We start from the raw sequence: 144,179 nt of genomic DNA on the forward strand, positions 1-144,179 counted from the left end.
CATGCTGGAGCAGGTTCCTAGGAAGGACCTGTGGAGCCCATGGTGGGGCAGGCTTTCTGGTAGAACTTGTGATCCTTGACCCATGCTGGAGCAGGATGTGCCTGAAGGACTGCACCCTGAGGAAAAGTGATGGACATTGAAGCAGTTGATGAACTGTTGCTGTGGGATGGACTCATATTGGAGAAGTTCATGGGGAGCTTCCTTCTGTGGGAAGTAGAGGAAGGACTCCCCACCCTGAGCAGCAGCAGGAACAGCATTTGATGAACTGACATAACCCCCATTCCTATCTCCCTGCGCTGCTGGTGTGGAGGAGGTAGAGCTTGGGAAGGGGTGGGGGGAAGGTGTTTTCTTAAGATGTGTTTTATTTCTCATTATTCTGCTCTGATTTTATTGGTAATAAATTTAATTAATATTCCCAAGTTGAGTCTGTTTTGCCCGTGATGGTATTCTGGGAGGGATCTGTTCTGGTCTTTGTCTCAACTCGTGAACTTCTTGTTACATTTCTCCCCTGACCACTTGTGGAGGGGAGTGATAGAGCAGCTTTGGTGGATGCCTGGCAGGGTCTATCCTTGGGCCTGTTGTTAGATGGAGGATGTGAGGTTTATGGGCTGGAGGAAGGGGTCATCTAACACCTCATAAACCTGGGAAGTTGAAAATCAAGACTTAAAGCCTTGCCTTTACTCTGCAGTGATACAGGCTGGGGACTACCCTGTTGAAAGGACTTGGGGGTCCTTATGGACAGTGGGCTAAATTGCGTCCTGACATTGAGGCATATGAGGCTGTCTTAGCAGGAGAACAGTAAATTGAGGGAAATTATTCTTTTTCTTTACTTGACATAGGTTAGACTGCCCTTGGAATAATGCTGTTCCTGTTTTAGGCCACTAGTACAGGAAGGCTGTTAATAAACTCTTGAGAGAATTTGTTAAGCCACTGCAGCCCTTCAGTAAAATCATAGCATATCCTGAGTTGGAAAGGACCCATAAGGATCATCAAGTCCATCTCCTTTCCCGGCACAGGACAATCCCAAGAGTTACACCATGTTCCTGAGAGCATTGTCCGAGAGCTTCTTGAACTCTTGGTGCTGTGACTGCTTCCCCTGGGGAGCCTGTTCCAGTGCCCAACCACCCTCTGAGTGAAGATCCATTTTCCTAATATCTAACCCAGATTTCCCCTGACAAGTTTCATTCCATACTTTCAAGCAAGTTAAGTACGTTAAAGGTTACCAGATATTTCACAGTTGTACATCATGGACAACTGAAAGGAAATGGCCACAAATTGAAGCAGAAGAAGCAAGAGAGGTTGCAGCTTGTCTGAGCATCAGCGAGTTCAATGGGGTTTCCTGTTTTTGAAAACAGAGTGAGTTGTGCTGAGATGAAGGACTGAAAGTTCTGGCAGGAATTAAGAAACATGTATTCCTTTTATCTAGTGACACTTGATAGTAATAGCTGTTGAGTTGTCGGAGCTGTGATGGCTGTAACATCTAAAGAACATTTGAGGATTTCTTCTGAAGACGCTCCCCCTGTAGAGAGCATTTTATGACAGTTGGTTTTTTCCCTTTTTATTTCCTCAGGCACCAATGGTCGACCTGAATGGGCACAAGGATGCACAGCTTGTGAAAAGTAAGTTGATATGTGTCGTGTAAAGTTAATCTTGCAGTATGTCATGCCTTTTTACAATGTGAGTACAGTGCTGTAGACGAGTGAAAAATTGTATTTAATATCAGCAGAGCAGGAAAAATGCTGAAAACTGACTGAAATAACAGATGTGAAGCACTACATTCTTTATAGTTTTTCCCTTCAGATCTGTTGCAAGTATACCTTCCCATTGCTATATAGAAAATAGTGCACAGGAAAAATGAGTTAGAGAAAACTGGAACAACATAATGGCAAATGTTGCCTTTCAACTGGTCTTAATAAATGTGGAAAGAAACATGAGTGAATTTCTGGGTGTTGGGGTTTTTTTTGTTGTTTATTTTCTCACCAGCTGAATTGCTTCACACCTTTCACAGGAACACAGTCCAAAACTGAGTTGTTGAACCTGTCACTTCTTGTTAAGGAGTGCACAAACTTGCAGCCATGGAATGGGTGTGATACCTTATGAGTAAAAGTGTGTATCTCATTCATCTTGGGAAAAATACTGATCGTTGAAGTATTGTCTAGGGTACTTTGTTTACACACTCACCTTTTCTTTGAAGCACTGGACTGCAGTATTGCTCGGGGACACAGGCTGACCAGATTAAATACCTGGTTTGCTTTACAGGAGAAAAGACAAGTAACAGCTGAATTTGACAGTCTTTTATTGGCTGGCATTAAATGAGTGTGTGCATATCATGACTTTTGACTCAGAAGTAGGTGCTTTTTTTGTGCTTTTTGCATACATAAATAACAATCTCAAGTTATTTATCAGGGATTTCTGCTCTTTCTCCAAATATGGTGGTAGTGAATACACGTAACTCAGGGATCTCCTTAGACCAGGGTGTCCAGGTAGCTGTAGATCTTTGTTGTATTAGTAAATCAAACAAAGGAATGACTAGTTCTTTTGCCCTGAGACCAGATAGTGCAAACAGTTTGTCTGCATACTAAATTCTTCAGTTCCAGAGCCGATAGGTCCTGTGCAGGCTGAAACAGTCCTCAAGCCAAGCTGGCTTGTGAACCATGCCTAATGGTTACATGTGAGGTCTGCTGGTTAAACTGGACCAAAAAGATGTGAAAAAATACACTAATAGTGTCATGCAGCAGAGATAGAGCTGTGTTTCTCTGGCAGCACCTCAGCACTGTCTATAGTTAACCAAAGGTTTCATTGGTATTTGGTCAGTGATCTGATCCCATGTCCTGTAGAGCATACAGTTACTCAGTTATTAATATCCATACTAGCAGTGTGGAGTCATGAATGTTGAAAGCACAAAAATGTATGCTTGCTATTCAGATAAAATCATTGCAAAGAGATGAAGGTATGTGTAGTTAATAGGCTTTATATGGTGCCATTGCAATGTAAGCATTAAAAACTACAGTGCTTTCAGACTTTTACCTTCATTGTTACTTCATCACTATAATTTTTTTTACTTCATGCTTGTATAGTAGCTTACCCTAAATATTCTACCAAAACTTTACAGAAACTGTGGATGTCAAAAGGCCTCGATTTGATGCATCCTTGGTGCTTTTGACACGAAAATTTATGGCTCTTCTCAGAAAAGCTCCGGACGGTGTCCTTGATTTAAATGAAGTAGCAACAACACTTGGAGTACGAAAACGAAGAGTGTATGACATCACCAATGTATTGGATGGCATCGACTTGATTCAGAAAAGATCTAAGAATCATATCCAGTGGATGTGAGTTGGCTTTGAAGCTTCTAGTTTCTGAAACAGTAAATCCTAACAGTGCTGAGTAATGTTTATAACTTTGAGAGTATCTTTAAGCATATTAAGTTACTTCTTGTAGATAATATTTTTCGTTCTGTATCCTTCCTTATGCTATGTGAATTACCTAATATGTTAACAAGTATCAAGTGCATAAGTACATGGAAGCATATTTCAGCAGAATAAAGGATGCCAGACTTTCTTACTGTTTGCTGTTAGTATACTTGATATTTAATAAACAGGCTTTTATTTATACAAACATGCTAGACAATTTTCATATTCTTTTAGAGGTAACAGTCTTGACCAACTTATTGGAAAAGCACCAGAGCAGCAGAACCTTAAAGATGAACTTTCTGACTTATCAGCCATGGAAGAAGCTCTGGATGAATTAATCAAGAATTGTGCTCATCAGATATTTGAACTAACAGATGACAAAGAAAATGCAAAATATCCTTTCAACTCTTGCATTATTTTAACACATGATTTTGGTTGCACCTACTCACATATCTAGTAAGAAGTGTAGGCTGATACCACAGGTATGCAGTACTGCTTGATAATGAGTTTTATAATAGCAGACTTTTTGATTATTTTGCATTTGAGAATGCCAGTCCTATGCCTTGCTTTGCAGTATCATGGACAGTCTGGCCTGTCCTCAGAGGAATGCTGATTGTGTGACCTTTCCACTGCAGAAGAATGAAGTGGGGCAGTAGTCTTAGTACCCTCACCATCACCCTGTTCTCTCCGTTTGAGTCGTCTCAGGGGCAGGTTTTGACCCATGAGGGAGCTGAAGATGCTTAGTGAGATGACAGAGAGGACTCAGAATGGAGTCCCAGTGGTCTGTCAACAAGGAGATATAATGGTATGTTGGTTATGTTGTAATACTCTTCTCTCTTGAAAGAGATTCCAGTGCAGTTCTGACTTTCAGATGGGTTTTGACAATAGAAAAGAAAAATTCATTTTAATATATGGCATAAAGATTGAATTTTGGTATTGGGTTACAATACAATATTATTTAGCTCCCTTGTTTGGCAAGATGTTAAGGTGCGTGCACAACTGAAATACACTCATATTCTTTATACCTTACTGGTTAAGAAAATAGTTCTACAGTGTCTCAGGAAATTATTTTCATGCTATTAGAAAACATAGTGTAATTCCTGAAGAACAGTATTCCTTCTGCTTTGTAGACTTATGACAACATCTGTGGAGACTGTTTGGGGTTTTTTTATAACATTGAATATATTTTTTAAAGCTTTTTTTCCTTCCTGGAAATACGGAAAAGTATTTTTCTACCATTAGCTGATACTTCATTTTACAAAGCTAACATTAATCTCTCCTGAATTGTTGATCAATTTTCTGAAGTTGGTATTCTGCCTCAACATATCTGGACATCACACTCTTGCTTTTGCCCATTAGCAAATTACTTTACAATTGACCTTGACCAATGTATACACTAGCTTACGTGACGTACCAAGATATCCGAAGCATTCAGGCATTTCAGGAACAGATTGTGATTGCAATCAAAGCTCCAGAGGAAACCAAATTGGAAATACCTGTTCCTAAAGATGTAAGTTTTATACATTTCTCCTAAAGAAACAAAAGTTTCTAAATTTGATTTTTTTGCAGCAGCAGTCAGTAATTGACTTCCAGTTTCTCTGTTATGCAGATAGTGGTAGATAAATGTTCTTGTTTTCCACTGAACAGTGCTGCAGGGATAATAGTCTTAGAAGCTTACTTTCTGTATTTTTCTTATTGCCTAAATTACTAAGCCATAAATGTATCTGAGCTTTAGTTACCTGGTTTTGTTAGAGAGAATGGAAAAGCTGTTATAAAGTATGCAATGTACAGTATGGTTGGAAAAAGAAAAGCTTTTGTCACTCTAGTAGATGATATCTAGAGGGATTTTTCATGGAATGGGGCTGTCCCTGTCCTCACCCCACAGTGCAATACACAGGCTCCATTCTTGTCTGAGAGAGGAGCTAGACCTTTACCCCCTGCACCCAGCAGTGTTGCAGCTGCTTAGTGGGGTCTGTGTACTGGGAACCCACTGTTGGTAGTGCTCTGAGAGGGCAAATCCTGGAAGACAGCCTAAGATAACAAACAGAACTTTAATTCCATTTTCTTTTTTGCATGAGCATTTTTGATAATCCTCCCAATTACATAGTCATTGAAGTTGCCTTGCTGTGTGGACAGAAAGATGGGATATCTTAGAAAAAGGAAATGAATCAGTAGAACCAGAGAGTTAGATCCACTGCATAGATCTCCAGTAGTTTCCCTGGTCAAAGGAGATGTCTCTTATCCAGTGGAGATGAAAAAGATACAATTCCAGATGCCTCCTGGAACAATAAAAAGGCAGAATTTAAAAAGTTTTACATTAGAACTGAATATTTTCTCCGTTGTGCATTAAGATTTATTTGCTCTGTGTTTTGCAACGTGATGTCTGTGGAAGAAAAGCAGTAAAAGCGATAAGAATTCATTGCTTTACTATTTTGTTAAAGCTATGTGCTCCAGTTTGTTCATGATTCGTGGCAATGTTTTATCAAGTTTTTAAATTTTGTTACTCTTCCTAAGCATATAAGTAATTCTTGGTCATATATCTGAAGGTCAGTAGAAAGACTAAACAAATAACTTAGTTGCACATTCATTAAAAATGAAAGCTTGTTAGCTTAATTCTGCATAATAGTTGTCCTACAAATGTATGTAATAGTCATAATTTATGTGGAAGCACTAACACAGTTTTATAGCTATACCATTTCTGCATTTTTTCTGTTCTTAATCTATTGTCTTTAAAATAAGTGCAAAAATAGATAAAGAATGTATAAGATTTATTCTTTGAATTATATACAAGTCGCTGTTTTATAGGATCACATAGAAGTACATGTGAAGAGCACAAAAGGACCCATTGATGTGTATCTATGTGAGGTGGAAAAAGAGAATCCAGGTGCTGAAACTTGTGAAGATATGGATACTGTTCATATCTAGTGAAACTGAGACATCATTTTATCCTGATAAGGTAACATCCTCCTTTTACATTTTTATCCACGTGTATTTTTTTGTTTTCTTAAGATTATCATATCATTCTGATAAAGCTGAAGCTGTACTGTTGAAGTGTAATTTTCGGAGCGTAGATTATGGGCCAAGATGTGTGGGAGTATAGGAAACGCCTGGAAGAGAAGTCTGTGCTGTTGTGTTACCTCACAGCAAGAGGAGGTCAGAGAGTCAGGCACCGTGCACACAGAGCAAGGCACTCTTGTTCCCTGGCCTTTTCCTTCCTTTGCTCTTGCTGGTTTCCTGTCAGAGCTGCACTCCATGGATGGAGCTCTCAGCTCCGTGTGTCAGCTATCAGCTGCTGCACTACAGAGTCCTGCTCAGCTCAGATTGTTGCCATGAGAGTTATGATGCTGTTTTAAATGAGACTGTGCTACTGCTTTTTCCTGCCCTAAGGGAGGGCAGACAGAAGAGGGAACATAGTATTTTAATCTCCTAAAAGAAGATTGGATGGAATAGAGATTCTGAAGAACCCTAGTGCTGCAGGATGTTGTGGCTTAAAAATAAATGTGGCAGGAATTCCAGTAGCTCAGAATACAAAGAAAGAAATTCTCTTCAGAAGTGCTGCTTTATAGGTGAAGGGAAGAGTTAGCTTTTTAATCCCAGGCATTTTTTTTAATTCATTTTGCTTGTGGAATAACTAAAAATTGTATTTTCTACAATTAGAGTAATCATATTCCTTTTTTACTTTCTTTTTAAAGTGAGATCTCCGATGGAAGAGAAAACCATTTGAGATGCCAGATTAATTACAACACAAAAATCTGATAGAGAATGTAAATATCTCTGTAATAGGGCTTTTCCAAACTGCTTGGATCTGCAAGTTTTGTAACCTGAAATGTTCCAAAATGTTTTAAAAATCCAGCAGTGGATTGGTTGAGTGCTTTCACAGGATTGCTTATCTTCCCAAGTCAAAAGACAGCAGTTTCTGGAGTTGTGTTTAGGAGCTTTGTTTTCTTAATTGCATATGACCTACAGAGCTTTGGGAAAACAGTTTTTTACCTTAAATTTTTAATTGACAGAAAACAAAGATAATCAATTACTTCCAAAAATTGAAGTTGGAGAACAATTTCTGGAATGGTCCACAATCTGCGTGAGAATGTATAAAATGAAGAAATGCACTTTTCAGTTCTGAGGCGGCACTACTAAGCAGGATTGTCAAATACAAGTGTAACAAAGAACTGGTGTATTGGAAGCCTTTGCTATAAAGAACAAGATGTAAATATCCCAAGAGTTATGCTTTACACTGTGTAAGTGCTGTTTGCATCCAGCTCTACATGAACTATGGTACCAACACTGAAGTGAAATAATTGGGCTTTGTATATACTTGTATAATTTCTAGGTAGTTACTGATGTACATTTATTGAGATGGTTTGCATTTCTGCCTCTGTACAGCAAAGAAATAAAATAAGCTTACAAAATGTGAAATAGTGTAATGAAACATGTTGGGTTGCCTTTGCTGCAGTTCACTGAGTAACTACAAGCAATTAAAATTCTGTGAAAATTTAAAATGTTTTACATGGTACTGTCAGATAACACTTAAATCTGGATCTTGTGATGCCACAGTACTTCAGCAATTTTCAGAAGAATGATCAATAACTACTTAAATTGGTCCATTCCAGTTTCTGGAGTTTACATACAGCAGAACCTTAGCTGAGTATTGTGCCGTCTTTGTGGCTCAGCTTGCAAAAATAGGTAAAATACTTTAGGACTGTGTCTGTATTATCCATCTTTCGTATCCATAAAACAAAGCTGTTGAATTTGTATACTGGATTTTCTAAGGGAGTGAACTGTCATTGCACAAATGCTGTGCATGGGCTCAATTAATCCCAGTATGGTTTCTGTAGGGGTGGGTTGGCAGGTTTGGCTTTAAATGGGAAGTCCCAAGTCCTTGGGTCACACAGTATAGACAACTATACATCTACTCACAAATGAGACCATCAAAGCTAATTAAACCCTGCATGTTCTAGCCAGCAGCTCTACAGCTATTTTAGACAGGTGCACTGAAATTAAATGCCCTGTGTTTTACAGTACAAATAAGGTGGCACAGGTGACACTGATGAGCATAAATGTACCTAAATACAGATTGAGAATTAATGCAGTTTTCCACAACGGTCCCTAATTCTGCAAAATAAATAGTAGTATACTTTGCAAATGGGGGAAAAAACACCAAGTGCAATCTTGTGTCAGAAAGTAATCTTGAATTTTTGTATCTGTCCTATCAACTTCTGGCTCCAGAATACAGGACTTCTGGAAAAAATAGGATGCTATTTTTTTTTGTCTATGAAATTCAAACCACAAGCTGAGCTGTAATAATAATAAATAAAAGAAAAGTGACAGCACAATTAATACATAGAACATGGTAAAAATGAGGAAGGTGCTGCTCCTCCAGTGAAGCTGGGAATGAGGGTTAAAACGAAGAAAGCATTTTTTTGCACAGGAAAATTGTCCTTTTCCTTCAGTGACTGGCGTCTGTTCAGATGGCAAACTCTATTTGATGTTTTACATAGCTGTTCTGTTTTGGTGGGGCAGGGAGGTCTGTGCTGAAGAGAAGCATTGATTCCCCCTATACCAGTTCAGCAACTCAGGACAATGTTTCCCATAAAACCTATAAAAATTTCCAACACTAACGATTTCTGAATGCTCTGTGTTGGGGTGGGTTTTTGTTACATGATCATAACATCCTAGAATGGTTAGGGTTGGAAGGGACCTTGAAGGTCACATAATTCCAACATCCCTGCTTTGGGCAGGGACAGCTTCCCCTACGTCACAGAATTATTTAAGTTGGAAAGACCTCCAAGACTATCAAACAGCACAATGTCAAGTAGTCCATAGCACTGAGTTTCAGATCTAGTCATTCCTTGAACTCCCCCAGGGATGATGGCTCCACCACCTCCCAGTGGAAGCACCTTCCAGTGCTTCACAGTTCTTTCAGTGAAGAAATTCTTCCTGACGTCCAACCTGAATCTCCCTTGTGCAGCTTGAGGCCATTTCCTCTCATCCTGGTTGCTCAAAGCCCCATCCAACCTGGCCTTGAACACTTCCAGAGATGATAAGGCAACCACAACTTCTCTTGGAAACCTGTTCTAGTGCCTCCACCTCATAATAAAGAATTTTTTCCTAATACTTAATCTAAACTGACCCTCTAACTGTTAGCCATTACCTACCTTATCTATAGAGTAAGGAAGTACATTTTCACAAAACAACCATCTTAAAAATGTTGAGGAAGTTTATCTTCAACAGTGGAACAATCCATTTAAATGAAACATTTGGATTGTTCATTTTGAACAAATCTCTAGTGATTGTTTTTCCTCACTCATTTGTACAGGTTTTCTAGCAGTATAATTAATGTTTTTAGCCACACAATTGTCACCGTGAAATGGAAGAAGCTGTAATATGACAATTATACTGCTACTATTTTATAAAATACATCTGTTGTTTTAATAGTGCACCTTCAGCAGAATGAATGGACTTTTGAAGATTAAACCACTGCTTTTGCTACTTGATTACATACAGTATTACCCATTGGTGATGCTGGAAAACAATGTTGTGTATAAGCTCAGTGCACTAACCAGCTGAAAAGATTCAACTTGGACTTGAGAAATTCCCAAGTGATGCTGAACTTAGACACAAGTTACAAGCTCACTTGTAAATGTGACAGGACCTTACTCTGAATTTGTATAGTAATGCTTGATTTTTTTTTTCTGAAAGGTTATTATTTTTGCCGACTCTACATCTGTTCATTTTCAGTACATTTGTATGTGTAAGAAGTTCTCTTGGTTATTTGAGGATTCTGATAAATTAAAAGTTTCTAGTACTCTTTCTGCCTTCCCTTCAGTAAGAATGGCTAAGCATGTTAATGCATCAATCAGCAATAGCAACAGCCAGGACCCATAATAATTAAATACCTGGTTTTGCTGATTCTTACAGTAAAAAGCACCACAGGTTCCCAGTTCAGCCCTTACTTGGTATGGGAAGTCACTTGTCAGAGTTTTCAGATGTGAAGTACAGTTTTAAATAATGTGATTTTTTAAGAAGAGAGAAGATTCCTGCAAATTATTGTCTGTTGGAAAGCATTTGAAAGTCAGCAGTTCTCTTCATTTTGAATAATCTTTTTGGTGTGTATGAAGAGCCTAATTTTATAAGCATAATTAAACACTGATTTCAAAAGTAATTTTAGCTTGTCCTTGTCAGTGGCAAGGTTCACCTGCTGGCCAGCCCATGAGCTGCTCCCAGCATGTTGGGCTGGCTGCAAGCTCTAAAGCCTTGTGTTCCATGATCCCGGCATGGGCTGGCCCTTGCCCCCTGCTGGGACCTCAGTAACTGCTGAAGTGTTTATCAGGAACACGAATCTGCTATTTTTGGTTCCACTTCTGATCTGCCTGGAGTAACTTGAGAGAAAGTGCATTGAGGCTAAAATCATATAAGCAATCCTTGGTTGTGTAGGTTATATAAATCTAGAGGAGGCTTCTCACTGTTTGTAGATGTTTACTGAAGGACTCGGATACTTGTTAGTCAAAAAGCATGATCTGCGTTTTGAAGGAAATTTAATGTTTGCAGAGAAAGGGCAGCCTGGTTCCTTCCTTCCCTGCCACCCGTGCAGGCAGACCATGAGTGATCTGAGGGTCTGGAGCTGTGCTCTCCAGACACCCATCATGTGGACATGGGCTGATGGAAGCTCCTCACCTTGTGATCATGAATGAAGGGGTGTTTCCAGTTGACTCTAGATTAAGGGATGGGGTTATAGAAGACAATCCTAGAAGCTGTAACAGCAAATTCAAAGATTCAAGCTCAGCACATCACAACTCTTATTCGCTTCTCTTAGGCCACTATGGTGGTGCATTCCCCCCACCCCAGCCACACTATGATCCCAGAAATGCTCATCAGCCTTGACAAAGAGCAGCTAGTTGAGCTTCTCTTGAGCTTACCAGAAACACTCTTTTCTTCCAGGAACTTTTTCTGTCTAACAAGCTCCTGTTTTAATGAACAGCCTTGAAAACTTATTTTTGTGTCCTGAACAACCTAAGTGGAATAAAACTTTTGTTATCAAATTTTCAAAGAAAGTTACCTACTTGAATTGTGGCCAGGATGGAAAATTACTGTGACTAAAGCCAACTCTCTTGTGACCCTATAAACACCAGGCCACAGTGAGACCCTTGGAGCTCTCCTGAACCGCAGTGCGCTGTGGCCAATACCAGACACTCTGCTGCTAGCTGGGCATTCAGGGATCAAATCAAGGTTCCCAGAAGTTAGTTGTGATCTTTTCACAATCCCTAAAAGACCTACAAAAACAGGACAATATCCACACAGTGCCTCCATCCTATACGCTAAAGCAGGTTGCACAGAATTCAGTCAGGAGCTAGAACTTGACAATGCTACTCCCCACAGATCATCAGAGAACCTTTTTACCAAGCAACATTCTCACCATCAATGCCAGTAATACTTTGTGTAGAAACAATTTCTCAGGAGAAAAATCTCCCTGCCCAGCCATGTGTGCGACATTGTCTTCAGGCTGACAAGAAGCTGTTGGAGGTGATTTCTGTATTTATTCAGCTGAAGAGAAAACAAACACATTTGAAATTATGCAATATTATCCTGTCCTGGGAGAATATTAATGAGGGAAATATAGAGATACAGGATGAATTCTTCCTATGATTAGAGGTTAAAATAAAGCAAAGTAAAAGCAAAATACTGTGAAAGCATTAGCATTGCCTTTCTTTTGAGATAAAAAAGACTTAATTGCAGATTTATCTTAAAGAACTGAATAAAGGGATAGAAACGAATGCTAGTCTTTCAAATTGCCAAAATTGACACATTGGCTGTCAGTCTTCATGCAGAGATTAGTAGTTTTGACTCAAAAAAACATTGACAACCCTGGCCCACTGTGCAGCAGAAGAGGGAAATGTGGATTAATGTGTATTTATTGATTATTATGTGTTTCTCCTGGTCTGAAATGCTCTAGATTGTATTAAAAATTTACTGCAGGTTGAAGCTCAGGAATTTTACTTCTTTCAAAAAGACTTTAAATTTGTGATATTAGATGATGATTAGACTCTTTAAAACAAGAATTTTCCAATCAATATATATTTTACTCCAAATCTGTAAAATACTGTTCCTTTATACACAGAGAAAGTATTAATTGCTTGGAAAGAAGGGATTGGAAAGTTGTCCAGATATTGTTGTCTGTATTCTATGTGTCTCTGAGGATCAGTTGCCTGGAAATGAAAACAAGACAACAGCAATTGTTTACAGAGATGTCGCCTAAAAACTTCTCAGGCATTTATGCTCTCTCTGCTGACTTTATGCCAATTGTCCATCTCTTAAATTGACACATGGAGCTATTTTTGGGTTGTAAGAAGGGAAGTCTGCAAAGCAGGGTTTATAAGTTGGAGGGAAAATAAGTTGGAGCTAAAGGGGGCAGGGGGGGAAGTCTCCTTAATGCAACTTAAAAAGTTTTTTTACCACCTTTGAAATCAAAACCTGATCAGGATAGTGTGTTGTGTTCAGTCAGTTGCTTCCAATCAGTTTAACAAAATCAAGGTTCAACCAGAAATACTCATTCAGCCATGGCTTTACTGACAGCAAATGCTGGCTTTGAAATGAGCCTGAGTTCAGCTCTAAGTATAATTTACTTAATTGTTGCACTATGATATTTTTGTATAGGTAATTCTTATTTAAAAGTAATAATGGATTCACAATGGTAGTACTGGTAGTACAGGTGAATTACTGAGATACAGAACTACCATTATCAGAAGGATGAGACTGTAGTTTCTGTTTCCATACAGGGAAAATCTCAGTGTGGGCTGTCCTTTAAGGACAGTTTTACTTACGTATAAACCCGTATCTCCTTTCAACACCACATCCTGCTGCTGTCAGGCAGCTTGCTGCCTCTGGAACAAATCATTCCTCTGTGTTGTGCCCATTTGCAAAAAGGGGGGACTGTCTTGATCTCCTTTGCAAACTCTGATCAGTTCTGCTCTGCAGTGACTCCTCAGTGTGCCAGCTTTCCCGGGATCCTCCATAGGGGGGTCCAGCACCAGCACCACAAGGGCAATTCCCAGACATGCTGTTCTCCATGAAGTAACCACAGTGGGTGCCCTGGGACAGCGCCCTTTCTGAGGACAGTACTGGAGACGTCTTCACTATCTTTAAAGTTGCTATCTCAGGATTCTCATTTCTGCTGCATGTCCTTTAACAAATTAAAAAACAAAATAAATTCAATGTTCCAAACACATAAACATAATTAGCATCTTATTGGCAATTTCAGTTGAGAAGCTGAACTGTACACATATACAAATAAGTGTTCCTTATGTTTATTTCACATATACTTTGGGATTTTTTGGTTTTTCTTTTTCCCTTTGGTATTCTATCAGTCTTGTATTAAAGAGACAAGAAGATCTGAAATTTAATTAATCTTCAAGTATAACTTGCCTTTTTTTTTCAATGATGACAAAGTTTTTTCTCACTCTGGGTTAATAAACTGACATTTAAAAAAACTTAGACAGAATTAACCTTTTCCTCATGCCACCTCCCAGTACATGTTTTTTTACAGTGGCCAGTGAAATGGGTTCAGCCTTGAAGTATCAAGGCTTGTGTGAAACATACACTCTAAACACCCTGAACTGGTACAGAGTTTCCAGGGAAACTTTGGTGAAATGGAAAAAGGCTGACATTATCTGCCATTTCCCCAGCCCCGCAGAGGACCCAGCTGCACAGAGGAGCACATCGGCCCCTGCTGAGCCCGGGGATGCCAGAGCTGCTCCCGGCGTCCCGGACGCTGCGGGGCCACTAGAGGGGTGTCTACAACCATCCTTCATGGCTTCTGAAGCAAACCGCCACTTCACATTCCTGGCCAGCTGCAAATCGCACACGGCAACCAACAGTCCCTAGAAATGCTGTACGGGATGCATCAGAGGGCTGCTCGCCGCGGCCTAGGGAGGGTATTTGGACACTACCAGTTGGAAAGATGAGATGCAATGCTTGGAGTGCTACAAGGTCCAAGACAGCAGACCAGAAATCACAAAGGCATGGATTCACAGAATGGTTTAGGTTACAAAGGACCTCGATGATAATCTAGTTCCAACCCATCTTGTTCTGGTTGAATAGTTTTAACACTATTAAAAACTACATCTAGTTATATCCTTTTATTTGATTTGTTTTCAATAGTTTAGCTTGTATCTAGTGGAATGGCATAATCTATTTAAAATATCAACAAGTTAGCACAAGGCTCACTGCAAAAAGTATTTTATTTTTCTATTAGTTTAAATTAGTTGACCAGAAAAGCGTGAAAATGTAATAGAGAAGAGTTCCCTCTCCTACAGTGATCAACTGTTGGAACTGATAGGATGAAAGGGGCTGCAGAAAAAAAAAGAAAAATATGAGTAAACTGAAGAAATAAGCATTAGTTGTAAGTGCTATAAAACAGCTTGTGCACTCCAGAACAGCATTACTAAGGAGCCCCAATTTACTACCCTGGCTGGATAGATGGGTCAAACTGTTACATTTAACTACATATACTAATAAAAAAAAAGTTTCAATTTATGTGGAAAAGAAGCATCATGGATTTTAAAAGAGGTAATAGTTAGAGTTGGGTGATTTATTTATTTATTTTAATAGTTAATTCCCTGGAAAATGTGGTTTCAGTCATGTCTAAACTATTTGCTTCAAATTTGATGAATAGTTTTGGCTGGAAAAAAAACAAAGAAGGGGATGAACTGTGTTGGAAGAAAGTCCCCAGTTACCCAACAGTTCAATGACCAGAGCATTTACTTAGGTAGCAGAGACCCTTTAACAGAGACTCTGTTGAGGTGGACTACGCTCAATCCTTCCTGTGACCACTTTGATTTTGTCCCAGTTGTGAGGGATGGGGACACACCTCCCAAAGGAGCAGGCTGGTTCCCAGAGTAGGAAGCTGTGATTCTCATGCTCCTCCTTGGTGACCCAACAAACTTGGTGCCTTTGTGCAGGTCACCAGCTTCATTGTGAGGAAGAACTTCCCCTTTGTCCTGCTTCATGGATACCAAGTCCTTGGACAGCTTTCTAAGAAGTAGAATTCTGCTTCAAGTTCCCTTGAGTAGGGTTTCCTCATCCTAAGTATATCCATGCTATGACATTCTTTCAAGCATCCAAAACAAATTTTCTGCATCAGAGAAAAACATAATATTTAATGGTTCACACATAGAAATAACCTCCAGGTTATTTTCTTTCAGCAAAGAAAAGCAGCCAGTTTAGTTATGTCCACACTGTGCTGATTTTTATGACATTCACTGCAGTTCTTGAACAAAAACGTAACTTCCACCAGGTCTTTAACTGATCATGAAATAGTTTGATAACCTTCATCCAGACTACCCTATGCTTCTTACAAACCCTTATGTCTGCAGCCACATAAGAGCTGAAAATGACATTGAGAGCTCCCGACTCCAGTCCCTGTGGTGCCAGACACCATATCTTATGGCCCTTTCAAAGTGCACTGATATACGGCAGGTAGGTATTTTCTGGCTGCCTTTACTTGGACAAAGGTTGTACTAACCCCACATTGTGCATAACTAGAAACAGTCTTATTTCCCATCTGTGCTTATCTGTGACCAGTTTACTCACATATGCTCTTCTGCCAGCATTCTTCTGTAATGTACAGCTCTTAAACTCCTTGGTTACTGTCTTTGGTGTATCTTTAGACACAACCATATTCTCATTCACCTCTCTGCTGGATCTAGAAAACTGAGTTATTCAAGCTACCTCACATAAAACAGGCTGCTTTGTTCCTTTAATCTCTGCCAAATTCCCATTTTCAGTTCCTCTTCTCCAATCAGAGGAATGGAACTATTTATGTCCCAGTGTTCTCACTGGATCTTGTCCTATCCTATCTCACTTGAGTATCTTTGTTAAATTTTACAATTCCATTTATGCTTTTTAATTCTGCATTTTCATTAGTTAACGTAAGCCTGAAGTAATTATCCTCAGCTATTTCTAAGTGGTAAATTCCCACATTACATCAGAATTTTTTACTAGTCCCCAAGGGCACTCCCTCTATAGACTCTACCATTTAATAATGTCCTGTTTCTATCAATCCCATCATTGAGCTGATCTAGATCTTCTGAGCAATATCCCAACCCTCAGCTCTCCACTGATGTTGTCTGATGCAAACAGCATCAATAGCATAGTCCTGGATTTCATGCTGGTAAACAAAAAGGTTCCAATTTCAAAAAGTTAAACAAGTGGGACCAGGACTGGTCCTTGTAGTTCCTACCAATCCAAATCTTCAAGGATTTGACTAATACTTACCTCTCTATTTCACCCCATAAGGCATCGCTATCCTACATGAAGTGAGTTCTTTTTACTTTTGAAGTAGCGTGATATCCTTCAGAAGGTTTTATTCTCCTATAAAAATGGTACACGAAAACATCTCCTAATAATTCCCAATAACTTCAGCTTTCTCACATCAAAATCTTCCAAGTTTTCTTCCAATTTGCAATTGCCTCCTCTAATACCTTAATTTTTCTTATCCATAAACATGGAAAATTAAAGTGTTACAAGATATGTTTTTCTTATCCATGTGTAGTGTTTCATTTTAATATTGTCCCCATCACCAAAGACTGGGGCAAAACTGAGATCATCTCTATGTCAGCCTCTTCATACACTAATCCCATTTAGTATTTGACAGCCAAGTCTAGAAATAACAGTAGTTAAACATACTGTACATGCTGGACAAACGGACAGATAGAAAAGTCGTATTTTTTCCAAGCAGTAACCTACCTTCCTTCCTTCCTTCCTTCCTTCCTTCCTTCCTTCCTTCCTTCCTTCCTTCCTTCCTTCCTTCCTTCCTTCCTTCCTTCCTTCCTTCCTTCCTTCCTTCCTTCCTTCCTTCCTTCCTTCCTTCCTTCCTTCCTTCCTTCCTTCCTTCCTTCCTTCCTTCCTTCCTTCCTTCCTTCCTTCCTTCCTTCCTTCCTTCCTTCCTTCCTTCCTTCCTTCCTTCCTTCCTTCCTTCCTTCCTTCCTTCCTTCCTTCCTTCCTTCCTTCCTTCCTTCCTTCCTTCCTTCCTTCCTTCCTTCCTTCCTTCCTTCCTTCCTTCCTTCCTTCCTTCCTTCCTTCCTTCCTTCCTTCCTTCCTTCCTTCCTTCCTTCCTTCCTTCCTTCCTTCCTTCCTTCCTTCCTTCCTTCCTTCCTTCCTTCCTTCCTTCCTTCCTTCCTTCCTTCCTTCCTTCCTTCCTTCCTTCCTTCCTTCCTTCCTTCCTTCCTTCCTTCCTTCCTTCCTTCCTTCCTTCCTTCCTTCCTTCCTTCCTTCCTTCCTTCCTTCCTTCCTTCCTTCCTTCCTTCCTTCCTTCCTTCCTTCCTTCCTTCCTTCCTTCCTTCCTTCCTTCCTTCCTTCCTTCCTTCCTTCCTTCCTTCCTTCCTTCCTTCCTTCCTTCCTTCCTTCCTTCCTTCCTTCCTTCCTTCCTTCCTTCCTTCCTTCCTTCCTTCCTTCCTTCCTTCCTTCCTTCCTTCCTTCCTTCCTTCCTTCCTTCCTTCCTTCCTTCCTTCCTTCCTTCCTTCCTTCCTTCCTTCCTTCCTTCCTTCCTTCCTTCCTTCCTTCCTTCCTTCCTTCCTTCCTTCCTTCCTTCCTTCCTTCCTTCCTTCCTTCCTTCCTTCCTTCCTTCCTTCCTTCCTTCCTTCCTTCCTTCCTTCCTTCCTTCCTTCCTTCCTTCCTTCCTTCCTTCCTTCCTTCCTTCCTTCCTTCCTTCCTTCCTTCCTTCCTTCCTTCCTTCCTTCCTTCCTTCCTTCCTTCCTTCCTTCCTTCCTTCCTTCCTTCCTTCCTTCCTTCCTTCCTTCCTTCCTTCCTTCCTTCCTTCCTTCCTTCCTTCCTTCCTTCCTTCCTTCCTTCCTTCCTTCCTTCCTTCCTTCCTTCCTTCCTTCCTTCCTTCCTTCCTTCCTTCCTTCCTTCCTTCCTTCCTTCTTGACTCTGATGCTGTTTAAATACAAAGTGATGTCATTTCTCGAAGACAGTAAACCCTTATATGCAAAGCTGTGTTTCCACTCATGCACTCACAACTGTTCTTATTTGTATCTAACAGCGCTGCAAGTTCCCTGAGAGCAGGCCCAGCAGCTGTAGTTGTTTACACCCCGCTATCAGCTGGACTGGCTTGGTTTCCCCACAATTAACAGTAGCTAAGTCTTGATGAAAAGCAGATCACAGGAATGACAGTGCTAATGCAGAGACACATAATGTGGGTATTCAGAGACACACACAGAACCTCTACACTAATCATCTTTTTTTAGCTTGCTCTATCCAAGTCATCTTCCACTGGCATTTCCCCCTAATTGCAGGGAGCATTCAGTGCCTGGAGTTTTACTGTCATTTTCCAAGCCAGTTCTTCAATACTTATGGCAAAAGGCCAGATCAAAAGAAAGATTGATTAGGTGCCTCCAGTGGTTCTTACACCAAAGTCCAAGATGACAATTCAAAAAATCTCAATAGCTGTATAACTGCGAAGGTCACTAAGTTTGCCACCTACCTCTCTGCCTCCATCCTGCTGAGTGTTCCCATTGAAAGGCTACAAAGCTTTTTCTTCCTGGCATCCCCTTTCTTCTTAATGCAATTTTCTGCAACACCACACACCAGCCTGCAAGATAGTATCTAGGAACTTTATTTGGAGGTGTACTGTGCAACATGAATTGCCACAGGATGGAGAAAGGACAATGTGTACATGGGTTCTTGTTCTGCTAAAGAATTCTGGATCAGATCAAGATGAACATGCTGGTTCAGATTATGTCTCATCTAGGAAAACATGGGACTTTGGCCACATTTCTCATAATTCCCATTCGGTATCTAATGTTTAAATGTTTGATCTTAAATACAGAATAAACTATCAGAAATGCTTTTGTTCTTACAGGTACATGTTCACTGGAAGAGATTGTTACAGGCATACAAGTGACAGGTCTGAATCAATCCCCTTGTCAAATTAAAAGGAGACAGAGACATCTTTGAGAAGCTCTGGCCAGCACTTCCAAAGGACCAGCAGTGTTGTACTCCTGCATATTTCCAACACTTCAACCTTTACAATGTGTCATGTAAAGGAAGTGCTGGAGATAATTCTCACAGCAGAAAGAAGAGCAACAGAAACTCTCCTCTGCTCCAAGGTATTGTGAGGTATAAACAGCCTACTGACAGCATAACAGCAAGGATTTCATAAATCACAGCAGTCTCTCAAACTGCTGTGATTTACACCTATGGGCCACAGAGCCCTAAGCTTCACCTAAATGCACAAAGCAGCAAAGGAAAACTCGAGGTCACTTTGTCCTTAGTCTACAAGCTACACTTACTGCAAGTTTCCTCCTGAGACTTACAGCAGAGAATCTGGCACATCACCATCACATAAGCATTTCAATTAACCTAGATTCACAGCTTCACTTCTGTCTTCTCAAGGCATCCAAGAAACTATGAGACTACCTTATTAACAAAAGCAATGCTATTTAGCTGGGGAGAATTATGTAAGCAATTAAGAGCCAGGCAGAGACCAAGTCCTGTGTTATCAGACACACCCAGACATTACACAGCCACTTTTGATTCACACCTCCTTTTCTTGATTCTTTGGTATTTGTGCTTAAGATACTGACTTTAACACAGCAACAGACAGTACCCAACTAATAAATCTGTATTTATCAGCTATATATGCTGTTTGAAAAAATGGGAAGCAGCTGCCTGGCGCACCTTCGGAGACAAAGGTACATGCCTTTCCAAGCAGAACAGTAGATATAGGCCTTTACCTACAAAGCTTACCAGATGAAGACATTTTCTTTAGCATTTGCTTGATTACTTTGGTTTGCATTTAATTATACAGATGGCTGAGTGGTTTTGTAATTTTATAGCTGGCCTGTGCTAGTAATTGATGTGGTAGTGTCAGTCTTACTGAGACTGGTTTGGAAATGCATGGGTTTTGAAAAGCTGCTTGTATTTAAAGCCTCTCCTTACAATGCAAGAGATGAATTAAATGAAAGAATGTTAAACACTGTTGGGTTTTTTTTCCTGTGGACTTTACATAACTGTACTATTTGTCCCAAGACAACACTGGAATCAGTAATCAACTATAAAGATTGCGACTGACTTTGCAAGTCCTTCAAAAACGTAACTCCTATATACACAAGTTGTGTACCTGTCTTCCTGTCTGTTTTCACTAACTTAAAATAAGAAGTTTACTTTTAATCCAGAAAAAATAATTTATTAACCCTTAGGCTGACTGAACAGTAGCTTGTGAGAAAGGAAAATCAAAAAAAAACCAAAACTGACAATAAACTTATATTGCTTTTCACCCCTAGTTTGTATTTATGAATATAAAAGAAACTCCTGTACTAATGACATAAATCTACATTATTTTCTGGAGGTAGGATGATGATCTTTAGCTATGCCCTCCAAAGTCTCAAGACCTCATTATCTAAAAAATTACTTGTCCTATTTCCATCACAACAACACTGATCCACGTCAGTGCAGCATCCTGAGCAAGTGACAATAGTTACACACCTTTGCCTGTAGCAGTCTGACATGGTTTACTTTTGGCAGCTTTCAAAGACTGTATTTGCTTGGACTACTGACAGGTGTTTTGTCCCTCTTACTCTGTTGTCACAATTTGCTTCTCATTTGGGACAGAGTTGATACAGGTCACTGGATAGAGATAGTCCACGATATCTCTGGCAACTCACTTAGCTCTTCTATCTATTCTCATATACAAAACACAAAGATGGACTAGATCCATGAGATGCTAAACCTAAATTTTAGAGAACTTAGCTATTAGGAGAATCAGCTCCCCTGTTGGCAGTGCTCTTATGTTCTTCAAATATTTTCAGAGTGGGAGCCTAAGAAAGAGGATTTGCAAAAGCTTTACTTAGCCAGCAGCAAGTGCTAAAAGCACAGCCCCTTCTCTTATAACAGATGCACACATGGGTAGTTTGTCTCCTTTTGCTTCTTTTGCAATAGGAGTGAAAGCATGCCTGAGGTCCAAAGCCAAATCTCTCTACTCCCTGAATAGGCTTGGGGACTCTAGAATACCCTAAAGGTACAACCTGAAGCTAATGGCTTTTAACCAATAAGCCCCACATACAAATCTTAAAAATCTGTACTTATAAATGTAGCCAGTTGTGAAAATGATCAACAGTGAATTCCCTACTGCCTTGGGACACCTAAAACATATTTGGACTGCAGATTATCTAAAGAGTTCAGCAGCATTTCAGGGAGCAGACAGAAAGATGAAGGATCCAACTGTGGAGTCCTACCCTTAAAGCTACAGCAGACGCACTGGAAGGCTTGGACTTTGCCTTACAAAACACAGTAAATAGCATTTGACAATTCACTGCATGGGACTTCAAAACTAGCATACACAGAGAGAGTAGGAAGAGTTCTGCCTTAGATGGTCATTCCAGGAACAGGTGATACCCTGAGAGATTTACACCACTGAAGGCAGAAAAGATGGTACTGTAAAAAGACCACAGAAGGTGGTGTTATTATTCCTCGAGGGCATGCTAAAACAGTTTTTTGCAAACACTGAGAGAAGAATTGGACTTTCTGAGCACTATTTTTGTTACTTAGTCACTTTTAACCAGCAATAAATCTTTTGCTGATGATTTTGTTGAGGATTTGTGTCGTACAAAGGAATTCAGGCGACTACCGTTGTCAATGTGTCCCTGTAACAGAGTAAAACTTGTTTAGCTAGTAAACAGGTATGTCCTGAAGGGTGGAAGAATAGATCTACTAGGCAAGAATTTCAAGAAGGTACTATTTCTACACACTTGCTTTTGAAGTCAGAATCACACTTTTTTTCCTACATAAAAAGGGCTGTTATGTTTGTTTAAGATTTTCTTTGTTACCTTTGTTTAGATAGCACCCTGAACAATGCCATTAAATCACATAAGCTAAAGATCAGTTATTACAAAGCTTATAGATAAGAAAAACTGAAGAAAAAAGAAGCACCTTGCCTATAGCTAAGAGGAAACTAGGAGCTTAGATCATCAGATCACCTAGTGATCCAACTCGGAGTTCACTGAAATCACCCCCAAAATTGTTGTTCACAGTAACAGAACTTAGCACAAGCTCCTTATTGATCACTAGAGACACACTAATTATGTTTGGTCTGTTGTCCAAACCTATTTTAAATCCTTTTAAAAAGCCAAAACATTTTTGTTGTGCTACTTATAAAAATTAGCCAATTAATAGGCTGTAAGTGAAGAAATGTTTATTTTAGGCAATTTAGAGTTTTGAACTGCTGTTTTGCAAGGCTTTGTAACTTCATGATCCAGTTAGTACCCATATATAATCCTAGTAACAACCCAATTCATTCTCACACTTACTTCTTTTACTTCCTAGTCAAGTAAACTGTTCAAGGAGAACATGTGATATTTTTTTGGTGGTGCTGCAGTTAAGCAGATCCTGATCTGTTTTGAAGATGAAGTAGTCCTAAGATATAAATAACCAGCACCTCTCCCAAACAGATTTTACCAGTTCCTTCAGAAATCTCACAAACTCAGTGTGGTTCACTGTAAAGCATGAGTGATAACGCCCATATTGACTTTTCAAAATGTTCTTGCGTGTGTGTGTTTCTGTGAGGCTTGAGGATTTTGACTCAGTGGATTGTAAAAGCAGAATCCAGTTATGGAGTTTGGGTGGATATTCAGAGCAGACCTTCCCTCAAGTTGGGAGTTGTTTAGCACCAGGGCCCTGACTCAGAATATCACTGAGTGTGATCTCGCTCAAAGCCATGCAAGTGACTCACATATTTACTTCTCTGACTCTCTCTCCTCTTCCTTTAAAGTTAAAATATTGAGCCACTTTTCTGACATCACCTCACTGCCAGCCAGCTATCAGCTGAAAGTCAACACAGTAAAATGTTAACCTTTCCTCCCTGAGGTCCCTCCACCTTAGTGAATGACACTTCCACAGTCTGTGTTGTTCTGCCCCAGAACATCACCCAGCAGCCACATGTCAGGGCTGCTGGAACCATAGTTTGGCCACGACCTCACATGCCATTCCATGGAGCATCCCTACCATCCAATTCCCCACCTCCATCCCTGCAGCCACAGCTCAGGCATCAGTGACACTCTCCCTGCTGTAGCCACTCTTGCCTGGGTCTGATAAGCAGCATCCTGTCCCCTCAAAGTGCCCATGGAGCAGGGCAAGGTGGCTGCACCCATCTCCAGCACAGTATGGAGGCTCATCTTCCTCAGGGGGCATGAGGGTGGCCTGCACCTTCCCCAGCACAGCCCCTCTCTGCCTAGTTCTTCATCCTCCCTCTCATACATGTAGGATACACACACAGGAGAGGGATGGAGTACCTCTCCTATGAGAGAATTTGGACTGTTCAGCCTGGAAAAAAGAAGGCTTTGGGGTGACCTTATTGTGGCCTTTCAATACCGAAGAGAATTATAGAAAAGATAGGGCAAAACTATTGACAAAACAAGGGGGAATGGTTTCAAATTCAAGGAGTGTAGGCTTAAACTAGATATGGGGGAAAAAAAATCTTTACCATGAGGGTGGTGAGGCACTAGAATATGTTTCCCAAGGAAATTCTGGGTGCACCATCCCTGACGTGGTAGTGCCAGGCTGGAGGGAGCCCTGGCCGAGTGAAAACTGCCACTGCCCACGGCAGGGGGCTTGGAATTAGACAATATTTATGGTTCTTTCCAACCGAAACCATTCCACGCATCTCTGATTAAGGCCGTGAGCACTGCTGCCCTATCGGAAACACTGCTCTCCCACCTTCTCAAATATTTTTCCTTTTTTTTTCCTGTGTGCCTGCCGCCATGCGGGCAGGCTGAGGTCTCATGTGCCGAAACGCAGACAGTCCCGTCCCTGAGCCGCTGCCTTGCCCAGGCCCGGCACGGCCCCGCGAGCTCAGGGCTGCAGCCGGGCGCCGAGCGAGCGCCGAACAATGCGCCGCTCGCAGCGGGGCCTTGTGGGTAGGGGAGGCGGCCTGCGCGGGGCCGGGGAGCGGGAGGCCGCGCCGGTCCGGGGGTGGGCGGAACGCGGAGAGCGGCGAGGGAAAGCGAGGCTGGCAGGGATCGTGGCTCCCGCTCCAGCAGCCGGCGAGCGCTGCAGAGAGAGCTGCACTCTGAGCCCGACCCCGCGACAGCCGCTCCTCCTTCGCTCCCCGCCTCCCACCGCCCTCGGAGCGATGTCCCGGCGGAGCGGGCAGTGAGGCGGCGGCCGCCAAGGGACGCCCTGAGCGGGGAGAGGCGGGAGCACGGCGGGAAGCGCTCCGTCCCTCCCTTCCAGCCCTCTCCCCTCCCTCTCCCCGCGCCCGGGCGGAGCAGCGGCCGTTTTCCCTCGCCCTTCATGCCCGGGCGGCGGCCGCCGGCGGCGCTGCCCTCCGCTCCCGCCTCGCCGCCCCCGCCCTTCCCGGGCTCGCCGCCGCGCTAGGCCCGCCGGGCGGCCCCGCGCAGTGCCCTCCGCGGGCCCGGCACTAGGCGAGCCGGAGGATGAGCCAGCAGCCGGCAGGGAAGATGTCGGCGGCTCCCCTGGCGGCCGAGGCGCTGGAGCCAACGGCGGGGATGCTCGAGGGCCGCCAGAGGAAGCTGGAGTCCATGATCCGCGACCCGCGCTCCCCGGTCAACGTGGAGAGCCTGCTGGTGAGGGGCGGCCGCGCCTGGGGGGAGCGCTCGGCGGGGGAACAAAGGGAGCGCTGCCCTCGCCTCAGGCGGGCGGGAGGGAACGGGAAGGAAGGAAAGGGCTCCCGCGTCCTGAAAGTGCTTTCCTGGGGGAGGACGAAGGATCGTCTCCACGCCCCCGGCCGGGCAACCGGCAGCGGGGAGGTGGCGGGAGCGGCCCTCGCCCCCAGGACGGTGTTGAGCGAGGGGACGGGCACGGCGCTGTGAGAGGAAAGCGAGCGGTCCCCGATTAGCTGCATCGTATTTGGGGGAAAGAGAGAGACGTCCCTGACGAGACTTGATCCAGGGAGAGGAAAGCGCCTTGTTTTCCCTCCCAGCATCGTTCACACCGTTCGCTTTCGCGCCTGGGAATCTCAGCGTGTCCGTCCCCAAAGTACCTGCCTTTGTGTGCGCTGCCGGGCACCCATCGCTCACCCCTGTGAAACGTCCCCTGGTGAAGCTGAGGTTGCCGTGTGATGTGGAAATAATTCAGAAAAGGGGACACGCCTAAGGGAGAAATGTAACTGGGGGGTCCAGTGACCCTTCACGTTGATTTTTCATTGGGGCAAATTGATTCGTCTGTGTCCTGTTTCAAATAGCATTTTTCCGTGTGAGTGTATGAAATACAATTTACTTTAGTGAGAAATCTATGCCCTTGCGAAGAAGTGTGAAAGGGGTTAGATTTTCTCATTTAACCGTCTGAACTCTAGAAAGGCAGCCAAGACAGATCATTATCATTATTGTTATCACTGTTATTATTTTCATTATTAGTATTATAATTATTAGTATTTTAACTAAACTTTAGGGTCTTCAAATCTTATATTTCCAGTCTGCCCCAACATTTCCAATGTGTCCCAGTTATGAGGAGCAGAAAAAGGGGGAATAAATCCCAGTCTTTCCAACAGTTGCTCAAGGCACATAACACTGTGGGTTTTTTTGTGCTTTCAAATGACTCAGTTCTGTTTGGCCAAAAATACAGGAACTGACTGAACAGAATGTATGCCTGTGCTGTGTGGAGAATATAGGAATTTCCTATAACATCTGAAAAATGTTCTTCCCGAGGCTGTGGTGCTGTTACTCCTCTCATACATGTTCAGAGGCATAATGACAGCCATAGTCAATGGAGGGGGGTGGGAAACAGTGCTGCATATCTGACTGGATTCAGATAAGTTTTTGCCTAGGCCAAAGCAGAGAGAGCTGCCTCTGGGCTTCGCTCCCAGCATTTTCACTTTGGTATTTTGCTTGGAAAACTTTGACCTGTGGCCAAAAAAGAGCAGTTAAAAATAGTACAGTCGTTCTGAAAAATGCATCAGGTTAATGCTTAACCCCAGTAGACTTTTTCACACTCTGCTTTTATACTTTTATATGCATGATTATTTTATTCTCTCACCTCACATGCCTTGGACGTAGATTGAATACACTAAAATACGTTTATGTTTCTGAAGAGAAATCCTAGCTACAAAATTGAGAGTGGGCTGCTTAGAATTTGATTTTTTTGTTTGTTTTATATGCTAGCAATGTAGACTGCTTCATGTAATACATTGAGAAAGCAAACCATGGGAGAGTGTTAGCTGGATTGTAAATGCATTTTTTTTTTACAGTAAAGGTCATCACTGTTCTCTACACTCTGTCTGTAAGTATTGTTTAAAAAACTAGCAGCAAGTGAAATATAATGCTAATCAATCAAATTTCCTAGCTTTTGCAGTCTACATATTTGTGTATGAAATAATGGACTTTTTATTATTCTTATGTAGGAAATTTGCAACAGATTTCATGTAAAAGCGCTTTCTTTTGGTCTCTGGTATTGTTGCTTTATGCAGTTTGACATCAATTTTGCATTGGTGTGCTGCTAAATAGTCTGAGTATGAAAGCATATTCATATTGAAAAATTTACTTGTTTACTAACCAGCTCCCTTGCAATGTAAATTATCAAAAGTGGAAATGTGTTTTCAGTTAAAAGTAGAAATACAGCAACATGAACTGAGAGTCAGGGAAAGCATCTTAAAAAGACTAGCTGGAATGCCACTATTCCATCCTCCAAAAATAACATAACCAAAACTAAAAATGTGGAATGGAATTCAAAATGGAATTCATTTCCTTACAGTGTAAAAAGTCATAAACAGCTGCTATTCTGTATTTTGTGTGCATGCTTTATTTTTGGGAAGCCATAAAAAGTGAAAAAGTAGCTGTTGATCTATAACACATGGTGTAAATTTGAAAGACGTGAGAAGCTGAGGTAATAAGCTGTCTTTCTCTAGATAGCAATTCCAGTGTCATCAAGAGATGTTTTATTCAGTGGCTCTAAATGAAGAGACTTTCTTTGCATACCTTCCTGACCACAGGATGGCTGACCGCATCCATCTGTTTCTTCAGCAGGAGAATCTATGAAGCCAAATACATTGATTGATTATGTTCCTCCCATCCCCCTTCGCAGCTCAGGAGAGACTGTTAGATATTTTTGCTAACTTGTGTGCCTTAACAATTATTAATGCCTGTGTTGAGCATAATTATTTATGTTTGCTTAAAGCATATCTTCAGAAAAGACCTATTAATTCTTAGTTCAGAGGCATTATGAGATGGAGAACTCTGTATTAGTTTGTTCTCATAGGCAGTTATGAAGGCAAAATAAAACGTCCCAGGAAACAACCCAACCAAAATGTGTGGCATGTTATTACCACCCTTTTTTTTCTAAATTAAAAAAAAAAAAATCATGGGAGGACTTTCTACTCATTAGCATAGATGAGATGCACAGCCAGCACTTGGTGGGGTTCTTCTGGTTTTGGTCTGATAAAGAGATGGAGAGAGGAATGCTAGAACTGTGTACTCGGTGCCGTGATAGGTGTCAGCAAAGGCATCCACAAAGGGAAGTGGTTATTGCAACCTCATTGAGGCATTGGCTGAGTGCTCATTCTCTCATTGTGTCTTGTTGAAAGCTTGTTGTTAGGTTGCCTATGCTAAGATAAATAATTTTGATATTGTCACAGCTTTCTATGGTACAGTCTTACTCTTTTTGGGCATGTAACAGTGCATTAGTGATTATGAAAACCTGTTTTCTGTATTACATTTAGATCATGCAGATTACTTTGTAAAGCTACCATTATTTTTATTATTTGCTTTTCTGCCAGTTGTGTCACCCACTAATTTAATGAAGTGACATTTTTATGTGTACTGCATATACACATGGATGATAGCACTTAATGGCATTTGACCTTGGCTGATCCATAAGAAACCCTTCTATAAATACATTCCTACCAAATAGTTCCAAGTTGACAGCTACATTTAAGGAGAGCTTAACAGTGCTCAAATACATTTGGGCATTTATGATTTTGCACATAAGCTCTATCTACAGTATGAACTGAGTTATTTTTGATAGCATTTCGTACACATTATCTAGGGCTGCGTTGGCAAGTGTTACCTTCTCTAAAACAAGAGCAGATAGGTCACTGTAGGCTGTGTAAAACTAATCCAGACCTCCACTTCCTTGCCATGTGTAATTGTATCACTTCAGCACATGCTGAACTCAACTTTTGAGTTGTGTGGTGGTGATGAACAGCTCTGGTAAATCTTACCATGCTCTTTCTGCAGTGCTTTGCCAGGGCTGGAGCTGCTTGAGTGCAGTTGTCCAGAGAAAGGTGCTGGTGTTTGCCCTTGGACTCACTCATTCAGTGCAAGCCTCGGGATTTTAGTGTTAAGCTTGAAGTTTGGCATTACACTGGAGGTGTAAAATGTTGAGTATATTCTGGCTGCTCTTCTATGGTTGTGTCAGCTTTTGAAAGAAGGAGCTCTTAAAACTGTTAATTAGGCAGTGCATCAGTGAAATTGTGAGCACAGTGCTGGGCTATGCTGGCATGCAAGCATGGTGGACTGAGAAATGGAGAGATGATTAGCAGGAGAGTGCTCAAGTGTCTCAGAATACACATGGCTTAGAACCCAAACCCGCAAACCAAAACTTAACTAATTTGCCATTTCTTTCTTTTTTAAATAAAGCTGACAGATAAGCTGTGTATTTAAACTAGTTTGAACATGAATAGATGTTCATCTACATGGATCATTGCCATCAAGACCCTGGAATTTTATTCTTAATGAAAAGTGGATTGGAGATACAGCTGTGATTCTCATTCTTTCAGTAGGTGCATCTGTCAATAAAGATCTCATCAACTGAGTAGGTGCCAAGAGTGTTAATTGAGCAGATCACTAGGCTGAGCTCTGTTAATTCAGGGTCTCCAGGTCATCATGGCTGATACAATGTATTCCTTTGCAGGATTTTAGCCTTAGGAACTTTCTAAGTATTTCATAATTAATATGAAAGTTGTTTCACTTTCCTGAATTTATTGCCACACATAATTTTGAATCAGGAAGAACAATCTGTTGTGTTAATTTGAGCCAGCAAGTACAGGGAAGAGATGCATATGTAGCAGTCAGGAGGATCTGATCTAAAATTCATTGCCCACTAAGTAATTTGAAGGCCAGATGATTCTCTGTTCTTGAAGAAATAACATTTTCTTGTTTGCTATATTTCCTGTACTGTTATTTCTCTCTTAGTTTCTGACTCTTTCTATAAATGTTCTATTTTTGATCTGTAATTTTAGAACATCTACTGTAGAGTTAAAAATTATGATCCTTAAGGAAACTGAATTGTCTTTTGTTCATTGTTCCCCTGTGATGGATTTATATATAGCAGTATAGTTAGCTGGAAAAAGATAGTTTTACTTTTCTGACAGCTTTATGTGTTTTTGTATTCTGACTTATTCTACGCTTGGATTAAAGTGTTTCACTAGTGGTTTGAGAAAGCAGAAAGAACATTTTGCTCAGCTTCAGGTCTTTTTACTGCTACACGAGATGCATGCAGATTTTGTGTGTGTGTATTCACAATAGGTATGTTCACTCCCAGTATTTCATCTCTGTTGATTGCAGAGTGTGTCATTAGTATCATTTAATTGTTCAATCTTTGTAACAACTTAAGAGAAACATAAATACACCTACACTAGCAAATTAGCAGAGTTTTCTTCTGTTTTATGTGTGCAGGAATAAAAATTCAGGAACTCTTCACTTTTCCAAATATTGGTAGTCTCAGTTTCAGTTGAAATGTGTGGAATTGCTTATTAGAACCTGATTTTTAAAGTACATTTTCAGTTCTAACTAATGGCAGAGCAGTGCCAAAGCATTTGGCTTGTTGTCTAGTAATGCATTCATAACAAAAGCTGCCTCATTTCAAAAGAAAGGAAAGTGCTACCTCAGTAGCCAATCTCCACAGCAATTAGTTGATGATTTCTTGCCAGTGTTTGATCTACAAAATATGACTGGAATTGTATCAATGTCACAGAGGAGCTGACTTTGGATTTTAAAACTGAAAGTGATTAAAATTGGGTAGTAGAGTTTTACATAATGAAAGATTTAAAGAAATTAAATCTGTGTATTTTTATAACTCATAAACATGAGGGGTTTTGAGGGGAGGAATGCAATATTGTGTCCAAGGTTTCTTCTAAAGTGTTACACTGTAAAGCAGCAAATGTTTCTGGTAACAAATTTATTTAAAATACTTTTTTTCTTGGTACATCCCATTGGTTAAGAACAAGAATACAGTGTTTATATTGGCAGACTTGGCTAGTAATAAACTAATTTTAATGAGCTGTTGGCAATGTAAACACAAGATTGAATGTAGTGCTCAGTTGCCCAGCCATAGCTAGTGCGTGAAGCTCCTGCAGCAGTGCAGTGCCCAAAGAGCCCCGCATTGCTCAGAGTGCCTGTGCCTGTGGCTGCCTGAGCGCAGGTGAGGCATCACCTGCATCCTTCCTTGACAACATTATATTCATTACCTGCTAACAGAGTTTTAAGACTGTATGCTTCAATCAGTGATTGGGCCTCTAATGTGCTGATGGCTTGCAATATTTGGAACATTGTGATTTTGTCCAGATTTCGCCATGCTGGATAGTCTCAGTCTGTAACAGGTGCTTTTTGTGGTGCAGACTTAACTTTTTCTCTGTGTTCATCTGCTACTTTTACAGCTATTGAGAGAGGGGCCCTTTTTTGTCTGTGAAGTATCATGGAGTTTTGTTGTTGGATGGACACAGATTTCTTCATTGTCATGTGAAACGTGCCGCGGAAGGTGATAGACACAAGAAGAAAAACAATCTGGGTGTGACATACACTGTGGTTTTGATTATGCTTGTCTACCATTAATTTTATTTCATGTAGAATGACTTACCTAAGTCAAATCTTTTGCAAAAAATAGCCAATCACATGCTTTGTGTTTTGTGTGCCCAGATGGAGACTAATGAGTTCTGATGTTAGTGTTCAGCATTGTTACTTTAATTCCAGTCATTTCATTAATTTTGTTTTAGGATAGTGTTGTTCAGATGGTACAGACAATAAAAAAATGGTATGTAGGAGGGTTGGAATCCTAATCTACTGATATCACTTTTTGGTTTCGGACAAATCTTTCTTCATTTTCAATTATATGAAATGGAGATGATGAAGCTTTATTTTTAAGATGTACTGGAAAATAATTTAATATTTAGAATAGACTTATGTGATTAAAAAAGCCATTCACAAGTAAGCTATGTCCAAGTGTTTAATTCTGAACCTTGAGGATTGAGGTAATCAAGTAATTGCTCTATTGCCTTTTGACTGTTCTAAATCAAGGGTACTGATTTTATTAGTCTGTATTTAAAGTAGAGAATTACAGGATCCTACATAAAGCTAGATAAAGTTTGGGTGACTCATCCAAACACAAGAATTTTCTTGTACTTTTCTTCAGGAGGAAAGGAAGAGGAGGTCACATACAGGCTTGAAAGTAGGCTTAAACAACTATGAAAGAAGAAAAGTTAAGCTTTAGCAAATACTCTTATTTTTTTTAATCTCAAAACACATCATGTTGGCTGTTACTCTCACCAAATAAATAAATAACTAGAAGAAAAAAATGCCTGAGTTCCACATTTTCTTCCAAATGCTATTTAAAGTTTAACTAAAGTCTTGATTACTATTTAAAGGCTGTAAAGCATCATTGTTCTTTGTCCGTGCCACTGCTGTTACAGGTAGCCGTCCAAAGTCTATAGCTTAATTGTTGATTAAATATCAAACATAGTTCTGTCAACAGCATAGATTTACCCTAGTATGGACCAGAGAGAAGGGTCTTCAGGTTCTTTGGGAATTCCTTTTTATTGTATGAGCTCTGAACTTGGAAATCTGCTTGTGTTTGTTGCTACTGTACAACTTGATTGATCCTCTTTGTATTTCTTTTGTTTGAAATGAAGAGTGCTGCGTTGATAAATTCACAGTACTGTGTATCTGCATACTTTCAAAGAGCTTATGCTCTAGAAACAGCAATAGCACAGGTTTTGGTTGAGGGATATACAAACGTTTGGCTTGCCTATGCTATAAAAATGTTCTGTTTCATACAGAAAATAGTCTTAAACTGGTTTTCCTTGTGGCTACTGTAACTAGTTTGTTCTAGTCTTGGTTTTCAGTTTAGTGCTGATCATTTAAGTACAAGATTAGGGAGACAAGCCTTGTCATTTATTGCATGTTTAGGACACAGATTTTTATTTGTAAATGACTTTTAGCACCATCTGCCATATGGGGAAGGCTATATTATGATAGGCTTCTACAATGTGCAGCTAAAGTCATTGGAAACAAGCTGCAGTAGATAGGTAAAAGATCTTGTGAGGTTACTAAATATTGGTTGCACCCTTTGCACAATTTTATAACTATGCTTGACCTCTGAATTATGGGTTTTTTTGTGGAATTTTAAACTTTTGTGATAAAATAACCATGAAATCTCTCAATTTAGGAATAGAATTATTCCTTCTAATAGTTTAGGAAAATGGAGATGAACAGGGAATAATAGCATGTTAGAAGCATGTTAGAAGCTGTTGACTTAGTGAGTGAGTAATGAAAACCTTTCCAATGCCAGGGGTATGCATGCATGATCTGTTTCCTTTAGGGAACATCTCGGGACCTCCTTCTCCAGCAGTAAAAGTTAGGCCACTTAGGCACTAAGCCATAGTTTTTATTTCTTGGCCTGTTCCATTTAATGACCTCTTTAGGGTGTATAAACCTGGATTATAAAATAGCCTCCTTTTATTTTATGTTCTTTTATATGAAAAGTGACTGAGAACAACTGCTTGAATTACTCAACTGGCAAGGAGGTACTGACAGTTTATGATTGTATTGCAGCTGTTGCTATTAATTTAAACATTATTCTGTGTTAATTTTTTTTCTCTATGAGTACAAAATAATAATTCTGTTAAACTTAAGAGTTGCATCCATGCTGGTATTATAAGCACCTGAACTATAGATCTGATAGGGAAAGCTGAAAATAGCTGCACTTTCAAAAAAAAAGTCCTATTACTAAATTGTTAAGTATTATAAAGCTGGTTTTTAAATTGCTTTCAAATTAGTTTTTCAGTATTAGTTTAATTATATGGAATGTGGTTATTTTTTATTGTATTTTTAAGTTATTTTCCTTATTCCCCACTTGTCATCTTCCCAGAACTGAAGGATTTGTCTTGACTCTGCAAATGTGGCATTATTGACAGTGAGGGTGGGAAGCAGCAGAACTCTGTTGTCTGAATTCTGCTGGTAAAACCTGAATGTAACAGCAAATGAGGCAGCCTGAACATTGTTTTGTATGCACGTGGTGTTCTGTGTCAGAAATATTTTAAGCTTGTATTAAAAGATAAATAATAAATACACTAATATAAGCTACATCTCCTGAAAAAAAAATTATGTTGGCAATTCCTTTTAATCATAGACATGTAGCTAGGTCTCTGGTTTAGAAATTATTTTTACTCCGATTATAAAGAAAACCTCTAAATGTGGACACTTGTGATAAAGAATAGTTTATGTGCGTAGAAGCCTGAAACAGTAGCACCATGAGGTGTGAATCATTTCATCTATTTTAATGGTTGGCTGCCTCTGAAGAAAGGCAATTTAAGTGTCAAAATAAACTATTTCAGTGCTCTCATTTTTTAGAAGAAATACCAGATTTGTTCCTACATGTGCCTTGCAGTGTTTCTCAAGTGCCAGAAGTCCCAAATGTCCCCTCTCTACCTGTGAAAACATCTTTGGCAAATTTTGACAGATATAAAGTGGAAAATCTAACTAAAAATTTTGTAAGGTATGAGGTTGTTCATTATTTAAAAAGCTCCTAGCTTTATTTTATATGACTCTACTGCAGGACTTCACTGAATCAGAAAATCAGAGACAGCACTGAGCCCAACTGCAGAGCTTATTTTACATTTTCTACCTAGAGTAGACTGTTCTGCTTATTCTGCCATATTGTTGAAAGAATGTTTGTTCTGTGTTGGGTAAAAGTACGTGTGGTGGTATGGTATTCATGTTTTGAAATCACACTGTCTAAATTTGTGAGGGAAGATGTGCAGTATGGCTTACAGACAGATGGGAATTAATAAAATTGCAGTATACTTGCTATACAAATTCTTTTTTGTTAAATCTAAACCAAGTGAATGTACACTGAAGTTCTTTCTGTTTATCAGTGTTTTACATCAAATGGATGCTGAATGTCACAGGGGAGAGGAATGGCTGTTTTGCCTTTTTGGAGTATGCAGGAAGCAGGACAGAAGAATAGTCTTAGATGCATTTTATTGTGAGGTGGAACTTTTTAGTTCTATTTTGATTTCAAGCTTATTTTCTAGAGTTTATCAGAAGAGGCTGCCATGTAATTGGACTCCTTTCTTGTCACATGGGAATTGTTCTTGGATTTATACACAGACTAAATTTCTGAATTTGGTTTTACTGCCATCATGCCTTGATTTTTTTCCTCATGTGTGAACTCTTAGCACTGTTGGGTCAGTTTTCCTCCAAAATGGAAGTTGGGGACAAACAAATGTGCTTGAAGCTGTAATATCATAGGGTCACTGATGCTGAAAGCACATATGGATTGTGAGAGAAGCATAACATTTTTATCTTCTTTGTGTTTGCATGTAAAAAAGTAATGAAAAAGTTGTTATTGTGGTAAAATGTCACTGTCATCTGTAAGTTTATATCTAATAACTGTAGGTCAGGCTGTGTCAGCGTTCTCCCCTGTAGCTGGTGTGGTGTTGCCCTGTCCCTAGTGGGAAGCTCCTGGCCCAAGGTTGTCCAGAAACATCACAAGGGACTGGAGGCCTCACACAGAGGTTCAGGTGCTGCTCTTGTTTCACAGAAGGATTCACCAGAATACCCTTGCAACTGACAATATTCTGTATATCCTTCTGTGAATCTGTGATTTAAGTCAAAACCAGCAGAATGATCTGCAATTTAGGCTTAAAATGAACCTTGCCAGTGCTCAGAGTGAATGATGGTTTCCAAGGCCACATCTGTAGCAGCAAGTGAAACAAGAGCAGCGCCAATTATCTCATCTTATTCCTGAGTTATTTCTGAAAATGCTAGTCTTTGAGTAAGTGAACATATTCAATAATCAGTTTTTTTGTATGTCTGAGCTTCCTTTGACAGTGAGGTGCATGTAGCTAGTCGTATGCACATTTTCTATGTAGGGTAATAAGAAATGACAAGAAACTCAAATCATTTAGGGACCAATCATGTCTAGAATGGCCTGAAACACCAGGGTCATGCTCTTACCTACTCAATGTGCAGTGAAGCTGTAAACTGTTTTTTGTTGATAAAAGGATTTGTATCCCCAGATTTAAATCCTGCTTTAGTAGAGAGTTAGTAGTGATCTCTGCTTGCTGTTGGGTGGTGCCATGCTGTTGTGGCTGTCCTGTTTCTGGTTAGGTCAAGGTTGTGTACTCTCTACCTGTGTATATTCATACAGGATGTGTCCAGAAATATTCTTACAAGAGACCTATGTAATTTTTTTTTTCTTCCCCACAATCTTTAGCCAAGTGCATACACTTCTCCTGACCTTAATGGTCTTTATGCACAAGTTTTTTCTCCAAATGTAAAAATTGTGATTCCTTGAGGAAGCAGCTGATGCAGATGGCTCTTGTGGGCATTAACCTGCTCAGGTCTTAGTCAAGTATTTTCTTGACTTTCCATATAAGAATCACTTGTTGCCAAAGCTGAAGAAAAATTTAGGAAACATTGAGTTATTGTCTGTGGGAAAATAATTTTCCACTTATAAAACCATGAGGAAATTGAAATCTACTTTCTATTTTGCTTTGCTTTCCCAATTAATTAAGGATATTCACTTAGCTCTGAATTTTTTGTCATATTTTTATTTAACAGTTGTGGGTTTTTAAAATTTTTTGTATTCCAAAGATGTATTTGCTTAAAAAAAGGAAAGTGATTATGGTGGAATAAACTAAATAAACTGGAAAATATTCTTCTATTTTAAAATTTCTTTTTTGCTGCCATAATCTCAGCTGATATTTTTAATACCAGTTTGTAAACAAATTCTGATAGAGTTTTAATTTAACTGTCTCAATGAAAGCAGTCCTGTGTATCTTCTGACAAGGTGAAAATGCAGGATTTCATTGCCTGCATATATGAAGATAATACCACTACCTTGCAGAGCTGTTATTAATTGGAAAGAATATTTTATATCTGGTTCAAGTTTTACAGTGCCCAGGAGCCTTTACCTTGAAAAGGCTTGAAATTGCCCTACCATTCTGAAGATACAAGGTACTTTATTGTCAGATTGAGACCAAATTTCCTGAGGATGTGGGTTCCTTTGTGAAGACCTCTATCAGCCATGATAGAGGGGAGCCTAAAAATGCTGTAGGATGCTGTCTCTGTTTCTGAATTACTTCTAGAAGCAGAAAGAGAGGAGATTTTGCAGACACAAACTTAGTAAATGGGCAAGTACCATGCTTGGGTCAGATAACTGTGGTCTATAATGTGGATGTAAATGCAGCAGTAATTAAGACAAGCTTAAATATTCTCAGGTAGTCTGTAATGCTCTGAAGGAAGATACAACAGCGGGGGTGTTGTAAAAAAAATTTTGGAAAAGGTGGGCACAGCAGAGGACAGATGTGTTCTCAGATACATGTGCAGTAATTATTAATGGCAGCAACTTAACTTTTCTGCCTTAGGACTAGCACATTTAGAAGAGGAACAGACATGGTCTATTCTTCTGTGGTCTTGATAACTGGAATAAGGTTTTCTGGATTATGCTTTTATAGTCTAGATTTGTTTAAGTGCTTCCATCATTAAGGGTAGTGCCAATCAAATTTTTATGTATTTAACAAAAATACATCTGTCTTGGAAGAATTTGTAAATTAACCAATAAAATTGTGCAGTGTTAGATGAAGACACCAAGCAGCTTTTAAAATAAGAACAAGAAATATTCAGAAATCTGAAGAACAGAGAAGTTTTTCAGTATGAGAAGCTAAGCCTCAGTGATCTCAGAAACTTTTTAACCCCTGTCTTTCTCCTATATGAATCCATTTAAAAACAAATGGCCAGCACAAATAGTTTCCCTATCAGTTAGAGCAGTAGCTCCACCTGCTTCCTGAGGCACCACCTTGGTGGTGACACAATATTTGTGCTGGTGTGTTGTGGATTGCTTTGAGTACCTAACCTGGATTAAAACTAGCCTGAATCACTTTCTCAGCTAATCCTGGCAGATTTGTAGAATGATCACCAAACATATTAAGTTTAACAAGGACAAATGCTGGATTCTGTGTCTGGGATGGGGCAACCCCAGTAGTGTGCATAGACTGGGGAATGAGGTGCTGGAGAGCAGTGCCGTGGAAAGGGATTTGGGGTCCTGGTCAGCAGAAAGGTGAACACGAGCCAGCAGTGCCCTGGCAGCCAGGAGGGCCATCCCTGTCCTGGGGACATCAGGGACAGCACGGCCAACTGGGAAGGGAGGGGATTGTCCCTCTCTGCTCTGAGCTGGGGCAGCCTCACCTCCAGTGCTGGGGGCAGCTCTGGGTGCCAGGATGTCAGAAGGAGATGAAAGTGCTGCAGAGTGTCCAAAGGAGGGCAACAAAGGTGGGGAAGGGCCCTGAGGGGAAGGCGTGTGAGGAGTGACTGAGGTCACTTGGTGTGAGGGCCGACCTCACTGCAGTTACAACTTCCTTGTGAGGGGAAGAGGAAGGACAGACACTGATCTTTTCACTTTCAAGGCCCGTGAGAGGACTTAAGGAGACAGCATGAAGCTGAGTCAGGGGAGGTTTAGGTTGGATATCAGGAAGAAGTTTTTCATCCAGAGGGTGGTTGGGCACTGGAACAAGCTCCCCAGGGAAGCGGTTGCAGCACTGGCCTGACAGAGCTCAAGAAGCATTTGAACAATCCTCTCAGGCACATGGTGGGTTTCTTGGGGTGTCCTCTTCAGGGCCTGCAGTTGGACTCAATGATCCTTGTGGGTCTATTACAATTCAGCATATTCTTATGAGTCTATGAACTGTCACAATAACATGAAAAACCAAACAGCCCACAATTCTGAACCTCTCCAAAGCAAACTAAAAATCCACAGCATATCTCCTTTCTCCAAAGAGGTGGGTTCCAAGTGAATGGTCTGTTTATTGATGCAGCCTACTTTTTGTGAATGCAGGCCATCATCTGCATGTCCTACCACAGTGTTGGTAATGAAACTTTGAGGAGAGCGTGGTCCAAGAAAAAAATTTTGTGCAGTGCTCTGCAAATACTGTAGCTTCTTTCAGATTACAGAGAACACTTCAGTTCAGCTAGAATATGCTAATGTAAATTTAGGAGAAAAGAGAATGAGAAAAAAAGAATAAAATAAATTCTGCTATCACATTCAGGAGTAGTATCATACTGTCTTATTAGTCTGTGTACAGAGAAAATTGTAGAAACTGGAAGGGGTTTGTTTTCCAAAAAATAACTAGTAAAAAGTCAATTCTGATTAGTACTTGCCTGTGTTTGAATTTAGGTAATTTAAACAGATTTCTTGTGCTTTAGTCTATTGTTTTAATCTGTTCTTTTAGGAAAAAGCAGGAATCTGTGAGTAAACATGCTTGTTTTAAAGATAAATACTGGCTCATATTTTCTTCTGGAAATAGTGGAATCCATCAACATAAGAAATGCCAAATGACTAATTTCAGTTGTTAGCTGCCAGTGATTAGCTAAAAGTTGTTCTTGGTGCCATGTTATTATTGCTCCATCTCCAGTATAATGGGCTTTGTGCCTGTTACACGGGCACAAAGCAGACTGATACCACTGCAGCCTGCTTTGATACCTGACTGAATTAAATTATATCAATACTAATTTAACCTTACACTTATACAGTTTTCTGATTTTATATTCTTACATCAGGGCAACATCAACTACATCAGTGGTGTTAGCATTGAAACAAGGTTGTTTAAAGAACAAAGGTTTTACTTCTAGGTTTTTGATGGAGAGGTAGATGTATTTATAATAGACAGAATTGTTCTGAAGGTTCCACAGAAAATAAATGTTTAATTTTACAGTTGGTAAAAGAAAGAAGTATTTTTAATGATGGGTACCATTTACAAATTAAGGAAATAGCTGATTATTGATGTATAATTTTTAGTACTGATTACAAAATTCTTTCAGAATTACAGAATTTCTTTCAGAACAATTTGACTTGAAAGGGATTTTTAAAATAATGTAGTTCCAACCCCCCCGCCATGGGCAGGGACATTGTTCACTAAACCAGATTGATCAAAATCCCATCCAAAGTGATCTGGAACTTTCCCAGAGTCAGGGCATCTGCAACCTCTCAGGACAACCAGTGTCTCAACATCCTCACTGTGAAGATTTTCTCATGTCCATTATAAATTACCATCTTTGAATTTGAAAAGGTTACCCCTTGTCTCCTGTCATTACAGGCACTGCTAAAAGGCCTCTTAACTTTCCAATTACCCCCCTTTAAGTATTAAAAGGTTGCAGTAAGGTCTCCCTGAAGCCTCTTCTCCAGGCTGAACAAAACAGATTCTCTCAGTCTTTTCTCATGGGAGAAGTGCTCCAGCCCTCATCATCTTGGTGCCCTTCCTGCGGACTCGTTCCAACAGGCCCATGTTCTTCTTTTGCTGGCGACCGCAGGGTTGAATGCAGCACTGCAGGTGGGGTCTCACCAGGGCAGAACAGAGGGGCAGGATCCCCTCCCTCACCTGCTGCCCCCAATGTTTGGATGCAGTCCAGGACACATTTGGCTTTCTGGGCTGCAATGGCACATGGCTGGGTCATGTCCAGCCTCTCATCCACCAGCACCCCAAAGTTCTTCTGCACTCAATTCCTTCATTCCCCAGCCTGTCTGGGGATTGGATTGCCCCAGCTCATGTCCTCAGCTTGGCATTTGGCCTTGTTGAACTTCATAAGGTTCACATGAAGAAGCAGGCAATAGTTTACTGCAGTAACTGGAATTGGCATTCTTGATTTTTTTCCTGAAAATTTTGGAAAACTATGTCAAATACAATTTATGGAGAGAATAGCCACTTGCAGTGTCACTGCAGTCAGTTTTACATTCAGTTTGTTTCAGATTTGTAGCCTCATGCTAAGCAATTCAGAGCTCTGTTTTGGTAATAGACTGAGGGTGTCAAAAATGTTTTTTTCACCATTAGAGTGCAGGAGCCATGGCAGGATGAATTTTTGTAGATACTGGATCTCCTGGTCAGATAAGCTAAAGACAATTTTCTTTCAAAGAAGTTGGGGTCCCAGGGAATAGTTACTTTCATACAATTTCCTTTTTTTGACAACACTAAAGTCAAAAATCAAATACAGCTAATCAAAAATCTGTGGTGTTATACTTGTTCAGATGTTGTCAAAACATGAATATATCATCCCTTCACAAAAAAAAAAGATACAGATTTCTCTGTCATAGTGGGAAGCTTCTTGGGCTGTTTGAATTCTTTCCCCCTAGGTAAACAGAATAGTCAGACATGGATTTTTAAAATTATTACTTAACAAATCATGAAAGCGAAATGGATCCTAGACAGATGGATTCCTGGAAGTCTTTTGAAAAACACTTTGGGGCAGGGGGAGTGTTTTTCAGAAACATTATTAGAGTGCAGTTTTGCAAGCCCTTACATGCGTGTTTAGCTTAAAACATTTTAGTAAATACAATTAAGTAGGTAGGACTACTTATAGGCCCAGAATTAGACATAAGGTTGTTTCAGTCCACAGAGCTGTGGATTGGGTGGTTGTTGCCAGGACTGTGTAATTTTTCTTTGTCATCTCTTTGATATGTAAGATACTTCTTGTACCCACTTCATTCTAATCTCTCTTCTCATCTTAGAGCAACATGGAGCCATTTCAGTTGAGGCTAACAGATGAAGTTTATTTCCTAATAAAAATATGCTCTGTTTAAGTGGATTCCTGGCATCTAAGAGCTAATGTTTGAATGTGTGTTCTGTTAGCATGTAGTTCTGTGAGCTTAGTCATTACTACTTTGAAGCCAAAGAGTTTACTGTACATGAAATTTAGTCATGCATTCAGTAATACATTCAACTCATTTCCGTGCACTTCTGCCCCTTCTTTCTCAGGTATTTCATTGTGTTTTTGGAGGGAGTTTTCTATGCTTTATGGAGGAATAATTGGAGGAAGAGGAAAGGGCAGATGTCCTGGCTCCATTGATGATTTTATTTTATTTTTTTCAGACCCCAGATATTGGTTTTTTTTGTTACTAGAATATCCAGGTGGAACTTGGAGCATAACTGGAATATTAGCAACTGTGCCACTGTGATGAAAATCACAGAATTAAAATTACTGATTTGTCACATCTTTAAATATGAACAGGTTGATAGAACCTTTTAATTATTTTTATAAAAGACAATGTCAGAAAAACATTGACTTTTTCCCATGGTGCTATCAGCTTTTCTTTGAGATCATTGGTCAGCATCTACAATGTTTCTTGGTGTCTGTGTATGTATATATATGTGTGTGTGTGTGTCTGTAATTGGAAGACAGTATTTCTTTACTGAAAGTGAGTTTTGGCCTGGGATTTGTTTCATGTGCCTCACTTGAGTAGTTACAAAAATGTGTTACTCTTCATTTCTGCTACGATTGTCTAAGTGTTTATTTTCTGAATTTTCAACCTTTTTTGCAAACATGAATATATAACACTGGAAATAATGAGTATTTTTTCAAGATTTTTAGTGAGGAAATATATATACTACCTATCTTTTCTTTCCCCTGAGTGTTTCAGTAAGTTTAATCAGGTGATATTGGTTGGCAGATATTTTCTTATGTTTATCTCATTTTGCCAAGCGTTTAGTGACGTTTACTTTGCTTTTATACACTCTTTGCACATTTTGCTGGAAACTGTACTACCTTTGCTAGGCTTGTCTTTGAAAAGCAGTTTCAACCCAAACTGTCAAAAAATAACCAGCTATCAACTTTTTCTCCCCTGTTTCTCCAAATACACACCGGTCATCTTAAAAAGAATAAATATATATCAAAATTTTGGGATAAATTGTAGTATTTCTTAATCACTAATTTTGTAAGTGATTGTGGTAACTGCTAACCTGTTTAGCGTTTGTAGGAGAAACTTTCTGCAGCAAGCTTCAAATGCTGTTGAAAGAACACACTTCAGTGTCATGAAATGTATTTAAAAAATGAGTTTGATATAGTGAAGAAAACTGCAGTCTGTCTCAGCACCGGCTGCCCTCAGAGCTGCAAGCTCTCTTTGGGTTTAGAGTTTGGGGAATTACATTCACTTTTCCCTAAGTTGTTATGCCGGCTTCCTCAACTGTGGTATTTGGAGACAAAGCCCTGCAGGAAAAATGTAGCAGATGACTAGGAAAGAGGCAGCTTGTGCTGGAAGAGATGGTGAGCTTTTCTGTGGTCCTTAATTCTGTGGAATTTCATTGCCTAATTTTGGACCAGCCTCTCAAAATCTCAGGCTTCCAAATAGAGATGGTAAAAGTCATCTCTGTTTTGCAAATCTTATTTGCTCAAGAGGAGCAAAGAAGTGTTGTAATTATATACCACAATCTTCAGGTGAGAGATTTCACTGGTGTGGTGACAATGTAAGGGTCAGTTGATGAACTCTGTGGTCCTCAAGGAATGCTGAGATCGATTTGCAAAGTCTAAATCTACTACAGGAGCCAAAGGCAAATGCTTTGAGACCGCTGGTCTGGCTCTGGAGGAACGCTGCAGTGTTTGGTACAACAGGACTAGACTCCAGAAATCTTCATCCATAAAATTGTATGGCAGCACTCCAGCAAGATTTAAGATAAGCTGAATAAGTAAGGCTTATCTGCAGTATGGGATAGGAAGTTGAGGAGGAAAAACGTTCAGATTTTTGCAGGGTGGGTTTTTTTTAAGGTTAGGGAGGAAAGAGATTTTCAAGTTGACAGTGCGGATACATGAAACTCGGGATAAACATTCTTTCAAACTACTTTATATAAATCCAAACAACACTTTTATGAGCGAGGTCATGACCATTGTCTTAAATAGAATGAAAAAAGGAAAATTACTTGAAGAGGTGAAGTGATGTTACCATTTCTCTGTAGAGGATAATAGTTTATGATTAATATTTTCCCAAAATATCTCCTTACTAATTTAGCTCTTTGTGTTTACAGCTGAAGGGGACCCTTGTGCCGTATGTCAGTATGATTTTCTTAAAAATTAGCTTCCACTTTTTCACTCTCTCTAAATTTACAGATCTATTTCCTAAGCAAAGAAGGTACTATTTGCATGTGTGAAGAGTTTTCTATATAGTTACGTAAAAATTCACTGTTTTGACATTTTGACTTTCTTTTTATGTTTGGCAGGAAGTGAAAAAATGAACTTACTGGATTGCTCTAAAATATGTAGGGAGTGTTTTGTTCTTGAGAGGTCTATCTGTCCATTTGGATGTGAACCATAACTTAGTGAAACAAAATATTTTCTGTGGATAAACTAATTGCTATTGATAGTATGCTTAGCATATTTTTCTTACAGAACTATGGAAGTATTTTCTATTCTGATTAGACTGATTAGTATGCCAAGAAATAGTTCTAAAGATATACAGCTTCTTTTCAAGTGAAGCTGTATTGGTAGAATAGAAGAAAGAAGTTCTTTACAGCTTTTTCTTGTTTTGTTACTGCTTTTCCCCCTCTCTGTGTTTCAGGTTTGAATGAAATGACATTTTCTCAGGAGTAATTCCCTATGCATGGGATTGATCTGCCTTGGTTGCTATATTCTTTCTGTTGCCTTTTCACTGATTATTTTACTTCTTTGACCCTGCAGTGAGCAGGTTTAAGGGGATAAATGGCCAAAAATGAAAACAGCAGAAGACCTGTCCAGTTTGGCTCCCTAAACTGGCTTGCTCAGTGTGAGAAAGACATAGCTGCTGAGGCAAAGGAGGGGTGGGGATTTTTGTTTAGGGGATAAGGAGACTGGTTTAGACTGTCCTGGAACTTCATCCTCAGACCTTGAATAGATCACTTCTGTATGCAAACATAAGCTGCTTGACTGGTTACTCTGCAGCTCTGAAAATTACTGTGGGTTGCTGTAATTTATTTACTCATTGTTAGGTGCCTGCAACACACAGCTTTGGAAGCAAATGTTAGTGTTAACCTGCTTCCGAAGTTTGTTTTGGGAAGAGTTGGGTGGAGTAAGTTCTTGAGACATCCATCCTGACTGCTGTGGATATCACCAATAGCAAGGCTCGAGCTTCCCATTTCTCTGTGGTTTTTATTCAACTGCTTCTTAATCGGGTCAACAACGTAATGGCTGTCTTTTGCAGTCTGGGACAAATGAAAAGAAACAAGCTTCAAAAGGTTATTTCACACTTGTCCTTGATACAGCATGTATACTTGAATGCCATATATTAGTAATTATTTTATATTAAAATTGTAAGAATTGGTCACTTTTAATGAAAAGTATGAGCTGTTCATATTTCCATCTCAAAACTCCTCCGACAGAGCTATTTTTGATTGCTTTTCTTCAGTGAATTGAAATGGAGCAATTACCAACATGTTTTAGAGTTTTAGCATTTCAACACTTGTTATTTGTGGAAGTCCTTCAGGCTTTGTTAGCAAATGTAGCAAAAGATGTAGCAAATAACTACTTCATCATGTGTACCAAGGGTCATTCACTACAACTAGGCTTTTTCTCATTTTACCTTTAAGACAATCCTGTTTAAATTATTTTAATTGACTCTAATATGTTTAGGCATGAGTTTCAGACTTTTAAACTTTTTTTTTTTTCAAAGTGTCATTATAAAGTACCATTCTGTATAGTTAGTGTTTGCAATACCTGTGAAAATTTGTTATGTGTAAGCCAGATATTTTGAGGTGTTGAGACGTGGAGGTAGATGATGTAGGAGGCATCATAGAGTGCACAGAGTTTATTTATAAATCTAGTAGGTGCATTACTGTTAATGTCATGGAAAGAATATATTAATGCTCTCATTTACATAACCTTTTCATGAAGGACTTAATTGTCTGAAAGTTGCTATCTTGTTAAAGAGATTAAATGACATCCCAGAGCTGAAACTAAAAGATTGGACAGATTTCTGTGTTAAGCTATAAACTGCATTCCAAGAAATTACATAAAATAAATACAATGAATGTGAAGGTCCAACTTTGCACAGCCACCCAGGCGCTCTGTTGATGAAACCCCAGTGGTTTATGCAGTGGTGTGTGCCTCCTTCAGAGATGGTGCCAGGCTAGATCCTCTTCTGTTCCCCAGTCAAGTTTTTGAAGTGCTGTTCAATAATATTTCTATGAAACATTTGACATTTTACTGACTGCATTTTTCAGTTATCTTGCCTACTTCTGTTAAATTCCACTATGCAGTCATCCTTACTAAAAACTCTTTGCAGCATATGGAAGTTAAATGTTTATAACAGAATTACAACTGAAATTGTGTGGTAAATGTAATACTTTCACATAAAATGGTGAGATAGTATTGTTTCATACAACAGATATGCAGAACTTCTTTCTGAATGGTTATTGATAGTAGTTATTTGGAATTCTCTGCTTTCATGAAGTTAGTAGAATGCCATTGTTTAGCTGTGAAGTAGAACTGGAGTATTGTGTTTTGCTCTTGGGTAGATTGACAACGAACAAACTTTCAGAGAACAATGTAAAGAAGGCACTAAGGTCAGAGAAAAACTCCTTGTGTCCTCCCAAGGCCTGCAGGTGCATCTAGAGGAGGAATGAACACCTGAACTTTTCTAGTCTAAAGAGAAGGATTCTGAAAAGTATTATTTAAAAGCTTGACTTTGCTGGAAAAAAGTTCATAATATTGAAAAGTTTGTGGTGTTTTCAATCTGAAGGTTTGAAAAGGTTTTTTACTGTGTCATCTGATGATAAGAACAGCAAGTATTGTTGCAGATCTCTTCACATGTAATGAAGAGAAATACATTAATTGTATGAAAAAATAACATGGCAACCTGGCCTGTATAGATAAAGATGAGTTTAAAGAGCTGCAAATGTGCTGGCTGTGTAAGACATTGCAACTCTGAAGAAGAGCTACAACTGTGGTCAAACATCTCAAATTGAGAGCAGTTCATGACAAATCATGAAAATAATGCAAGATCAGTTTTGAGAAAATGAAATTTTGTCTGGGAATCTAGCTGATATGGAGCTATAGCAAAGAAAGAAACCCAAAGAAGAAAAGATCAGGATATAAGAGGAACACACAGGAGCATGGCTTTGTTAAAAATCTACTTCTGACATTGTATTACTGGCTCAGCTAAATCACCACTTTGTAAAAAGCCTTAAAATTAAAATGAGACAGTTCTGCTGACTTCAGTAGAAACAAAATTGCTCTTGACTGAAGTGCCGTATTGCAGCACAAAGAAGTAAGAAGCTTTTAGCTTTCCTCCTTATTTCTGTAGCATAAAGCATTGGTGCAGCTTGGTTTGCAAGTGGAAGTTGTGAAAGCACTTACCTCGTTTTCCTGCCTGCTGTGCAGAATGGCTTACCTCTGCATTTATAGGGACAGTACTTCATGTTCCTCTGAGCTGCCCAAAAAATCCCAGCATAAATTTCCATTGATCCTGGGTCTTCTGTCATGCTTTAAAATGTGCATTCAGTCCATTTCTGTCCAGGAAAGGACCTAGATCTTTTAGTGAAACATGACATGTCAGCAGGAAGGTTGTGCAGCTGGAAGGCAGCTGTGTCATAGGGCTTTTGGAGGGGTTGATGGAGGTCTCTGAATGCATCCTCCTTTTTGACTTGGTGAGAAAATTTAAAAGGAGAGAGTTGGTTTACTAAGATTATGACTGGCTGGAAGAATGTGCTTAACTGAAGCGTGCCATAGTTATGCAGTCAGTCAGAAAGTGAGTTTTCATAGAGCATCGTGATTTACTTTGTTGCAGCTACACTGAGTGTTGCTTTAGTGTTTTCTGTTGTAAATGTCAGTTTAGCAAAGTATGGTATGACACTTGGAGTTTAAAGTTTGACATATGCATTGTTTAGAGAAATTGCAAGTCTTAATGTTGTTAAAAATTCATGCTTTTCACAGAAGCATTTACATGGTAGCTCATGCAGATGGTTCTGTGTTATGTACCACCTTAAATTTGAGGCTGATCAGGAAATTAAATAACTTCCCATTTAATCATGTCCTTACTAGAGGATAGTATTTGAGCAGCTGTTCCTAGGAGTGGGCAGGTGCCCTATTCTGCTTTCGTTCAGCTACTTCCTGTGGTGAGTGGAAGATTTTTAAAATGAAGTAAAGTATGATGATAATTTCTTAAACATTTCAGAAGATGAAAATGTCATACTGTAAACTTTACACATACAATCTTAATCGAGGTAACTGAGGGGGTTGAAATCAATATATAGCAAAGCATGGTTGCAGATTTGTAGGTTGCTTCAGAACTTGGAAGACTTTTGGAAATACCAGCTCAGAATGATTTCTACATACTTACTGCTAATTTTTCCATAGTGGATTTTATCCTAGCACTTTTTTTTTTAATACAGAAAATCTAAAATCATGCTAGTAAGAGGTTTCATATTTAAAATATTTCTGCTTGACAAAGGGAGGAAGTTAATATTTTCATCAGCATTCTTGTTAATGTAATATCACAACCGTAAATGTAAAATTGATCTGCAAAACAGTACATCCTAGAAAATAACCCTGAATTCTGGTAAACTACATTTTGGAAAAGAAGGGTAATGTTTGCACAGTCGTAATGGAATTCCATGTCCAAGATAAAGATAAGGCTGTTGCTCTGAGGGCAGCATTGGCTTTCACATGGAGCTGAAGATCAGTCTCCTGGTTTTGAAAATGTCTGTGGTGCTGCCTTGGGCATGTGGGTTTTTTAATTCCCCTTTATAATTTTGAGGCAAGAAGAAGTTGCCATGATGTAGCAGGGAAGAGCCAGGTGGGGAAGCAGCTCTGAAGTCTTCTTGGCATAGGGGGTAATTCTGATTTTTATTCCTGAGTGTCTAAAGGGACTTAAAGTCCCTGCTCCTGACCATAGCTGTAAGTGTGGAGGATAGGACCAGAGTGGCTGTGTCCTGCCCTGGCCACCATTGCTGCTCTGCTCTCAGCAATGCACCCTGGGCTGCAGGGGACAGGGTCCCTAGCAAAGGCATGGTAAGGCAGCATTTTTATTAAAATTATCCTGTTTCCTAAGAAAGCATGCTAGTTGCTTGGCTTAGTGTTGTGTTTGCAGAATGGACAAGATATGAGCTGTGACACTGGTATAGAGTGAAAATTCATAAGCCGGAGGAGGAAGGAATTGCGTCACTATTCCAGTGTAGTGGTGGTGCACCAGAAGTCTCCGCCTAGAAGTGTCTGTGTTTCAAGTTGCAGTGGGACATGGAAATAACAATTGTTGGGATCATCTACCTTTTGCTTTGCAGTGCAGGGTTATGGCTGAGCTGGACTCTGGGCATGGTCTTCACTGCTGCTATTGCTCAGAATTAGCCATAGCCATGAAATACAGTTCTACAGAATGCATGAGGCTCAGCCACTGCTTTAGGTATCTGCACAGGGATGACTTCATTAGCTTGTTATAGAAATCTTTCTCTAGGGACTCAGGGCACTTGTGATTCTGAAATCAGGGCTGTCCTCCTGGCAAAAGACTGTACTCTTAGAGTTTTTTTTTTCTTTCACCTGTACACATTTTTTTTGTTGATGTTGTTGTTGTTTGACCTGTACCCTACTACCTGAAAGGCTTCCCATTTGTTTGTGCTGTCACATCGGAGTTGCTGGCATCCCCTACTCTTGCTTTGTAAGCCTACTGGATTGCTTTTCATAGAATCATTAAGACTGGAAAAGACCCTTAAGATCATCAAGTCCAACCACTAACCTAACATTAAAAAAAAAAAAACACTTCCATTTTCAGATTATTTTCCCCCGCATTATTCGCATAGATGTAATATGGGGAATTCTGGAAACAAATTACAAATCATGAATCATATTCTGTGTTGATGTACTGGTGAATGACCTGCAAGTCAGCTATCTTGCTGGCTCAACAAGCAGCTTCAAGGCACATGGTTCTTTCGTTTGTTGATACTGGGAAAAATTCAGATAAGAGGTTGTCAAATCTGGTTCAATTTATGATGCTTTGTGGACTGTTTTTTTACATATGCATGTAGGACTGCAAAAAGAACCAACATAGTCCTTTTACTAAAGAAATGTATGTACAAAGATTTTGAAAGTCTAGAACTAGTTCCAGAATTTTGACACTAGTTCTAGAATTCTAGCACTAGTTTGTGTCAGTAGGATTTTAGAATTTTACAGGAAAGATAATTTTTCAAATTATTGGCTTCAGTGTCTCCAACATTATCAATCAATGGTTTAGCTAGGGAGTTAAATTTCCATTTAATTAATTTGATTTCTTTTTAAAAGAATTTAGTGCCTAATTTACCTTATATTTTAGTAGTAATGGGAATTAAAGTCAGTGCAGAAACACTGGTTTATAATTGGAATTAAGCCATTCAGACTGAAAAAGCCATAATAATTTTAACTGCTTCTTTCTTCCTTTTGCTCATGTCTAAGTGATACTATTTAGAATTCCTTTCAAAATGTGTTTGGAATGATCTTTGACATTTCCCTGTGTAATCCTTTTCTATCCTTTCATCATTTTAACTATTGACCACCTTTCTTGTCTGCATTATGTCTGCTAAAACTCTGACCTGTTTTTTTCTGGTCATTTTAATACTAACTTGGATTTTTATTATGATTTACTGTAGAAACGTGTTTGTGGATCTTCTTTCTTCCAAATCCTTTGTATGAGAAAATGTGAGTTTGTTTTCATGCCAAACTTTCACCAATATTTGATGATTAATAATAGGTCTTAAATATCTTCTAATTCGATGACTGCAGTATTTCTTAGCCTAACACTTCTTTGCCTGTCCTTTGTAGAAGAAGTTTTATGTTGCTGTTAGGCATATACCATCGTATATACTTTTCAAACAGGTTTCCATGACAGGTTTGTTATTCAGATATATTGAAGTGGGATCAAACAGAATAGTAGGGATGAGCTGCATGTTAATGTTTTTTCACAAATAGTTGTTGTTGTGGTAACTGTAATTCAGTGTTTCTCAAAAGTACACGTAAACATGGGGGATTTGAGCACATAATGAAGTTAGGTATATGCTTTCGAAGAACTGAAATTGTATTTTCAGATCAATGAGTCAGCATAAAGGATTACTGCTTCTAGGAGTTCTATTTTGGTATGTAACTAAAGTATTTCCACTGAGAGTGATGGCATTCTGAGTGAAGAGATGGGTTAAATATAGAATTGCATACTGTGTAGTATAGGGTGATAGCAAAATTTAGAAATAAGTATTAGAAGGTAATACTGCATGGTGGGTCATTGCACGTCTAAGTGATGAAAATTAAAATGGGATCTTCCTATCTTTCACATGGGTACACCTCCCTCATCTTGGTTTGTGTACGGGAAGTTAGGAACCAGGAACTCTCTTGAAGAGTAAAGGTGCATAGCAACCTCAAAATGTGGTGGGTTTGGATGGGATTTTTTTCTTGAGAGCTTGGAGACTTGTATGTCCATCTGAAAATCACGTTACTCATGGATAAAAGGACAAGTGTGTGTATGTAGAGCAAAACCTTTGATTTTATTTCGTCCATAATGAACAGAAGAGTGAGTTTACAATAGCTCAGGAATAACATCTTTACTGTGAGAAAAAGTATATTGCTGTAATTTCAGAATTTTGCAATAGTGCTTCTCTTAGTAGAGCTAAGTCTTCTTTTTTTTTAATTGGATTTAAAAATAATTATTTCCTAGGTTGGTGAAATTGTGAAAATAACACTAAATTCAAAAATTCAGATACTGAGAATTGAGATGTCTGGGGAAAAAGGACACTAGAGTTCTCTTAAACATAAATCTTATATTTAAAGTAGGGATAGAACTTAAAATAATTTTCAGTCTTAGCAGTAAAAGTCTAAGGAACTTCATTATGATTTTAATTCTCTTCTAAAAGGACTACAGTTTCCTTTGCCAATTTTATGTGATTCCTTTTCACAAATGCAAACAAAAAGATCTTGTATACATAGGCACTCCGAATTGTTTGATTTGCACCTACAGCTGGAACATTGGGAAGGGGAATGTTCTGGGAAATTGTTATGCAAATTCCAGACCAAGTGTCCCACTTTATTTCAGAGTTACCATCCAGAGTATTACCAAAACAAACGGCCTTTTTAACTAGCATGAGGTTTAACCAGCTGTAAAATTGATAATCAGTCTTGGTATTTCAGAAACTGCAATGTGAGTAGTTTTTACATTGTCTGTGCAGTAATGGAAGTCAAGTTCCTAGAACATTGAATGTACCTGAAAATAGTTTTTAAGCTACCCAAGAGAAATTTTAAACACTGAATTCTGTTGGCCCTGTTTTCACTGAGCAAGAGGTGAACTTGCGTCCAGGAAAGAGTGCGCAAAGTATTGCACAGCCACCCATTCCATGCTGGATTATCATGTCGAAAGGGAAGTGAGATAAGGTTGGGCAGTCAACCTTTGTTCTATTTTATCCTCTAAGTTTTGATTTTTTTTTTCTTTCTAATAGGTCTGTATGTGTAAGCAGTTGTACTGCCACTCCCAAGATGTAAAAGTTGGCTTAAAATAGATGCAATATGACTTTAAAACTTTACTAAATAGTTAATAGTCTTTTTGTTGTATATTTCAGAGATGAGAAAAATTGTTTTATTGCACATGGCTGATACTAAATCCTTTCAATATTTTCTGCAAGCTCATAGCCTGCTTTGTAGCAGTAGCCCTTGATTTGGCTGTTGCTGGAGCTGGCATCTGAATCCAGCCTCTGTTTTCTCAAATTTCACAGAATTATGTAGATTGGAAAAGACCTCCAAGATCATCAGAGTCCAACCTTTGAACAATCACCACCTCATCAACAAATTACTCCTCCAGCCGCAAATTTCAAGGCTCCTCTTGCAGGTTGGGAGGATGACAGGCAAGATACAGTGTACTGCTGGTTTCAGAATGGTTTATCTTAGTCTCTATTATTGAAGCTCTTCTCTTTTTCCATGCATACTTTATAGTTTGGCATGATGTTCGCTTTTGTCCAGAGCATGTAATAGGTAGGCTGAAAGAAACTTGTCTTACTTCCATGTAATTATTTGTAGCGATTAAAGCAGTTTATGTGAGCATGAAAAGACAGTTTCTATAACTAGATTGAATTAGGAGTTTTTCTAGCCTGACGATGCTATTCCCAGCAGTAGTCAGTAGCTCAGAAGTGACTGGGACAGAGTGCAGAAGAAGGACTCTGCCTGTTCAATTCCACTCTCCCAGCTTGGGGAGACAGGGCAACACAGGCAATCTCCAAGGTGGATGTGGTGGTTTTCTGTCTCACAGCCCTTGTCAGCTTTATCTCCCTTGAATCGAATAGCCTTCAGCCCAATGTAAACACCTTGGCAGCAGAAACATCCCGTGGCAATAAGTTTTATGATGTGAATAAACCCTTCCCTTCTGTTTTAAGTGTCTTGCATGCTGACTTCATTTGCCTTCCATCTTCCTGTTAATGGAGATCCAGCTAGCCAGGAAGTGTGAGTCACCACATACGTAGGAGACTAGGTTCCAGCTGAATGTCCGTGATACTGTCTGATATTGTCTCTGCTTATTTCAATTTGTGCTTATCCATCAGGCGTCTCTTATCTTAGATTTGACTGCAATACAAAACAAAACAGAGTCATGATCTTCCACAAACAGGCCCCGGTCCATGATCGATGACACTGTGATAATACAATTCATGATGAAATATTGCTTCACAAAATATCCTGTCAGCTCTTCTAACAGCAATGTCTAGCCAAATAATTTGTGGTGTTTCTGGAGATGCACATGGCACCGTGTCAGTAATTGAGCTCTGGTTGAAGTTATTTCTAGAACTGAATAGAAATACCCATCGTAGGATAATTTGGGATGCAAGGGACCTGTGGAGGTCTTCTGGTCCAAACTGCTGATGTACTCATTACCAGCTTCAATTAGATGATTAAGAATTTCACTTGAAAAATATCTAAACATGGAGATGCCATACCCTCTCTGGGCAACCTGTTCTAACAGTGAACAGGTGAAGAAAATGTTTCCATGTAGCCAATTTCGGTTTCCCATATGGCAACCTGTGTCTGTTGCCTCTTGTCATACTCCTCTGCCACAGGACCCACTGCTGACCCATGACCAGGTTTTTGTTCACAAGGACCCTCAGATCCTTTTCCTCAAAGCCACTGTCTAGCCAGCAAGTGCCAGCCTCTCCTGGTGTGTAGTGGTATTCCATCCCACATGTGGGATTCTGTGTGTGTCACTGAACTGCATGAAGCTCCTCTCAGCCCATTTTCCCTAGTGTTTCTGGGTCCCTCTGGATAGCAGCTCTGTCCTCCAGAGTGTCAGCCACTGTCCCAGTTGTGTTATCCATGAGGTTGCTGAAGGTACACTGTGTCCTAGCTTTTGGGTCATTAGTAGAAACAAACAGTATTGGTCCCAGTATCACTCCCATTATTAGTCCCTGGGGAATGCCAGTGGTCAGGTGCCAAGTTGGACTTGATTCTGCTGATCACAGTGATACTTTGAGCCGGATGGTCCAGCCAGGTTTCCACCCATCTGATTGTTTGTGTACGCAAGTGGCCCATACAGTTCCTGCAGGAATCTGTGTTGAATACCTTGCTGAATTCTAGATAAACAAAATAAACAACACTGCTCACTCCTTTGGCACTGAAAAAGTCATCTCCTTAGAGAAGACAAGTTGATTTTGTACAGTTTAGTTCTGATCAATTTAGTCAGTTATCTTATACTGCATTTAATTGATAATGGTGTCCAGGCCATTAATTTGAATTTTGGCCTGTTTTTCTGCAGGTCCTCCTTGTTGAACATGGGCAGAAAATTTGTTCTTTTCCATTTAACAGGAGACTTCCCCAGTTGTTGTGACCTCAGAGGAGGTAGAGAGCAGCCTGGTAATGGTTTTGACCCTCAGATAGATCCCATGAGGATGCCTGAGGTGGAGCTCTGTATGTCCCAGGGGAAAACAGCAAAAAAGGCATGAAGTGCCCATCTTCTGTGCCAAGGTCTCCTGCTTTACCAAGACAGTGTACCCCCATTTACTTTCCTTAGTTGCTGATTTATTCATAGAAGCTTTTGTTCTTTTCTTTCATACCATTTCATACCCTTTACCCGGGACCTGAGCCTGTCATTGTGAGTGTGCATGTATGTGTGTATATTCTGGTTTTCTAGGGACAGACATACTAAATGCTTTTCAGTTTAAGAGAAATATGTTCAATCACAGTCATTCTGTGTCATGCTCCAAGTCATGCTCTTTTATGCATTGCACAGGATTTTTTGCCCTGTCCAAAGTGAGATAATCTGTTTATTTTATTATGGTCGTACATGACATTTGAATATCTCACAGACACTGATGTTTTTCCTGACTGAGACAAAACTGAGGTGCTGTGTACAAGCACAAGTGTTTATTGCTTGCATTTGTCTCTTCAAGCTGCAATAGTTTGGAGTTTTTTCTTGGGTATCTTAGTATTATGTAATGTTTATTTTTAAGTACAGTTCCTTCTGATATAACTTGCAATTAGCATTAAAAGCTTCTGCAAACTGATTCATAAGGCAGAGGATATAACAACACCCACTGAGTGGAATTTATGGCTAGATAAACAGATCAGAAATCAAGAGCTGTTATTTTCCTAAGTGTGTGATCAACCGTGATAGAAATTTAAAATTTTGTAATGAATTCTCATGCTAGCAGCTTCTAAAACAAAGTTCTGCAGTTGCCTTGATGTCTTTTAAACTTTACATTAACTAGATTTTAGTGACTAAAGAAATAAAAGGTCTTCTATGACTGAACTAATTTATTGTTAAAGTAGTTGAAAAAATCCTTCAGAAGAAATTTTTTGCTCTCTTCTGGGGTCCTTTGTGTCACCTCCTCTTCAATGAAAGAAGCCCCAAGATCTTGATAAAGGCTACCTGCAGCTTTGGGGAGTAGTTGTTTGCAATGTGAAGGTCTTAACTAATCTTTTGGAAGAAATAGCTAATTAATATATATTTGTGCATAGAAACAGCTTCTTACTCAGAAACTTGGAAATGAGTAGTTATAGCAGCAGATTGCAATAGGCATTCACTTCACCAGGCTTGCTGAAGTAGTCTTTCAAAATCTGCAGATAGCAAGTTCCTGTCAACACTTCTTTTCTACTACTTCACTTCATACTTTTTTACCGTAAAGAAATTCCTTATTCAAGGACTGTCTTTATCTTTGCAAGAACAGAAGTTTTTGGACTCAATGATACAAAACCTGATTTTAATGTTCCTAATCTGCCTTATGTTCAGATCAAAAGCAATTGTAGCATCACGGAGTAACTCAGCTTTGAAGACCTCCAGAGGTCATCTAGGTTCAGCCCCTGCTCAAAGTGGCTGCTTTATGTGTGTCCTGAGTATGAATCCAGCCTCTTTTATACAGGACAGCCATTGTGTGGCACGACAGGGTTTGCTTTTCTCCATGCTTTGGGGGGGAGTTTTCAACCATTTTTAGTTGTGCTTGTTGGGAGAGACAAACTCTGTTACAGTCCTTGAGGCTGAGGCTATTGACCTCTTAAATACATTTTTTGTTATTGAAGTTGATGAGAAAACTTCAGTTTTTGATAATACCTCATCTTCATGGATTTTATAAATGATGGAACTATTACTTTAGTCAGTCCCTTGAAGAATGTATACAGAGTTCCATCAGAAAACATCCAGAAAAATTCCTGTTCTGCTTTAAAATCTAGAATGTTCCATTAGAAGTCCTGACACAGGAACTGGAATTGAAGTGATATTTATATTATTTTATATATTAAAGGATTTAAAATATTTATGTATTTTAACATATTTGCATGTAGGTTTTTCCATACTGCATCCAAATTCTGTACTCCAGAGTTAGATGTGATTTTGATTACCTCAGTTTTATTTATCACTTTTACTGGAAATCTGGGCTCATGGAAATATGGTGCAGCACAGGGCTTACATTTCAAGAAGTATGTGGTGCAGCTGATAAGAATATGCTGCTGACATCAAATTCGAAGTTAGACAGGAGGTAACATGGTGGGCAGGCCATTATTTATTCGGTTAGAAGTGTTTTAAAGAGCGACTTCAAACAGTTGCTGGTATTTTTAGTACAGGGAAATGTTATAATAATTTGTTCTGAATCAGTGACTACAAAAAAAAACCAACCCCTTTAATAACTTCTAATTAATCATGCTTTTAAGAGAGGAGGGTGCTAGGCTTTTTCTTGGTTTTTTTTTCAAGCCATGTTGTTTGCAGCTTCAGTTACTGTAATAGAGGTAGTTACAATTTTTGTTGTTTACCCTATTAAGTGTCCTTTTTAGTTAGTAGATTGTGTACTTGCATCTTATTTATCCATGACTGCTAAATAGATTGGTAAAAATACATAATATAATACAACCATCAGCATTATGTGAAGGAATATATAGGAAATTCATTTATCTGAAAACAAGTAAACAAGTTCACAGTGGAATTGAAGAATGAGCGATTCTGATGGTGTGACATGCAATGGATAGTTGCTGACAGTAGCTTCACAGACTGAACTGTCTGAGGTTACAAAAAGATAAATAGAATAATTTTCATGATGGACAAGTGGGATTCTTAGTTACTACGGAACAAGGATGACCTTGTGGTCAAAACATGATTTTAAGAATAGGCTGTGTATCTGTCTCCATCCTCAAGCACAGATGAGCCTCCTGACCTTTTGTCAGTGTTCCTGATGTTACCTCTTCGTCCAACAGCTGTAACCTTTGGAAACCCTTTTTGGGAAGAGAGGAATGAATAAAAGTCTGTGTGTTGCATTTGGATTTTCTTGAAACAGTAGGTAATTCCATTTTTTCAGGATGTCAGAGACAATTCCAGGCATGGGTTTATTTTTTGTGCATTTGTAGATAGTCTTTTTGCAGTTCTAGTACTTGTACTGTTTTGCTTGATTGCCTGGGCAAACTCCATCTGAGCTGGTGCATAGATGACTGCAGAAAAGTGACTGCAGAAAAGTCAAAATTAGCAACCCGCTCTTGCTCTCCTGTTAAGGAGCAAAGATTGCTAATAAAGGCCTTGGAGATTTCCAATGAATAGGAAATTATCTCTGATGTAATTTTAACAGGTTTGTAGCTCTGGGCTTTGGTGCACATTAATGTTTTGAAAGCAGTGTGAATTCTAAAACCAAAAGTAGCTAAAGAACCTGGAAATGTACAGTGACTTCAGATGAAAGCAGATTATGCTGAACTACTGAATTTTCCATGGCTACAGTGATAATCAACAACACATGCAAGACCAGTTTTATTTTATTAAAGCTTAAAGAGAAAACAGCAACAACCAATTTGGAGGAGGAAGAAGTGCATTTTGTAATGGTTAAGTTTTTAGGGTTTTATTTTAAGTGAATAATGTTAAGCTGTATCTTCAGAGCTTCTGGTTTACTCCTGCTTTCAGTCCTTTTTCTTTGGCTTGATTTACTGCCTTTGTGAATTTGTTACAGTAATTTGTGAAGAGATTTTAGGTAAGCTTGGAAGGAATTTTAGAGATCACTGCTAAAGGATCCACAGCTGGACCTACTGTAATAAATATTTTGCTAGCTTGTGAATCTCTTGTGAAGATGATTTCTCGACACCCTTGAGGAGCTACATTATGTCTGTTTATCACTACTGCTATTTAGAACTTTTTCCCTAATCTCTGACCTAACCTTTGTGCCTAATTCAGCTAATTTTTTATGCTGTTTTGGGGAATGTGAGGAATTGTCTATCATCAGCATTGCTCATGACAGCTTTTTATGTTCTGAGAGAACTTGTCCTGTCTCCTTAGGCTAGCCTTTTTAAAGACTAAAATCTCTGGTCCTGACAGCCTATTTTAGCACAAATTGCTTATCATTTCCCTGCTCTTGTTAACTTCCCTTCAGTTCTTTTCCAGCTTGTCTTTTGCAGTCCTCTGTATAGGGATTCACAGAACTGGACACAATATTCTGGCTTAGACAGTATCAATGTCAGCAAATTATTTCTGATCTTTACTTACAAAAGAATCTTAGTTCTCTGTGAGGTCTTATCCAATGCACCTCCTGTTTATGCATCTGAGACTGGACTTCTAATCTGCTGTAACCCCACATCATTTTCCATTATCTTCCTGCTTGGTCATAATTTCAATATTTATATTCTGTGCATTTAACTGCTTTCAAAAGCATATGTTAGTGGAGATTTTCTCCCCCTATTTGTACTTTGAGTTGCATCTGACTGTATTTTTATCAGGATTTTTTTTTCCTTCTTTTTGAGGTAATTTCGAATGCAGTAAAAGAGCCTGTGCTCAAAACTCCAAGCGTGGTATCATTTTCTGAATTTATTTATTTTATTTTTAGTTCTTAATAGATTTGTTTCTAATTCTGTTGCTTTATTGTGGCAATGAAAATATTCTGTAGAACTGAAACAGGACAAACGCAAGGGAATTTCTTTTTGACACACTTTTCCAAATCCTGATGATTACCAAATTCCTAATACTTATCTTTTGGACCTTTTCTCCATGACTTCCTATACCATACTTTTTTTACTTTGCCAGTGTTAATGTTGAGTCCTGCATGTTGTTCCTGTGTTAAGATGATTTGCTTTGTTGATTACTCCCTATAATCTGCCAGAAATCTTTTAAATGGCACTGTTTTATCTTTGAGAAGAACACAAAAAACCTTAAACCCTGGATCTCACATGTTAATCTTCTTTATCTTCATGTTTACAAAATGATGTCTTATTCCAACTCCTAATTGCCAAATATTCTGATCTGTAGTTTGGAAAACCCCGTGCCTTTTAATGGGGGTGCTTTGATTTACCCTTTTCAGTCCTCCTGACCTCTCCTGTGCTCCTGAGTTTTCAATGTAAATTGGTTGGGATAGTCTCCTTACACTGAATTTCAGTGTATCTTGCTGTCCTCGGCACATTTCTTTATATATATAATGAATTTCTTTAGGATTTGGTTTCATTCTTATCCCAGAAAGCATGGAAAACGTAAATCTTCTGTGCATTCTTTGTTTTTTGTAACTCTTAATGGATTTTTTTTGATCATTCTTAATATAAAGTATCTTCCATTGTTTCCCTTGTTTCTTGTAAACTACAACTCAAACCCCTTAGCCTTCCTGATCATTATTTACATAAGCTTTTACTATTCCATAGTGGTGTTCCTTAACATCTGTCTTGTTGCATTTTGAACAATTTTGTGATTATACTTTTTTAAGTATTTAGAAGGAAGCTGGTTTAGGGCTGTTACCATCCTATCATTATCATTACACTTTCACACTGTGCCTTTTAAATAGCAGGGGGAAATGTATAAAACCATTAACATATGCACATAAGATGCAGCACATAAGAGGATATGTCTTGAGGAGTGTTGCTTGTATGATGAAGAAAAATTTGCCTGTATTCACTAGTAGACAACATTAAAACCATTTCAGTATTTGTTTACCTTCATGTAAAGTCAGATTATAACTGAAGCCTGTTGTTGTGTTTACATACTCATTTGTGGACCGTAGCTGCTTTTAGGTGTCTAAACTGTACATACTCAATACTGCTAAAAAAATCTGTTAATTAATGTAGAACTGTTAAAGAACTAGAATAGCAAGACCTCCCAGTAGTAAGTGTCGGCTGCATTATCATGGCCCAGATTATTCCTTCACACACTGATTACTAATGCTTAAATAAGAAAAAAGTGAGTTGCAACGTATCCTAGAGATCACTGAGCAGGGAAAGGGCTGTATTTGCCTTGCATATGATCTTTCAGTTGTTTCTCCTATTGTATGCTGTTACTGAGCTGTTCACCTTGCATCCAAACGTCTTATGGAAAGAAGTAATTGCTCAGAAAAGACCAGAATTATTTAAGGGTCCCATTGGGATATGGAAGAACATAGTGGAGGTTTACTCCTGGGGAAGAGTCATTAGATGCTCACTTGCTGTGTTTGTAGATTTGGGTAGTTCTGCCTTTAAAAGCATTTAGGCCCAGCTAGAAAAATGCAATGTGATGTTACAAGACTTTTCTATCCATATTTTTTGCTGCAGCATATTTTATAAAATTTTATTTGGTGATTTGGAAAAGGAAAGGAATATTGTTTTATATTGGTAGAAATTTCCGTGGGATCTCATGAGTGTAGTTTAGAAGGGAACCTTGAAAGATCATCTATTCCAGCTCCTTGTCTGGGCCAGGGACATCTTTCACTAGATCAGGCTTTTTATATTTTCCAGTTATTGCCAGATTATGAATTGTTTCCTGAAGTAACTGATACCTTTTCTGTTAAGTCATCCACTATTTGGCCTTGTGTTTTATTTTTTTCACATCATGAAAGTGAGGAATAAATCAAAATAGCCAAAGCTGCTTTTGACAGCCAGTGGAGTTTACATGCACATATCAATGTTAGACAGGTTCAGACAGTTACTTTAATATCAGAAACTCTTATCAATACAGAATGGTTTTTTTTGGTGAAGGCTTCTGTGGGGTTGCTTGGAATTAATATTAATCTCATTATTGAGAAACTGCTAGTATTTTTCTCTATCACCGACCCTTCTGTCAGAGAACAGAAACATTTAGTTTCTGTATTTCATGAACTTTTCTTGCCTGTTTTTTTCATTCATGCCTGTTCATTCAGGTCGGTAAACAGTGCAAACTGCTTGCTGGGGAAGCCAAGCTCCATGTTGTCCACAGAGGGTGACTGCTGTCAGAGTGGCCAAGAGCTCTGCTCCTCATGTAGTAAGAGGGTGTTGCAAAATTTATTAAGTTTGGTCTTTTCTCTTGGAAAACATTTCAGCATGTTTGCCATCAGCAAAAGGCTTTTGATGGGGACAGATCTATCTTTGCCAGTGATGCTTTTGCTTGGGAGCTGCTATTTTTGGCCTGTTAGCTCAGAGCCTTTTGTAATAGCAGAAAGCGGAAGCAAGCAGTGAGATCCCTTTAATAGCATATTTCCTGGTTGAAGTGACTTATCTGGGAGGCCTAGACAGAGGAGACGTCATTTCCTGGATTACTTCTCTTCAGTCCCAACTGTCTGTTTTACTGCATAATCTTTTGACCCAGCTTCTTAATTGTAGTGATTTTTTCTGTTAAGTGATATAAATTAGGTCTTTCAATGAAAATGTAAAGCTTTAAGGAAACAATTTTTGACAAAATGCTAGTGTGCAAGACAAGTTTTTCATAGATTACAAGTTGATATGAACTTGAAATCTCATGCATTAAGATTTTGTTTAAAAGCTTAAAATCTTGTCTTTGAAAGAGTATGAGAATAAGATTTGTTCACAGTGCTAAAAAAATTTTGACACACTTTCTGTTCCTTGTGATGATTATACTTATCACCTCTCTTTGACACTAGCTGTATCTGGCTGTGGTCTAGAGTTAGGGCACTTCCAAAGAGTTTAAATAGTCAGTTGTGCTGTTCTCAAATTTCTTTTCATTAATAACTACTTGTGAAAATTGCTGCCTAGAGTCCATGAAAAAGAGGCAAAAAGAGCTAATTAAAAATTAGCTGCAAATATGGTTCTCAGTTTGTATAGCCCACAGAAAAGCCATGGAATCAGAATGGCACGTGGGGACAAAAGTGACATCTCAAATTAGAATATACAGTTCAACTTAAATTGGCATATGTATGATTGGTTTGGACCCTGTAATCAGACTTCACTAAAATTTTTTTGGGATGATGACTATTCTTTCCCCTAATGTTTTGCATAAAATAGAAATCAAGAACACTATATATGGGTTTCTTGGTCAAAATATCTTCACATGAAGAGCATTAAGATATCAGGTGACCTCACCTCTCTTCCCCTCCAAAATAGGAAGAACAAAAATATGCCTTCCTGATTTTTGTTAGCACAGAGTGCTTTTACATCTCCCTTAAAGTGTCTGCCCAGTTGTTAGTGATCATGAGAGTATTTTCTCAGTAGCAGTGAGAGAGTAATGTTGGAATTGGAATTGATATTTCATTGAGCTGGGTAAAATCCTAAAAGTTGGCCCAGCTGTTCCCATCAGGGCATTCAGCATGGTCCTTCTGTACATGTGGCAGGGTGAGGATCCATATTTCTGCAGGCACACTGTGCTGCAGGATGAGATACCCTTTTTTGAAGGTGGTGTTTGCCAAATCAAGAGTAGTATGGATTCTATTATGCTATTTTGCAGGAAGTCCTCTCAAATTAGTACTTTCTGCTGGATTTGTCCAGATTATTGGGCATTACCCGTTCAATTCATGTAGTGACTAATCCATAAGTATAAAACAACTTTGTTACTTTGGTTTGGTTTTATTGTATCTTCTGTAAAAGTGTCATATAAATTAGGAATAGTTAGTCTTCTGTCCCTCTGAAAAATGAGCATGATGTCCTGGTTCATCACTCCTTTCTCCTTAATGTGTCTTGCAGGAGCTGTTATGGTGAAGGCTGAAATAATTCCTATATTTACTGATATTAAAGCACCTACTGTGCCTTCTTGACTGACTTTCTGTTTGCTTATTTACACTGTCTTATGCTTCTTTCTGGTAGGAAGTTCTAAAACTTGATGTGTAAGACCATCATAACAGTTAAGGTTACAGTCAAGAATAAAATTCCACCTTTTTTCTGTGCAGCAGTGGAACTATTATAGGTGTTACAGAATGTTTGAGGTTGCCAAGGACCTCTTGAAATTGTCTAGTCCAACACCCTGCTCACTGCAGAGTCTACCAAAGTAGGTTGCCCAGGACCATGCCATGTCAGATTTTGTATATCTGCAGTGGTGGAGACTCCGCAGCATCTGTGGGCAGTTTGTTCCAGTACTTGACCACTCTCACAGGAAAAAAGTGTGGTGTTAAAATAGAGTTTTGTATGCTTTACCTTATATCAATTGTCTATTGTCCTGTCAGTGAGCAGTGCCTTTTCTTCTGTCCTTCCCATCAGGTACTTAGAGACTCTGATGAGCTCCCCTGCCCTGAGTCTTCTCCTCTCAGGTTGCAGAGTCACAGCTCTTTGAACCTTTTCTCCCTGGAGAAATGTGTTAGTGCCTTAATCTTACTGGCCCTTTGCTGGTCTCACTCCAGTAGATCCCTGCCTTTGATGGTTTGGGAGACCAGGAGTGAACACTGCACTCCAGGTGGGACCTCATCAGTGCAGAGTAGAAAGGAACCCGTTGTTCACCAGGACCCTCTGGAGCTTCATTGCAAAGCTGCTCTCCTGCTTGTCAGGCCACAGCCTGTACCTGGTACCTGGGGTTTTTCCTCTCCAGCAGCAGGACTTGGCTCTTCCCCTCACTGACCTTTGTGAAAACATTCTCTGTCCATGAGAAGTGCCAGTGCAGGGGTGCACTGCTGGTGACTGGCTCTGACTGGACTTTGTGCCACTGATCAGTCTTCCAGGCCCAGTCTTTCAACCAGCTTTTAATCATTTGTCTAACCCGTACTCCATCAACGTGTCTGTGACACTTTCCAAGACACTTTCATTTGTTAGGAGGCAAAAATAAATAAATAAATAAAATCTCTTCATTTTGGAAATTGTCTTAACCACTAACGTGTTTTGTGATGTAAACTGATATTGCCACAGATGAAATGGTCTTATTTTTGTATGAGCTTATTTAGGACAAAGTGGCATTCAAAATGTATTTAATAATCTTAGGTGTTGCCTTTGAATCTCTCCAGATATGTTATTAAAATGAATATAATAATTTTAGTAATATTTGCAATAAATTATGCATTCCCAGATATATTAACAAAAAGTATAAAATCAGCAGGTTGTTAGCTATAGCCTCAGTTATTAAGAAGACCTAAAAGCTATCTAGTTCTGTTGGCTGCTTATTAATAAACATGATGTGGTCTCTGACTTAAATCTCTGTGAGGCCCTGTCAAGGCTCAAAAACCTGAAAAAGCAGTCTCAGGATTTTGTTCTTAGGGCAGTGAATAAAGCTGCCAGTTCAGGCTGAACACTGGAGCTGCTGACAATGAATGGTGTATACTGCTCTCAGTATCTGAAACTAATTTTTAGTTTTATTTGTTCCTGTGTAACTGGAAAGGTCTCTGTGTTTGCAGAGTAATTTTCTAAGTTTTTCCAGGTTGCAGAAAGGTGGAATTGAGTAAAGTCTTGTAACAGGCATTTAAAATACTATTTTTAGTTTAGTTTTGGTGATCTCATCCCTTGCCATTTTAGGAGTCTCAATTGTTTTCTGCTGAGGCATTGATAATGGGTAGCAGAACGGCATGTCGAGTTCTGGCTCATCTACTGTTGAGTCACTTAGAAGAGGTATTTTAGTGTTGTGAGCCTGAATTACATGGTGAATTGTCTTCTTAGGTTTAGGTCATGTCTTGCTTCCAAGAAAAATGTGTGGTTGCTTTCTGAATGTCCAGAATGAGAAGGTAGAGAGGCTTTGATCAAAGCAATAATATGGATATACAGACATAAAGTCTTTGCAGGAAAAGTGTAACAGAAGTAAGAAAAATGGATTGACTGAACTCAGTATCTTAAATCAGTGTTTAATGAGTAAGATTACTTACTGATTAAGATTAAAACTACTACTCCAGTTTAAGTCCCAGTGCCACTAATCAGTGGTAATGTAGCTGTACTGTTTATAGAACTTGGAGCCAGTCAGTGTGTGTTGGCTCCTCTGCTGGTTTATAAACATACTTGAGAGCTTGTTTGATTTGCCTACTAGGAATGTAATGCGTGCTTGAATAATGTATAATCAGTCTCAGTGCAGTAATTTTAAGTTGTTAATTAAGATTTTAGAATTCAATTAACTTTTTTTTTTTTTTTCCAGGATGGCTTGAATTCTTTGGTCCTTGATCTGGATTATCCAGCACTGAGGAAGAACAAGAACATCGATAATTTTTTAAATAGATGTAAGTTGCAAGTGGCTCTTAAACAATTACATTGTTGTGGTCTCAATCATAAGAAGTTGAGTGGTCAGAAATGCATTACTCATAGTTATTTTATTAATTTTTATAAATCTGAGCTTCAGAAGGCTTTGGAGGACCATTTATTACAGAGAGAAATTTCATTTAAGTGAGTTGTTATATTGTGAAAATATGTTGGAAAATACAAGATTTTTATTTTTCTAAATACAGTTGGAAAAACCTTTTTATGTTATATTCTTATCTTACATATGTGTAGTATGTGTAGCTACATAACTTGCTAAATATATCCTAGTTATTATTCTTTAGGAACTCATTACACTGAAGTCACCATTGTTTATATAGTCATATTTAATCTAACAGAGAAGTATTCTGTGGGTTTTTAAAACTAAATTCTTGTACCTTAAAATCAGTTGGTTCGTTTTTGAACCTTTGCATAAATGTTTGTGGTTCTCCCCAAATTAACTGTAGACAGGATCTTGGAGTTTATTAAGCATATGATTCTACATCAGAGTAGCTGTATTTTGTGGTTTTAAAGTGTTTTCTATTATTGTATATAAGCAGAGCAGTTTTTCTTGTAAAAATAGCAGATTATTTTGTAATTTGCAGTGAGTAAGCCTTCTTGGAATAAAATAACTATGCTTTGTAGCGAGCTTATTTTGAGATGTATATTTTAAAAAAAACCCCTTTTCTATTTCATTTGTTGAGGTTAGGTTTCTGCAGATGCAGTCCTATTAGCAACTCCTTTTAAATTCTTTACTGGTAAAACCTTGTATGTGTCTGCCCTCTGTTGCTCTGGGACTCCTTGGAATATCCATTCAGACTCCTCACTTAAATAGTAGCTGGTGTAGTAATTTGTGGTGAATTCTTTGTTTGGAATTCAGTGCTTCTCCATGAGGTTTAGCAGAGCCCTGTCGATGGACATACAGCTTTTACAGTTGCCAGTAAAGTCTCATTTGGAGAAATCACTTAAAATACAGTAAATAAGAAAGAGCAGATTAGGACATAGAGGCGTACTTTAGGATTATTTTCGGTTTGAGTTCAAAGGAATTCAAGCAGATATTTATGAAAGAAAGGGTCTGTAACAGCATTTTAAATATCTCTGTTATTTGCAACTGAGCATTGTATGTGTAAAGTGAGGGGAAACCCCTATGAAAATGACATAAATAACATCAGCAAATTCTGTGAGGTGGTCATATTGACTTTTACATTACTGTTTTTGCTGTAGAACAAAATTAGAAGCCTCTCTCTGATCAGAAGATCAGTGTCTTTTGACTATTAGAAATAGTAACTGTGGGAAAACAATTTAACCTCAGGAGCAGGTTGGGATTTTTGTTATTTGATTGGTTGTTTTTTGTTTTCTGCAGCCCCTGAGCATTCTGGCTGACTGTCTCCCTTTATTCGAAGGCTATTGCTCCTTCTCCTCCTCTAGGCTCTCTATTATTGTTGTAGTAAATATTTTTAAGTGACATGGAGGCTACCAGCAACGTCAGAAACATGAAAATATACTTTTGTTCACAATTTTATTACTGCCTTTTTATTGTTAAATCAGCTGACAGCATACTGTTGAAATAGCCAGATACTAGTTAAAAGAATTTTGAGATGTGTTACAAAAAAATTCACAGTAGCTAATAAGGAGTTTTTAAGGGTACACTTCATCTTTACCTGTTGACCTCTAAAAAAGCATGCAACACCTGACTATTTTGGCCAATACATTGTGTGACAGTGCATCTTTCTTAAGAATCATGCATGTAACTTCTCTTCCGTTTCTGTACTGACTGGGAAAAAATAAAAATAGTGCTGCAGATCTTCTGTGATTTACACTGGGAAAATATAAATTATGAAATGAGAATTTTGTAAACTTTCAAGGCTGGTAATACTTTGATGCTGCAAAAGAAGGAATCAGTCCTGCCACAGTGATTCATTTCAGTCTTTTCCGACACAGGTGGTTGTATAGTTTGTTATATACCACACAGGGGAACTGAGCAGAATTAATGCAGAGAGTCAGGTTTCATTTTTTCTTTTTATTAAAACTGGTCAGGCAAAATAAAAGCAAAGACCAGTTTCTGATTTTCATTTCACTTCACTGATACTTGTGCTAGCACAAAATGAGCCACTCAGATACAGGAAAAAACAGGACAACAATTTGGGTTCTTACTGACATCCCCATTTTATGCAGTTTAAAATCGTTAAACCCGTAGCTCAGGTCTTCTTGGAAACTGTTCTGAGGGTAGCAGGTATCACTGGAAAGAGTGTGGCACGTGCTTGCTGAAGCCTCTTGCAACCTTGGGCTTGGAAGAAAAGTTGGGAACTGTACTGAGAATTTATGGAACTGTAAGTTGTTGCCTTCTTAGGGTAAGGAACAGTGAGTTCATGTCTCTTGTGATTTTTCTCAGATCTGAAGAACTGCCACAAATGCCCCGCTGAGAACTGCTGTCAAAAGGTTCTGACAAACTCTGCTGAGCAGTCTGTGCCAGGGGCCTGGAGCCTGCATCCCTCCCCAAGGCTTCCTGAGGCCAGCACGGAGAGGTGGCAGGGCCTCCTGGGAGTTACACTGTGCTGCACAGTGAGGCAGCTAAAGCAGAGTCACTGTGATTCTGCTCATCCACATTACACAAGTCTGCAGAAATTGTGGAGAACACTAAATAATCATCGCACTTTCAATCAGTTTAATCACTTAATTATTCCACAATAACATTTTGAGAGATAATTATTTTTTTTCCCATCACTATTCGAGGGGTTTGCATACACCCTACTTCCAACCTATGTCAAGTCATTACTATTCAGGTTAATGTTTTATTAATAGGTTTTTTTAATTTTAAAATGAAATAGCTTGCACTTCAGCTGAGACATTAATTTATGTTTAGCTCAACTCATAATTGCAAGCTGAAACTCAAATGTTTCAACTATTTCTCAAAGGCAGTTTATTAATTGTCCACACCATAGGAGTTTGGTGTATTCTGTTTCTGTGACCACTTCCCCAAAGCAGTCTCTTCACTTGTTTAATATGAAAGAAATTCTTTATTTGCCTGCTTTGCCTTACTATTATTATTTCTTACCACTTTCTCCAAGGTACTGAACCAAAGTGTAGCCTGTGTTTGTTAGAAGAGACACATTAAATATCTGACATAATACAACCTTTCCGTTTCAGTTTTTTTGTTCCATTTTGTTGCTTTAATCAACTGTTGGGATTCCTATTTTAAATTGCTCTGGTTTTTAGCGTATTCATGGAACAGAAAAACGTAATGCAATATTTAATTCCCAAAACAATGAGAGGAATCTCCTAGTCCTCTGAGAGCAAAACCTAATTCACTTCTTTTAGAAAAGGAAGCTGAGTTTTTCATCATGGGCTTGGTGTAACAAATCTTTCTTGGCCTTTTCCTCTTCTGTCATCCAGAAAAAGGCAATAGGTTGAGTAAATTCTTCCAAGTTAATTTTTCTGATATGTAAGATTTGCCAGTTGTTGAATCATGTCTTAGTGGCTTGTGCCTTTTTTGGTGGTCTCCCATTTAGATGCAACTAAGTCTGAAATAGTTGAATAACAGGTTTAAGCAATAGTTAGAAACATTTAATCATTTATAATCTTATCGTCATGAATAGAAGGGCACGAAAAATGGATTTTGAGTAAGTCCAAATAGCAGCATAGAGAGGGGTGCCATAAACAGGCCTTGTATAACCCAGAAGTCTTGACTTCCTAAATGGATCAGTGATTTTCTATGCATTATTTAGCATCCCTCAAGAGTTGGAAACTTGTGTTGTTAAAATGATTTGCTGATGTTATGTAGGTTGGCAGACTTGTAGAGTGTAGTGACAGTGGATGCACTTACAGTAGAAGGGACTTCTAGTAGAGATGTGCACCTGTGCACCAGTTTTTCTAGAGTCCCTGAATAAACTCCCTGAAGAGTTCCTTTGTCCATTTTCCTCTCCAAGCAGACACTGCTTACTTGGAAGATGCATCTGTTAAGATTAATTTGTTGCAAAATCAACAGTTCTGGTTCCTTCCCTTGCATTTTGTAATGTCATTTGAAGTTGCTGAACCCTGCCCAGCCATGTGGTTACTGACAGGAACCGGTGTCAGCCACTGTGGTGTGAGTGCCTCCCAGGGCTGCAGCTCTGTGTGCTCTGGGCTTCCTGTCAGCAGCACTCATGAAATGTCAGATGCCATTTGCTGTCTTGGAAATTTAGTGCACTGTAGAACTTCCACTGGATTAAGGAGCTAATTGCTCCTCTGGTTTTCTCTTGGCTTCTCTAAGGCAGCTCCCTGCCAGGCCTTCACTGTCACCTCAGCAGGTTGGGCTCCAGTTCCATTCTTAATGATATTGTTCTGGTAGGAGTAGGGATGGGAGAGGTATCAAATAACCAACTTTCCCAAGCAGAGCGTGGAAGCCACAGTGTGTAAGACAGAATGTCTTAGATGTATAAACAAGTGATATGTCAATGTCATTAGCCACATTCCCTTTTGGGTACTTGGTAGATACAAAGCAATTCAGCCCTGCCATCAGGCTTATTTTCATTACATTAGGGATGTGTTCTCTGTAAGCCAGAGAGGGCTGCTGCTTTCTGTTTCCCTGTGTTCTGCTCTTTTCCATCTATGCAAGAGAACATACTTCTCATGTTCCCCTTGTATTTCTCTGAGGTAGGAAGCTCCCGTCTGGAGCTGTGCCTTCTAGTTCCTCCTGATATTCTGCAAGGTCTCCGGCAGCTTTTTCTTCTTCAGACACCTTTGACCAGACACTATAGATGCACCCCTAATTACTTCAGTGTTTCTATTGTGCTTTCTGTTTGTTTTTGTTCAGCTGTGGGATTGCAGCACTACCTGGCTGTACTTCAGTTTTACTTCTGGCTGGACTTCTGCCTAGGGCAGCAACTTTTGATTTAACATACTCCATAGCAGCACTCATTGACTGACTGTGTCTGATCTATGGGGTAAAATGGCACTCCCTTCCAATTCTTTTTGTCATATATACACTCCCCAGAACTGCTTGATACACTTTTTTTTTTTTTAAGAGAAAATAACCTGCATATGAACTTTTTTTTTGTATCTTAAAAGGCAGAAAAGTTTGGATTTTTCCTTCCTCCCTATCCCCCTTTACTGTTCTAGTCAGGTATTTTTTCCATTTTCACAAGCATTTGCCATCTTCAGCCACATTCTTGCTGCCGGCTGTCAGCGACTGATCCAAACACTCTGCCCTTTCAGAAAGTGAAACTTCATTTGTTTTAAAGTTATAATGCCATTTTCAAATAGTAAATCAAAGGTTGTCTTTAAAGACTCTTTGTATCTAACATGCCTTCCTGTGTTAAGAAAACTGTCATAGGTGATGTTATTCTCATATTTTAGAATTTTTATTTAAATGTCACAATATTCCTATAAGATTCCATTGCATCATGGGGCTGGGGAGTCCATCTAATGCCTTCCTTTAAACATAATGTTTTTCTTCTGCTGGTCTTTGTGCTGTTGCAAATTCATGAGACGTGCATACAAATACCAAAATTTTCAAACTCATCTGTGTGAAATCTGAAAATTCAGTCCACTATAAGAAGGCTGCTATTGGAAAGGGCTTCTGCACTGTGGATTAGATCACGTTATGTGATAGTGAACAAAATCTTATGATCCAGTATGTTGCAATTATGGTGTGGCTTCAGGGTTAATCTAAGCTTGCCTTCTTGCACCCCAGTTTTTTGTTTCAGGTTAGTTCTATTCATTGATTATCTGTTCCATATCCATAAGATTTTATGCCAAAATAGAGAACCCATCTGTGTTACTGATACTGATGCAACATTTGCATCACTATGTGGTATTATTAAATGAGATTATTAAATTTTAAAGGAGTTAGGAGGAGTGACTTCATTGCTCTCTAAAGAAGGGAAGAGTGGAGAGGGAGATGCTGAGCTCAGCTTCCTGGGATGCAGTGACAGGACATATGGGAATGGTCTCCAAAGCTGTACCAGGGGAGGTTCAGACAAGACATCATGAAGCATTTCTTTACTCTGAGGGTGGTCAGACACTGGAACAGGCTTCCTTGAGAGACAGTCAATGTCCCAAGCTTGTCAGTGTTTAAGAGGCATTTAACAACCTTTAACTGTTGGTCAGCCCTGAAATAGTCAGACAATTGCAATGGTGGTCACTGTGGGTGCCTTTGAACTATTCTATTCTATTCTATTCTATTCTATTCTATTCTATTCTATTCTATTCTATTCTATTCTATTCTATTCTATTCTATTCTATTCTATTCTGTTCTATCCTATCCTATCCTATCCTATCCTATCCTATTCATCTTTTAGCAAAGCAAGTAGGATTTCTCTATTCTCAGCATTTCACAGGGATGATAAAAATTGTCATGACCTTTCAAAGGTGATAGAGAACAGGCTGGTAATGGTCTTGACTGGTATTTTCAGCACATTTGGATGCATCCTGTATTGTCTCCAGACCTGGTATATGCCAAGTTTGCTTCACTGGAGCTGGGAGGCCTCTAAGCAGGGCTTGAGAGTGAAGTGAAGCAAAAAATGCATAGACTGCCTTGATCTTCTCCATGTCCCTGATACTAGATCACCTCCCTCACTGGGAGCAGTGGGACTATATTTGCCTCAGTCTTTCTTTATGGCTAATGTATTTATAGAGTCTCTTGTATCCCTTCATAATCCTGGCTAGTTTCAGTTCCAGCTGAGTTTGGTTTTCCTAATTCCATCTTTTCTAGTTTGGGAGGTTCCTGCTGGGTAACCCAACTCAGCTTCCATGTTCCAAACCTTTAACTTTTGTGGTGAGGCAGAGGTTGCCCATTTAGGCAGACTGGCTCCTTGCATTCCTGCTCGATTTCTAACTAGAAAAGCTCGATAGCTAACTAGAACAGACTGTTCTTGTGCTATGATCATGTCATCTTTGAAGATCAGCCCACTCCTCTGCCCTTCACAGCAGCTTTTCACAGGATCCTGCTGGTGAGTTTTCCAAATGAGCCATAGTCTGGCTCAATTCTTCTGGATTGAAGTCCAAGGTCTGCTATTTTCCTTCTTCAGGTCTATTTGAGTCTTAAATTCTACCATCTTGCAGTTGCTTCTGCCAAGTCTGCCACAAGACTTTGTCTTCCTGAACCAGTTCATTCTTGTGTGTGAATAATAAATTAGAGTGCCTCCTTGTCCACTTCTGTTGCACTCCTACTTAGACATAAGGGTCCCTGCTGCTGAAATCCTTGTGTTGCGTTGTACGACACACAGAGATGATATATGATCCATAACTGAAATACAGGCATCACTTCTTATGGCTAAGTCTTGTACGTTTTGATTTCAAAGGACTCTATGCAGAAGGAGAGCTCTGTCTGGTGTGAGTTGGTGGTTGTTTTCAGGGTTGTTAGGACTCAGTAAAATGCCTTATTGGCTTGTTGCTTGTGTGGAAGAAAAGAAGTGTTCCTGATGGTCAGGCATCTCTTGGATGGCTTGTAACCTGCCAAGTTGCTCATCATGAATATGTAGGAATGGTTAAGCTATTTACTAGATGTTCTTATCATTAACTCCCTTAGACCATGTCATCTTTAATGTCATACTGGATTAACTGTATTTCTCATCCTTTTCTCCCCTGTATTCAGATCTGAGATCCTCTTTAATGCCTTTCTAGGGATAAAATTCTATGGTATTTGACCCTAAACTGGGATTTCGCAGTATATAAAACCTCTACCCCTCTCTGAATATAAGCATCCACAGCTTTTCTTCCAATTTCATGCTCTTCCCTGGTCGAGTTCTTGCTCCAGCCACCTGTTTTGCTTTGTTTCGTTCTTCCTCTAAGTGTGTGTAGGAGCTTGTCGTGCCTCAGATTACCTCCAGTATTATGGATTCCATTCACTGATTCCACTATCTTTTGTCTTCGTAATAAGAAGAGATTTAAAAAATGCATTTAGCTGGGAATGCATTCATAGCATGCTTCATTTACAAGATTAAAAAGTCTAGGACCTTGTGTGTTTTTAGAACTTGTCAGAGATCAGATTTTCATGTTTTCCCTTTTACAGATTCTCACAACTTCTGATAAGACACATACTGACAGGCAGTGCTTATCAGCAGAATGCTGAACAGAGCATTGTAGACATCATTTTAAGAAGTGTAGAACTACACATGCAGTGGACACCAAAAAAGCAGTGTGAGATGGACAGCAGTTACATACACATTTGTAAACTTGAATCAATGTTTCGTATGGAATGGGTGAGTGGATGTGCCGGATCTTTGTGTGATCTGCAGTTGTACTTGAAGGTTACCAAGTCACATTCCTTGCCATGTGAGTGCTGTTGAAGCCTCCAGGTGTGTAGGAGCAGGTTGCACCTGCAGTAGTTTTTCGTACCACATACACCACCTTGCATTATCAGTCAGTGTCAGTGGATCCTAGGAGTGCAGCGGGTAGCAAGGAATGATTGAAAATTCCAGACAGGCATCTCTGGCTCTCTTCATTACCAGAATCTTTCCATAAGCTTGTGAGTGATTATTAGAGGTGTGAAATGAGAGTCAGCAAAATATGAAAGATATTTCATTTGTTACAGCTAAAGGTAGATGGCTAATGGTTTCCAAAGAATAATGAAAGGGAATATTAATAGTGACTACAGATTTCAAGAATTACCAAGAAGGCTCTAAACATTTGAATAAAAATAGCTTATTTTTACTCTAAATGAATAGCTAACATTGTATTCTATTAATGCATGCATTATCACAACTTCTGTTTGATTTGTTTTAGATGAGAAGATTGTGGAAAAAATCCGAGCTTTACAAATGAAAGCCGAAGACTATGATGTTGTTAAGGTGATTGGAAGAGGAGCTTTTGGAGAAGTGCAGCTGGTAAGAATGTAATGATTTAATGTTTAGACAGATTAACAGCTTTGGCCTAACCTTCCTCAGTTTTCATGTTTTATATTTAGAAATTCTTCTTAAAAAGAACAAGTGTAATTTTCATTGTATTGAGAGATTGTTTCTGTGCATAGTAAACAGTAAATCTGAGTTTAAAATACGACGGATAGGAAGGGAAGAACTCAGGAATGTTTTCTATCCTTTGATCAAAATCAAAAAGGCAGTTCATGGCAATTCTAAATCTTTTTGGCCACAAGTATCGCTGTATAATAATACATGAAACCTTCTACAAAAGAGCAGGTGAAAACTGCGACAAAAGATTTTTGTTTTGTTCTTATAATTGTGATGCTTTCATTGTATTTTAAGTGACATGACTCACAGGATTTCTAAAAGATTCCTTCCATAACATTGTCCCCTTGACATTGTATGTAATATAATATCTAAAGTATGAATGGGATTGCTTTTAAAATTTCTATTGCAGAGAAATTCTGTTACAAACAAAAAAGGTAATCAAACTACAAAAAGTAACTTGGTGTATCACATGTAGTCTGATATTCATTTAATTTTGATTTTTCCAGGACTTCCAAGTCCTACTGTCTGATAAGTTGGCACAAAAATGTGAACCTATGTATGAGACGGATTGATATGTCAGTTTTGAAATAAGTATTGGATGTAAGTGCCAGATAGAATCTAGAATGCAAACATTAGGGACAAGTTATCATGAGTTAACAGATAACTGGGCACCAGGTGATCCATGGTGATTTTCAGGGTGAGTATTTTTTTTAAAGGAAGAGAGGTATGAAGCAACTCAATGGAAAGGGGAACAACCAATGTGCTGCAATTGAATCTTGTTATCTTGTTACCACAAGGTAACAAAAATTACTCTTTTGCTGGTACTTGTTGACTTGGACCTGGCGTTTTACTGCTCTGTGCTAATTTTGCACTAGGAAGCTGGGAAAATCATATTGTCTTGTAATGTATAACCATTTTGGAAAATACAAAGATGTGTTGGAGTTTTGTTGAGGAATGTGGTAAGATCTAAGCTGTGAAGGGTTTATAGGAGACACAGTGTATAATGGCAATAAATTTATGACCCATTTATAAAATTCTTCGTATTTTCCATATTAGTGTTGTTGAAATTTGTTGAAACTTGAAAAAAAATAATCCTGTGATTAGCCTAATGTTATTTGCATGACTCATGGGTAATTTGCAAATTTAGATGTGATTAGTATGGCAGATAGCAACATCTAATCAGCAATTTTTATTCATCTATCTCATTTTTTAAGACAACTTCATCCAAATTATTAGCATGAGAATGTAGCACCCTCTTCTCTTTCTGTCAGGGTAATTTACACTTTGTTTTTGTCAGAAGAGTGAATGAACTATGGAATGGAGTATTTCCAAAAATCCTCATTTTCTAGCAAGACTTTAAAGAATTATTATGTATCTTTATATCCCTGTATGATTTTCTGTCTTTATAGGCAAGAAATTAAGAACAAAACCAAAACCTTCAGCAGAACCTGACTTTCTTGTGAAGGGGCTGCTGCAGGGGGTTTCTAAGAAAGCAGTCTACTCCATGTCTTTTCAGTGATGGTCACATCAAATGGTTTATTTTAAAGTCTTTTATTAGACATTGGTATCTTTACATTAATCCACAGGGAGCAGTGAATAGAGACACTCCTAATGCACTGGCATATGAAGTCAGTGAAAAATCAAGTTGTAAGGAGCAGAGTTCCTTGTCCATTTGTTGAGGGGGTAGGAGAGGAAAAAGAGCAAGTCCCAATAACAGAAGTCATGTGTCATTTTTAGCTGTTACACTCATATTTCCTGAAAGCATCCAAGATAACTATATTTTTGATGTGCTTCAAAAATGGAAATACTTTGCTTTCATATGTGTATTTCTTAAGAACAGGAGGTTTTTCTAAATTATTTTTATTTTCTTTTTAACAATTAATTTCAAATAGAAGGTCCTGATTTGTTCTGGAAACACTTTTTCTTCATTCACCATGTCATGCACAATTAAAATTTTTAAGAAGAGGTAATTTTTCGTAGTGTACATACTGCAATTGGACACTTTGAGGGATCTGAAGACCAACATTATTGTTCATTTGCCCGACCATTAAAATGTAATGACAAAATGCCTAGTAACCTGGTCATACAGTGATGGATTTGGATTGCATTGTTGTCATGGGGGTTTTTAAAAAATCTTTAATAAGCCCTTCAAAAAAAGCAAGAATCCTTGGTATTGGAAAAAAATTACTGTGTCTTCATATAGGGCTCTTCTGTACTTCATGTCAATTTAAAAGAACACTTTTTCTGGGGAGTAAAAATACAAGTAGAAATCATAATGTTATGCAGTCCTACAGCTGAAAAGCAGTGGGCTAATAAATACAACTGAACAGATCTGAACTAATATTAGCTGGTGATGTGGACATACAATTTTTTGCCTCACAAGGTATGGTACAAGTTTAAACTATTGAGCTAAGCTCTATCTATTTCTACTGCATTCAAAATGTTGATACCCATGTTGCACATGATGGATTTGTGGTAATGAAAATATTTTGCAACACTTTCTGTGATCAGAATAGAAATTTGCTTCAGTGGGGATTAAATACAGAAAGAACCATAAATAAAACATGATTAAGTACATTAGTTAAATTAATGAATGTTGTGTTACCAGTATGTGTTTTTGTGCATAGGAATTTTAGCACAAATATTTATTATATGTTTCTAATGATTATATTAGTGTGCTCATTTTTTTGGCTTGTAATGTTTGCAACATAAAATAGTCAGCTATGACCTCTTTAATTTAATTTTGTTTTCCATAAGTCTTCTGCTCCAGTATAACATTTTCTTGCTAAAGAACTGATGTGAAGCAATCAGCTTTCCAGATTCTGTCAAGAAAGTGAAATACATTCTCTACTGTTGTGTCTTACAGCTAGATATTTTTTTTAAAGGCCTGATTTTTCCTCTTCCTCTCCTCTCCAAAAAATTTTTAAAATAGTCCAATAAAGAGAGATCAGGTGACTGTGGTCTGAGCATCTGACTGTGCTGGAGAAACAGTTTCCTTATAAATCCAGAAATATTAAACTCTACACTTGTGCTCTGGTCTCTGGTTTTGCTGGGTCTGTACTGATGGGGAAAGCTAAGAAAATGATTGCCAGCTGCCAGATCAGTTCTTCTCTTACGCAGTGCCATGAATAAAAGTGACTGGTGTCTAGGGCAGACAGAAAAATTGAATTATGGTACTTAATATGTTGCTTCTGGTTTATGCAGAAACAGTTATTTATGAAAGCACATCCTGAGTTCCTCTTGTTTGTTTTCACTTGTGGAAAATCATCTTGATTTGAAATAGAAACTTATCCTTAGTTCCTTCTCCCAGGTCTAACCATGAAGGACTGTAATGTTGCAGTGACACAGCAGACTGACCTGCTCATGCACTGGAAGAGAAAACTAAACACTTCCTTGTGTTTGGGTGCTACAGGATGGTCTAAGTGACAGTCTCTACTGTCTGATTTCTTAATGTTGCAAAACACTGGTTGTCATAGCCTGCTGGTTTATTTTTCTACATTAAGTGCTTTGTTTATTAGGTTTAATTCCCCATGCACTGCTGATGTACAGTTTTGTAGTGAAGCAGATAAAGCAGTCATGTTTTATTACCTGAAAATTTGTAAGGATGTGAACTTTGATACCTTATCTGTCGTCCTTTCTTACAGCTTTATTAGTTATTTTAGGACACCTGTAATTACTTCAAGCCATAGAGTTCATTTCAAAACACCACTCTAGGAAAATAATTTGTTTCAAAATCTTGAAAGAGACAGTATCATTACCAATACTATGTACTAAATCTGATAACTTCAAATTGTGTTATTTTCTTTGCCTACAGATTGTCTTCCCATGTGAATGCTGGGGAAATAATGGAGGCATTTTGTTTATTGAAAGTATTAGATTGTTGAAGCAGAGTAGAGTGAAATTCTTTTTTCTTAATACATTTTCATGAGTTAAACAAGGCCATGTTACTCAGTGCTAATGGCATGAAGGGATTTTCCTACCTATTTTGAGAGTTACTCTGGTGAGCTGCAGTTTAAATTTGGCAGTTCATTTTAACAGTTGGAAGAAGTTGAAACATCATGACAGTTTAATACATGAATAATCTGCTGTATGAGCTAATATCTGTATGTACAAATATAGCTCTGAGTAAAGAGCACAGTGACTAGGAGCTCAAAAGGCTGTCTCCAGGGCCCATGGTGCTGATAGCAGGAGGAATGTCAGTGGGAGGTCTGCTCACCTGAAAGGGGTGCCAAGACACCTAGTCTCTGGCTGTGCCAGTATCCTTGTTATGCTTTGGTTTTGTACAGAGAGAGAGCCCATCTTGAGGCTTTCCCAAGAAATCATTAGCCAATAACCTATTGGCCTTATTTAGACAGGTGTACAGACTGATATTGGGCCCCCCACCCCTCTTTACTTTGTTTCTGCTGTATATGAGCTTCCTTCAGGCTGTGATGACTTCCAAGATTTTTTTTCCCCAAGTCATGGGAGACAGTTGTTTTTCTAAATGCATGCAGCTCCTAGGCAAGAGTACACAGTGACTTTAGGAATTGTAAACTACTAAATATATTGCAGAGCTTCCATGTGAAGTTTCACAGAAAATGCATCTTCAATTGAACAATATCTTTTTGAGGTTTCTGGTCTTTGTGTTTCTTCTGCTTTTGGGCAGGATTACAAAAGATCTACTTAAGGGAGTACAGTTTCTTGTGTCCACCAAATCTTTGTAAATTATCCCATTTGGGATTAGTAAGCGGGAAGAAGTTAGTTTTAAAAATACTGTTTTAGGACATCTTCACTAGCTGACTAAATAATGTCCTAAAATATGCTTAGAGTTGTTAATGCACGTAGATACCATGTTTCTGTTCTGGTGTTAGGTTGGAGGTTTTTTGATCTAATTTCTTAGTGTTAAACTATGCAAGATACTAATAATAAAACCTTTGCACCTATATCTTGAAGGCAAAAAGCCCCAATTTCAAGAACGGCAACTCCTTCAATACTCCTCTTTCTTGTTCATGTTCTTGTTTTTTCCAAGTTTACCCCTCCACCTGATGCTTCTTTTGTTCCTTCAGCAGTATTAATTTTTGCAGCTCCTCAGGAGCAGGAGACTGATGCTCCCAGATCTGTAGACCAAATAGGTGCCTCTCTGAAGCTTTGCTCTGCAGGTGTCATGGACCTGCATCTACAGCTGTTCAGAAAAGCCCATTAAACATTCTTTCATGTAGCATAATTAAACTCAGATGTTGTGCAAAACTAAGAAGTTAGGAGATCTGTTTTATTTATTAGATATGTAAAAAACTAGAGGTTTTAAATGAACCAGAAATTCATCACTTCATTTTCTGGATTTTTTATTTTAACAGGAAGGAATAGGCAGAAACTTAGGGTCCTGATGACTCAGTCTTCTTACAGCTGAATACTTCTCACCTTGATTTCTTTAAGAAACACTCAAAAATGTGAAAAACCTGTTCCTTTAATAGTTTTTTCATAAAATAGCATGTCACATGATTAATTAGCTGAGTAATGCTGGCAACGTGCAATTTAAGGATTTGGTTTCATGTCTGAATTCAGATGAAGTTTTCAGAAATGTTTTCATATTTTGTAATAAAAGGTTTAATTACAGTTTTCCAATGGGATTTATTGTATTAATTTTGCACCATTTAAAGTGAATTTAGGAACTGTTTAGGAAAATAAATAGGAACAATCATGTTTTGGTGTAAAATAAAATTGGCAGAGGTTGAAGCAGACTGCTTGCCCAGTTTCTAACATGGATGGATTCAATGGCTAGACAGTTTTCAGAATAAGAAACTAAAAGCAAAGTTAAACTTTATTTCCTGCTATGGTGGGTTTTTTTGAGCAGCTGTTAAGCTTTTCTTTTGAGGTTTGGAAGTTGTCAAATCCTTACTGAGTAGAAAATTGGGTGTATGAAGACCTGGAGGCATGACATCCCATAAAGCAGTTTGCATATAGCAGAAACATACTATGCTGGAACTCAGATTTTAACAGGCATTTTTAAAAAGGTTTATTCTCTTCTTTCTCAACCAACAGGTTCGCCATAAAATGACACAGAAGGTTTATGCAATGAAGCTCCTTAGTAAATTTGAAATGATCAAAAGATCAGATTCTGCCTTTTTCTGGGAAGAAAGAGATATCATGGCCTTTGCCAACAGCCCATGGGTGGTTCAGGTAAGGAGGATGTGTAAAAGTAAAATATTAACAACAACAGCAACAGTAATGATGCTGAGGCCATAAATACTTCCCAGTCTTGAGCTGGTTTTGAATTTACCTTGAAACTCAAAACAAGGTTTAGGTTCAGATTTTTACTTTTAAAAAATACATTTTTACAGCAATTTCACTAAGTTTTGTATATTTGGCTGTGTTAAAAAGTAGATTAATTTGCATTTTAGTTGCTACAAATGTATCATAAAACAGAATTAAACTGATTTTTGAAATGCCTACATAATTATTTGGAATAATAGGGAAGTTATCTTTCCAACTATGGAAAATTCTGTATAGGAATGTAGAAACAAATGTGGTTGGCATTTCCAGTCTTTCCTCATGATACAGTCAATTGATCACAGGCAATTGGTATTAAGAGTGCTTTAAATAGCCACTGTCTTTTCAGCTGCAGTTTGATATATGGATGAGTGTGCAGTCCTGGTCTCCTGCAAGACAGGGACTGTAGCAGTGGTTTCCTTGAAACCATCTTCTTGTAGGGGTCAGTTCTGAGGTCACATCAGCCTTGGGCATGTCCAGTAACAGAGAGCTGACTTCTTCCTCTGGTCTTGGACACTGTCACTCTCAGCTGCCTCGTGACACGTGTCATCAAGATGCTGTAATGTGAATTATGCCTTTGGGAACAATCAGTACTGATTATTGCCATTTGTTGTAACTGGTAAATTGCACCAATTAACAAAAGGAGTAGCGAAAGCGTGTGCTTGGAGAAATTGTTAGTCCTTATAATTAATTTAAATGCTCTCATATATATTTCTATGCTTCTATATATTTGATAAGAGTGACTTTAGGCTTTCCGTATATTTTTAATAACACTTTACCTCAGGTGTACAAAGATGGTTTGCTCTTTGAGCACGTTTTGTGCTCTTGCCTATCCTCTGCAGAAATACTTAAACAAATAGATGATTTCTTTTTATTTAGTTCTTTGTTCTAGTAACAGTAATTGTCAGGAACTTTCTCACATGAAGTTGAAAGTAACGAGAAATGCATGACGTGGATTTTCAAAGGAAACAGTCACAAGCAGGATATGAATGTGTGTCTGTATTTGTAAATAGCAGATGAACTAAAGTGTAGTTGCAATTGTACCTTCTGTGATTAAGTGTATTAGTGTGATATGTTTAGGTGATGTCGTCCAGTGGGGTAGGACATTGAGCTGGTTTGAAGAAAATGTCGGTCCTGTTCTGGTCTAGAAACTGGGACAGATCACGCTGCTTCTCTCTGTCTAGTTTTTAATGTGAAAAATAAATGAAACAAGAGCCCTAGATAGTTTTAATTTTTTTTACTAAATCCCTTGAGGGCAATAACAAAAGTGCTGTATAAAGACATAGTGCTGTTATTTATTATTATATTAATATCTCTACATGTGACAAAATAGAGATTATTTTAAATCCTCATTTGGATTTTAATGACGGAATCCATTATTGTACTATATATTGGATATATTATCCATTTGTGCAAACAAATATAGTGCAGCACAAATGTATTAAAATATATATTTCTAATCTAGGTCTTCTGTCACTAATACAAGTAATTTTAATCTGAAGGTCAAATCTCCATAATAACATACCTGCCTTTCATGGTTCCTCATCCTCCACAGCTTCCCTGATTCTGACTTCATCCTTTCCACAAATCCTAATTTTTAATTGCCTTTTAATTTTGTGTGTAATTTAGAGATGTGGATGATTTTAGTTTTTAAGGTAAGGCAGTATTCCCTGAGAAATAAGGTAAGACTTTCAGAAACTTTTTCACAACAGTCACTGAACATTTGGTTGTAATGCTTTTTGCTGGACTGGGCTATTTTCAGAGCTGGTGATAACCAAGTGGAATCTCTAAAACTTCAGCAATCTAGGTCTGAAGTGCATTTTAAAGAGACTGAATTTACTTTCACTATCATGCCAGTAGGAAACATACTGACTGCCACTTACACTAGACTAGTGTCTTATTGTTAAGGGCAGTTTCTTTGTATTGTGTTAGTTTTCTTCAGGAACATTTTATTTTTATTTCTTATTTCAATATGTGTTGATTTAGGACAAAGTCAGCAGTGACTTTGCAAATATGTATAGAGATAAGGAATATAGAAAATTTGGAAACAGTCTAGGATGCTGCTCGCTGTTGAGCTATTTTCAAATCAGAACATGATGCTCCCTGTTGCAGATTTGATACTTTGCATTTTAACTCAGTGATACTTCTTAATGCCAGCAAACATGGAGGGGGGGAGAGAGAGAGAGAGAGAGAGAGATAGATAGATCGATAGATGGATGATAGATAGAGAGATAGAGAGATAGAGAGATAGATAGATAGATAGATAGATAGATAGATAGATAGATCGATAGATGGATGGATGGATACCTATAGTATTAAAATAATCAGGAAATATTTTTTTACTTTCTCAAAAATTTTAATGAGGGGTTTCTGAAGTTCGGTAAATTTCAAGGTACTTTAATAATTAATAGAAAAATGTGTATTTTATGCATATTAAAAGTAATCTTGAAAACGTATTCTAAGGTTCAACGAAACTTCAAGATAAAGGGCTTTATTCCTTTCCCTAGCTGTCTGAAAAGTAATTGCATTTTTTTTCCTTTCCTTTTTTCCTAACATTGCAGCTATTTTGTGCCTTTCAAGATGACAAGTATTTGTACATGGTAATGGAATACATGCCAGGCGGAGATCTTGTAAACCTTATGAGCAATTACGATGTGCCTGAGAAATGGGCCAAGTTCTACACAGCTGAAGTTGTTCTTGCTCTTGATGCCATTCACTCCATGGGCTTGATACACAGAGATGTGAAGCCTGACAATATGCTTTTAGATAAGTATGGGCATCTGAAGCTGGCAGATTTTGGCACTTGCATGAAAATGGATGAAGTAAGTACGCAACTGAATAATTTACCATCTATTAAACTGTCATTCTAACTTACATCTACATCTGAGGTTATTTTCTTATGAAGTATAATACCCAAAGGAATATTCATCTAATGATCTACTTGGTTAGAAAGCTGATTCTGTTTCCTATTTTTAAATATAAGAGTACTTTAAATAGTGTAACCTTTTCTGTTATAAACTGTACTTTCACACGGAAGAAGGATGTAAACTTATTCTTTGCTCTTTTTGAAAGCATGTGTCTTTATGAATTTCTAAGGCACTTTTTTTTTTTTTTGCCAAATGTTTGAAAAGCTCTAAGATAACTCTTAGTTTCAGCATTAATAATCTTGGAACAGTTCATAAGCTGACTTTTTTTGTAAATGAAATTATTTTATTGGCAAGATACATTCCATGTGTGTTTTTCCTGTATCTAATTGTTCTCATAGCATCCTCTAGTGGTCATTCCAATGAGGTCACAGTACAGCAGCAGTGATATGTAATATATTGATCAAAATATGTTAGTTATTTGTCAGGATTGCAAGATGTCAATTAAAATTATTTAATTGTCCAGGCAAATACAATTTTATAATGAGTTTGTATAAGAATATTTTTAACAGGGTACTTTATATATTATTAAAAAACTTGAAAGTAAAAAAAAACAAACCTTTTGTAGTTTACACCCTTGCCTGACAGACAGTGTTGTGCTGCAATTTACAGAATATACTCTTCCTATGAAAAAATATAACTATTCTTCCTATGAAAAACTGTAAGATTATAACATATTTAAAAAAAACCTGTATATGAATGTGTGTTATAATTTACCTGGTCTTTGATAGTTTTCTGCAGTAGTCTTGGCAAGGGTGATCCTTTTAAGCTTACTTGCTTTTATGTTTTGCGGTTTTTTTCTGTATTGTTTAGGCAGTGCTTGATATAATTTCTGCTATCTACTTAATTTGCATTTGCATCTTTAAGTTAATGTCTCTTCGGCAGTATCCAGAAGTACTGTGTTTGTTCAGGGTGGGGTTTTTTCACATGAAAATATATTGATTTCATCATCATCTAACTCTAGCTGTTTATTGAAGTTCAGTCTATTCAGTTTTGGTGATGTTGTAGTTGTTAGTCTAAAGGCAGAGATAATATGTCTCTCCATTTTTTTAATTTACTTTCCTGTATTTTAGAGGACAGCATTTACTTTAATTGAAAAAAATCAAAAGTAATACTTGGTCTCTTAATTAACATTGTAATGTCTTAAAAGAGCAGTTGTTTGTTGGATATGACAACAAAAAACTCACAATATAAATCTACCAACAAAAGGTGATCCTCTGTGCTATTTTAGGGGTCCCAGAAATGGTGGACCTATACCTTTTATGATGATACTGTAAATGTGACAAATGCATCTGTGTTCCTCATAAAGTTACAGTGAGCTCCACTTTAGACCAGGCATCATCAATGGACCAGTGATCTCCTAGAGAAGTTAATTTTTTAAAGGATTGCATTTTAAGTTCTTTGTGTTTCTCACAGTCAGTGGAATGGCAAAAATTTTTTGTACAGGAAGCTTTAGAAGTTTGAGAAGCTTTCTGCGGAAGCTTTTAGAAGTTGAGAGGTTCTGGGTTGTCTCCAAATTTCATGCTACTTCTTACAAAACATGAAGACATCCCAGCTGTGTAAATATAATATTGGTGTTGGCAGACTGATTTATAAAAAATATATGCTTACCCAATACCTATTTATTTTTTGGATTTGGATCTCTTTTAGCAGTTGTGAGCATTAGCATCTTCCTTATGCTGTTGAAAACCCAGGAAAATTTTGCTGCAATTTGTTGAGGGATTTTTCTGACCTTTGCTGTGGAATTGTGTTCAGTGTTTGCTTAAGTCAGCCAAGCCAGGCCAGAACAGACATTTGCAGCAGAGTTTCTCCTTACCATTTTGCGAAAAGAGTTGCTAATTGTTTTAGCGATCTTTCCCAGCATAAAAGGGACTGTTCTGTTTTTGTAACTCAGTTGTGATAATTGGGGGTTTGTGGTGTTGTTTTTCATTGTTTGTCTTGGCTTTTTAAAATTAATTGTCTGATTTAAAATCTGCATCAAAGCAAGTATTTCTGTTTTTGAATAAAGAATGGCATTAGACTCAAAAATTTACTAGGATTCCTGGTTCCCTTTTCTGGTATTTCGGTATATTAGGTAGACCAGGGCAGGGTTCACCAGTCTCTCTAATCCTCAGGTGTTGTGTAAGAAATGAAACAGCAGCAGCCTTTGGTAGGTATCGCAGGGCCAGGAGCTGCCAGTGTTGCCATGCACAGCACTCTCCTCTGCTAACCCAGCTTTCGGCAGAGCACGGATTCAGAGGATATCTGTTGAAAAAGATGTGACCAAAAGAAGGGATGTTTGATCCTTGGGATTATTGCCTCAGCCCGGGCATTTCAGCTGAAAGAAGCAGTGTTTTCCTCTTTTTGGAACTCAGCTTCTTTCTCACTGAAAGAAGCTTGTCCAGTGAAGAGGACTCTGCTGGATCCTTCCTGCCTCGGTGCATTGTCTGCTGTTAACACCTGATGAGTGCGGTCCTCATGTTTCCACACAAACACCCTCCAGCTCTTGTTTACTGGAAGGAACTTCCTGAGGGAGTGAAAGCCTGATTGTCAGCCTTGGTTCAAGACAGCAAGTCCTTCAGGTTTGATGGAGATCCTCCTGAAGATGAAACCTGAATTGCTTTGTCTACAGCAATATAATGATGTGGAATGATGCTGGGAAACACAACACCCTCACCTCCCAAGTTGTCAGGAGCTGCAAGAACATTGCTATGTCTCCTGGACAGCCTATTTTTTAAGATTGTGCACTGTACATCTCTCACATATCCGCAGGAGATGAGTTCCAAGGTCCACCATGATCTTTTGAGGTGATGAGAAAAGTTTCAGGTAAAACACTGGCCTGAGACTCCTCACAGGAAGCTTTGCATGTCAACTGTTATAGTAATTATGCTACTCAAGCATAGAGGCTTGGTGTTTGAAACACAGGAATAACACATTGCCCAGAGAAAGCAGCACCATTTAAGTCTCTTCAGAATGCAGGGACTGCCAAGGTGCTCTGTATTGGACAGAGAGCATGTCCCTGTTTACCCAACTTTGATGCTAGAGATCACAGTCTGACTGTGGTATTAAAGGTATCCACTACTTTAAAATACATACAGAGCAACACCCAAGTTCTTTGAAAGAGGAAGTGTGTAAATGAGCAGAACAGAAATCTGAGAATTTCATATTCATGTGATAATGGGCCAATCTCCTGAGGATCTTGGTAGAATCCCAATTTTGTAATGCGGTCCCACAGTGTGCTAGATAATCTTTTATCAGCTCCTTTTCCCATGACTGGTTGAGTCAGTGGATCTTTCAGGTCCCTTCCAAGCCAGGTTGTTCTGTGATCTGTAAATGCATTTCTAGGTTAGTTCCTGAGACAGAAGGTAAAGAGTTTTATGGGGAATAAGAACCAGCTTCATGTGCTTCAGAGAGCTACAGCCCATTGAGCCTGGGGTTAACATGCAAAGGCTTCTCTTACTGTAGAAGTATTTTTTTGTTCTACTGTTCAATTCTTTGGCATCTTGCCTGAAAACGTAAAGTGTTAGTGCATGGAGTTTTTTAGCATCTGTAACATTTTTGAAAATACTTCCCCTTTTGCTGCATAGCAGCCATCAGACTGGTGTAGGTTTGGCTAGGTTTTGGCACAGCCTTTACTTTGTTTGTTTAAGACCTCAGAAAATATCAACATGTGTAACATATTAAAAAGTATTCTTGCTTTGGTATATTAGTTATAGAGGGATGAGAAATAGGGTGTTATTAAGTGCTTTGGTGTCAAAGTGGAAAGGCTGTGATTGAACCTGCAGACTTCAGAGAACTCTTTCAGAACTGTTTTGGTGACTTTGTTTTTAAAGAATCTCCTTACCCAGGGAGGGATTCAGGTGGTTTCAACCAGACTTGACTGAGCAAAAATTTAGACTTTCCCCTGTTGTAATTTTGTGTTTGGATAAGGAAGAGATAGACACACACCAGTGTTGGAGCCTCATTAAATTGCCCTAGTCCTACTGAATGAGTAGAACCGCATAACCCTAGAGCAATTCCTCCGGTGCTCAAAGCAAAGAGAGGCTTAAGCCTCAGAGAAGTCATGCAGGTTAGTGCACAGAGTGTTGTGACAAGCAGGATATTCAAATAGTGGTTCCTTGCCGTGTGTTAGATCCATTTTCAAATCCTCTCAGCTTTAGATTCCTGTAGTCTTTGAGCTTTAGTTTATTTTGCAGTGTTAAAATGTGTTTGCCTGAATTTTTCTTTGTCCAATGAATGCAATAGATCTTCTGGAAACAGCTAATTTCATTTTCTTATCCCAGAATGAATAAGCTATATGCTATCTCATCCAATATAGAATGCAGAAGTTTACCTGCTCTTCATTCTGGAAGTGAGAAGTTAAAATTTCTTTAGGTTTTAGTTTTAGCATGGAATCATAGAAGATAGGCATTTGCCAGGAGGACATTTGAAGTATTCCATAGGTCTTTACAGTATGTAGTCATCCCTTTAGTTTTTGCCTACTGGTTCATGACTTTCTGGATTCTGTTTTAGTACAGAAATAAAAGCTTTTCACAGTTCATATTGTATATGAGAAAGAATATTGTAATGTCGTGTCTAAATTTTGTGTATCAGTACAATTCCAAATTCGAATGGTTCTCTTATTTAAATATGTATTTTGAACTTAGTTGTTGCTACTAATATTTTGTATTAATATTCAAAATTAATTTATTTAGCCATTCATGCTGATGGAAAAATGCACAAAAAACCTTATGGTTTAGATAAAACTTCAGATTAGGAAACGGGATAAAAGATGAGTTTATTTTTTGGTACTTCTCTAACTTCATCCAGGATTTAATTTCATTCATCTATCTGGTCTCAGGAGTGAATTCAGTGAATTTTATTAAAGGAAACAAGACTTATAACTGATTCAGAAAGATGGCAGAGCTGATTGATGCTTCTGAATCACTCAGTCCCTACATTTTTGGTTTCTCAGTGTGAAGCAGAGTGTGAGGAATCATTTCATGGATACAATTGTGGTAATATGTTAATAAAAAAATAAAGCTTTGCTATTCTTTAAAAATAGCTTTGCCTTTTATTCTTCTTTCTATATATAAGCAAAAACAAAGCACATATAAAAATTTACCTATAATTTGATTTATTGGCTGAATTAGACAGAATTATTATGTATCTGCTTTGTAGGGCCTAGAATTCATAACTTGTCAAAATTATTCTAAACTTTGTCCCTGAATTCAATGAGAAAAGGAGCAGTCTGATACACTGTGTACCTTCATATTAAAACCAATGGTAAAAATAATAAAATTGGTGAATTTTGAGAAGATGAAATCAAGAGAAATCACTACAGAGTAGGCGTGGGTAACCACATTACCAAGAAATGTCATTTCAGTCCATATTGCTTCTTGAATTATAATTAGTCTTTAAAACACACTCCTCAAACCAAGTATTTTAGGCTATCTTTTTGATGGTTTTCTGTCCTGCTAACAGAGGAATTGGTTAGAGAGGTGCTCAGAAGGCCCTTGAGCTGAGCTGTTTGTGTTGTTGCTGTTGCCCAGACAGGAATGGTGCGCTGCGACACAGCCGTGGGGACTCCCGACTACATCTCGCCCGAAGTCTTGAAATCGCAGGGGGGTGACGGCTATTATGGACGGGAATGTGACTGGTGGTCTGTAGGGGTTTTCCTTTTTGAGATGTTAGTTGGTAAGTAATGATTTCTTCTGCTAATGAGACTATAATTCAGTCTTCCCTGTGCCTTTAGCTGCATTTTGGTGCATGGAGGCTGCTCGTACCTCACTGACAGCTTCTGGCTTCTGGCTGATGCTGTGGCTCATTGCTGTTCTCTTTGCTCTCTGTCATTCTGGTGCTGTGACAGCTGTTTGCATGCTTGCTCAGTGATGAGTTCCCTGACTCAGTTCAGCTTAACACTAATTCTTAGAATAGTTTTAACTGTGGTCAGCTACCTCACCACATCGTGCCACCTTAGGCAGGATCGAGTTTGCAGAGACACAGGAGACCAGAGGAATGGCAAGGGCAGGCCTGTTCATTTCTTTTCTCCTCCTTTTCCATAGCACAGTGTCTTGTGTTAGGTCAAAGCGGGGAAGTATCTCGCGATTCTTTCTTTTGTGCTTGAGTCAAGATTTTCTGTTAAAATACACTGGACTGCTATGGCAACGAACATAGAATATAATCTGTTCAGGAGATGAGTCATCTGTATCTTAAAATATAGCGAGGATCACTATGATAATCTGGGAGCAAAATGCTGATTATGGAAGGATGGAATTGAGCATACAATTATTAAAAATCAGCATTTTCTGGGAATATTGCAGATTTGATGTTTCTGGTATGCTGAGACAGGAAATACGCTTTAACATATGATGCTATTACTATTTTCCAATTCTTACAGAATTACAGCATGTTGACTTTAAGAATGTGTGGTTTATAGTTAATAGTCTCTCATGAGCAATTTTAGCAGTAAATAAAATTATTCAGTTCTTAAAATATTGGGCATAGCTGTCCAGAATGTTTTTTCAGCATTTCAGAGCCTCTTTTTTTCCTGCCTTGTATCTAGGAGGAAAATATTACTTAATTTCTCCATATTCCCCACATATTGGTAGAAAGTACCTATTTTTATCTATGCTCATATATCAGATTCTGGCTATCGTCTTCTAAAACTTTGCACTTCCAAGAAAGCACAGAAACTGTTTTGTTATTCTAGTTTTGATAGTGCCACAGAACTAATGAAAATGGTAATTTTATTAAGAAAACAAAAATTTTATTGTGTGCTTAACTAAACCATAAAATGTTGGTCACAGGATGAATCCTAACTTTAGTTCAGTGACATAAAATAGTTTTGACATGTTGCCAAAATCAAAGCTGTTTCCAAGATGGAAGAGGAAGGTTGGGAAAGAGGGAGGCAGCAGCAAATATCAGTGATTCCCACCTGCAATGCAGTGGTATGGCAACCTAATAAATTTACTAAAAGTCCAGAGGTTAAGCTCAAGCTGGTGTGTACTACTTTCTTATTTTTCTATAAAATGACAGAAAGAGATACAAAAGTTAGGATTGTTCTGTCAAAAGCAGAGTGGTCGTTGTCCAATGGTTTGTTTGTATATTTTTTCATTTTGTGGCTTTTGAGATGCTCAGTTCCTTGTTGGAAGGCTGCAGCCTGCGATGCTGGGTGATTCCTGCCTGCATGCAGCCCACCAGAACTGAGCAAAGAGCCTGGCTCACGTGACTGATTGTTCACCTTCTCTATTAAACCTATGGATTAGTTGCGAGAAAGGATTCCTGTGAAAGCTGCAGCTTCTCGATTACAGACCCAAACCATTTGTATGTTAAGAATGTTGCCAGTTTATTTGACTGTCAGTTGCCTCTATCACAGCCTATTCTTTTCACTTGCCCCTCTTTTACCTTTCTTAATTCCAGTTCCTTTGCAAATATCTTTAACTACTGCCTGGGCTGGAAACCTCTGGGTGAGAAAAGTCTGTCATTTTTAAAGCCACCTGCCATGTTAATATGGGCATTCAAGCTGATGTAATTTGTCAGTCAACAAGATTTATTAATACAGGTTTAACAGTGTGGTAACACACTGGGAAGGCTCATGCTCAGAGCTGTCATGCCTTAGGGAGGATAGACCTGTGTGCCTCTGAAATGGTGTTCAGAGAGCTTTGGTGGATTCCTTCCAACAAATGTGCATGAGCAAGTCTTTAATGAGTTTTGGTCCATTTTACCCTTGGAATGTTTAAAGATTGATTCTTTTGGGTGTCGGCCATTATGTAAATTAAAAAATATATTGAGAGCTTAAAGCAGAACAAAAGATGTAATTCACCTGGCAAAATTTTGGTAGGGATAGACAGGATGGAAAATGGTGTAGTTTCTAACACAGACATTTTAAGGAAGGAATATTTTTATTAGCATACATTATTTGTACACTGCATGTCCAATTTTTTTCTTTCTTAATAAAAGACTCTGATAGGTAAACTGCTTGTAGACTTTTCATTATCTCTTCTGTCTTATTCAACTCACATAACTTAAACATGATGTAAAATCACAGCCAGTTTACTATTTTATTTTCAGGCGATACTCCTTTTTATGCAGACTCACTAGTAGGAACATATAGTAAAATTATGGATCATAAGAACTCATTGCATTTCCCTGATGATGTGGAAATCTCTAAGCATGCAAAGAACCTTATCTGTGCCTTTTTAACTGATAGGTAAGTGCACATACTGTTCTGACACTGTTTTTTATTTTGGATTGTACATTGTAAAAATTAATTCCTTCTCATACTTCTTCTGATCTCTGTTCAAATCTCTTCTGCCAAACCTCCTGTTCTCTAGTTTTTCTTTTGAGGTGTTTTTTCCAGGTATTTTATTTTATTTCTATGACCAATTATGACAGCTCTTGTTAACATCATAGTTGCTGCTGGACAAATCCTTCCAATTGCAGTAACAAACCTGTAAGGCTGAAAGTAATACGTAACCTCCAAGGCAGGGACAATATTGTTTTGTTCAATGTCTATGCGGGCATTACTTAAAAAAAGTGGAAGTAAATACTTTTCTGAAAGTAAGCATGTATTTACTGAATTTTTTTTTCATTTGCATTGTTGCATTAATTGGTAAATATAGCTAACAAACTTGCAAGGTTATTGTTTTGGCTACAAAAAAAAACAAACCTAGAAGTTTCCCTTGATGGAACTAAGCCACTTATTGAAATTAAGCTGTGTAAGCTTGTTCTTGACCTGAACACTTACATTTTGTTTACTTTCAGAAAGCAGAGATAATCTTCAATTTCACTGATTTAAAAGAACAATGTAGGTGCACAGTTAACTCTGGATTGATGATGCGTTCTTATACTTTCCTGTGATCACCTGAACTTGGCCGGAGCAGGGCATCCGGCAGCTATAGAAGGAGGAATTAGGAAAACAAAGTGCCTTATAATGGGTTTTGCATTCGAAGAGAGATTGTTTGCTCTACTGAGCAAGCCTGTGGTTGGTCAGGAAGGATGTGCTTTATTTAACAGCATTTTTCACCCTTAGTAACTGAAGGGTAGAGAGAAAATATGATTAGAATTTAATAGTGTAAATGTAGTAAGGTGGACTTCTACTACGTGTGTCCCTCTTCCTGTTTATATTTAACATAGGGCTCGAGAAATTTATTTGAAACAGATGCTGCGTGATCACTGCTGAAGCACTTAAAGGAGGACTAAACATTGACCCTGTGATTTATGGCTTCTTTTCCATGCATTGTTTTTATGTCCTGTTCTTCTACGTAGTTTCAAGAGAGACTCCTCTGTTCAAACGAAAAGTTTCTTGTTGCACTTAAGATTTACCTCGCAGCAAATATCAGCAAGAGACGTGTCAGGGTTAGTTGTGGGGCAGAGGATGGAATTCTTAGAGTATTTATTTTAGTCCAGCTTTGAATAACTGTTCTGTGCAGCAAGTCAGACCTTCCTTCACTTGCGTCTTACGGTCTGTCATGTGGTTTGGCAGACACGAAAGCTCTGCAGTTTTATTTCCCCCAAGGGTGTTGAGATTTTGTATGTGTTTTTAGTTTTTTCTTAGTTTTTGCCTCAGTGCTCGCTTTCTCGCTTTACTCCCCACGTGGCAGACTCCAGATTCTGGACGTTTTAGCAGTCACAGGGAGAGTGCATGCTAAGAATCAGTAAATTTTATATAAGAAACTACAGATTAGTGGTTGGTGGTTTTTAAATTTTGTTTTTGTTTGACCATTAGTGTGGTTAACACAGACAATCTTTACTGAAAGTTTCATTGCTGCTTATGAACAAGTGAGAATTAAAAAAAAACAAAAGCAGTTATTTTTCCTAATGTGACTCTGGATTAATTGCTGTTTAGGGATGTGCGACTTGGGAGAAATGGGGTTGAAGAAATAAAACATCACCCTTTCTTCAGAAGTGATCAGTGGAACTGGGACAACATTCGAGAGAGTAAGTAAATCGGGTTAAAAGTTCTATTTTATTCAGTATTTACAATAATAGAAATGAAAAAAAAAAACTTCCGGTTGTATAAACAAAGTAATTTCTGTCTATCAAGTATCTTGCTCAAATATTCATATTTATCACTTGTATTATAAAGCCTTATATGAGGAAGGGTTAATAAATATGCATTTTTCCTATTGGCACTATCTCACCTTTATCATGTTTTAAATGTAGAAGTTTCAATTTTAAACAATGGAATTGGAAGCTCAGAACTTAACTAAAAGGAATGCATGTTAGGTTCTGTTTCTCTCGGGATTTTTTTGTTTTCTTTTATTTTTGTTTTAATCTTCTGGTAGTTAAGATAGTAGTTTGACAGTGGTCTTGTCAGTTTTACTGCTTTTCATGTAAGATATTGAGAACCTGATAGCTTTAGGTTAAGAAGCAAAGTATGTCAGTTCTCATAAGCTTGTCATAACTTCTAAAGTTATATATTTACTAAGAAGTTTAAAAATTATTATTGTATTTAAAGTTATATTTTCAAGTGTGATTACCTGAGGAGATATGTCTTGCATACTAGATGGTCTATGCATTAGGCAATGAGTACAAAAATAGATTGCTCTAGAAAAAATTGTTCATAGTAATATTTCCATATCTGCTGTCTGGTTACTACATATTTAACTCCAAGTTATTTAAGGACAACTTATAATACAGACTTTTAACACTTGAGAGATACCTGTATATAGCAAGTGACTGAGTCTTGGAGTGAAATGCATCTTTTCTCCCCTTTTTATAGCTGCTGCTCCTGTTGTTCCTGAGCTTAGCAGTGATATAGATAGCAGTAATTTTGATGACATTGAGGACGACAAGGGAGACGTGGAGACCTTTCCAATCCCCAAAGCCTTCGTGGGAAACCAGCTGCCTTTCATAGGATTTACCTATTACAGAGACAATTTGTATGTGATACTTTAATATGCATTTTTAAAAACATATACCTGCACATTTTACTTGTATTCTTTCTTTTTTTCACTCTAAATACATAATTCATTCCTTGCATTATATTAATTTATGTCCAGTTGTGAAGATACAAAATGCAAAGTTTGAGTAAAATAATTTGTTACTCTTTCAATTATTTCAATAACTCTGATTAAACAGTGTATTTTTGTGTGCACAAAATTATACAATATCTTAAAAAATCAATTAGGGTTAAAATTTTGATAGATTGATGATTTTTTTTCTAAAATTACTTTTTATTAGTTATTTTAGAAGAAAGCTTACACAGCATAATAACTTTCTAGAATTCATCTTGAATAATCAAGAAATAATTGTATTAAGTAAAAAATTTGAAGCTGCCATAGTTTTGAAAACATTCTATTAAGGAACGATTCAAATCTGAAAGATGCACTGACAGCAGAATGAAACAAGCTTCATTCTGAGAGCAGCATAGGACAAATTGAGATTTGAGAGAATTGGTTAAAATGACAAGGTTACCAGAGTTGTTGAAAACTTGAGTAAGAGCTGGAGGGATTTGTTTTTGTTTTTGACAGGTTGCTAAGTGACTCCTCTCAGTCTTGCAGAGAAAACGAATCTGTGCAATCTAGTAAAAATGAGGTTAGTGCCTTTTTTCCTTAGTATTAATGGGATGATTAACTAATTTTGTTAAGTCTGTTAAGAAAAGACAAAGTCTAAAATAAGTGTTGAAACAATTTTGTGGGGAGCTCTGTGTCTTTTAATGATCCTCAATAAAAATGATATTTTCTATTTACAGGACAGCAAAGAGGTAAGTATAGTATCTGAATTATGAAAGGAATAAAAAAATTCCTTCATAATTTTCTGTGGATGTGAAGTATCTTTAATGTTTATTCACCAAATTGTTAGCAGTAAACCAGTTGTATTTTGAAACAGTTGTAATCAAGTGTTAAGGTACTGTTGTATAAAGATAAATGAATACAAATTTTTCTCAAATTCTTTTTGCATCCAGAATTTGTTTGGAAAGCCAGTCTGTGAGGCTCTTTTTCCTACAGACAACATTACTCTTGTGACTGTCCCACACTTGGATTAATGATTCATGACTGATTTATTCAGAATTTGAAAAAGTAAATTGTCACCTGCAGGGATAAAGGAATGTTTAAATCATACTCATGCATAGTTGGAGCATATGGAGCTTGTTTATCCAGCTTTTGAAGACTGACAAATGAATTTAAATTTGCATGACAGGAAAAAGCAATGGTATTTTCATATACTTACTTCATTATGTTACTTCAACATTTGTATTATTCAAGTGTAGATAGTATGTTGTTAATATTTCTTAAAACTTACAATTCCTTTTCAAAGTTTAAAAAGTATATAAAGGAAATGCATTATGTATTGATCAGATAAATTTAAATGCACAAGTTTATAAGTCTCCACTTCCTTCCTGTCATTGATGAATAGATGAATAGTTTTAGACTTCACCTTATAAATAGAATGGTACTCTGTTTAAAATACACATGGTCACATTCATGATGTTTGCTTTATGTTGTGTTAGTAAATGCAGATGGTAAAACTTTGCATTTCACTTCTGACAACTTATTTTATTTGTGTTTTCTCAAGCAACAAATCTCCGGTTTTGATGTCCTTTTCAATGTTCCTGTTGTGGAAATCTTCTAATTGTAACAATTACAAAGTGTTTTGGAAAACCACATTTTTACATTTCATGTTTTGGGGGGTAGAGGAAGAGGAGGAAAGGAGGAAAATAAATGTGTTTGAAAGCCTGAAGTCATGAGATGAATCCAAAATTTCTTATTTATCATTTATTTCATTAATATTTGGGTATTGGATTCACAATTATTTCTTAAAAATATTTTAGTAAGCAAACCAAAGCATTTCCAAAGTGTTCATTAGCTTCCAAGGTATGAGACCAAGAAATTCTTCTTTATGTGAGGTCATTGAATATGTTTAGCCATATTATCTAATATTGTCCAATTTGGTCATATACACCCCTTTTTTATTTTTTTATTTCATTTAGAAAATGCTATCCAAAAACAACTGCTCCAGTGGAAAGTCTCTGGCTACAGAGCACAACAAAGGGCCGGTAACAATGTTTTTTGCCCATATAAATTTAATGACTCACAATCTGTGGCACATAATTCTGTGATGGTTCAATTCAATTCAGTATGCAGCAAATTTTGTTGCTATAAATCCATATATTCAAAATTATCAGAATTAATACCTTGTAAAGATGTAACCTTCTAGTGATGGTTTTAAAATAATATACTGGAAGATTGAATTAATTTTCCTCGCTTTCCCTTATTTTTTATTTAATTGAATCGCATTTGTTGTCTGTGAAAGTATTTTCATACATGGGCCATGCTTTTTTGACATTTTACACAGTTTCAGAAAAAACTAAGCAAGCTAGAAGAACAGCTCAGTAATGAATTACAAGCCAAAGATGAACTAGAACAGAAGTACAGGTGAGAATGTTTCAACATGTTTGGTATGTTTATAAAGATGTTTCATTAGAGCTTTTGTTTTTGAATGCTTAAAAGCATTTTAATCCACTTTGGGGATTCCCAACCCTGCAAGCAGACTTCATTGTAAGTTGCTGGCTTAATTCTTGCTACTCCTTTGACTACTGGGGTGGTTTTTGGGGGGTTTGTTGAGGGTTTTTTTTTGCTTTAACTCCCTATAAGAATCTCATTGTTTAGTGATTTCACCAGTCCTTGAGGTTTCATGTTTTTGGTTAAAATAGAATATCTTGCATAAAAATAATGAGACAACAGCACCTTACATCAAATTAGTGAAACACATCCAAACATTCTAATTTCTGTATTATCAGCAGGGTTTAAAATTATTTTTCAAATTTGTTCAGGTCTACAAGTGTTCGTTTAGAGAAGATAGCGAAAGAGCTTGATGAAGAGGTAAGGCCATAGATTTCTTACTGGAATTACAACTTTATCATTTGCATGTGGATTTTAACCTCAAAAGCAAATTGCTTTTGAGTAGCTGTATATTTTATAGCAAATAACACCAGCTGATTTCTTGGTGTTCACAAACATGCAATTGTTGTCACTGCTAAAATATTTTCATTATGATTTCTGTACTGTAACTGCACATTTCTTTCTAGAACTAGATTTTTACCATATTTTTAAGTTGGCAGACAGCATGACACAAATATCCTATACAGATTTTAAAAATTGAAGGTGTGAGGTAATGTTTCCAGAGGAAGAAGACCGTGCTTTGTATTGTTTGGTGTTAGTAAAAGGACCCTATTTCTTACCCAGCTTTGCACTTCACTGCTTCCACAAATTTAGATGTGGCTGTGTACAACTTAATGTATGGCTCATGCAGGTGCATGTGAAGACCTTACCTTTACATGTATGTTTGTCTGCTCCCAGAGTGACTGCTTAGGCAGGTCTACCAGGTTTGTCAAATTCAGATGATCAAACAGTATTTAAATTGCAAAGCTCCTGGCCATAGACATCCTGGGCTGGATTTGACCACGTGTTCTGATACGTAGGGTTTGCAGCAGGCAGATGGACTGGCTTCCTCCATTACAGACTAAACTGAGTGCATGAGCTGGGTTTTTATCGTAAAAGAATACCACTCCTGTGTGTGTAATTAGTGGTGTGTTTTTTTAAATATATCCAGATAACTTCAAGGAAGAATGTAGAGTCTGCAGTCAGGCAGTTAGAGAGAGAGAAGGCTCTTCTTCAGCATAAGAACACAGAATACCAGAGGAAAGCAGAACATGAAGCAGATAAGAAACGCAATTTGGAAAATGAGGGTATGTTGAACCATGCTTGAAGGTTCCATTTTGATGTGGGTTTTTAATACTTAAAATAAATAAATTATAGTTCCAATTGAAGTGTTTTCATGACAGTGATTAACAATGTTGAATTGTTTTTGTTGCAGTTAACAGTTTGAAAGACCAACTTGAAGATTTAAAAAAGAGGAATCAGAACTCTCAAATATCCAATGAAAAAATCAGTCAACTACAAAGACAGGTATGTCAACTTTATGTATATATGTTTTAAAATAATCACTGCTTGAAGTACAGATTTTGGTAACAGTGGAGGAATTTGAAATGTGCAATTGGGTTTTAAAAGCTGTTTTTTCTTGTTAGGCTTTGGTCTTCAAAAGTAATCTTAAAATACACTCCTTACTTCTTTAATCCATAAAACCTAGTATTCTGTAGTAGAAATAGTGGGCTTTATGTTTTAATTGTGTCTGAAGTATGTTTTTATCAATCTTAGTTGGATGAAGCCAATTCTTTGCTGCGGTCAGAGTCTGATACTGCAGCCAGGTTAAGGAAAAACCAGACAGAAAGCACAAAGCAAATCCAGCAGCTGGAAATTAATAATCGAGAACTACAAGATAAGAACTGCCTGCTAGAGAATGCAAAACTCAAACTGGAGAAGGAGTATCTCAATCTTCAGTCAGCTCTAGAATCAGAAAGGAGAGATCGAAGTCATGGATCAGAGATTATCAGTGATTTACAAGGTATTTCTGCAAATCTTCTGAAGTTAAGATTGCTTCTTGTTTCTGGTGTGGGTGGCGTTATTTAAGTTTCAGACTGTGACTAGGTAAGGGTGCTGTTTTATAAAGCATTGCATAATTATGAATAGCATTTAAGAAAAAATGTGTGGTGACATCTATAAAACATTATTGAAAACTTTTAGAATCACCCCAAAAAGGGACAGTCTTAGTAGTCAGAATTAGAAGCTGTTATATTTTAAAAAATATTGTCTCTAAATAGATAAAATACAGTCTTCTTTTCACACACTGACCACAGCCTCATTAATATTTTGGTAATTTTAAGGTCGAATATCTAGCCTTGAAGAAGAAGTGAAAAATGGAAAGAGTGCATTAGTCAAACTGGAAATGGAGAAAAGACAATTGCAGGAAAAGCTCACAGATTTAGAAAAGGTAACAGCACTGCGAAATGAACATTGGAGTTACATTCTTACAGAATTTTTGAATTTGTACTTTTATTATTTGAGACATTGCAACTAAACCTATACAAAAAATAAGCCTTGTTTTCAGCAGCTTTTTTTTTTTTTTCCAATTTGAAAGGTGGGGAAAAAAAGACATCATTTTCCATACAATCCTGATGCATTTTACTTTTAAAGTACTCAAGTACCTAATTATGTACTCTGGTGTGTACCTTAACAGTACAGTAGCTACATTTCATTTCATGTATGGAGTTTTTTTAAACTCTCATTACTGCCAAAAATAAAAGAGCCTCTGCTAACAGGATTTTTTAACTAATTTGTTATTGAAACAAAAGGCTTGAAAAATTTCTTCAATAAAGTTAATCCTTGAGCTGTTCTTACTACAGAATGTTGGTTGCCAAAGCAGTAATTCTGTAATTGTTTGCAACTGGGGATGTCGTTGTACATTTTTAGAGCACTTTGGCATTCACAAAAAAACATTTATGGAAATGGGTTCTCAGTTCCTTAGCATGAGCTCTTTCTTCTCTCCAAGCATCCTTCCAAGCAGCACATTACTGTTTTTCAAAATTCTGCCACTAACCTGGTGTATTTAATGTTTTATTTCAACAGGAAAAGAGCAACATGGAAATAGATATGACGTATAAATTTAAAGTTATGCAGCAGAACCTTGAACAAGAAGAAGCTGAACATAAAGCCACAAAAGCACGATTAGCAGACAAAAATAAGATCTATGAGTCTATAGAGGAAGCAAAATCTGAAGCCATGAAAGGTATGAATTTGACATCACAGTTGGACTTAGGTGTGAATTGTACAAAGTAGATAATATTTCACTGTGCATATTCTGGTGCATCTCATACAACTGAAATATCTTGAAGGGAGGGAAAATTGCCAAAAAAATCCAGAAGATAGCTCTTACATTTGAATTAAATGGCTTGTGTTTATTGCAGCTAATTAGAAAGCTACCTACAGATCCTGTCCTTCCAATTGCAGAGCATTCACAAAAAATTTGAGCATGCAGATCTTCAAAAGATGCAAGAATGATTCAGTAATAATGGCTGAGTCACTTGGCATATGAGGCTCCCAAACAGCTTCAGCTCTTTGATTTTATATTATCACAGTCAGAGCACAGTAGATTTAAATGTTTTATTTTTAAAATTCCACCCATTTTGTTCATCTCAGAGGTGTTGCAGATAAACTGGAAGTTATCTACAAGCTTAAAAGCAGGAAATAGCTCTGTCAGAAATGCTTGAAAAGGCATCCTCTGGGTGTATATTTACTGTGAAAATTTTAATTAATCACTTCTAAATAGTCTTTCTCTTCAGTTTTAAAAGGAAAAACACGTGGCTTATTGTTACTACAGGGTAGACATCCTCTTCCCTTTGGCCTCCAAAAGCTGTTGTTTACACTTCACTGATGTCACTTTTACTTCACAGAAATGGAAAAGAAACTTTTGGAAGAGAGAGCTTTAAAGCAGAAAGTAGAAAATCGGCTGTTGGAAGCTGAGAAGCAGCGCTCCATGTTAGACTGTGATCTCAAACAATCGCAGCAGAAGATAAACGAGCTCCTTCGGCAGAAGGATATACTGAGTGAAGATGTAAGGAGCACTGACAAAAGGAGTCTTGAGTCAAACCTTGTTTTCAATGTCCTAGTATTTTTCCTGTTATAGCTGTATTTAGGAATATTTGTGAATGAAAATGGCAACAAAGTTTTCCTTCTCTGCCTTTGAAACTTTGAAAAGTCTACTTCATGGTGGTGTCATTTTCTGATATATTTCAGCATTATTCATGTTAAAATGTTTGTCCTCTATAGTGGTAAATGCTGTGAGATTGACATGGAAAAATTAGGTAATTTAATGTGTGCCAATGCTTTTATTCAGGAAGCAGCTTTGATTTACCTAGAGGTGTAAAGGAAGTCAATTAGAGACTGTTTAAATGTTGTTTTCCTGTGTAGATCTGTAAAAATCACAGGTTTCTGCTTCTTTTTCAGGTAAAAAACTTGACATTAAAAATAGAGCAAGAAACACAAAAGCGCTGTCTCACTCAAAATGACCTCAAGATGCAAACACAGCAGGTCAACACCTTGAGAATGTCAGAGAAGCAGTTAAAACAGGAGAATAACCACCTTCAGGAAATCAAATTAAGTCTGGAAAAACAAAACAATGAACTCCGCAAGTATGCAAGTTGCTCCATATGTTTTAGTCATGTTACTGATTTGAAATATTTTTGGAACAAAAGCTGGGAGCAAAATTAATTTTAAAAAATTGCTGCAAAGAATATGTTATGCTACAGTGCAAAACTTAATTGTTCTTTAAAATAATTTACAGTGACTGTAATTGTGACTTGCCCTAGTGATTCAGCAATGTATAGGTTTGTATTTAAAGCTGTTTGTTATCCTGAAAATCTTAGAAAACACAGTTTAAACGAGAGTCTGAAAACTTCAGAGAAACACTTATTTAACTGAAGGTCTAAATACTTTATTTTAGTGATGTAGGACTTTGGTGAAGAGGAAAGTTACTGGAATTATTAGTCTAGGAGAGTTTATCAGAGTTGGAAATGAATACTACTACAGAGCTACAAAGCATAACCATTTGAAATACCTAATACTGCAGACAACACATCTGTTGGACCTTCAGATAGGAGTTCTTCAAGGTTTTACAAGTAGTATTTGCACCTGATAGGAAGTAAGGAAAGAAAGTCTCTATGTAAAAAAAAAAAATTATTTCTTGTTAATGAAAAGACCAGATTACCACACGTATCAGATGAATCTCAATCTTAGCTCCTTTATGACTTTGCATGTTTTGTCTCCCTGTGCTTTGGCTTTCTGTCAGCAAGATGCAGTTAGTCATGTAGAAGGTGGAACACTGGCAGAAGTCTTTTCTGCTACATTTCTCTTGTTATGGAACTGACTGTTGTTTAAATAACAGATTAATTCAAGAAAATATGCATGTCAAGGAATACAGACATACACACACTGTGCTCTAGCAAACAAGAGACCCAAAATAACCAGTCAGATCAGTGACATTTTACATGGAAATAAGATCCTGTTGGTGGCTGTTTACTTTATCAGTGTCTCTTACCAGTAAAACTTTGTGATGCTGTTGTAGTTAGTGTGTTAGCAGTATTAAACTGCCTTGTTATTAGTGCAGTATTCTTGGCTGTACGAGTGAAAAGAGAGCTGGTACCCGGAGGAAGCTTCAGGTTTAATAGCTGATGATAGCTCAAAAAATTGCTGGAGATCTCAAGAGTGTGAATGCTGTCTTTTCTGTTTACTGCTTTGGAATATCTTCATATCTCTGAAGCATGTTCTTCCATTCTAGGGAACGTCAAGATGCAGATGGACAAATGAAAGAGCTTCAAGACCAGCTTGAAGCTGAGCAATATTTCTCAGTATGTTTTATGCTGCTTTATTTTTATATTAATCTGTTTACTGACTACATTAGCTTTTCTTCTTCCCCCTCAGCCATCAGACATTTCACATCTGTAACCCAAAGCTACTTGTTTTTCTTGTGCCTGTCTCTAGTGTTGTCTGCTGCCTTGATCTTGATCACTGAGCAGCACAAAAGAGCTCATGTTGAGAAATGTCACAGCTTTGTAGGGGAGTTCAGAGGGAGGAGTCAAGCAGCTCATTTTTCCACAGAGTGAATCATCTTGTGCATGTTTCAAGCCTTTTCCACGTGGTATGGTAGAGAAGAGTTGTATTCTCATGTGATGTGACAATACATGTGCATCTACAGCTCACAAGAAAATTCTGCATTACAGCCAAACTTGGCAGTGATCTGTTGGGAGTCTGTCATTTATTGTGGCACGGTACACCAGAACAGTGCACAGCCAGTCACACTGCATAAGGTGCCAAAAGGCTTGTTTCAATATTAATGAAAAATTAAGATTTCCTTGTGGATTTAGGTCAGTGAGGAGGAGGCCTACCTAAAGTTCTGTAGATGAAAATGTTACACATCTTAAAGGAAAGAAAGGGAGAATTGAGGTCAGTTGATTGCTGTAGATGGGCCAGAGAGACAATATGTCTTGAAATCCCTGCAGTAAGTACACTTAAAGTCATCTGTCACTTGACCTGTAGTGAGTCATTTGAATGGACAGAGAAATATAATGTTTCTTTCATTTTCCTCAGAGTTCTAAATTTATATTGATTCCATGAAATTTTGAATTTCAAATTATTTTCTAATTGGTTTTCCCTTATTCTTGTATTTCTTTTTGTTCTTTAACTGTCATATTGGTTTTATGGATTTGTATGATTAGAATCTAAACTCCACATGCCTAATTACATGAGACAAAGATTTAAAATAGTAGAGAAAAAGAAAGTAAATATATTCTCTGCTTCTGATACTTCTGATTTTGTACAAAATACTGATTTCCACATCTAGAGTATCTTTAGCAGTATGTATACAAACAACGAAAATGTAAATCATACACCTACCCATTCACAAATATACAAATTAAAAAAGGAAAAACAACAAAGTAAAATAACCAAAGCACATTTATGAATGATGATGATATTAGGTAAGTTTCAAGAAGGCATTGCACAATTATTCTCTAATTAGTGTGATTAGGGAACTGCATACCATGTCAACTTGTATAAATTTTGTGGACCTTCAGGAGTATAGAAATCACATCATTTTCTTTCCAACTTTAAATTCTAGACTCTCTATAAGACACAAGTTCGAGAACTTAAAGAAGAATGTGAGGAAAAGACCAAAATTTGTAAAGAAATGCAGCAAAAGATACAAGAGTTACAGGATGAGAGGTAGGTTTTGCTTGTTGGACTACTAATACATAAGAGATCAGGATGGCTTTTTGTTGTTTTCTTTCCTTCCCTCCCTAACCTTCCCATTTTAAAGTTAAAAGTATATATATATATAATAATGTGCAATAATTTGCAGAGATTCCTTGGCTGCTCAGCTAGAGATTACTTTGACAAAAGCAGATTCAGAACAACTTGCCCGTTCCATTGCTGAAGAGCAGTACTCTGATTTGGAAAAAGAGAAGATTATGAAAGAGCTGGAGATTAAAGAGATGATGGCGAGGCATAAACAGGAACTTACTGAGAAAGATGCCACCATAGCCTCAGTGAGTTACATGATCTGTAATTTTGGTAGACCTTTTACGTGAGCTTTATTTGCAGTTTGAGTTATCCATTGCTCTTTAGCAGATTTAGAGATATACATGGATATCTAATGTTTTAAAAATATTTCTTTCTTATTATTGAAATTCAAGAATCTCTTACTGTGTTTCTTCCATGCATTTCTCTGGCCATTCTTTCTTCTGTGTCCCTTGCAGCAAGTCCTCTTATCCTTATCCTGGTCTCACTCTGCAGCATTTCCTTCTGCCTTGTAATGCTGCTTTGTTTGCCAAATGACATTTGTTACATGTTCACATGTCCTTTTTTTTTTTTTTTAGTTGGAGGAAGCAAATAGGACACTAACTAGTGATGTGGCTAACCTTGCTAATGAGAAAGAAGAGCTAAACAATAAACTGAAGGAAGCACAAGAACGTACGTAATCTCTGAACCAAATGGGATTTAAATTGGAACTAGATTTGTTCTTTAATAGTACTATATGCATTTGTCATGAGTTTTCATAGATTTTTCTTTCAATTTCCTTGATACAGAAATTACAAAGCTAAAAGAAGAAGAAGCAAATGTAGGAAATATTAAAGCACAATTTGAGAAACAGTTGTTGAATGAAAGAACATTGAAAACGCAGGTAAGCAAATATATTCAAATGCATGTAGGTATAATGTTCATGAATCAAATAATTTTTAATAAAATACTTTCCATTATAAACTATTGATATATAATATACCAGTATTGCTTTATTTGTTTGTGCTCTGAAAGAAAATATATTGGGCTTTTTTCCCCTTCTTCTAAGTAGACTTTCAATGTAGTGAAATTGAATCCTTATGATTCATAATAGAGGAACTTCTAATCCAGATGTATTCCACCAGCAAAAGTCTTTCATTTCCATCAAATGATTTGAAGAAAAAAATTCTTAAGCTTTCCGTGACATCGCGTAATCTTCCATACACCTTGCTTTAACTGTTACAATGTTACTGGTTTCAGTCTGATTTACATATCTCTACAAGTTGTATAAAGAAGTACATTTCTGATTTTAAATCTAGATTGTTTTTAGAACAAGTAGCATTTTAATACAAAGACACATTTTGCGTCTATCTAGTGAAAATGGAAGGGATTGTTTAAATGAGTGAAAGTGATCACACAGCTAATGTTTGCTTCAAGTAAAAATGACATCATTACCTTCTTTTATATTTTGTGTAATATGCTGAATCAAAGCATGCTTGTAGTACTGGATTGCAGAGTTCTTAGTTTATAGGTAGAAGTGCCTGGTTAGAGATGGAGAGAAGACTTTATTTCTTCACAGCTTAACTCTGTGTGGTTTCTGTCACTTTTTTCTTTCCCATGGGAAGGCTGTGAATAAATTGGCTGAAATCATGAATCGGAAGGGTCCAGTCAAACGTGGAGCTGACACTGATGTACGGCGGAAGGAAAAGGAAAATAGGAAGCTGCACATGGAACTGAAGTCTGAACGAGAAAAGTTAACCCAGATGATGATCAAATATCAGAAGGAAATAAATGAAATGCAGGCAGTAAGATCCTTTTGTAAATATAAACATGGCAGTATTTTCTGTAAAGTCTTAGTATTGATACAGACTTTAAATGGCATATCCAATCTCTGTTTCTGAATTTCCCCAACCAGAAGAAATACACAGAATATATATTGAGATTGGCTACAAATTCTGCATCATTTTATCTGAGTAACCAAATATTGTGACAATAGGACATCTTGTGATTTATCCCTGCAGCAAATAGCAGAAGAGAGTCAAATACGGATTGAACTGCAGATGACTCTGGACAGCAAAGACAGTGATATTGAACAGCTTCGTTCCCAGCTGCAGTCACTGCACATTGGGCTGGACAACAGTAGCATAGGCAGTGGACCTGGAGAGGCTGAGGCAGATGATGGATTCCCTGGTATGTTAATTTTATTACTATTTCTGCATTAACTGGGTTTATACCAGTGTTTTTCCATAGAAACTGGAGTATTAAATTGATGATCTGATGATTCTGTGGTTCTCATCTTCATCTATTTCTACTATCTTACCGATCCTTTGATAGTGATCACTTGCTCACCTGCTAACTAAATCTGTCTGTTGTAATACTTCACCTTTTATTTATTTAAAGAAATGTTTTTAAAATTCTGTTGTACTCCATTAGAACTAAATGTTTTTTTCACTTTATTTTGGTGATTACCTTACAATTATTGTATGTATGTGATAAAATGTAAAACTAATACTCTCTTAGAGATTCTATTTTGACTTCTTTTCTACTTTTCCTCCTTTATGCTTTATGTTTAGTCCATATCACTCAATCCCACACTATGGAATCCATGTCCTTTACCTATCAGCATTCTTCTACCTCTGTCAGTATTGCCACTAAGCCTTCCAGTTCTCGCATGCTTCTTGATTCCGATTCTGACTCAGAGGAAGAGCCTTTGTCTTGTTCCCACAGCCCTACAGAAGTTGATAGCACAGGTGACATCCCTGAGAACCGTTTGGTTTTGTTCTTACTGTGTTCTTCTTTGTTTCAGAACTAACACTATTAATACATAATGAAAGAAACATAAACCAAATCTGGCAGATAACATGCTGCAGCAGCAGTAAACATTGCCATCAAAGACATGAGAAAGTTTGCATGAACAAATAACTGGTCTGTTTTCTCTAAATGTTTGCAAATGCTTGCTGACAGTTACAAACCCACTGTTTTTATTAAGGCATTGAATAAAAGCCTTATGGCTTGTTTTCAAGATAGCCTATACACATTTTCTGCAGGTCTCTGTATGACTCCAAGGTACTGGACACCAAAAAGTCAAATCTTTGTGTTTGAGTGAAGTGTGGAAATACCTAACTCCTCACATCTAAACATAGATGATTTTCTTGTAGAAATTCATTGTACTGAATATTACAATGTTTCGCCTTAAAAGTATATTATGAGTGATAAGGCCCTGTTTTATAAATTCTATATTCATTTTATATGACTACACATACACCCTTTTAACAAAGTTTCTGTTTAGAGCTAATATTAGAGGTGGGTTTTTTATTGCATTCAAATCCCTGTATTTCACATGAGTCTCCTTTATAGTGTGAATACCTTTCCACTGAAAGTAGAACCTCTTTTGGTATTTTGACATTACTTCATCAAACTAGAGTAAAGAATAATGCATTTCTTCTATTTTCCTCATTCTCTGGTTTTTGCTCTGAAGCTTTTAATGAAAGAAAACCTACATACATACTTTTTTTTTTTCCTTGTTAGCTGCTGTTGTGGTATGTGCATGGATTTGCTTTGTTCTAAAGTAAAAATCATAGCTAAGATGGGATTTTTTGCTGACATAATTACAAAATATTTGAGGCAGGATGGTGTCTTCTGTTGTTTTTCCCCTCCTAGTGTTTATAAGCATATTTTGAGAAGTTTGGAATGTTCTGCCCTTTTTCTGATCTGTTAATATTGAATGGAGACCAGAAGTGAACAAGTATAATGAGAAGCTCTCCATTTGTCTAATTTAATCTGTATTACAGGTTACAGAGAAAAATAGGAAAATCATATTTTAGGGAATAGGAGAAAGATGCATATTTTTTGCTCTACTTCTGCTTCCTGGATATGGGATAGACTATTTTTTGTATCAACCTTATGCTTGCTACACTGTCTATGAGCTTTAGTTGAAAGGAACAATATAAGGTGGCAGGTATGAGGCAAAACAAATGTTACAGAACTGTTTCATGTACTTAATATGTGTATTAAAATAGGTCCCCAACAGCTTGCTTGTAGGGCAATAAACATTGAAGACTGTGGGTATCTGTGTATCTTGCTTTAAGTCTCTCTAACACAAAAAGAATTCTGTTAATATCTAGTAATTATTTGCTCCTACCCATGTGTTAAACATGGGCAGGAACCTGCAAATGCCCTCTGATGAGAAGAAAAATAGTTTTTGTAATTTTGGAGTATGTTTCTACCTGTTCCATGGTTTTGTCTTTGTTAATGCTTAACACTTCACTATTTTTGACTTTGGAGGTTCCTCAGCAGTAGTCAAGGTTATCTGCTAGGGTAGGAAACTCATTAGAAAAATATTATTGCAATTAAGTACTTTCCCTTAATAAAACATAGGGGGAAGAAACACTTGTGTCACATGCAGCTACAAAAATAGGGTGGAAGGGTATGTAATTACCAAGCACTGGGGAAGTGTGATCCTGTTGAGCTTTTGGTGACTACTGAAACGTGTGTGTCAAACAACAGCTGAGCTCTCAATACTCTTGATAAATCAAATCTGACAAATGTGCCAGTGTAATATAAAATACTGCAAGTGTGTGAAAGGGCAGTTGAATTCAGGCAAGGCCTAAGAGTTACCCAAAAATTACTTATTTTGGATCAGAAAGCCTAGGAGATACCCGCAGAATTAGAGAAAGGAAAAATTTACAGACCAAAAAGTATGAATTAGAGTACTAAAGTGACATTTTCCCCAGCATATGGGCTATATAGGTTATTTGTGGTGGTAATTTGCCTTTTTTTTGGTCTTGGATTGGATGTTGTGTGGTCTGTACTAATATCTTTAGATGCTGTTGTAAAAGGTAACAGTCAATAGACATAAGGCTTTTAAGACATGAAAAAATTACTAAAGGGAATGTGTGTGCTATAATCGCAAGTTTCTTCTTTGTGATTGCATTGCTGGTTATTGGCTGTATTCAGTGGTGCATTATATAATGTATTCCTGAACATTTTCCATGGTAAACTTCACAAGATTTCATACTGTTAAATAGTTTGTCTTCTCATGTCTGCTCTCTTGCTTTATTATTGATGTTCAATAACTTTAAAAATGTACAGAAGTCTCAAAAATATTTTTTTGGTCTGTTCTTTAATACATACCTCTTTTTCAGAATCAAGATTGGAAGGCTGGCTATCAATGCCTGTTAGAAATAACACTAAAAAATTTGGATGGGTTAAAAAGGTAAGAAAACCAGATTTATTATTTTGTTTCATGCATAGGTTCAACTTTAAACTTACTGTAGGTTTTCAGCACTACAGTTTTTCTTTTATGTGTTCTCTCCTTACTTTAATGTATAAAATATGTTAACTGGTATAGCTACATCTGAGAGGAGCAGCTTAAGACAATTGCAATAATTTAAGACACCTCTTTGTATAGCCAGAGGTGAGAACAGTTGTTCATGATCTTCAAATGTTTGTACATTCCATAAGCATTCCCAGCAGTATTACACAGGTGGAATTAGGCAACATCTGGAAACAGATGCTCTTGACAATTTCTTTATTTAGGAGATAAGACTAAAACCTACTCCTCCTCCTTGTGCAGCCTTCTTTTGTTTACTGCTTCCCAGTAACCTCTTTGATGAGTCTTTGTCCAAAATGTAACATCCACATTTTCATACAAATTTCCTTACTGCTGCCCTACAGTTAATTCTAGGCAAAATTCTGGAAGTAGGACATCTTTTAGGTAATTAGCTTTTTAGTGAAGATTGCTAGCTATTCTGGTAAGTATAATAGTGATCTTTTAAAATATGATCCCTATTAATTGTGCACCCCTGAAATAGGCAGGGAATGACAGTTACTCTCTCTACTAGTCCAAGTGAAAATTAAATCAATAAAATAGAAAAGAAAAGCTTATATCCTACTTTCTTCCTGACCTTCATTTTTGTTTCTTCATAGGTATTTAAATATGTTTAAAAATCACTTAATCTGATAATATAACTTGATTTATCTGGTAATCAGAATTTTTTTGTTATGCAATGAATTCCTTGGCATGGACTTAGTATACAGTACTACCACTATCCACTTAGGTACCATTTAATCCAATTGTAGAAAAATATTGCTACAACATATGTGATAGATAATTGCTGTGACATATTTGACATCTGTGATGAGCTGAACTAAAACATGTTTTATCCTTTTGTCTCCTAACAGTATGTAATTGTAAGCAGCAAGAAGATCCTGTTCTATGACAGTGAACAAGATAAAGAGCAATCTAATCCCCATATGGTATTGGATATAGAGTAAGTATTGCCATGTGTGTTTCCTTCTTCTGATCTGTAGGTGAACTCTGTTGGAAAGATCTGTGACCAAAGGGCTTTTTGAGGTGCATTCTGGGAGCACAACATCATATGGGACATGACTTTTTTAATCTGAACTGTAAAGCTGGACCGACTGTGGTGCAGAGGGGGGTTTGCTGTAGGCACTGGTGCAGGAGGAGCAGTGTGGTGCTCAGACTGATCCAGAGAGCTGCACTGAGCCCTGGTGTACCTGAAGTGGCCCCACTAGGCTCAGCTAGACCTTCCTCACACAGACACACTTGGGAGCAGAGCATGTAAAGAAAACTGTAGCACAGAGGATAAAATTTTTAGTTTTCATGTATTTTCTCTTACAACATAGCCTTATAGGTGGGTTATATAGTTAATTTATTTTCTTAATAAATGCAGTGTCATCTTAGATATCATGAGTTCTAACGTCATTATAGCGCAAGGATTTTGTATTGCCTGAGCTTCATACCTCCTCAATGTTTCTCACAAGCAGCTCCTCTATGCACTGACTGTTCCTGGTCCTTGCAGCAGTCATCTGACTCCTCTTTCTCCAGATCCCACCAATCCATGCTTTCATGCCACTTGTTCTTATTGGCTACAGGTGTGGCCTGTTAAGATCAGGCCTGCTTCTAATCTTTAGTAATTGGTCCAGCTGCAACTCATTGGGGGATAAGATTACCTTCTATACCACCTTCATTTACCCATACTGTATCTTCCTACAATGCAGAATGTGGCTATTCAGAGCATGGGGACAGGATTGTGTTAGAAAGGTGCCAGCAGCCATTAAAGTCACATGATGATGGTTTCTCAGTGCTTCCACAAGTGTAGCTGGATGCTTGTGACTTCTTTTTATTTAGAGTTTTTGGGAGTTCATGTGCAGAGTTGAAAGACAGGGCTTTACCAGGTGATTAGAAATCTGTACAAATTTGATAAATCTCTAATGGTTCTAAGCCTTAGTGAGGTATGTTGTATCCTAACTTAATCTGTCATACTTATCATTGTGGTAACAATAATTTTTGTCCTTATTGAAACAATTTCCTATAGCAAACTCTTCCATGTCCGACCGGTCACTCAGACGGATGTCTACAGAGCAGATTCCAAGGAAATTCCTAGGATATTCCAGGTATTCATTATTAAATTAATGTTTCTAGTGTAACAGACATGGCTTTTCAGACATTGTCAAAAATACTGTCTAATGAAATACCTACCAAAAAATCATTGACAAATCATTCCTAGTGTATTTCTTCAATCTTTGTACTTAGATAATGACTGTGAATTTATATTTGCCATCTCAGAGTGTTGAGATTATTTTGCTTTTTCTAGATCCTATATGCTAATGAAGGAGAGAGCAAAAAGGAACAGGAATTTCCTGTGGAGCCCATGGGAGAGAAGTCAAATTATATTTGTCACAAAGGACATGAGTTTATACCTACTCTTTACCACTTCCCAACCAATTGTGAAGCTTGCATGAAGCCCCTGTGGCACATGTTTAAACCTCCTCCTGCTCTGGAATGTCGCCGCTGCCATATCAAATGTCACAAAGATCACATGGATAAAAAGGAAGAGATTATAGCGCCTTGCAAAGGTAAATAGCAAGTATTTAAATATGCAGATAGTGCTGGAGTCACAAGGCATTCTCATAGATCAGAGGATTCTGGTAATGGTCCGACACCAACTGAACATTAAGGTTGATTTGTCTTTTGTTAGTCAGCCCCTTTCTGAGGGTGTCTCCATGCAGGTCACTGTGCTCTGGGTTCATGGCACATGGCTGTGGTGTGCATGTACCTGTTGTGTTGTCATCCTCATGCAGCAGAGCGTGGTGGTTGTCAGGTGCTCACACTGTGTGTTATGCTCTGCTGTGGGAAACAACAGCACTATGGAAGGGGTTACATTTGGTGAAGGTTGCTCTTTATGACTCAACATTACATTATTTCTTAATATCAGTCACACCTCTTTGCGTTACCTGTGTTTTCTTCCACTTGAATCTGTATCTTCCACAGTACTAAGTTGTTACTCTCAAAATATAAGGAGGAAGCACTGTCGGCAGCCATGAAACCTACTGGTTCATTTTACTTTTGACCTCTCTGCTGACTTCTCTGCTTCGAGTATGAGAGTATCCTAATCTGACAGCTAATTTTTGATGTGGGGCCATGTTTAGAATAATAATGATACTCATTTTTATTTTTAAAATCGTATTACAGTGTACTATGATATTTCTACGGCAAAGAATCTACTACTGTTAGCTAATTCTACGGAAGAACAGCAAAAATGGGTGAGCCGACTGGTGAAAAAAATACCCAAGAAACCTCCAGCACCAGACCCCTTTGCTCGGTCTTCTCCCAGAACTTCCATGAAGGTACAGCCAAACCAGTCCATCAGACGACCAAGTCGACAGCTTCCTCCAAACAAACCAAGGTGACACAAGAGCTGCTATTTAATTTATTGTTCTAAATGTTTACTACAGTTGGTTTCAATTCCTTATTCAGGGTAAAAGGGCTCATGCTAATGTCTCATGATCCCTAAAAGAATAGTCTCATCAGATTCTTTTGATTGGGTAAAAATTGTCCATATAAAAATTGTTAGTTTACTGCTGGACCACTTCAAGGGAGCAAAATCCTATGTGCTGTGCTGTGGAAGTTGATAGCATTCTGCAGGTAGCATTTATATGATTGTGCAGGGCAGTTTCTGGCTTTTTTCCAGTTTGCTTTTTTTATCACCTGCAGTACTACTTTATATTTGTTTCTCTCAGCTCCCAGTGCTGGCAGCCTGGGAAAAGGTTGGTCTCACTTATTTTGTTCATCGCAGTGTTGCAGTTGAGCAAAGGCTGAACATTTTTCCCCAGAGAGGTGATTGGGCAGTGCCTAGACAGGATTGCTGTCCTTTTTTCTGTGACCAGATTGGCACCAGTATCTCAGGTGGCTGGGTGAGACCTGGGCTGGATGAGTGGCCAGAGTTACAATGGAGAATGCAGGGAAGCACACTCTTGCTGCGATGCTGCTATTACCACTAAACATCCTTATGCTATGAAGCATAAGGATCTTAAACAGATACTGGTATTTTAATGGGTGGAAATGCAGAGTGGAAGGACTTAGAGTAATTTAATTTCACTTCCCTTCCAACCTTCATACAGTCTAATTTTTGTTGATTTTATTTACATATTTTAGAGGGAATCAGACCTCATAATTTGGATTTTAAATTAATAGATTTATTATAATCATGAAGGAAAAAAACTTTTAAATCACTTTTTAGGGACCAAGTATTAAAGAGTTTCTTTCTGCAAAAATAACCAAAATATCAGTGATAGAATGGAAAGCATGAATCAGGAAAACATTCATGACAATTTGGGGGACAAGTAGATCACTTCTGTACAGTTTACAGTCTAACTTAGTGCTGTTACTCTGTTTCTTGCTGTTAACATATAAAGGTATGTGATAAATTCTGATTTTTCTTTCAATAGCTATTCTTAGGTGTTCTCCAAATAATTTTTTTCCTTCCAATACCCTTTTTTCAGTCTTCAACTTTGGTACAAAATGCTTTCGTAGCATAGTATTTACCATTCTGTACTGGTAGGAAAAGGAGGGGAATGAGTGTTTTTGTGTGTAAAGCATGTAATTCTTCAGTTTAAGTTTCCAAGTTAGCCTCACAAATGTACCTAACAGATGAAAAATGTAGTTCTGTGAGGTCATGTCACCTATTACCAGAATAATGCAGGTCTGTCAAACCAGTGGTAATTTATATGGATTTAAACACCTTTAATTAGAAACCACATTCTCATAAATAACTGTAATTGCTATGGTAAATTTATATCTCAGTTTTGCTTCTATGAGGCTCTTGTGCAAGGGCTTACCTTATGAAAGAATTAATTTTCCTTTATGGACTTTATGAAGAATGAAGATGTAGTTGCCAGTTCAATCTAGGGACTGAGCAGTGGGCCCTGGCAGCCAGGTAGGCTCTGGGACTGCACCAAGAGGAGCACAGCTGGGTGGCTGAGGGAAGAGATTGTACCCCTCTGTTCACTCCATAGTCTGCAGCACAACACTGCCTCCACCTCTGAGCCTGACATCAGCACTGGGCAAGGACCCAGCAGAGGCCACCAGGATGGTCAGAGCAGATGCCCGAGGGAGCTGGGCTTGTTCAGCCTGGATGATGGACATGTCCAGGGGCTCCCACAGCAGCCTGCCCCAGCCTCTGGGGAGGGATCCAGGACACAGAGCCAGGCTCATCAGTGCTGCATGGTGAGAAACAAGGGGCTCCCCTGAACCAGGAGACGCTCCAGCTAGGAGTGAAGGAGCCAGGGTAGAAGGAAAAAACCAATGCAGAGAGGGAGGCCAAAGAGGCTGGACAGGCTCCATCCCTGGAGGCTCTCAACACCTGACAGGACAAGGCCTTGAGTATCCTGGGCTAGCTTTGTATCTGACCCTGCTTTGAGCAGGATGTTGGGCTAGAAACCTCCTGAGGTTCCTTCCAAGCATGGTCCTAAAAATGCTGTCCCTACTAGGAATTTCACTGAATGATGGTTTCTTTAAGGTTTTCATGGCTGTTTTTCTTACATGAGGATTTATGGAAGGGCAAACCAGTTTTTCATACAGGCCATATAATTTCTGCGTAGCCATTTGGTTGGATCATGCCAAATGGATAATTCCAAATTGGAAAAAAAACAGCTTTATTGGATTTTAATTCCTATAAATTGTTTAAGTGTAACAGCCATAGTTCATGTAACAAATGAATATTGAGCCTTATCAAGATTCACATTTAAAGGTTTAAATAGTTTAAAGCCTGAAAATACAAATTCCCCTGAAACCCATTTTGTTTAAAACATTTGATTAACTGTGTGAAACAATGTAACATGTTTATATTGATGCTCTCTTAGGGTAAGGTTTCCAGGCCTGCATCTTATGCTTGGCATACAACCCTAACTAGGATCCTTCCGGCTCACTGGAGAGATGACTAGGCTGTGTTTCATTTGTTCTAGCTACAGCAGTTGAAAAGTTAGTACTTAAGATATTAGAGCACAGAGATGAGTGCTTCTAGACAATGATTCACCTCATCCCAAAATAAATGCCTCAGATAAGTAAAATGACTCATTTGCTGACAGGGTTTGCCTTGCTTGCCTTCTTTGTTCTATAGTGACCATACAAGGAGCACAGACAGGGAGGTCTAGACAACAAGTTGATATATCCTCTTTTTTGGCATTGCTTAACTTTAAATAATGAGCTACAGAATAGCTTCACAGTGTAATCACCCTGTATTTGGGATACAGTAAAATCCTGCTATATTTGTTTGTACGTTCAGATGAAGTGCTGTCTTATTCAATGTTCTTTTCAACACTCAAAATTACATGATTTTATTGGAAAAATTGTTAGGTTTGCATTATTGTCTGGAAGGGGATAGCAGGAGAGCATAAAACCACCACAGTCAGCAAAAACAGCAACAAAACAGAAAGCAGATAATTTTATGAAAGGTACATGTTGGTCTTTCCTACTGAAATTCTAGAGAAAAAATCAACATAGTAAGAGTTCTATATTGAATTGAATGATTTTTGAGATGAATTTGCAATGAATGCAATATTCTTAACTTACATGAACACTAACTGAATCTTCATCCTCGTGCTAGGCAAAGGAAAAAACCCACCTACCTTAAACAGTCTTTCAGTTAAAAAGGTTTAGTGATAGCAAAAGGAACTTTCAAGTCTTTTATAGAAGTGTGACACTCATTAAACATCAAACCCTCCTGTTGCAGATTACTTGATCTGGCATTTAAGGACTGGGATTGGTCCTTTGATGATGTTGATGATATTGATGGTGATGATGATGATGATGACGATGTTTTTGATTTCTGAAGAAGTATAAGGGGTAAATCTAAATAGAGAGGAATGGATTTGTTTGCCTTTGAATACAGCATGCTATGTTGGATTTTGTTTCTCAAAGCAGAGAAAATACAATATCTCATTTTAAAATTTTAAATAGAAAAATGAGATTCTGTTCATCATATTGAACTTTTAGAGGAGTCATTTTCATTAAAACAAAGTTGTTGCCTTTGCCAGTGTTTTTATTTTTCTAATTTTAGACTTTTTTTTTCAAAATTCATGTCTGCCTGCCTGAAAAAAAAACCAAAACTGCTGTTTTCAGGGTTGTTGCTCATCTCTAATGTTAATACTGGGAACCTCAGCATTGAGTATTTGAAGGATAAAAGGGAGATGGTAGCAGTTGGATGTTTAGCTGAAGTAGACTTGGTATTTACAAACACTTTTCATTTCTAAGCTTTGAATATAAACTGGTCTATGGCTAGCAGACATGAAATCACTGGAGTTCTGCATTTTGCTTTTCTACCTCTGTTCTGAAGTGAATTTGACTTGGCTTCCTTTGCAGTGCTGTGCTTTCTGGGTACCTAACCACGTGTTTGCCAGCTATGTAAACAAATGGGTTTGCAGCTTTCATGGTGTGGTTTCCTTGACTGCTTTAGAAAGATCCCTCTGTTGCAGTGATCTGATTTGTCCCATGGCTTAATTCTGGATGTATTGCAAATAGCTTTACCTTTTTTATAGACCTCAGGATCTGATCATTTCACACATTGATGCAATCTTATATTTACACAGAAAAAACCCCTAAATGTTAAATGCCAAGAATTGTTTTAAACAGTATGTGAGATGCGTCTCAGCTGTATAACAGTGGCACTGGGGCTGCTCCTCTGCTGTATGCTCAGGGAACTGAGGAACCAGCTCCTGCAGAACTTAACTGGCTTAGTGTTTACAGTAATGAGCATTATGTTAATTAAATATACTGCATCTTTGTGTATTTAAAGCTTACTGATCACTAATCCTTTAGAAGTAACTATTACACTGTGCATATTGTACTTTACCCTCATGTATTGCAAGGGGGTTTAATTGATTTGGGATTACAGTGTGTAAGGATGTGCCATACTGAAGTAATGTTGCTGTTGGATGCAGAGGAAAGGAGCTTCTCACAAGTACCAATGATGAACCCATCTTAAAGGAAGACTTTGAAGAAGTATATTTTTGTCAGATTTACATTTGTTGCATTTACTGACCAAACTTCCTGCTTCTTTTTCAGCTAACTGCTTTCCGTGAATGCAGACACAGTCAAGGTGATAAATTTCTTCCCATTACAGCAAGACTGAAACATATCCCAAAATATATTAAAAATATATATTTTCCTGAGAGATTGTGCTATATATATCAGAGGTTTACATTTTTGCTGCAATATAAATTACTAATCTCTGAGGGTTTTCCTGTATTCTCCCAAGTGACTGATCAGTTGAGGAATGGTTGGTAAATAGTCAAAGGATATGTTAGGTAACCTTTTAAACTCTGTTCCACAAAAGCTTTCTTGGCAAGACACATACACTACATTTCATAAAAGGATCGAGAGGAATGAGTATTGCAATGGAAGAAACTGACTTTTCAGCTTTGGTAAAGATGCCACCAGCACGTCTGCACGTAGAACCAGAGGAAGATCCACCACAGTGATATAGACTGCATCTGTGAGAAGTGACCATTAAACTGTGTAAATATATTGTACTGTAATACTGCAAGAGGGGTTTAAAAATCTTTCCACTTTATTTTTTTATGCTTATTAATCAGATACCGTTACTTATTGCAGTTGCAACTATGCACTTGTATAAAGCCATAATGTTGAAGTTTATATCATTCATACACATCTATCAGAAGCTGCATGTCAGTGTTCAGCAGCTAGTATAGGTTTGAAGTATATACTCGTTTCAGCTACATCATCATGGGCAGTCCCCTTGTACCTGTCTAATTGCCTTAATTTAAATTTTTTTCAAGTTTTTTTTTGCCCATTCTTTCTATTTAAGGAAAAAGAAAGTTTACCAGCTCTTAGGATGCAGTTTTGCTTTGTGGCAGAAAAAATAGTGCACTATTTTTACATCTATTAAGTATATCAGTGTCAACCTATTTTGAATGTATATCGACTGGTTTTAAGGGTGGAGAAGTGTTGGTTACAGAAACAATGTCTGAGAGCATGGGATTTACTAGACCATTTGCTTGTACATGTAACTGCTCATCCAGCCCTTTTTACAAACCTCAGTACTCCTTATTGACTTATATTAACCCTCATTAAGTGCTATGAAACTTCATTTTGCCTTGTTTTTGCATACTCTCCTAGATGTGGGGTTTTTTTGTTTGTTTTTTTTTTTTATTTCTGGAAAATAAAAGAATCTGTGACTATTTTTACATTTCACAACACAATATCTGAGGACTGTCACAAACTTTAAGAAAAGTGAAACATACTGTAGATGTATTTTAAAGTTTTAATCTGGTTCTCTAGCACATAGCTATAGGCATAGATAAATAATTCAGTAGTGTGTTTTGAGAACTGATAGCTGGGAAGAAAGGGCCTCAGAGGCACTTATTCTGACTTTTTTTTAAACTTGGAGTTGTACAAAAAATATAATATATATGGGCTCATTCATGATGTGTTCATAATTATCCCAGAAAATGCATGTTTTATACAACTACAGTATGTGATGTTAAACATATTGACAGTAAAAAATGTAGTCTCCTATTTGGTCTCTTTATATATATATAAATATATATATATATTTAGAATATATATATATATAAAATATTGTGTGGGAGTGCAGTAATTTAAAATATGATCTAACACTTCAATGAAGGAGGACATTTCACTTTAAAATTTTGTTTGTTTGTTTTTGTTTTTTAAAGAGTGTTGAAATGTTTGGAAGGATAGGACCATGTTTTATTTAACACTATCATGAAAGGTGGACTTGGAAACACTGAAATACTGAAAATTAATAAATATATTTACATTTTGTAACCTCTACTACAGTTCAGCTTAACAAAGCAAGAATGTATTCAGTCTTTTATTTATGTGCTCACAAACTAAAAAGTTGTTTGTGAGTTCTTAAATTCAAAACTAAAACTTTCATATCATTTCTGTTAGGTATTATAACCCAGAGCACAGCAACAGTGGTTTTTCCCTGCTTATTTTGATTTACAGAAGTACGGTATATTTTTAGATAATGCAGATTTGCATAGAGTACAACATTAAAAATGTATACAGTAAAACTGTTTCCATTCACTGAATGCATAAATATTTTATATATATATATAAAAAATTGTTACATTGTGGGAAGTTCTATCCTTTTCTGAATTGGAGAATATTATATATATATATTTTTAAATAAACTATTTGAGTAAGGTAAAATAGTTTCTGAACTTGAGAAGCTGGTAATTAATTGAAATATTTAAATATAAAGATAACTACTGCAGCAGATATGGGAAAGGCAAGGGCTGCTCCAAAGGCAGCCCAGCAAAGGCTGTGTGTTTGGAGAAAGAGCAGACTCTGGGGGAGCTGTTTGGCAGCTCTCCACTGCTGGGGCTGGATCCTTTGCACTTTCTCTGCTGGCTTGCCCTCATTTCCTGTGAATGCACGGGGCCCTGGAAATGTACTATATGATAGTATTTGCTCGCCCCAGGGTATGAATTCTGTGCTTGTACAGCAGGTCCTTAGCTGGACGGACAGCAGGCTGTGCTGAGAGGGAGTTGGGGAGCAGCACAGGCCTCGGGGGAGCACTGGGCTCCTGTGCTCTGCCCTCTGCCCAGAGCAGAGCTAACTTAGCACAGCTTCCTCAGGGCCAGTGGGCTGAGGGGCACTGGCTTTGTACCCAGGACACAAAAGGCACAGCTACTCTTCTGTTCTTCTCCCTCATCCTGCTGTGAAATGCAAACACCTCTTTAATGGTAGTTCCTGGAGTTTGTGTTGTTTCCTTATTGTCTAGTGGTGACCTTTTAATATTTTTGAGAGAAGGGATATTCATGAACTAAGGAGTATTTGTCCTGAAAGTCACTGATGTTTTAACATTTTCTTTTTGTTACAGGTTTGTCCTCAGTAAACAGGACATTTTTATGGCCTTTATTACCTATAGAAAATTCTCTCATTGCAAGTCCTTTTGTCTCACAAGAGTAAACAAGTGGTATAGCCAAGCTGCAGATTAATCTTCTGGAAAATTCAGGGGTCAGACTTGGAGCCAGAAGCTCAAGGCACTTGTACAGAAATTGCTCCTGAGTTCCCAGTGCAAGAGCTCACCAGCACAGAAGGACAATGGTAATTCCATTGGAATTACTTTGTCAGGTGTCAGAAAGACCTTTCTGCAATGAGATTTGCACTTCTGTCCTAGCTGTGTGCTGCAATTCCCTACCTCTTGTGGTCCCTGCCAAAGTGCAGCCCCTCCAGCACTGCCAGCACCCCAGCATCGACTGCTTTTAACTAGAGGAAAACGATGGTGGTTCTTGTGCTTCTGAGCGTGGCTGATGCTGTAACCAAAAACGTGACATAGAATCACAGTAGGATGTAGGACTTGGAAACATGCAAGAGGTTTGAGGATCTTAGCAGTGACAAATTTAAAGCATCACTGAAATTTCACTTACTTTCTCTTACTGCCTCTGGAAAACACTGAATCTCCTACATTTTGACAGACATTCAGTGACTCTCTGAAGGCACCAAGGCCAGGAAAGCTGCCACTGAAATTATGTGCTTTTTCTGTTTAGTTTCTTTTTAGTTTCTAGTGTCAAGTGATCATTAGAAATTTGAGCCTTTCTGTTTGTAATCTTACAATGTATTAATTTCCCATCTAGCTTTGATAGAATCATCCTTAGAAGAGAATTATATCTTTTGGTCCTAAGTGCCTTTACCATCCTGTGCTTGTGAGGTTGTATTTGGGATGCTGCTGTGAAAAGGGGGAACTTATGTGAAAGCAAACTTCTTACCTGCATGGCTCGTACAAACCCTTAATCGCCTCCTTATTCTGTTTTTGAAGCAGAAGAACAAACAGTACAAGGTCCAGTCCAGTGAACTGGAGTATTTCAGTCTTCTCCACATTCCTGGATCTTTGCCTTGACATTCATGTTAAAATAATGATTAATTTATTTTTTTCATGTAATCATAGCTTATATCAAGTTGGAAGGGACCTATAAGGATCATCGAGTCCACCTCTCTGCTCCTCACAGAACTACCTAAAACTAAACAATAGACTAAAAGCATGATCCTGACACTCCTTGACCTCTGACAGGCTTGGTGCCTTTTTCAGTGCATTACAGTTTTTTACAAATTATCATCTCTGCACATAGTACACTTTAAATTGAAAACATTATTTCTTATTTTTTAAGATAATCTTCTGAACCATTTAAGATTATCTTCTGAATCATTTAGGGTTCTGTAAGAATCCCAAGGATCACAGAGTTTCCCTGCTGCTTTGAAGTATCCCTCCTGAGGGTGGGAAGGGTTCTTCTTTCTAATTTCCATAAAAGATGTTGATGGAGGCGTTCTGAAAATACAATTTGTGTTCGATGTTGAAGTTGCCTAAAAATTGGGCAGGTGTACATACTCAGACATTCTCATTTGAGAAATTAGACAAGTCTACTGCAATGTGTGTGGCAGAGAAGAACACTCAAAACACATCCAGCCTAGCTCTACCCAGAAACTACTGCAATCAATGGAAAAGCTGTAGCTGTAGAAACATAGCTCTTAAGAAGTGAAGATGTAGAGAAAATAATGTATTGGCACAGGGATGCTAATTACCAGGTCTTATTAATGAAAATTGGGGTTTGGAATCTTTTCCACTTTGTAGGCAGGAAGCAGTGTTTTATAAAGGTAAGAAAGCCACATTACTACTTGATATTGCAAGAGTGAAGCCTTGGATTTGACTGCAGCTGCTTTTGCTCCAATAATCTTGTAGAAGCTGCAAGATTAAAGTGAGCTTTAATTCATGGTGAAAGGTCATGAAATTTCAATTATAAGTGTATGTAGTCCTGATACCTTAAAGAACTCTGGAAAAACACATCATCACCCTGAAAAGAAAGGGCAGAGAGTCCAATTATGTCATGTGCCTGCAGCCCTTACTTGCTGGAGGAGCTGCACAGAAATGCTTCCACAGCCAAGACAACTGTGTGGGATGCTTCAGTCCTACCACCACATTTTAAGGTTGAGGCCTTCAGTGTTTGTTCAGAGATGTGTGCCTGCTTCTATGCATTGTCTTATATTGTCCCTGTGGGCCTCATGTTATGTAGTTCTTGTCATTTGTCATTGCTCTTTGGGGTGTTTTTTGCCCAGGATGCTCTTGCACCACTGGTAAGCATGGCTATCCAGCGATAACTACACCAGGCTTGTGAGATCACAGCCAGTGCTCTTGTCCTTTGGATCACCAACTGCTTAGACTTTGGGCACTGAATTGCCTTCAGTATGTGCTACTTTTTATTAACAAGTGAACTGGTAGAAACTTTTTTTGGAGTTACTTGAGATATTAAATCCCTTAATCTTTTTAAGACTGAAGAAGCCGGGTACCCCACCTGAGGTCTGAGCCCTGTTTCACATTGGCTTGCACTGTCTCTGACCTCAGCTGGTCCATTTTCTGGTAGGCTCTTGGAGCAGGTCTTGCAGCTGGGTGCAGGTCTGGCTGCAGCTTCAGGACTTGAATCTGCTTGCTGCATCCCATGGTCTCAGGTGTCTCTGTGATATTTTCTAGCATTTTACAATCCCTGTGTCCTGGGGGCCACTGAGACTCAGTAGGATCTGCGTAGCCTTTAGTCCAATCCAGAGCCATGGGGGGAGGCTCTCCTGCCAGCTCTGTTCTGAGCTACAGCAAAAGGAGTTGTACTACTGGAAGGTGGGCGTCTGTGCAAACTAAAACAACCAACAAGGCTGAGAGTGGAAAATACCCATGAGCTCAGAGAGTCCATGAGGACTGTAAGTTGTGCTGACAGTGCATTTCATGGGGGAAAAAAAAATCTCACAAAATAAGTCAGACTCTTGAAAGACCACTACAGGATCTGTATATAATCAGCTGTTCAAAGGTGAAAGAATTTCTCTTCAGTAATTATTTAAAATACGCTTTATAGAAGCTCAGTTCGTGTTTCATTAAGATTTACCTGACAGAGGCAACACTGAGGCATAGGATGTGTGTTATTCCATTTATGATCTTCATAGAGTAAGAGTCTTGGTACTGCTGGCCAAAGCCTTCACATTCCAAAGCAGACATCTTGTACATTCCAGAGAAGGCATATGCACAGATGACTTGCAATTATAATAAGGTAGTAAGTAGAACCCATTTTCAGCATGGACCCATGTCACACAGTTTGAATCAGAACCATCATTAGCCAACTTATCGTGTCACGTTTTAGACTGGTGCAGGTTCTGTCCTTTACATCATTTTCCAGAATACTTGACAGATAAAAGAAGGTGTCTGCCCTCTTAAAGCTCTCTCCCTGTGAGTCAGTGATACCACATAATGCACAGAGGTGCCTGTTTAGGCTTCTGACAATTTAAGAAAGTTCTAAGATGAAATAATGAAACAAAACAGGGTATGAACAAAATTGTGACAATTATTTAAACTGTTCTTCAGTTTAAATTAAATTTCATCAAAACTGTGATGTAAAAATCTCTTATTTTACCCCTGGCCCAACGATTGAATTGTTTTCCAAGACAGAAATGACTGTATGTCTGTCTTGCCATTAGGCAGGAAACACCTGAGTTTCATCAGGACTCAGGTCTGTGAGGCTGGCAAGGCCTTGTAATTGGATCCATCACAAGTGATGATTTATCAGATTCTTACAGTGATGTTCACTGTGGCTCCCAGGCACCTGTTTGACCTCAACAGTTGTCATCACTGAGAACTCTGAAGTGTCCTGGAGAACCCTGGCTCAAAATCCAGCAAATTAAATTTAGCACAAACCAAGAACTTTAGAACATCTTATTTGAAGATTTTTTTTTCAGCTTCCTCACTTCCAAAAGTGAGACATCCTTAGACCATTATTAGTGATGAAGGTGACATTTCATGTTCTGCTTCATACATAAATATGAATTTCAAGTATGTAAGAATTTGGAAGAGAGTGGAAAAACCAGCCTGAAAATTTGGAGGGAAGTCGTTATTGTTTATCATCAGGGAAAATACATGGCTGGGAAACTATCTCATTTCAATTCTCTCCACATCTGTGAAGTTCTTCATTTATAATAGTTCCTTGTGTGGACTCAGCTGTTATTTCCTTTTTTTATTTTCCCCCTATTACATATGCCATTAAATGGATGGTTGTTTGGTGGAGGAAGAGTAATTTTACCTCATTTAAAGAACTGAGTGAAGGTGTTCTATAAGACTGGGGCCATTCAGCTAATTCTGAATTACTTTCTCCAGAGTCAAACTGCACTAAAATCCAGCTCTCGACCTGCAGTGGTTCTGGGCTGTCACTGCCTGCCCACCCCACTCCTTTCTCTAGTGTTTCAGTAGATGAGCAGAGCCAGGATCAGGAGCAGCCACGTGCAGAGTTGTAAGGCAGACAGAGGCTCGGGGGTCAGGCAGGGACAGGGACTCCTGAGCAGTCCAAGCAATTGCATCCCTTGCTGGATTGGAGCAGCACAAGGAAAGACATCTGTGTCCGCTTTGCACAGAATGCCCAGTGCTGAGGGAGGCCCATAGGGTGGGGAGAGGATGGGTTTGCATTTGTCTTCAGTGTTCTGTTCACTGAGGACAGTCCAGAAAAAATAAGCTATACACCCCTTCCCCTGTCCACATCCATGTCCAGACCTGCTGTCTCTGGACTCACATCCTCATTCTTTTGACAGTAAATCTCATGGTAAATGCCTTCTTTCTCATACAGCTGAAGTGAGCCTCTAGCCTACCTGCTGCCAAATCCAGTCACAGTTCCTCACAGCCACTGCTGGAGGTACTTGGGGTTATTTAGTGGACTGTGCTGGAACTCAGAGCTTGTCTTCTCATAGACAAGAAGACTCAAAGTTTTTGAAAGCCCTGCAAGACACACACTTTGTCAGCCAGGGCAGGACAGGTTGTGTTGCCTTGTGAGCATGTTGTGAACTGGTACAATTGGACACTGAGTGTGTAATTCCACACCTGTACAGCATCTGTGAATGGAGTTGGATTACTTCCAGCCCTGTGGACAAGAGCTGCTTACTTGCTTACACCTTCTGCCATTAATCCAAGATGCTTTCCCTGTTTGCTTTTGCCCTGCTGCTGCATCACACAGCAAATGACATCCCTGTTTCCACCCTGATACTGGTGAATGACAAGTTTAACAAGATTTATCCTGCCTATGTATTTGTCTAAAGCTGTTGCCTTTAATCCAGCCACTGAGAAGATTATTCTTTACCTACTGGAAACCACAGTGTCTGCGCTTTTGTGGGGCTTGCCTGGAATTTGAATGTGCCTCTGTTTATGAAAGTTACTCTCTGAGAGAGGAAAAAGTGTAAAACTATTTACTGCTAGTTTCTGATTTGTTCCATATCTCTTGCAGCTTGAATGAACTCATGGTCCAGCTTTCCAAGTCCACAAAATTACTTTACCTTAAGTTCATTAATTACCCAGCTTTATTTGTTTTCCTCAGTCTTTTTTTCCCACAGGTTTCTAAGGTGATTTATTCAAAATGCGTTAAGTAACCTATTAAGAACTGTTCTTAAATGCATTTTCAGTATTTTATGATAAAAAACCATCTTGAGGTGCTGATTCTCAAACCAAAAATGGAGCAGCTTCATCTTGCTACAGCATCACTCAGGAGTGTGAAAGATGTCAATAACAGAGAGGGTTTGGATTCCATACAAATCTTTCTCTATCAAGAAAAGGCTTTAATTAAAAAGCTAGTGTGTTTTTTTCATTTTAAGATGCTGGAGCTCTTTAGCATTTGGCAGGTCAATATTCAGCCTGATGCTTCAGGTGTTAAGGTGAAAGCTGCCCATTTATGACCTGTAATGAATATTTCATTTTCTCTCCATATATGGAGAGAACACTAAACAATAAAAACTCAAATGCAATGAAAATTAACTGTAAGAATGACACTATCAATCTTGAAGAATAGCATTTATTAGTATCACCTGGAAAATGTATCACATGCCACCTGCCACCATTTAGACCACTTCAGATACTTTACACAGCTTTAGTAAAATCAGAATGTTTACAATTTATCTTTCAACCAACATAGACTTAGACTTTTTATTGGAGCAGTAAAAAAAAAGCTCATCTTTGACTCAATAACGTGGGATACATGAAATCACTACCCACAGACACATCTCTTCCCAGCCCTTCCCACTAAAATTTAGAATACAAAGCATCTGTTTCCTGATGGTGAATGCTCCAATTGCTGCATGCTCTGGCAGAAACATCTGCTTTTGCAGATCCCTTTGCTCCACAGCAGTCACACAATTCAGAATGTTACAAAGAAAACCTGCCTCAAATGAAGTCAATGCAGTCTTCCCATAGTTTTCAAGGGTGTTGGGATCAAGGGTGCCTAGGTTTTTACATGCCAATCAACAGAATACCGTAAGAACTCTTGGAATGTTGTATCTTTTAATTTTGGGGAATGTAATGATAAATGAAGGCAAGCTGTATGATTACTAATGTAACTTTTGGTTGTGAAGGCAGTACTTTCAAACCAAAATCCTCTGTTAATAGTTGTCAAGAATATCCTTTCCCTCTTTTTACTCTAAGCACTACAAATTTATTAGAATTTCTGAAGTAAAAGTTTAAGTGAAGTCTATGTTCTTCAACACACTTAGCACTGACAGGCCAAAAATTCATGAACCACAGAGCAGTATCACCAAAACCTGACAACCGCAGGAGATCAGTCTGCTGAGGTGGATCAAGGTGCACATGTCACTATCAGTATGGATGGTGTTTGGGAATTCTGGATATCATTCCAGGAACTTTTGCTTGAACAGCATTTTTGACTGTTGGCCACAGTTTCATTAATTCCCATACTTTCTAGTCCCTGCTGTTCCCAAAATAGTATGTTCAGTGAATGAGAGCTCAGGCTGAAAAATAATTTATAGTTGAGTTTTTGCTCTCTTATCCAATAAAAACTGGGTATACTGAGGAAAGTGACTATGGGTATCCTATATCAGCTGTATAAATTGTACTATTTAAGTGTTGCATGTAAGTGCTACAATCCCAACTGGATTTGTGATTTAGTAATTAGAACCTTATTCTGGATTGGGCCTTGACTCAGATTTTCTTCATCCTAAAATACAGACAGTTAATGCTGAACTAATTGAGTTGCTTGCAAGAAGAAGACAAACTTCTGTTGTGGTTTTACAGTCTTGCAGCAGAACAAGTCAGTATGTTGGTGCAAAATTGATCATGTATAATTGAAGAAAATTGCTTATATGTAACCAGAAAGTACTGAAGTGATACCAGAATATATATACATCTAACTATGAAATACCTTGTAGTAAAAAAATCCAGAGAAAATGTGATATCAGTGAAACTTGTCTGAAATGACCAATAAAAATATGCTGCTTAAATTAAGTATCTTATCAGAATTATTTCTAAGTGAAAGTAAGCATGAATGTACTACACTATGTAAGTACTGTAAATACTATAAGCATGCTAAAGGGTAAATATTAGAGAAAAAGAGCTTCCTCAATCTTTGAAGAATTCTTAAATTCATTAGGCTTAATTAAATATTTTTATGGTAATGATATGTGTGCTGATGAGTGTCGTCTAATCAGTCTTTTTAGTCTTCCTGTAGTGCAGGATTGTGGCTGTGACCCAAATATTGAGAATGAGCATGACTATGAAACGGATGAGAACTAAAAGAGAAAAAAAATATTGTAAGCATAAATCAAAAAAATCAACTGCTGTTACAACACTGGTTTGTAAACTTTTGCTGGTGTACACACAGGCTGGTTCACATTTGGAAACTGTTTTCAGCCAATTAGTTTCAATTACCATGTTCAGGAATCCACACATTCTGAGCATAAATCCAAGCATTTAGCACTTGATCACTTTCAGAGATAGGTCAAAATTAGACACTCCAGTACCTTTAATTCTTTTGTAACCTGGAGAATAGTACAAGCATGAGAAGCCTCGTATAAATTTATATGCACACCAAAAGTTAAATTCAGAGTCACAGCTCACGTCCTTTATAGTTGCACATGTTATTTATAATAAAGGAACTACTCTTTACTGCTATCTCTGAAGTTTAGATTTCAAGAAGACAGGAGATATTTTTATCTGTCAGAGTTTGATGATAGAAAATCTGAAAAAAGCAGTTTTTCAGTACCTTTTTAAACCGTAACAGCACAGTACCTCTACCTGTGAGAAGGTATTTGAAATATAGGTATGTCTGATGTCTGTTTGGTAGGTGAAATATTCACAGAAATGTACACTAAACTTTGTTTCAGAACTATGTGATATCTGACTGTTTCCTATGTGTCAGTGTGTTCAGTGTTGCAACTTAATGGGAAACATTTTCCATTAGAGCAGCACAGCATCAGTGTTTGCTGCTGGCCCTTCCATGTGCCAAAGTGGATGGTGCTGTGTTTCAAACAGCAGCTTTACCCAGCAGCAGCTTTGCTTTCCTGGTGTCTCCTCCCTCCCCACAGTGAACCCCTCCCTCCCCCTCAGTGTAAATGTGTAGCTGTGGGCAACGTGGACTCAGTACCTGATCCTGAGCAAATCCCTGCATGAGCATTTTGCCAAATCTTTGGTGACCAGTTAACTGCACAGCCCCACAAACTCCTTACCTTGGCAAAGAAAAAAGCAGCAAACATGGGGGTGGAAATGTGGGCCAGAAATGGGACTTCTCTTTCCAGTGAAAGACCCACTTGAAATGCTTGCAAAGCTACAGCTTTATTGGGCTGCAGAGGCTGCTTAAAAATTACAAAATCCATTCAAGTGATGTTTCTGATGAAATAGTTTTGAACGAGAACAAGGAACCACGAGATGAAATACAAAGGGATTGTTACTGTACTTGCATCCACCAAGCCTTGATTTTGAACAATTTACTGAAAAATCTGTGACATTGCCTAGCTCTTGTGGTTTTCTCAGGACAGTAAGAAGCTGTTAAATAAATCTGCTTTATAATTTGCTGGAAATTATATATTTTAAGTCAGCTTTTAAAAATTTCTTACCAGCCTACCATTTCATTTTCAGCCTGTCATAAACTTTCTGAATGTTGGACCTAAAACTGCTCACATACTAAACTGAACTTTGGTTTTCTAGAAAAAATTTTTAATTCAAAAAGCTGTCAATAAGTGAAATACTTATTACTTGAAAATCTTATTCAATTACTATAGGTTTTTAAATAAATAAATAAATAAATAAATAAATAAATAAATATAAATATTTTTTTATATTAAAATAGTACATATTTTAATACTTTATTCTGCTATTTTCAGAATTAATTTTGGAGTGCTTTTGCCATTAAAAAAAAAAAAAAGCCTTTTGGACCAGTTGCACCACATGACAAGCATAAGCAGTTTTCTGGCTTTTTTTTTCTTGATGACTTTGCCTGATTTGTATTCCTGTGTAATTCCTGCCTTCACCATGCTAACCTATCACATTCATGGTTTGTTCTTGTGAGACTTTCTAAGTGTTTTGCAAAACAACTAAAAACTAATGTGGCAGCTGTTCCTTGGAAAGGCAGAGAATTCCATACTTCACTCACCTGCAAGATCCTTTGTAGTCATTAGAGTTGTAATAATTCTTGCTGTAAATTGAATGAATTCTGATTAGTGGAACACATAGGACACATTTATACTTCTAAAAAATTATGAAATATCTGTTTTTCAACAGAATATCATCTTGCACGAAAATATATACTGTACACATTCCCACTTTTAGTGCGTCCACTTTTTTGGCTTTGGAGATCAAGCTCTCAAAGCTGACTGACAATGCATTAAGGGTCTTTTTAATGAGAAAATCACAGATATAATTAAGAATTTTTACATCTATCACACTAGATTGGACGTGGTCAGTTAACTGCTTTTCTTTCTGTTCAGCCCCTCCTTCAGGAGTTGACAGTGAGCCACACCCACAGTTGAGTCAGTATGACTTAAACATTGGGAAAGTTCACGTGTGTGCCTTCAGGTTTTGCAAACACAAGGAATTCAGCTTCTCTTCCCTTACGGAACCTAACAGTTAATTATTTCACACTTGCAGCAAAGTAAAAGCATTTATAAAGTTTACTGTCGCTGTTCACCACAACTTCTAATTACTGACTTTTTTTCATGTAGAAATAGATACAGCATCACTGGATGATGAGTTTTATAGTGAGAATATTTCAAATTAGTATTGTGAAGATGCAAAAGGCACTTCTGACAAACAACTGTTTGTGCAGACCACTGGGGAATCACCACGCAAACTCCACAAATCACTGTTCATAAATTCCGTGAAGAAATGTAATTATAAGTAGCCATAGAGTTAAAGGTAATTAGCATTAAGTGTGTATTTGTAGACAGCTTTTCAAAATTAGCATTGTCTGACTGTATACCTGAAATTTTAGCACCTTTTCATGCTGGACCACTAGTAACTATTAAATCATAGAACATGGAAAAATTTTCCTCATAAAGACAGCCTTTCAGTTATTTCAATTCCAGTTCTCTTGGTCATATTCACACTTTAGATCATTGTTTTTTATCATTGGTGTCAAAGATAAAACTTGTTTTCAAGAGACTGTGTATTATCTGAGTCCCAGGCATCAGCAATGAGGGAAAACCAGGGCAAGATCTTTACCCACTATGACTGAGTAAAGACCTATAAAAAAAGGAATAGGAGAACTCAGTACTTCACACCAAGTTGTCTGTACCTTACCTGCAGAGGCGTACGCAGACATGCCCCAGGTCAGGGCGCTCGCTTGTCCAGAATCTTTGGTCTCCCAGAGATGCTGCAGCTGAACCAGCTTGCTGGCTGCACTGATGAATGTGCACATATTCTGAAAAGCAGGTGAAAGAGAGAACCTCTGCCTCTGCCATGGTATTATCTGAATAGGAGTAGCTTTTCATTTAGAATAAAAAAAATTGACACTTTTTCAACATTTGGCAACCCAAGTGCTTCAGCTTCTTAGTTAGGAACAGTGAAACAAAAACTGAGAGCTGCCAGAAACAAGGACTCATTTCTGAGGTACTGCTCAGCAAGAAGCTCAAAGAGCACAGTTGCTACTGTTGTTGACAAATGCTTGACAGAGGCAAATGCAGTAAGAAGAAAAGAAAAAAAACAAGCTTCTCAACCTGCTCCATAAAACTGTTTATAAAAGCTAAAATGAGACTGACCTAGTCTAAACAGCAAGGTTGATTGAGACCATCTGTTACCATTACGTCTGGCAAACCAAACCAAAAAGGAATGAGAAAACTGACAAGAATGTGTGGAAAATTAGTCCAATTGGAGGGAAAAAATAGTAACAGGAATGCACTATTCAATCAGTCCCCCTTTTAAAGGGGATTTTGCAAAGGCAGCAGGTAGAGAGGACTCCACACAGGCCATTGTGCCATGCCTGGATTTCTGATGCAAGTAAGGATCAGCACAGGACTTGGAAGCTTTTCTCCCCATTTTTTGCATTAGCAGTTGCTGTTCATCTCAATTACTTTTTTACTTTCTTTCTCCTGTTAAGAAAAGACCGTCTTTAACCTTTGTAGGTGTTATCAGATTATATTTTTCTTGCAAAATTGTACTACTAAAGGGGAAAAAAGAAATATGTCACAACCCCTGTTTCAAATGCTTGGATGCTCTATTCTCTTCCTCTTGTGTTAAAGGTTTATTGGTTGGGATTATGACATTAAAGGGGCAGTAGAATTTCAACATTTTAAGTATTTGCTAGTTTTAATTAAGGTACCACCAAGTAACAACTTAGAACATGTTTTTTTTCCCCATAGAGTCTCTCTTTTCAGTGCTGTTTTCCAGCTACTCGCAAAATAAAGAACCTGTATCTGAAAACTGGCTGGTTATTCTGAAAGCTAACCAAAATGATAAATTCTTCCAAGGACATACATACAGGAGAGAGTCCACTAATAAATACTTCCAGAAAAAAAAGTCATTTCATGTGAAGATCTAATTTTAGATAATCATGTAGCACTTACCATGGCCAGGTCTATTATCCACTTCTTCACTGTTAGCATGTACCAGCCCACCCAAAATCTTATATTACATTAAGTTTCATAGCACTTAAATTATAGGATACAAAGTTCTCAAAACTGCCTGAGAAAAAAGATTTTTTTTTAAACATCTGGAAATAATCTTATTGAAACTTTTTAACAGACTATACAATCGAGATAAAACACATTAAGAACTGGTTGAAACACTAAATGTTCCTATTTTTCATACTGTCTTTGGTCAAATAGTATCTGGAGTTTCTCAAAACCTGCTCCAAAGCACAAGATTTGAGATTTAAACCCAAGTCCTATTTAGAAAACACCCAAACAGTGCTGTCTTTATTGTAAGTACAACCTGCATGGGCAGGAATTTTTAAAAAAATTAATTTAAAATAATCTGTCATTTCTTCTCTGCATCCCTGTAGAAAAGGTGCAAATTAAGAATTTAGTTTAATCTTTATCAGTTGGGAGCCTTTTAAAGCTATAAAGCTTACTTCCTCCAGAGGTTTTACTGTGATCCCAGAAATCAGCATCTGAATGTGGCATACATGTTGAGGAGTGCCTGAGAATGATTTACAATAGTAGCACACAAGAAGTGATGACATAGCTGCTATGCAAAGAACTATCAAACAAACCACATAAACCAAACCTCCCCAAACCTCCCAGATTTCAAAGGATACACGAAAGCATAGAAAAAAGCTCGTCTCACTTTTCCACTGAAATGCATAATACAGCCAATGAGAATGACAACTGCAATAAACAAAAGATGGCTCATCACAGAAAGGACTGAAGGGGCTCAAACACAATCCTAGACAGTTCCACTGGGCACAAGGTCTGTGGAAACTCCTTTCTTACAGCTTTTGTCTCTCAAATGTGATTGATGACCAAAATACTGCAAGCTCCAAAACTAAGCTTTTCTTAAGAGTCTGGAGTGTTTAGTATGTTTCTCTCCCATGTGGAGAAACCTGACAAAAGGATGAGTTTACACTGTGACTCTGTGTAATAATTATGTTTTTCTCCTTTGCCTGACCATCTCTTTCAATAGCATTTAAAAGAATTCAGTTTTATATGAGATGTTAATTCCCTCTTCCCCCCAACTCCAGCATCACTGCAGTGGAGCACTGTACCTACATGCAGAGACCTGGAGTGCTGAATGAGCCCCATTTCATTTCTAAAACATGGCTTACAAAAATTACCTTGTGCAATGACGACAGGAAACTCCAGGTATGTCTCCAGGGGGTAACCATAATAGATCTGGTACCTCAGAAACACAAGGAGGCTGAACAGAGAGATACAAAACACGAGTGCACAGAGGGACACAAATGCCTTCACAACTTTTATACTGTTTTGGTGGTGCCAAAAGGCTCCAGATAGGCGTAGCCCTTGCTGTCAAACTGATCAAACAAAACACAGGCACACAGAGCAAGCCTGATCATTCTGTAATCTATTTCTGTTACCCTCACTGCCCATAAGGCATAATTTTATTTATTACAATTACTGAGAAAGAAATAAAGGCTTCCAGACCTAGGAGATACCTCCTGTCTGCAACAGCCTTGGCACCTCCAGGATAACTCTGATTTCTTTATTTATGTCTGTAGCTCAACTTGTACATTAAGCAAGTTTTATAGGGGTAGAAAATGTCTTCCAAGCTGTCTAACTATAATGTTATGAGATTACTCAGCGTAACTCTACTGGTCAGACTAAGAGTCTGTTTCTAAGTGCACCAAACAATGGCAATTTTCCTTCCTGCCATTCCACAATACAGTACCTAAAAGGAACTGAACTTTTATGTTTTCTGTACTTCCAACTCTCCTGCAAGTCCATAGGGTCAGATAGAAAATTCAAAGCTGTATAGAAAACAGAAAGGACTCAGAGCAGTTTTACATAAGAAAAAATATTATGGTTTCTGATGTAGAAAAATGGCAGAAGGAACAGCCTGCCTTGTAAGAAACTGGCTTTTACAGTATTCAGAATTTAAATATCTGAACTTCCTAGAAATGCTATTTGATGTAGAGTCAAATCAGACTCCTAGCCACCAGCACCATCTTTCTGTGTCACCCCTCACACCTGGTCACTCTATTGATTCACAAAACCAGCCCAGCTTGTGCTTGTAGTGGTTGATTTCACAAAACCAGCCCAGCTTGTAGTGGTTGTCAGACAGCTCCCTGCAACAGGATTCAAAGTCTTTTAAGGTAAAAGGATAAACGGTCTACTAAATACAATAAATCTTGCAAAGAGGACCAGAACCTGTAGTTGTGTAGGTACCGTGGTTTCACACAGGTGCTGAAGAGACATTTCCAGCTTCTCCATGCTCATCTCAAACATTACTTACAAACCCTTTTTAATGCACACCAACGCACACAAATGATTGAAGTGCTGTGACCGCTTTTCGGCTGAGGCTGTGGGGTCAGTAATCTCTGCCGGAGCTCCAATTTGCTTCATTTACTCTGAGGTGCGTTAAGGATAAACAGCAGCAACACGCGTTCAGCGCTGTAGGGAGAGGCGGGCGGGGGTCGGCCACGGCGGAACCTGAGGGATTCTGCACAGCTCCACTGAGAGGTGTCTGTAAACCGGAGCTGTGGCCCCGCCAGGGACACGGCACAGGCACCCTCAGACACACCACGCCGTTTTTGTGAGGGGATTTTTCGGGATGAAACCTCCTTTCCTAGCAGCCGCCCGGCTGGACGGTCGGACAAGGCCGGGCTCTTCAAGGTGCTTTCGCTCGCTTGTGCCCACACCGGAACGTGCACACACCGAGCTTATTTGTTTGTCGTTTCAGACAATCCTCTTTAAGCAAGATTTAATAAGCCTAGCCCACGTAAAGCTCATTACAGGCTCACAAGTCTTTGGAGTTTGACACGGCTTGTAATTTTCTTAAGGAATTATTTAAGTCTTACTGATTGGGGTGAGGGAAGCCTGTCTGACGAGTACAGCTAGCTGCACCACAGGGCACACGGGCCACTGAATAACCTAAACACAGGCTTATACCCTCTGCAGCTGCTATGTGCACCGACGTGCATGGTCCGCGATAGTTTCGGGCAACTTAAAAAATACGAGTTTCCCTTTAAATAACAAAGCGGAATCACTAAAATAGGAAGCTCCTGCCCGAAAGGCTCTGTGGGCTCTCGGTGCTGAGCTCGGAACGGGGCGATGTGCCACCGCGGGAGCGGGGAGTGCTCGCCGCCCCCCGGCCGCCCCTCAGAGCGCCCTCACGCCTGACCTGAGCCGCGGAGGATGGAATGAATCCCTGGCTGCCGCAGCAGCCCCGGTGCTCCGCACCCCCGGCCGAGGGCACCCGCGGCTCCAGCCGCTGCTCCTGCGGCAGTCCCCGTGTGCCCTCGCCGCCTTACCCGGCCAGCTCCAGGAGGAGGCTGCTCACGCTGAGTCCCCACGCCGAGCCGGCCCTCAGCACCGCCACCAGCTGCGGCAGCTTGACCACGGCACACACGGCCCAGGTTGTCAAGTGCACCAGGTCCAGCGGCCCCGGCGCCATCCCGCTGCGGCGGTCCGGGATGCGGCGGGCAGGGTGCGGTGGGACGGGGGCGCCGGCGCGGCCCTCACGGAGCGCCCGGGGCGCCCGCACTGCCCGGGGCACGAGGAGGGGAGAGCCAGGCCCGGCGGAGCACCCGCGGCCCCGTCGGGAGGGGCAGCGCCACGGTCACCCCCGGCCCGTGGGGCTGAACATCGCGGTGACCCAGGGGACACCCGGGCCGCTGGTTGAGGCCTCCCTATCTCTGATTCCCTCGGTGAACCGCTCCGCTCCATGTTCGGAGTGTTGGTCCTGGAATGAGTCTGTTACCATAATCAGCATCCCCGAACAGGGATGATGTGCTGCTGTGCCGGCCATGGGCCGTGTTCACCCCGCAGCAGTGCAGGTCAGCTCCGCCTTTGGAGCTGTAGGCTGGAGCTCAGTTTCCTCTCCCAAAGCAGAGTCCCCAGTGCTCCAGCGCCTGTGGTTTTCAGGTCACTCTGGACTGCTGTGGAACTAATTCCTGCAGTAGGGACCGCACGGGTCTGACAGCAGCACTTTATTTTTATAAGAAAAATATGCAGCAAAATTAAAAGTTGCTAAATGCTGAACTTGTGAGGTGATACCGAAATTGGCTGAACTAAACTTTTAAACACAATTTGAATTATTAGAAAGCAGGCATTCTTTACTTGTGGACGACGCAGTGGATTTATTCTGTGTCCAGAGTGAGACTTTACAGCAGGGTTTTTGTTCATTATAACTATACATAGTCATTAAAACATGCTTCTTATTTAATATATAAATATCACTTTCCTAGAATTAATATGCATGCATTCACCTCTTATTGGAAGTTTATGATTCTGGAGGTTTATTAAGAGGAGTCTTTGGTGATTGTATTCACTGAATGCTTTGATATTAAAGGTGATGTTCCCTTAAGTTTTTCTTCGTGTATGCACTGGTGTTTCTTGTTATATAAAATTTGCTAAAAACCCACTAGGCCTCCTTATCTGTTTCTCCACAGCTGTGTTTATCATCCTGTGTGTGTACCTGTGCATTCTTTTAATTTTTTTGCCAGTTAGTCTGAGCAATTTCAGGGGAGCTGAAAATTGTTATTCTTTAAGATATTTATCACTGATTATTGGAGATGGAGTAGCTTCTCCAGAACATACACCCACTCACCATACACAGTTACATACAAAACCAGTAAAGTTTTTGTACTTCTCAGTTTGTCAGAACTAAATAAAGGTTATCCTAGGACCACACATTTATACTGATTACACATGGACAGAATCTTGGCTCTTTTGTGCCTGCATATGGCCAGGACTGCTCTGACCGTCAAATCTACACCATTAATTCAGAGATTTACCTAGAATGTAATTAACATGAGGGGTTAGTTGCAGGCATAGCATTTCTTCTTTTTCATTTTCATTTTAAGGAAAGTTTTCTTTTTCTATGATCAATTGTTCTTAAAATGGCTTAAAACAGGTGTAGATATGTCTGTCATTTCAGATAATCTGAAAGTGACAGAGAAATATTTAAGAAGTTGCATATTTGCACTACTATGTGGATGCTGATCCAAAAAATCTATAAAATTGTCAGGTGTACTGCCTTGTACCTCTCTAGAGTAATCAAGAAGCTGAAATAACTTCAGACTATTAAGCAGGTCCATGCCCAAACAGGTCCCATTTTATTCAACTGTTTTTATATTTAAGAAGATGTGAAGTATTTAGCTTTAGTCAGCATTTTACCTTTTAAAAAACATGTCCTGCTTTGCATTGCAAGCAGTCAGATAACCAGGATGACCGACCATCTCCCCTGCCCCTGTCTGTGTAATGGCCCTGCTCTGCATCTGTTCACTGCACATTTGAGCAGCAGCTTAGGGAAGGAACAGATGTCACAGTGCTGGGCAGCCCTGTCCAAAGTCAGGAAGAAAAATTTAATCTGTGAGCAGTATGAGAAATTCTTCCTAGTCTGTCTAAATTATTTAGTTCTACATCAAGTTGCAGTTTTGGTGAGTTGCAGCAGAATGCAGGACCCCTTCAAATTATAGTTCAGGAAATGAATTCATAGCATCTGAGTCTCCAGTGCAGATTGTGAGTTCTGCAGCAGATGGGCAGTGGTTTAACACTGCTGCACCTCAAATGGGAATGCACATGTTGATTCCTATTGAAAAAAACACAGAGAAGGAAAATAATCTTCCTGTAGTAACTAAGGACAAAAAGCCAAAACATTTTTTTCCACGTAATGATGTTGGAAATCACAGTTGAGTTCTTGAACAGAATAATGCCTTAAATTTTGTGGGTTTGCAAGGAATGCAGAGGGAATGCTCTTGCTGGTTATTTCCACAGCCTGTCACGCTTACAGGGAATAGTTCATTTTATAGATAATTGATGATTTAAGCTCTAGGTTACAGTTAAGGAGATCCCACCATTGAGGAACCTGTGCTGATGGGGACAGTCCCTGAAAGACACAGAAAGGAAGGCTGGGGTAGACAGTTGCCAAGGACAACAGGTTACAGGAGGCTCATTTGTTTGCCCAGGAAAGGGAGCATGTATGTCAACCCATAGAGCTCAGGAAAGAAACCAGAGGAATTAGACATACCAGCACAGTTGCAGTGACTCTTAGGGACCAAAGGGACAGTATGGTGCAGCACATTACGAGTGACAGGATTCAGGCTCTTTTGGAAAAGCAGACAGGGAAATGAGTGGAAGTTGTGTTCTACACAAAACAGTTTATATTTGCCTGGAGGTTATCCCTGCTTGTGGTTATAAGTACTGAGTTGGCTGAGAGCTGAGGAGTCAAAATTGGTGGAGACACTGGCATGGGTAACACTGGGCAGGCACCTTCTATAAATTGTCTGATCAGGAAAAGGAAGCACATGAAGCTTTAAATAACTACAAGGAGCTCACAATTGTAGGTACAGGCTGCTTTGGAATGCAAAATTGCTCTGCTATCTGGAGGAGCACCCAGTGGGGTAAAAGCAGTCCAACCAAATTTTGTGGGTCAAGAGCATTCTTTTTTGACCCAGATGCTGAGTGAAAAACAAAGGAAGGAATGTGAAGGTAAAGGGCAGCCTTGGCATCAGTGACTCCAGGACCTTAGAATTAAGACCCCAAGAAATATAAGGAAGACAAATAGTGCTGAAGACAAATAGTAGAATAAAGATTGTGAGGTTCAGAAGAACAGAATTTATCTTGCTTGGGTAATTGGTTTGTCAGGACCTCTCAGGAGCATGCTATGGGGGCAATGGAGATCAGGAGGGTGCATTGAAACTCAAAGAGAACATGCTCACAGAAGAAAAACTGGCTCATCTGGTGAGTTGCAACTTGAGCAGGCAGAGGAACAGTTTGGCTGATCCAGCAGTGCTTCTCTGAACTCGAACACCAAAAAGGGAGGGCTGGAAAGATAGAAACAGGTATGAGCCACCCAGGTGTGAGGGAATGGAGTTGAACACTGGAACAGTGGCCCAGAGAGGCTCTGACATCTCCATCTATAGAGATTTTCACAACTGAGCAGGACAAGGTCCTGAGCAACCTGGTTTAACATCGGCTTTGCTTTGGGCAGGGGCTTGGTCCAGAGGCCTCCAGAGGTCAATTCTGGCCACATGACTGTAATTTCCTCTACTTTAGTCCTTACACAAGCTGCATATTTGAGGCTCCATTCTGCCACCAGACATGTCAAGATTAAGACAAGGTAAAAATTATCAAGACTTTAAAACAAAATTGAAAAAGGATGGCTATGATTTTAAGTACTCTTTGCATTTGGTTGTCTTTGCTGAACACTTGTGGTGCCCAAGGACTATGAGCTTTACTGTTGAGTAGTAGACTGATGCAGGGTTGTGATAAAAACTCACCTTGAGGAAGAGGTTATCTCTGTGCTGAGGCTCCTTGGTGGCACAATCACACTGCTTCAACTCTGATCTGAAGATCCTTCTCTTACTAAAGAAGTCCAATGGATCCCTGTGTGCTTCGTCTTTGCAGTTATATTGTACAAATGTGCATGACGTGACTATTAAAGAAACAGTGGAGGTTGCGTGTAGTTTGTTGGTTCTGTCTGCAGTGTGTTGTATATATTTGTGGGAACTGAAAACATGACCTTATTTATATAAGGCTTACTTGAGGTTAGGCTGAACAGAAGCATAAAAAATTGAATGAAAGTACTATAAGCAAAAAAACCCCAAACCCTCTTGACTCAGTGTTCGGCCTGTGGAATGTTTTTTCTGAGTTAAATGGCCTTAAGGCCATTCCGGGTAATGACATTTATCTAAAATAATATTGCTATCTAAAAAGTAGTACTGAAAGAGCCTAGAATGCCAAACACAGATTTTAAAACCTAACCAAAAGCTTAACAAAGCTAGGATCTGGGAGGAAAGAAGAGTAGGAAACTACCCTAACTAGTGTCCCTGTTATAAAATCTGCATTGAGTTTGTAGCCCAGAGAGAAGGTTGAACTGCAGCTTTTGACTCTGGAACTGGTATTGTTCTAGATCCATACTTACATCTGATTTGCCCTAAGGCGAGGCTCCAGCAAGAGTTGAGAGTGTGAGTATATAAGGGCAGCAGCCTTTGCTAAGGTCCTGGTCAATGATGCCTCCTGCACTCTAACTAAATGTCTTAAGATTCTCCCAGAGGGTGCAAATGGATCTTCCAGCACTGAGGAACAGCTACAGTTACAATCATGCTTATTCCAGCAAAGATCATCTCACTGGGTCTGAGACACTGCCAGGTGTGGGTTTCACTCTGGCCTTTGTAGGGTTTTTTATATATCTCTGTGGTAACACAGTGCTAGCAATGTGTCAGCATTCCATGAAGTTTTGTGCTAGAGACTTGATGTATAGGCTGTGTTCCCAATCTGGCTTTAAAGAGACATAACAGTGTAACTGCTAAATAAGCATTGTAATAGCTGCAGGTGGTTCTAGGATACATCTTTGGTTTGTTTCTCCTTCTCAGCAACACCTTCAGTTGACATAAAAGTTACTGCATGGAAAATTTGTTAATTCACAGATCATATAAAATATGTCCAGTGATGATATTTTGTTATTAGTGACTGGACAAAGTTAACCCACAGTTTTAAGTCATATAGTGATCAGGTCATAGAGTAAACCCAAATGTCATCATTTTTATATTTATTGTGCCAGTTTATTTGAACATTACTTCTTAATGCAATTTATCAGTTGTTACATGCCAGCTGAGACTTTGCTCTGGGTTAAGAGACAGTTAATAGAAATTTGCAGTGGTTTTGCACCATCAGCCTGGCATAAAAGTCTTGTGCTGACATGAGGCTGTAACCCCAGACACTTGGAAATTCCATTTTTAAGTGCTGGCAGTTTTGCAGATACGTAGGTTCACACAGCCTCTCAGAGAGGCTTTGGAAAGGTCACAAGCTGAAGTCAGTCAGTCTATGCCCTGTGGCAGAAGAGGGCTGTGGGCCAGCCTGTGCCAGCACCTCTTCAGCTTTCAGCAGAATTCCTGAGTTACGTGGAGACCCATGTGTCTTTCAAAGAATTCACTGACACAAACATGAAGTTTTCTGAAGAAGGAAAACATACTGACATGGATTCAGACTAGCAAGTAGAGTTTTTAAGAGAGGCACTCAGATTTAGGAAAGTTTTAGTGGTTTGTATCTGTGCAGGATTTAGGAAATGCAACTTGAGGCCCTGACAGACTTTTGGTTTCTAAAACCAACAAAACAAAAAATACCTCACTTTAGAAAACTGTTGTCTGATTTAATTTCTAAAAAGAAATTTATTTCTTTAGAAGCTGAGCAATGTGAATATGTATGCACATAATGCATACAGATGATGCCCTGTCAGCATTATCATATGTCTCACAGCATAATGACACCTTCTTTGTAGGAAAACCTGTTTAGGTTTTTTTTTTATACTTTAGGGTAATCTAAAGGTCAAGAAACAGTTTTAAATACAGTTTCTAAGAAACAACTGGATTTACAGTCATAAAAAACCTTATTAAAGAAAACTTTATAGTTAAGGTGCCATCTGGGAACTATATACAAACACTGTTCTAAAAGCACAAGAAACACAAATTTATATGAACTTACATATGTTATGGTTATTTTAAAATATATATTTCACACTTTTTAAATTTAAATGGAACTCAAAATGAGAACACACAAAATCCAGATGTACTAGAAACGTGTTCACATTATAAATATTATAACTATACTCAAAAATATAGAAGAGAAAGCAGTATATAACTAAGGGAAGAACTAAATTAATATAGCTACCCACTTGTGCCAACTGAAAGAAATAAAGAAAATGAATTCTGTAAACATGGATAATCCCTCATTTGAGATCTGGCAACAAAAGGGAAAAAAGCTTATAAAACTGAAGCCCAAGTGATACACCCTAAGAATGCTCTACAATGCTTTGCCATACACTTTAATATCTACACAATCTCTTTGATAAATGGAATTTCCACTGATTATTTACAAATTTCACCACTATTATAATCTCAACCAATCTTTCTAAGACACTCTGCTTATATAAATAAGGATTAGTTGGCAAAGCTAATTACTGTAAAAGAAAAATGACTGCTAAACTTGGGATGAAATTGCAGTCTGGAGATTGTCTGTTTGCTGCCTTCTACTTGCAGGTGCTAAGGTGTCTGTTTGCTGCCTTCTACTTGCAGGTGCTAAGGCAGTTTTGATTAGCACCCTGGATATTCCCAGAAGGTCTTTTCTGGAGGTTGCTGTACATGGAGAGACCCAAACTAACTTTGGAAGTGTAATGCTGGAGAGCTAATTGCAGTGAAATAATTTATGTCTAATTATGTGTAATTATTAGGGAAAGTGTAATAATTTAACAAAATCAGATGTCCAGTTCTACACAATGTTCCCATATCGCACAGATTATCTGATCTGTTCCACATAGGAAACTTTGGTTCTCCAGACATTCCCCCTTAATCATTAAAATGTCAAAATGCTAAAGAGTTGCGATTGATTTCAACAGGAAATAGGCATGAATTGGAGTTCTGTGGTGAACAGAGCTGGTCCTGTCCAGTTGTTGCCCTCCAGTATTTTAGAGTAATTTCAATTAGCTTGAACTCTGACTCAGAAAGTCAAGATATTAGCTTAATTGCACATAAAAAGAGTCAGCACAGTTGTGGGTTGATGTGATCTCCCAACAAGGCACAGAGCTACATTTTCCAAGGTTGGACTCTTCAACAATTAAGCCAAAAATTATTGCATACTTTGGCTCCTTTTCAGGTATTCCTACAGAGTTTCCAGTGAGATCTGTTGGCCTGAAGTGACCTTGCAAGGGAGTACACAGCCGAGGGGAGTGCAGCGCTTTTCCTGTGCTGTACACGTCACCACTGCATGTCCCCATTTAAAGAAATGCCTGGCACCTCCGTGGCTGCTTCATCTGATTAAGGACACAGGACTACACGGTTTTACTAAAGACTTCATCAATTTTTTTTTCAAAAATCGGTTGTTGCCATTCATAGACATGAAGTAATATGTTCTTTGAAAAGTGTCCTTATGTGGCTGTCAGGAGGGCACTAAACAAGCCTCTCAGATGTATGTGATTAAAAGAGACACATTTAGACTTCATGAAAAGTATCCTATATGAGTAGTTAGAAGAATTAAAAATACATTTCAATCAAAAGTGTGATTAATCTGTATTTTAGAGATGAAATCTGATTAAGCCTGATATAATTAAAACAGGAATTAAAAAAAAATTATTTGTGAATGTTTTTGAAAAATTACTTTTGCAAAATATGTTCTGTTCCCAGCAGCTCTGGTTAGTCATACAACTGGTGAAAAGCTCTTCAGACAGCCATTCAATTTATACAATAAAAGACAAACCCAACCCTATTAAATACATCCCTCTTGATGGATGTGTGTGTTTAACCTTCAAAGGTGGAGATTCCTCAGGGAATCTGTATTCATGCTGTATTATCCTTACTACTAGCTTCCCAAAAAGTTAATATGATTCTTCCATGCTAAAACTTAAGCTTGTTATTTTTGCTGTTGCCTGACACTCCCTCGAAGTGCAAGTTACTTGTTTTCTCATTCCAGAGATGCACACATATCTAAGGACTGCTATCCTCTTCCAAGACAGCTTTTTTCCCTTCAGGTTAATTTTTAACAGTCTTTTTAACCTTTCCTTATATGACATGGCTTCCCATACTCCAGTAGCCATCACTGTTTCTCTAGACTCTGATTAGTAGCCCACATCTTTAGGGTAAGATGAGGAAGGTCTTGTCAAAAACCAGAAATGCTTCAGTTGAAACAATGCTGTTTCTAAGTGAAGTGGGAGGATTAAATCATACGCTGCTTAGACCATTCTCTTGCCCTCCAGTTTGCAGGAACTCTCTGGGAGAAGGATTCTCTGGATTCACACACAGTAAACAGAGTCAAGAATCTGGAATTATTCAATGTAATTAAAAAGGCACTAAGCACTGCCTTAGTGTCCTTTCTGGTGGATTACTTGATGTAGAGTGAGTGCCATCTGGAGGTTAGGAAACATGGAGCTCTGTATGCTTTCATGCTGAAAAACAAAATCCCCTAGGTTTACAAATGAAATGTTCTTACATGAGTAGGAGCTTGAGCCTGACAGATACTGGGCATCCACCACTCAGTGTAAAGTTTGTGACCCAGAGTAAGGCATGCAAGGGCAATGTCTCTTGCTGTTATGCAATCACCAGAAAATGTCTAACCTCTGAGTGGCCTGTGCAGTTTTCAGAAAAAGCTCTGGACAGCACAAGGACAAGTAAAGTCTTGATCTGCTCTTTCCTCTCCTGCTTTCAGGAG

The 144,179-nt window shown here is 38.4% G+C and overlaps 3 protein-coding genes across 5 annotated transcripts in view; 2 read left to right on the plus strand and 1 right to left on the minus strand.

The window, feature by feature from the left end:
* E2F6 (E2F transcription factor 6) overlaps positions 1-7,826 on the plus strand; it is a 10,509-nt gene extending 2,683 nt beyond the window's left edge. Inside the window, exons 2-7 of the mRNA XM_084202746.1 lie at positions 1,571-1,619; positions 3,113-3,329; positions 3,645-3,803; positions 4,806-4,920; positions 6,216-6,366; positions 7,103-7,826. Coding sequence (XP_084058872.1) covers positions 1,571-1,619; positions 3,113-3,329; positions 3,645-3,803; positions 4,806-4,920; positions 6,216-6,335 — 660 coding nt within the window. The 3' untranslated portion in view covers positions 6,336-6,366; positions 7,103-7,826. The remainder of the gene's footprint in view (positions 1-1,570; positions 1,620-3,112; positions 3,330-3,644; positions 3,804-4,805; positions 4,921-6,215; positions 6,367-7,102) is intronic.
* A 16,823-nt stretch (positions 7,827-24,649) lies between these two features.
* ROCK2 (Rho associated coiled-coil containing protein kinase 2) lies at positions 24,650-119,284 on the plus strand. 3 transcript variants are annotated; one of them, XM_084203246.1, is made up of 34 exons: positions 24,650-24,982; positions 64,995-65,076; positions 73,796-73,896; positions 79,996-80,133; positions 82,785-83,045; positions 88,658-88,802; positions 91,179-91,317; positions 92,956-93,047; positions 93,832-93,991; positions 94,583-94,646; positions 96,408-96,487; positions 96,886-96,934; positions 97,665-97,800; positions 97,929-98,020; positions 98,270-98,516; positions 98,836-98,942; positions 99,578-99,737; positions 100,402-100,562; positions 100,955-101,139; positions 102,285-102,354; positions 103,623-103,726; positions 103,863-104,049; positions 104,380-104,473; positions 104,590-104,684; positions 105,406-105,585; positions 105,802-105,970; positions 106,354-106,530; positions 108,925-108,995; positions 109,964-110,052; positions 111,121-111,199; positions 111,400-111,661; positions 112,278-112,491; positions 115,816-115,928; positions 117,147-119,284. In XM_084203246.1, exons 1-33 carry the CDS (start codon positions 24,833-24,835, stop codon positions 115,913-115,915), a joined length of 4,440 nt encoding a protein of 1,479 aa, XP_084059372.1. In that variant the 5' UTR covers positions 24,650-24,832; the 3' UTR covers positions 115,916-115,928; positions 117,147-119,284. The 3 variants fall into 3 exon arrangements, with proteins under 3 accessions (XP_084059372.1, XP_084059373.1, XP_084059374.1); XM_084203247.1 differs by lacking the exon at positions 115,816-115,928 and having other exon boundaries at positions 24,652-24,982; XM_084203248.1 differs by lacking the exon at positions 106,354-106,530 and having other exon boundaries at positions 24,653-24,982.
* An 8,288-nt stretch (positions 119,285-127,572) lies between these two features.
* Positions 127,573-135,432, minus strand: SLC66A3 (solute carrier family 66 member 3; the record flags this gene model as incomplete). The annotated part of the gene is made up of 7 exons (XM_084202595.1): positions 127,573-127,661; positions 129,521-129,562; positions 130,666-130,786; positions 131,928-131,985; positions 132,620-132,689; positions 133,136-133,218; positions 135,290-135,432. 7 exons carry the CDS (start codon positions 135,430-135,432, stop codon positions 127,573-127,575), a joined length of 606 nt encoding a protein of 201 aa, XP_084058721.1.
* Positions 135,433-144,179: the final 8,747 nt, after the last annotated feature.

The sequence above is a fragment of the Fringilla coelebs genome (genome assembly GCF_963513975.1).
Source record: "Fringilla coelebs genome assembly, chromosome: 3".
Taxonomy (NCBI): domain Eukaryota; kingdom Metazoa; phylum Chordata; class Aves; order Passeriformes; family Fringillidae; genus Fringilla; species Fringilla coelebs.

Excerpts from the sequence above, each read along its gene's own strand:
- ROCK2 (XM_084203246.1), top strand. The coding sequence starts at position 24,833 with ATGAGCCAGCAGCCGGCAGGGAAGATGTCGGCGGCTCCCCTGGCGGCC. Across the intron at positions 24,983-64,994 it reads TCAACGTGGAGAGCCTGCTG|GATGGCTTGAATTCTTTGGT; the intron begins GTGAGGGGCGGC and ends TTTTTTTTCCAG. Across the intron at positions 108,996-109,963 it reads AATTTGGATGGGTTAAAAAG|TATGTAATTGTAAGCAGCAA; the intron begins GTAAGAAAACCA and ends GTCTCCTAACAG.